The sequence below is a fragment of the Motacilla alba genome, chromosome 3, assembly GCF_015832195.1.
Source record: "Motacilla alba alba isolate MOTALB_02 chromosome 3, Motacilla_alba_V1.0_pri, whole genome shotgun sequence".
In the NCBI taxonomy this organism is placed as follows: domain Eukaryota; kingdom Metazoa; phylum Chordata; class Aves; order Passeriformes; family Motacillidae; genus Motacilla; species Motacilla alba.
Window position 1 is genome coordinate 15,270,675 of NC_052018.1, and position 144,179 is coordinate 15,414,853.

The 144,179-nt window shown below is 43.7% G+C and overlaps 2 protein-coding genes across 9 annotated transcripts in view; one reads left to right on the forward strand and one right to left on the reverse strand.

Moving 5' to 3' along the window:
• The window catches only part of ODC1 (ornithine decarboxylase 1), a 10,686-nt gene extending 9,709 nt beyond the window's left edge, over positions 1-977 (forward strand). The window contains exon 11 of the mRNA XM_038133187.1: positions 498-977. Within this exon, the coding sequence (XP_037989115.1) occupies positions 498-639 (142 nt within the window). The 3' untranslated portion in view covers positions 640-977. The remainder of the gene's footprint in view (positions 1-497) is intronic.
• A 17,981-nt stretch (positions 978-18,958) lies between these two features.
• Positions 18,959-98,575, reverse strand: HPCAL1 (hippocalcin like 1). 8 transcript variants are annotated; one of them, XM_038131279.1, is made up of 6 exons: positions 83,371-83,507; positions 67,709-67,755; positions 30,560-30,682; positions 24,376-24,778; positions 23,165-23,270; positions 18,959-20,151 (listed from the first exon to the last, which is right to left on the reverse strand). In XM_038131279.1, the coding sequence occupies exons 4-6, from the start codon at positions 24,751-24,753 to the stop codon at positions 20,054-20,056; spliced, it is 582 nt and encodes a 193-aa protein (XP_037987207.1). In that variant the 5' UTR covers positions 24,754-24,778; positions 30,560-30,682; positions 67,709-67,755; positions 83,371-83,507; the 3' UTR covers positions 18,959-20,053. The 8 variants fall into 8 exon arrangements, with proteins under 8 accessions (XP_037987207.1, XP_037987208.1, XP_037987209.1 ...); XM_038131280.1 differs by lacking the exon at positions 30,560-30,682 and adding an exon at positions 60,682-60,749; XM_038131281.1 differs by lacking the exons at positions 30,560-30,682; positions 83,371-83,507 and adding an exon at positions 98,494-98,575.
• Positions 98,576-144,179: the final 45,604 nt, after the last annotated feature.

A 144,179-nucleotide genomic window follows, 5' to 3' on the forward strand; every position in this document is an offset into this window, starting at 1 on the left:
CTCTTGTCTGTATATGGAATGAGTTGCTTGGTTCTTACTGATCTGGTCAGCTCCTTTATATTCCTAGTCTGTTATCCATACTTTTTCGTGATTCAAGTTATCCAGTAATGTGAGAGTGTGGGATAAGTGACAGTCAAGTTGTCAGGGATTTTCACATCTGAAATTCTGAACTATTGAGCACCAAGTCAGTAAATCTGTATGGCACGAGGTATACAGATGTAGCTGTATGGGTGTATCTTTGCAAATCTAAATCCTACTCAGAAATGGTAAAATCAGCTTGGTATTGGCACTTACTCTAAGGCCTAGCCAGCTACAAGTAGATTCTGCTTTTATTATTTTTAATTTTTCCCTCTATGATAATAATATCAGGATTGCAGGTGATGCATAAAGAATTAATTTCATACTCGCTGGCAATTTAAAAAAAATGTACCTTACATTTTTAGGTAGATTGCAGTGAAAATGTTTTTGACTCACTCTTTATTTTTTTTTCTTTCTAGGCAACTAATGCAGCAGATCAAGGAGCAAGGGTTCCTAGCTGAGGTGGAGGAGCAGGATATTGCTAGTCTGCCAGTTTCTTGTGCCTGGGAAAGTGGAATTGAATATCCAGCAACTTGTGCTTCAGCTAGTATTAATGTATAGGTAATATTTAGTAACTAAGTACAAGGTTAGTTATTGAATTTAGGGCATTTGGGGGACTGTTAACTTAATTCTTGGTAGAATTTTTAAGTGGTTTTTTTTAACATTTAGGTTTGGCATAAATGCAAGAAAAATGACTAGGAGATGGGTCACAATTATCTGTGTTCCTATGGAAACTATTTGAATATTGTTTTATATGGATTTTTATTCACTTTTCATGTATGCTACTAAAGACTGACCCTCAACTGTCAAACAAGTATTTGTAGCTTGTGTATGGCAGAACGGGCTAAGCTTAGTGCTTTGTGACCTACCTGTTTTAAAATAAAGTATATTGAAATAACTGGTCCTGTGTTTCATTCATCTGTAGAAAATTAATGTATCATAGATGGCTCTTACAGCATATATGAGGGCAGACCAGATGCTGCAAGCCCAGAACTTACTAATAAATGGATCTCCCCTACCCTTGCTCTCTCAGCTGAAGTGAAGGAAACCCCCTCAATGGGTAGGGAAATGGAATTGTCTTTTTTCATATGTGATTAGAAGAAAGTTGCCTGTCAACAAATTGAATATTGTGTGAACTCTTGTGAATTCACATTTGTTTTTCACTGCTGAACATGTGTGTACCAAGTTGCATATTGCAGGTTCAGTGCAGTGCTGGTTTTCTGCAAGTTAGTCTGCAAGTGCTGTGGCCAGCACTGGTGGCTGTTTATAAACACATCTAGTCATTAATGAGAGAATAGAGCACAGGCTCCACAGGTGGTACACTGTTTGTTATGTGTGCCAGAACTAAAATATGTTGCAGGAAAACCCAGGAAGCTGAAACTGTGTTTGACAGGCTCTCTGACCTGTGTTGCCTAGGGCTTTAGTATATAAGAGATAAGAAATGGGACTTGATGTCTTTTGTATGTGCAATAGGATTAGAAGCTCTTATTTAATGTTATGAAAAGATGTGCTACCCTTCTGTCTTTGGATTAAATGTGATAGCTCCTAGTATTTGCTACTTAGTGTCATCTAATACAGGGGGTGTTGGTGATAAAATAGTCTGCTTATTGAAACAGAGAATTCTGACTTATGTTTAACCTCTGCTAGTTTGCTGCCACTTTTTGCACTAAAATTAGAGAATGTTTCTGATAAACTAATTGGTCCTACAGCTGGATTTGATTTATTTGCCAGAGGGTCCTAGACTGCAGATATGCCATAGCAAATGCCTGATGTGTAGAGAAAGATCTTAATGTATCAAGTAAATACTTAAAGCTTAAGCTATCTTGGAGTAAGTGTTAAAATTTGAAAGGATGTCCAAAGGTTGGCATTGCTGATAGAAACAGCGACTCCAGCAAGAAGAGAAATAAAGCTGTTTTTCAACTGTGTGCAAGCAGCTCTGAAAGGCAATATTTAACCTCCATTCTGTGCTTCCAGCAGAAATTCTCCATTAGCTGAATTAGTAGGGTAAACAAGAGTGATGGTACCTTATTCCTGAGTCTCTTGAAGCATCCCAAGTGACTTTCTTTATTTGCTTTATTCCCAGCTTTAAGCTTGTGATTAAAATAGCACTTGCCTTTATTCTTATGTATATGGCAGAATTCAGTACATACACATAGTGGAGCCATAGCCTTAATCTCATAGAAACTCTCTGCCTTCAAACCAGGGTTTCCTTTAGCTTCTCCAAATTCAACTGGAAATGTAATGATTCTTGCATTATCTCTGTAAACAGAGGTTGTAAATGGTAATCAAATGTTAATACTGTAACAATTCCACATCTTGCTCTGCCAAAGCTAAATGCATTTGAACAGGTGTACAGAAAATATACTCTGAGGAGCTGCAGATGTCTAAAGGACATGTAGCTACTTTTTCAAAGTGCCTATTTGAAGGCTGGGGCTCTTTTGAGTCAGAAGGAAGTTGAGCTGTAGTGAGACCTTATGTGATACCTGCACTAGTACCTACTGTCCTGCTGGGCAAGTGGCACAGTGTCTTCCACTACTCACAGCTGATGGAGACCAGGTCCAGCAGGTAGTTTGAAGGCAATCACTTATGGAAACTAATTAGAGAGTTTTACTTAGAAGAAGTTGGCAGGTTGCCAATTAATTTCTTCATCTGCATTTAAGTTGATTGGTTATTTTAGCTATTTCATTGGGTTTTGTTTCAAAAATCCAAAATCTACTTCTCTGCTGGAGGCCGGGACTGTAGAAACATGCTAACCAGCATTTTGATCCATATGATGCTCCCCAAAAGAGATGCAGCTGACCGTAGTTCATTATCTTTCTCTCCTGTGGCAGGTATGTCATAGACATGGCTGATGCTCTCTAAGCCACGTCTAACAAGTGTGTCAAGTGTTTAAAAACAGCTAATCTGAAGCATATTCTGTATTAAAAATCCCAGTAGATTTTGCCAGGGGACTTTTAGTACTTTCTGGAAGTAATAAGTGTTTACAGTCATGCTGATGTGTCTCTAAGCAAGACTTAACTTTCTCAGGTTATGCTGAACAGATGTTCTGGCCTTTGGGATACTTCATCTCATGGCTGCCTGTTTCCTGGCTTCCACAGAATCTTAGCTGCCCATTTGTTAATTGATTTTAAAATGCACTAAGTGACAGCATTTGGTCATAGGGCGACTGTGAGTATTCCCTACAATCCACAGTAGGGAAATTTGTTTATTGCTGGAGCGAGGACCATGTAGGACAGTAAGGATGTAACAAAGTAAGCAGTGAGCTCATATGGTTTAGTTTGACCTCCCCTTGATAGCCTTTTGGGACATTAAAGCCTGTGCTCTCTTTTGCTGTGTTTATTAATCAAATCCAGTTGTTCTAACTGCACATCTTAATTATTCTTCCCTGGGGCAGGCTTGTCTGATACAGGAGGAAGGGAGGAGCTGCATCTGTCTGATGTAATTAGCTCAACAAATATTAAAGTTGGAGCCAAGAATAGCCTATGCCTTTCAGCTTGCTCCTTGCTAGCCTTGCTCTGTATGGTGCTCTGTCTGTCTCACTGTGGCCCTTGCTGGCACATTAGCAGGGACTGTGGCATCCCTGCTCCAAGTGTCCCTCACTCAACTCGCTGGCACCAGTGATGGTGATGTAGATTCTCTTGGGATTCACACATGTAAAACAAAAGTAGTATCTGAGGAATGAGATGATTCTCATCACCTGCGAATGGATGGTGATGGATTCTCATCACCCCATTTCTCTTTTGTGTACAGTGAAGATATTTGAGATCAAACTTGAGTTCTAGGTGAGACCTTATGTTAAGTCCCCATGTAGCCATACATGTCCTGTACTGGAGTTCAGCTGACATTCTTTGGTGCAGAGGTAGTTTCATACACCAAAAAATGCTGAGAAACACTCATCCTCTGGAATTACATCAGATGGACAATCAATGGTGGAAATGTTTTAGGAGAGATGGGAGAATACTGATACAGAGTGAGAGGAGGTAAGGGACAAAGGGAAGTTGCTGATGGCAGCGTACCACAGGGCAGAGATCCTTGTCTTACTGCATGACCATTTAACTCATGTTTTACTTTTTAAGCTGCTGTCTTCTAGGCTACTACATAGGCCTTGCAGACAAAGTGTCAGGGCACCATTTGCCATGGTAGAGTCAATTTTGCTGCCTCACTTTCACCAGCAGAGAAACCCAGAGCTGGGAGCAGCACTTAACAGGGACCCCATGACTCCACCTGCAGGAGCAGAAACAAACCTGGTGCTGGAGGGAGCTCTTCTGCCACAGACCTCATCCCCAGAAACTACTATCCTTTAAGTAGGTGTTTTAGAGCTAAACACAGCATCAATTTGCAGCAAGATTTCCAGATCAAAACCAACCCTCTTCCACAAAAAAAAAAAAAAAAAAGAAGTTAAAAAATCATTATCCACAAGTATTGCAAGAGGAGCTTAAAAGATTATTTAATTGACAAAAAGAAAAATATCATTGATCATTGCAATAATTATTATTTTTCATTTTCTCTTGAAAGAAGTACTGATCAGTACCAAAATGAGAGAGACTTGCTTTGGAGAGTGTCCCTGGTTTTGACTGCATCACCTGATTTTCTTTACAGTTTGAAGGCAGTTGGTATCTCCATGGTCATGGTCTGGTTTCAGGACCCATGGTCAAAAATGCCTGCAATTCAAATTTGTCTTAAGCTCATTTAAGCACTGTAGTTCACCACCCTAAAAATACATTGAGAGTAGGGAGCATATATTGGGGCTGGGACTTAGGTTTTGGCAAGCTTTGCTCTTGTTCTTCAGTTGGTTTTGTAGTTCTCAGTACACGAGGTGTTTAGAGCAACTCAGTCATGGTGGTGCCACTTTTGGAAAGCTTATGATGAGCACCCGGAGGGGCACAGCCACCAAGATGCCCTTTGCAGGATGAGTCTGAGGGTGAAGGTGAGCCCTTTGGGCATGAACAACCCTGGCTCCTTGAGTCCCCTCCACTTCAGCACAGAGAAGTCACAAGTGTTACAGGGAAATCACTGGCAAAAGAAGGGAGCTCCCTCAAGGGAGCACACTGCAGTCTTGTGTGTCCATGTAGTCCTGCAAGTATTGCTACAGTCCAGTCAATATTGGACCCTTTTTTGAATGTTTCTTGATGCTTATACTGCAGCAACAATTTTCCTCTACGTGTTAGTCCTTGCCCGAAGACAAAAGCATTAGCATGCTGAATCCAACCCTTCTTTTTCTCACTCATTTTAGAGAGCTGATCCCAGTCTTACCCACAGTATTCCCACAAAAAAAGAAGTGCCTTCCAGTTACAGTCTCTTCAGTTCATGCTCTCTAAGTGCTTTGCAAAGGACTAATTGGTTCAGCCTGCTTTTGTGGTATGGAGCCAACTGGCATGTTCCAGTCCAGAGAGCAGCCAGCAGGCTGTGCAGCAGTTCAGGAAGGGAGAGAAAGGCAGAGACACTTTCAGAACAGTGATGCAGAGACCAGTGCTCCCAGCTGGCCTGCTACCAACACCTTATCATTGCTAGGGATGAGGAGGCTCAGAGTACCTTGAGAACTCAGCAAGCACTGATTTTCTCAGCAAGGAGCTGAGAAAGGGCAACTGTAGGAGCTCAGTACAAAGAATTCTCAAAATACTTTACAGGTGTTATTTATACTACCTTGAGACAGCATTTCCCTACCTTGTGAGGATTTGGACATTCAGTTGGCATAAGCATCACCTTTTATATTTGGCTACTAAGCTCACTAGCTGGAAAAAAAAGAAGATACTGGCAATCTTGCAAAGCACAGGATTGCAATGCTTGGAACAAGATAACATGGATGCAATTTTCAGTAAGAAGTGCTGCTGCCCTTACTTTGAGGATAAGAAGAAAATAACCTATTGCATTGTTAGATTTAAAAAAGGCCTGCTTAAGAACTCCATTTACTTGCTGTTAACTATAGTTCATTAGTAGCAACAGCATTTCACAGAAACAGTTCAATAAATTTTTCTCAGCAATGGTTGTCCCACTTTTCTGCAGTCAAAGCATGCATTAAAAAATTGAAGCATCTGACTGAAGTGAAAAGCAAAACAAAATCCAACTTGCCAGAGAATGCTCATTCTGGGGAGGGAGATTGCTCCTGCACCCCACAGGAATGGCTCCCAAACTCCTCACAAGTCAGGTACTATGGGATTCAGATTCTTCTGCCACCTGGGTCTCATTCCCCTTATTTGGTTATTTGGGCAGCCTGGTCTGCTGGAAAGGTGTCCCTTCCAGGACCAGGATGTTGGTCTTTCAGGGTCCCTTCCACTCCAAGCCATTCTCTAACTCTGTGATTGATTCTATGATTATACCTGGCCGCAAGCAAAGCAGGGAGGTGTTCCTCTGTGACCGGAGCCAAGGGAGATTCTCCCAGAGATAAGGATGTGGTGGCTAATTAGCCACAGAAAAGCCCACAAGATGGAGCTCAGCTCAAAAAAAATGCATCCAAGAAACTTTGTCGGTCAGAGCCAGGGAAGGAGGAGGAAAGGAGTGAAACGGGAAGCTTTCAAATGAATCCCACACTCCCGATGTTAGAGCACAGCATGAGTGAAATGTTACTAGAGTGAACAAATGCAAGAAAGTACACGGGAAAAGTATGTAAAAAGTAATAATTAAGCTATTGCACAGCTCAAAAAAGCCCCAGCCAAAGCTGTCATCCCATCCATTCCCAGAGACGGGAAACAGAGGATGTGAGGGTTTTAATATACAGAAAACTTCAAAAAGAGCTGGGGTTTCTTTAATTTTTTATTAAGGCTGTTACCTCAAATGTCCTGTCAGCTTCCAGTTTCCTGCTTGGAGCCCAATCTGAGGCTTGGTTCTTTCAGTAGCTATTTCTGTGATGTTTTTCATTCTTCTCTCTTGCTGGGGTTAATTTAGGTTTGCTGTTGTCAGGTTTTTTTTTTGGTTTTGGGTGGTTTTTTTAGATTTTTTTTTTTTTTGAGTAACTGTATGGAACTGATTTATGCCACCTTCTGTACAGCAGCTTTGCAGGATTGCTGATGTTAAGTGCCACTGGACACAAGCTGACACCTGGAGGTCAGGCAGGATGCAAGGAGCAACTTGCTTCATGGGGACAGCCAGGACTAGTGGGGTTGGCCAGACTTTGTGTCTGGAGGCATTTGACACCTGACAGATCAAAGTCTTGAGCAGCCCTGAGCTGATCTTGCAATTGATCGTGCTTGGAGCAAAAGTCTGGGCTAGAGATCTCCTGAAGTCCCTTGCAACCCTGGTGTGCTTGTCATCACCCTGCTCCCTAGTGGGTCTGGCAGTGCCATAGGGCTGAGCCCTGCAGAGCAGTTCCCTCAATTCAGCAATGGGGTTTGCCAACACTACCAGCCTTGGCTGCCTGCCCCTCTGTGCGGCTCTGCTTGGTGAGGGATTGTGCTCCAGTGCTAAAATGGATCTAAACTGGGCAGCAGCCTCCGAGGCGCTGCTAAAGAGAGAGGACCCACTCCTGCCTCAAAACAATGAAAAAATAGCGGGGAAGAATGGATGTTAAATCAAAGACACAGCATTGCTGTTGGAACAAAGGGAAGAGTCTCATCCTGCTCCATGGTGTAAGGAAGACTCCTCACCCAGGAGCCCTGACCCTTCTAAGGTGGCCTCCCACCTTCCTAAAGCAGTTTTCCTGTGTCCCCAGCTGAATGTGATGATCGCTGTTTGCTTCTCCTCCTGGGAGAGCTGCAGACATTTGGAGGGAGCAAATGGCTTCAAAAGCTGAGAAGCTTTTCCAGCCTCAGTTTAGGACACAGGTGGAGTCCTTAGGACAGCGGGAGAGCCGCTGGATCCAGTAACCACACCAGCAGCAGGGCACGGGAGTGTCCTCCCCCAGGAGAGGTGACGCTCGGGGAGCAGGACACAGCGACACGCGCGGCCCGGCCCTGCAGCCGCTACCGCTGCCCTCCTGGAAAGGGTGGGCCAAACGAAGAGACCTTAAAAGGTACCTTCTCTTGGTGGCTCAGAAGAGGAAAGCTGCAGCAAAGCAGTAACGCGGGCAGAACGCAGCCGAAGAAGGCGGCGTGGGTGAGGGCTGAGCGGCACCATGGCTAGATGGCAGCAGCGGCCCGCGCTAGGCCTCGCTCCCCCCGCGCCCTGCCGCTTCCATCCCCAGTGTGCGAGCCCGGCTGCTGCCACCCGCTCCTCAGCAGCACAAGGCCTTCAGCTCCCGGACCTTCCCAAGGCTGTGGTTACTGCCCGCACACCACATTTTTGGGAGAAGAGAGGGAATTTCTTTATTGCCAGCAAATAAATTGACTGGCACTGAGGCACGCTGAGAGGGAAACAGAGCTTGCAGGGAAAACATAACTCCTTAAACCTTTGACTCTTGAGCTCAAGGAAAGATGGTGGAGAGAAAAGAGGTCAGAGCAGGGGGACCCAGTACACCTGCCCAGGGTGCATCCCTCCAGGTGGGTTACCAGCAGCTCCCGGTCTTCTTCTGCCCAATGCCACCAAGTCCAGGGGTTTGTGGGACTCAACAGAGACTCCCTGAAGTGTCTGCAGCCGATGAGAGATAAGGGCAGGCTGGAAGAGTGAGGGTTCCCTAAAAACCTCTGCAGCAGATGAGTCCAGCCTTGCCCAGCTCCCTGCACTCCTGACCAGACAAGCATCCCATGGCTCAAGAAAGGCTGTAGACAGGTATTTACAGTGCCTATTGCATTCAGGGAGGTCACCCCTTACCCAGGGCTGCGCAGCTTAATCTGGGTGTACCCTTGGATGCACCCCAAGACATGCCCAGGGAGAAGCCCTGAGTTTTTTCCCACTGCTGTTGTCTCCTGCTGAAAGCCACCCTGCTTGGGCAGAGGGTACCAGTGGGAGTGCAGCAATGCAGAGCATATTTCTGCTGCCCTGGCTTATTGATACTGTCCCCAGTAATACATAGGGATCCTCTGTAACCATCCTCTGCCATCCTGCCAGCTCCTCTATTCTTCCTGAGAGTCTGTGCACCAGCAGAAAGAAAGAAAAGAAAGAAAAAGTGAAAAGGGCGAAAAATGCTAGCCTGGTCATTATTTATTACTATGAGTGTAAAGTGCTGAATTGCTGGTATCTAATAAGTTTTTTTCTGTCCTGAGCAATACCAACGCAATAAAGTACAATTTATCTTTGGGAGAGATGGATGCAGCTGAGCCGGTACCAGACTTAGGACAAAAGAGCATTGACGTCACCCTCAGGAGTCCAGCAGCAGATGTTTGACATCGTCTCCAGCCTCAGGCCAAAGGTACAAGCCTGGTACACAAATTACCAAGGCAGATTCTCTGGCCTGCATTAGCTGCGGGGTCAAGAGGGGCTGATCAAAATGTTCCCTGCCTGCATTAGGCAGCTGGGAAGCCTCTTGCCACTGCTCTTCACGGCTATGGCTGACACTGTGTGTGATTTAGCCAGGTACTAGCTGCCATGTAGAGAGTTTAAATTGCCAAGCAAAGAGCTAAGGGCGCAGAAACATGGGCATGCAGGCTGCACAGGGAGGACATGCTGGGCCACAGCAGGGGTGGCAGGCCAGCTTAACCCCATATGATGAGTGCAATGCCCAGGGAGCCATTTTATCCAGGTCAGTAACATCCTAAACTGTAAGGCTCTCCAAAAGCTTCTTTGTCTTGTAAGGTAAGCACTGAGTTGGTATTTTCAGACCTCTACCCAAAGTAATCCCAATACCATTTAAATTTTGACCTCAAAGTATATGAATGGTTAGAACTACTGTTTTTTAGAGACCTTTTTTTCTTTTAGTTAATATTAGGTAACTTAACTAAGGTTTAGTTAATGGGTAGTAGCTTTGCTGCCTCAGAATCAATATGGAGTAAAACTTCTGCAAAAAATTTTTCTTTTGCCTAATCTCTAATGATCCTAAACAATCTTGTATCACCAGTAAACTTTTTAACATTTATTTATCTATCTATCCATCCATTCTTCCCTTTTCAGACCATTTAAGAATGTGTTACCTCTTCATTCCTGTAGAGATCACAGATTTATCAGGCACAACTTCCATTTGTAAGAGCTCATATTCTTATTTCTTCCCTTTATACTTCACATTTATCTAGCATCTGCAATGTCTGTACTTTGCTATAGTTTATACTGATTTTTTCTGGTCCAGACATGAGGCTTACTGATTTGGAGTTCCTTAGACCATGCCCTGGAGTGACTAAAGGAAACCGCAGTTAATAATTTGGTATCATATTTGCTGGAGGCTGATTTTAGAAAGAGGTTACACTCTCTGTTACTTCTGTTCTTTGGGTGCACTCAGGTGGCAATTTCTTTCTGTTCATTTTAGCAGGCTGTGGGAAAGCTTTTCCAGTGGCATTTCAGGTGACAGCAGCTCCTCAGCCTGGGTCGCTGTCACCCACAGCAGTGGTTGCAACTTTGGTTAAGGGAAAGAAATTAAATAGCTTGGCTTTTCACCACCATGCTGGTGGCATAAAGAGTAAAATATCACTATTCTGGAATGGAAAAAAACCCAACTTGTTACTTTAAGATACATGGATAAAGTTAAAAACCTGCCTAGGTCAAATACATTCACTTCAGCTCTTCTCACCTGTGTGAAACCCCAGCTTAGCCAGGTACTCACTGTGCAACTCCATCCTCTCTTCCAGGACACAACAGAGCATGTCTATGGGCTCCAGCTCTTTGTAAATCACTAATTAGTCATCCAAGATGGCCAGCCAGCCTGGTGAGGCTGTGGTCAATTCTCTGAAGTAGCAATAATCTTCTCAATCCCATGGGCAGAGCAAGTGAACTTTGAGCTTTGTTTCTGGAGGCAAGCCCACAATGCAGGCAGGAATGGCTACAGTGCTCCAGTAGCACCCTGCTACAGCACTCAGAAACCCTTTCCTTCTGCATCATTGTCATGCACAACATGAGAATGTGCCATTTTTCCTGCTTGTGCCCTTTTCCTTCATACACCCACAGCAGAGAAACCAACTGATGCAAGCTTAGCAGCCACTTCTCAAAAACCCACTCCAAATTGAACCCATTTCCTAGAAGCAGGTTTCTCTTACTTAAGCTGCTAATTTGTCCTCATTGCCACAAGGTGAGGAAATGACTAGTGATTGAAGGGTGATTTAAATCACATTACTGAGGAAGGAATCAACTTCAGGAGTCTATCTCCAGAAAAAGCCTTTAAGATAGAGCTGTGGTGCTGATGGAGATGAAAATTTTGAAGTGACTCAGACTTCAGGACAGAGGTGGGAATTGCTCATTCTAGGGAAGAGCAAGGCAACCCCAGAGGCAGGACATTTAGCCTTATCCTTAGGAAAGTGCTTGTGAGTATAAAGCAGTGCAATAAGGAACCACATGGTCAGTGCCATCAGCTTTGTGCACTGCTGGTGGCATCAGCTGACAGACATTTTCAAGAAAGCCACCTTGCCACCAGTCCCTGCTGCCTGCCCACAAGTCCAGCTGTGAGGTGGCTTGCTGGGCTTTGTGGGACACCCAAAGAAAGCAAGCATGGGCTGCTGCGGGAGGTACCGTCAATTGGTGCTGGCTCAAGCATAAAAAGGAAGTTTAAAAACACATGCCACATAAGAGCACTGAAACTTGTAACTGGGTGGAAGGAGCCTAACAAAGGCAGCTGGCACTGAAGAAAATAAAATTAGAAAAATAATGGTGTAAATGCAAGCAACAGCACAAACTTTGCGGTTGGTGGTAAAATCACAGAATATCCTGAGTTGGAAGGGACCCACAAGGATCCTTGAGTCCAGCTCCCAGCCTTGCACAGGACCATTCCCAAGACTCATACCATGTGTTCGGCAGCATTGGCCAAACACTTCTTGGACTCTGGCAGGCAAGGTGCTGTGAGCTTTGTTTTGAGAATCAACTACCAGAATATGGAAATTCATCATAATTGTCCTTCACAGTCCTCTTTGTCTCTTTCCTTGTATTCTAGGTGATGCCAAATTCCACCAAAAATGCAGGGGAGTGCAAAACACAAGTGCCTTGAGAGTAACTTTGCCAGACAATTGCTAGATCAGTGAAGAGAAAGAGAAGACTTGGGTCTCTTCCACTGCCTTGGTTGCCAGGCCATCCCATGCATGGTTGCACTCATGCTGCTGGGCAGGGATGTTTTACTCCTTTCAAGCATCCTGCCTAGTGTGGATGCTGTGAACTGTGCAAAGAACGTGAACATGGGGGCTGCAAAGTCATCTGAAATAGAAAGTGGGGTTTCAAGAAAGTTGCTTTGCTTTGAAAGAAAAAAAAAATTAAACTCCTGGCTCCTTTTTTGTGTTGCTGTAGCAACTGAGCCTCTGCTGTGTGGACAGCATCATCTGGATACCATGTAGTGGGCACAGGAGGGGCCACATGGACTTGCAGCCAGGGTGGCCAGCATCTCCCTCACGGGAACCCCAGAAAAGCATCACACTCACAGGAGAAGAGGGAAAAGACCTTTCTTGGGGTTTTTTTTCACAGTTTCTAGCAACAGTGCTGGCAGTTATTAAAGGTCTAAGCAGACTTGGAGTTGTTGAGTTTCATCAAAAGAGTAGTCCTGACGGCTTCACCAATGTGGCCCATGATGCCTTGGTCCCAAACGACATTGGGATCCTCATGGGACAGCTGGAGTCCCACAGGGGGCTGCTTGAGGAGCCCTGCTATACGCTGCAGCTGTCAGCAGGTCCCACAGGGGACTTATGATGACATGCCTGAAGCACCAGCAGCTCAATGAAAAGTGGATGTGGAATTCCCTGCCAAGTAATTCAAAAGGGTTCAACAGCTGCTTTTAAAGCTGTCTTAAGCCACTCCTGCTTGAAAGTGAAGTTCTTCTTTTACACACGGTTATCTTTAGCCCCCAGGGGCTACCCAGGTGGGGCTCAGCGAGGCTATGAAAGCCAGTTTCCCCAAAGATCACATTTCTCCAGAGTGGTCAGGGTGTCTGCCAGCAGCAGCTCCCCCAGGCCTCACTGCACACGATGCTGGAGAGATAGAGGATGGCGCAGTGTGGGGTAAACCCTGGCACCTGAAACCCATTTCAAGCACCAGCACTGTCCACAGTGTGCAGGCAGCCCTGCTCCTCGTTGTCACCACACACATGCAATGGCACTGCCTGTGTCCTTTAGCAGGCATCAAACCTGCTTGTTGTGAGCCTCACATGTATTAATAGTTCATAAGGAAAGCAGCAAAGGAATAACCATGGCTGTGCAACACTAACATCAAAATTAGCTGAGTTTATTTTATTTTCCCCAAGGAAAGTGTCTGAAATGTTTGTGTTTTGTTCCTGATCATTAGTGGCATATTAAGGCACAGTCCGTGCACCCACCTTGTCTCTGAGGAACCAGCTGCCAGCACTGCGCCTGCTGCCCATGCATCCACTCAGCAGTGGAATTTACCCTGAAAAGGGTGCAGGAAAATATTAAAGAAAAATATTAAAATAAAAAATAAAGAGGAAAACCACATGTGTTCAGTCATTGCTGCAGCCTCAGGAGTGGGGTGTTTGTTCACACCAGCTGGGTCTGATGGGAGGAAGGGTCTCGTCTCCCACCCCCATTTTGTGACTGAACCTTTGTACTAGAGCAGGGAGGCTGAAGCTCCCACACAGCAACCCAGAGGGAGCTGGAGATGGGAAGCCTGCTGCTCTTACAAGCTGCAGCAAATGAGGGCTCAGTGTCCCCAAGAGGATGATGCTCCCAGCTCCATGCTGTGATGCTCAGCATATGGCATTTCTCCAGATTGCTCCCAAAACATTTTAAAAACCATTCACAAAGACATCTTGCTCCCAAACAACCCAAATGAAAGACAAATTCCAGCTTCAGGCAGAGGATTATCTGTACCAGCTCTGTTTCTCCCTAACTCAGTTCTGTTTCTCCATAAGATGGGATGGGCCAATGTCTTAGTGAGTTAGCTGGCACTCTCCTCTGAGCCTAGGCATCTCAGTGTTTCTTCAAACAAGCCTGATTTCTCTTATTGCTCATTATTCATGTTTGGTTTAAGACCTGGCAAGGAAGACCCCAGCCCTGCTCCACAGATTTCCAGCACAGTCTCATGGCTATGTGTAGAAAGAATGGGATGGGCTGTCCCTGCAGCCACCGCCACAGTGAAGATGCAGTAAGAAAAGTCAAAGATGCAGTAGGACAGTTCTTAGAAGCAGGAACAAGGGTCCTACAGAGGTGAAAAGGAGAGGCTGCCTGCCAGATGCCTCTTTTGGAGCTCATGACCACTGGTGCAGGCTCAGCACAGTACTGACTTGGGTTGGGTTACAACCCAAACCCACATGGGAGGAACAAGGTGTTTCTCTTTGCATGTACCCAAAATGGAGACACCAGGGGGAATAGCAGTTTGCATCTTCTCATGCAAAGAAGTCAAGGAAGGATTAGAGGTGTTTTAATACACAGAAGAAATACATGGCTGCTCTTGTGAGCAAGGAAAGACTGGAGCAGAAACATGCACAGCCACAGCACAGAATTCTGCAATCATTTAGGTTGGAAAAGACCTGTAAGGTCATAGAGTCCACTACTAAACCACAGCCACATCTACACATCTTTTGCATACCTCCAGGGATGATGACTCAGTCACTTACCTGGGCAGCCTGTTCCAATGCTTGATTACCTTTTCAGTGAAGAAATTTTTCCTTCTATTCCTAAGCCTCCCCTGGTGCAACTGGAGGCCATTTCCTCTCATCCTGTTACTTGTTAGTCATCCCCACCTGGCTACAACCTCCTCTCAGGTAATTGTAGAAAGCAATAAGGTCTCCTCTCAGGCTATTTTCCTGCACATGTTGCTGATGAAAATCTAGATTCAATCTTGTCTCAATGTATATATACCCACATTAGGCTTTAAGGATAGTACTTACTTGGAAACTAAAAAGCAAAATGCAGATACTGACTGGAAATTTGTCTGTGTCCTGACCTGGGAAAATCAATGAAATTTTTTGTTGTGGGTGACTTTGACATGATGGGACCCTTAGGCAGGACTTGTCCCTGCTCCCATTCTCTGCTGCAGAGAACCCATCCCCAGTGCTGGGAAAGAGAAAAGTGCCAGAGAAAAATGGGCTCCCTTGCTTACACCTCATTTCCTGCAGAATGGCCTGGGTGACACTGCAGAGGCAAATTTCACCCAGTATGTAATTTGTCATATTTGCTGTAATGTATCTGTGACCATCTTGGATTTTAGAGTGTGACCCACCTTCTGCACTAAGTTCCCATATTGCTTCATGGCGCAGTTTATGCAAAGAAAAAAAAAAAAAAAGTTAAAGCAAAGGAAGTTGCCAAAGTCCTGGGCAAAGGAGTTGCATTGTTTTGGAAAGGTAAAAAAAATTCTGGGGTGGGTGCCCTGAGAGCACAGCTGTGAGTTGGCAGTGGCCAGAGGTTAAGTGATGCAGCTCCCAGTGCCAGGTACAGGGTAGAGAAGACACTGAACATCTGTTCAAAGCTACAGTCCACAGGCAGGGAGGGTTTGAGGGAGCTGATCATGACCCACCCAGGCCCCAGCAACACCAAACACCAAGGTGTGGGAATGTGTGTAGAGAGGAGCAAGGAGTGGATCCTGCTTCTCACCTTCATGTGAGAGATAATTCCCTCTAGTGACAGCCCAATCAATACAGATTTTGTTTGTGATAAATTGCTCCTCCATCAAAAAGAGCCAGCTAGCTCTTAAAATAACCCACCCAACTGGTGGTGGTGACCTTGCTTGTCTGTCCCCGAAGACACCAGGCTGCTGCCATGACAATTCCTTGCCTCCTTCTGGCAGTGGTTTCTGACTCATGTGTCATGGCTGAATTTCTGACTTGTGTGACATGGTGGGATTAACCTGACCCTCTGGTGATGTACTGGTGCCCTTTAGCCACAGTGAACATGAGAGTGTTCAGAAGCGTGTCTGCATCCAAACCACCACACTGGATACGTGTAGGCAACAGGTAAGGTCTGCTTGCAGCCACGCTGCTCCCAGCGATGCAGGCACATCTCCAAAGCTCCTACACAGAGATGCTCTGCTCTCTTCTCCCACCCTTTTCTTTCTTTTCAATAAAGCATCTCTCCTCCCAAAAGAGATAACAGCAATTATCAGGTTCATCAGCACTCTATCTGCCATGGTGCAGCACAGGGAGCTCAAAACGCCGGTCTGCCCACTGGACCGTTAGAGTCAATGGCTGTTCCTAACCTTTAAATATGAATAGAGCCCTGAATAATGGATCGAGGACTATCCATGGAGACCATCTGCCCTATGCTTGCAGAAATGTTCACGTTGTTCTTCACAGGAGTTTATTACTCAGAGGCTAATGCTAAAAATACATTGCAAAGGGCCTGATTTAAAAACAAAGGGCCAATTCAAACTTGGCAAGGGAGACACCCGAAACTGAACCCAAGCACCTCTGCCAACCATGCTGGAGTTAGGCTGCAACCAGACAGACTTTATCTGAAAGACAATGACATAATTCTGAATTACCTTAATAAGACCTGCAATTCGTACAGAAAGGCCCGAATTTATGTAGTAATTAGCCAGAGTGTTAAATATCTCCATGGTGAGAAAATAATCGCATAGGTTATTAAAGTGAGGCAAAAATGGACACAGTGATGAGATTTTTTTTTGTGCTAAACTACTTTTGCTAAGTTTGACTCCATTTTTGACAAAAAATACAATTCACAAAAATGCTTAAACCACTTTACAAGTTGAAGTTTCCTATTAATCACCTGGACTTAATTTCCCAAATGATTAACCCCTCTACACAATAGTCCCTTTATGAAAGACATTCCTGGGAGCCCACCAAGCAGTAAAGCTCTCTTATCTTTTCATTGATTTCTCAGCTGGTTTTGAACTCTGCCTGTATCAACATGCAAATGACATCCTGGAAAAGGAGCCTGGAAATTGTTCTCCCCTCTGAGTCCCTGTTACCAGCCAGGAAAGCAGTGACATCCTCTGAGGAGCTGCTCAAGCACAGCCACGATGATCAAAGTTGCTCAGTGACTGTGGATGCACAATCACAGCCTCTGAAGCAGGTCTGATTTTAAGAGACCTGCTTGGTAGCAGCAGATAAAACCCTTTCCAGTACTTAGCTGGCCTTTTAATTAAAAGGTTCCCCATATCAGAAGCCACCTTTGAAAACCTCAGCCTGGTTGGGCTTCAGAGCATCTCTCATTTTCCCTGGGATGCCATGCACGTCCACCTTTCCGGGGTATCTTCCTTCACTTCTTCCTGGAAGGCAAGCTGGGAGCATCTTACTCACATAATTTGTGCCAGTCCCAGTCTGAAATGAAATCATCTTGCCCTGAAAAGAACAAACTCCTTGAAAGCTATGAAAACAGTGAGAGATAACTGGAAAAACCGCCAAATCTGAGATTGGATAGTTTAAAGAGGCAAAGGGAAAGACAGAAGAAATTGGGTCTGATGAAGCAGGACACAATCCCAGTGTCTGCACAGGGCTGTGCAGGGGCTTGTCAGACTGTGGTGGGCAGCAAACTCCATCGTGGATACCTTGGCACATTTCAGAGAAAAAATTGCAACATCAAAGAAATAGGAACTTTCTAACCTCTAAAATTTAGGTTCTTTCACTTTCTTTCTGGAATAACAAGGTAAGCTTATTTATCAAAATAAGCTTCTGTAAGATTTTGTTTCTCCAAATGAGAAGAGTTTGGGCTTTATTAAACAGCTACTCGAACTTGCTATTCACTACGGTCAGCAAAGGAAACCATAAGAAGTGAGATGCCAGAAAAAGACAGTAAAAATTCCACTTAGAGAAGCAAGTGAAAAAGAGCTGCTGCATTTATGAATGCTGCAGCAAAACAGTTTTTAAATCTTTGGTACCCAAGGTATCATGCAATGCTTGACTGATTATGCCTGACTCATTTTAAGAATGAAGAAACAAGATTCAAATGTTGTGGTCCACCTCAGAGGTACCGTCCCAGGACAAGGTCAAGGACATTTTTTCACACTCTCAGAACGATACAGAAATGATAAAGCCCATGGTGGCCAGTTCACATCTAAACAGCTGCTTTTGGACCCAGCCTATGCAAGAAGAGTCATTAGTGCAAGAACATATCTAACACTCCAGCATCTCCTGGCAGACAGACTGACAGCATGAACACAAGCAGGCTGGAAGCAGACTATCAGCTACCATGGAATTACATTTTTTGCAATAGTTGGGCTTTTTTGCTGGGCTCGCCCTGGGATAGCAGGCAGGCTTCTGATTAACATCCCTTTCAGGGCTGCCTCATCAGCAGGGTGTTGTGGTTGAAAGGACTGTTGGTTTAATTGCTCAAATTTGAATTTCCAGGGGAAAAAATGAACACACTTTTTTGCTGGCAGCACTGACACAAGTCTGTATTGTAGACCGAGTCTGATTAAATGTATTTCCACTTGGATATTGCAAACATTTCTCTCTCTTTCTTTTAATATTAAAGTATTATCACATACTAGAACATTCTAGTTCACCACTACTAGAACATTCTACACAGCAAAAATCCCTTCATTACATGCTCAACATTAACTTCAGGTCACATAATTTTTTGATACTTTATTTTGCAGAGAGGGCAGGCATATGCAGCTACTGGCAGACCTGATGAATGTGAGAAAACTGCTTCCCATGCTACCAATGTCAAACGTTAATCCAGCAAGTACCTGGTATCTGACAGGAACTTTATTTTAAAAAGCTGTGGTCACGGTAGCCCAGCCAGCAGGGCCAGCAGCTTTTCCTTCATTGCCTTGAGCTGCTCTGCATCCAGCAGAAATTGAGTTGTCACCTTCTTGCAGTCTTTACCCTGGATTCAGCTGGGATGGAGCTGGATCCCACAGGCACCAACACCACTGTGTAAACCCAGCCACAACAGACAGCTCCCAAAACCCCAATGCATTTAAAGGCAATGTGTCTCAGACAAGACTGACAGATGTTGTGCAGGGAGCTATCCCTGCCCTTCCTCAAATACTTGACACTAGGAACTTGGTGCATGGCTTAGATCAAGACAGGAAGTGACAAGAAAAGTAGTCTTTTATTTCAATTAATATTTCTTGGCATTAGGCAGATATTAAATAACACTGGAATGCACAAGACTATTAACATATCGACAGCAAAAGGGAAGAGGTGTAGCCAAGTTGAGAACAGCAGTGCCAGTCACGTCACCTCGGGGCACTCAAAAGCCATTTAACGCAGCAACCACCAGAAAGTAGGACTCCACTGAGAAATACAAAATGAGGATGAACTCCTTTCAGGTCTTTTGTTAATACAGTAATACCAGAATGACTGACAGTAAAAATGTACGAATATTTGCATTCAGGAATTAAACAGAGTGAAATATCCACAAACTGCTAGTCATGCATTTCTTTTGGAACAGCAATTTGCTAATGCATAAATATCACAAAAAAAACAATCTCCAAGATTTGAATAAATCACAGACAACTAGAAGAAACAAAGCTTGAATTCTATTTTATGCCTTAAATAGATGACCTAAATATTTAAAATTTTACTTCACCATATATATATAATTTATATATATATTAAAAGAAAGTAAAGACCATTAGATAAGTGCAAGCAATTTTCCTCAAAAAGAAAATTGGAACCATGCCCAGGAAAGCTGCTTTTTTTTTTCCTTTTTTTTTTAACTTTCTACTCCATTCAGTCCACTTTTTTTTCTTTTTTTTTTTTCCAACATAGTAATTTCTGAAGCAAAATAAATTATCTACCATCTGCTATTTTGAGTAAAAGTCCTACCTAGCATCTTCTCGAGAACTATGGGAACATCACCTTTCTCACGGACTAAGTGAAGTGGTATCTCACCAGCCATCGAACTCTCTCGTAGCTGCATGTAAACAAACCTTTCGATTAATGTTTAAAATGTGCAGAGTGAATGGTAACGTTATGGGGAAGCAGAAACGGAGCTGCCGCAGGAGAACTGCACTGGTGTTAGTGGGGGGAGCGAGGGCTGGTTCGCTCGGACACACACACACACACAATCTGGCAACGGGATCTTATCCGCGAAGTGTGGAGGGATGGTTGAGAAGGCATCCGTTTGCGAGCAAAGCTTGAAGGACACAAGCCGAGGTTCTCTGAGCACACTGTCCGCTTTCATCAGAATTGACTCGCGCTACTGGGGTCGCACTGTAACAACCGCACGATGGAGGGATCGCTCTTGGCACCTTTGATGAACTCTTCCAGCGACAGTTTACCTGACAGGGAGGACAACCAAAATGGAAATAATTTTTTAAGTCAGTTGTTCCTGTCACCATTGCTGTAGCAGAGACTCCCTCCTCATCGAGGCAACGTAACATCTATTTAATCTATCGCAAAGGCATCGAGGGGAATTTAGCGCAATGCACAGCGGCTAAATCCTACTCAAGCCTTTAAGCTCAAATGCATTTTTCTTCTGCAAAACAATCCAGCATAATAATTGCTATTTCTTTATTTAAAAAGACAGTCCCAAATCTAAAAACAACTGTTCCAATATCATTTGGCAGCTTTTTGCTCAGAACCAGACTACATGAATAACATGACACATGAACACAAAGTATGGTACCTGAACACATATATGCTTTGAAATGATGCTTTTATTACTACAACACTTGAAACCTAAATATTCAGAATATCCCCACTTTGTCCTCTTGTTTCTTGGGACGTGTGGGGCTGAGCAGTCATGGCTTCTCTGGCACCTACAGTGTTGGACTGGGGTTTGAGCAACCTGATCTAGTTCAAGATGTCCCTGCTCATTGCAGGGGTGTTGGGCTATATGACCTTCAAAGGCCCCTTCCAACCCAAATTATTCCATGATTCCATGACTTTGCAAGTCACTTGCTGTGCCCTGCTGTGTGTACGGGAACAGGATGGGTTTTGTTTTCTCTTTTTTTACAAGCAAAGCCAGCCCTGGGGCACACCTACTCTATGTGTTGCCCTTGAGCATTTCTGTTTTGTACATCTTTAATTTAGGCTGGAGGAACTACTTGGATGGACCTTGTAACAGTCTGAGGGTCTGAAAATTGATCTCTGAAGGAGCAGTCAGAGTCCCCTAGCTCCAACAGTCCCATGGAATGTAATGGTACGACAAGGAGGAAATATTCCATCTGGTCCTTCAGACCTCTGGTGGGGTGACCCAGCCCCCTGGCAGGTAGCTAGCACCAATACTCCCCTGCTCCAGCACTCAGAACCATGGCAGAAATAGGACGTGGCAATATTAATGAAAAATGAAATTTTCCCTATGAAAAGGAGGAGACAAGCATTTGCTGCACCCCAGATACCATGTCTAGTGATATCCCATTTAGCTTGTGCACTCAGATACCCTACCCTACCCTCACACAACACCCCAGGGCTATCCTTATCCACCCCAAACTGCTAGGCTCAAGACAGGACTCACAAACAAACATCTTGCACTTGGGAGCTGCCTGCTGCCACTTTTGACCAAATGCACCCAAGGAGAGAGAGGCACCAGCTCTTTGTGCCAGTGTGCACCAGCCCCAGGATGCTACCAGCCTGTTGTGGGGATGGAAGAGGAATGACCCTGGTGGCCAGCACCCAAAAGAGATGAAAAGGGAGGAACTCATCTCCCAAGTAACAAACAATAGGGCAAAAGGAAATGGCCCTAAGTTGCACCAAGGAAGGATTGGATAGATTGGATATTAGAAAAAATTTCTTCCCAAAAAGGGTTGTCAAGCATTGGAACTGACTGCCCAGGGCATTTAAAAGATGTGTAGATGTGGCACTTAGGGACATAGCTCTATGATTCCATGAACGAGCAAGTCTTCCTCTTGTAGAAATTACAGAAGCTCAAAAACCCATGGCACACTAATTTCTGGCTTTTAAGCTAATGTTCCCAAACCAAGTATTTTTAACAAAAGCAGAAGTCTGCTAATTATCAGGATATTTATTAGTTTGCCCTTTGCCTTGTATTACTTAAAAGCAAAGCCCAAATCAAAATCTATTTGCAATGCCCAACAATCAGATGGGGAAGAAACATTTTCAGCCACCAGACATACACGTGCAGATGTTATTCCTTGGTGCTGCATAAATTGCAGGGCTGATATTTTACTGGGAATAGGATGACTTTATTTCAGCAACAAAGTGCAACAGATGGAGGATGCATATATATGGCAGATTTTGGGACCACTACTCTTTTACACATCTCCACGCATTGCTACTTTCTGCAGACCAAAAATATTTTAATCATGTTATTTTAGGGCCCTCCACACGTCAGGCCAGGGGATGAAGTGCTAGTTTTGATGAAGTCAAAGGTAAAATACTTGAGGACTTCAGCAAGGTCAGGAATTTGCCCTGGGGACTACAGCAGCAGACTCCTAAATGCAGCCATAAAATCCTCTTAAATAAAACCCTTTTTGTAGATAAGATGGCATTTTTTTCAGGTCTCCATATCTCAGTGCTAGACTCAAGTCTTTACTCTCACTGAGCACATCAGTAGGACACAGCTCCTGACTGATGTGGGCAGCTGCCGCCTCAGCCTCTGACAGTGTCATTCCCAGGCAAAAGCTCCACCTCAACTAGAAATAGAGGAAACATGTCATCAGGCTGATGAGAAGAGGAAATTGATAATTTTTTTCCTGTATTTTTCAAACCCAAGGAAATGAGCCAGCACAGGTGAAGGAGTTGTGATGTGTATACTGTCAGATAATTTATCAAAGAGTTCCACAACCTGGCTTGGGAGCTGCTACATCTCCCTGATGCTCATAGTGCAACAGAGATGTGTGACCATATATGTATACATGCCATAAACACACAGAGAAAATAAGTGTTAGGGACCTGGGGAATTTTTGCTTTCAGGTGCCCAACCACATTCAGGACTCGTGTTACTGATGACAAACCAAGGAGTGTAACCTTATCAAGGGCAGTGGGAACAAAATCTTGTGCCAAGTTTGTGCTATGCCCAAAGAAAATACCCCAAAGGCATGGGAATTTCAGAGGAGCCTTTACAGAAGGGGATTTACCCATGAAATGCCATGGAAGGACTGCTCCCCTATCAGCCCCCCAGCAGGAGAATTCACACTCTGTTCACTGCTCACTTATTCACCCTATTTATCATGGACTAGAGATGCTCAACAAGGCCAAGCAGAGACCAGAGGCACCAGCAGGGACATTTCTACCCTTTCTCCCCTCTCCTGAAATTCTGCCATCTACCAAGGCTGGGCTAGAAAACCTCTATTTCTAGAGGTTAGGAAGGTGTGCCAGTGGCAATCCTACCGTCATTGTTTGTGTCCATCTGTCTGAAGATCTTGTCTGTCCGCTTCTCAGGAGTGGATTCATCCTCTGGCATTTTCATTACTGACGAAACCATTTTGTAAATTGCCTGAGTATTAAAAAAAGTTTGAAAAAAGAGATATAAGGAAAAACACAACCCAAATGATACAGCATGGGACAGAGAAAAAGAATTTAAGCCTGTAGCAACAAAAAAAGACAGCTGACCCTGGCAACTGCAGGACTTTATAAACCAAAATGAATGGGAATTTCTGACTGCAGCTTTTTTGTTTTTTCTTTCCTGTATTCATTTGGGCTTCAAAAGAAGAGCTGGGTCAGTTTAACTGAAAGTCAGAGTCTAGATTATTGTATGAACAGGACTGAGCTAAAATAGAGGAGACAATGGTGCAGCCAGGCTAAGCCAGTGCCTCTTTGTCTGGCTCTCACCCTCCACCCAGTTACATGCATGCATGTGGGGTGCTACATGGATTATGGTGAATATGAATATATAGCATTAGGGGTTGTCTGCCTTTGTGGATGGGTAAGAAGAAGCTAACAAGAACATGAATAATGGTAAGACCTCTTTAGAGTGTCTGCTGTTCTAGACTTCCACGTAAATTATCCCACCTCAGCTATTGAGGACCAGTGTCAGGGCACTGGCTGATGAATGACTCCCATGCACTGCACAGGACACGTATCTCAGCTGCACAGTGGGTGACAAGCAGCCACTGCCAAGGCCAAAACCCTGCCAACATGTAAGGTAGGGGCACAGGTGACTATGCTGCCTGCCCCCACTACAGCCTGTGGTCTACATGTCCTCTGCCTTTGGGACACAAAAGCATGCTACAGCCTTTCATCCAGAGCTCACATTGACTCAGATTTGAAGATTCAGAGCATTAATTCTGAGATTAATCAGGTCAACAGAATTTGCATTTAGGGTTTTTGATCCTGTGAACATCACACTAAGAAACCCCCAGGGAGAGCTGCAAAATTTTGGCTTCAGGCCAGCTGCACAAGTGCCTTGTTCATATCTCAGGCCCTTTCTTCATCTGCATCTTGTAGGTCCCACCATGGGTCCTACAAGACCATGTGCTCAGGAAACTCCCTGGGGCAGGAGTGACCCAGCTCAGCACAACCCTCATCTCCAGCTCCAGCTCTCTCATGGTGAAGAGGTTACAGCAACACAAATAAGATGTCCAATAGAGATAATGCCTCACCTGCACTATTTCTAGCATTTCCCCACGGCTGATGTACCCGTTGCCATCCAGGTCGTACATACTAAACGCCCACTTCAGCTTCTGTTCCAGCTTGCCCCGGGAGGTGACGCTCAGGGCGATGATGAATTCCCTAAAGTCGATCGTCCCGTCGCCGTTAGTGTCAAAGGTGCGGAAGACGTGCTCCGCAAACTTCGACGCGTCGCCATAGGGAAAAAAATTTGCATATATTTTTTTAAACTCTTCTACAGTCAAATGGCCCGTGGGACAATCTTTTAGGAAGCCCTTGTACCACTCCTGCAGCTCATGGTCTGTGAACTCAGTGTTCTCACGCAGGTCCTGGAGCACCTCGGGACGCAGCTTGCTGTTCTGCTTCCCCATCCTCTTCTGGGTCTGGGTTCAGCAGCTGCAAAGCAAGAGAAAATCTGCCTGAGCTCCAGCCACACTAGGCAGAGGGGAGCTGGGGAGAGGTAGAACCCTGCTAGAAACAGGGAGTCGCCCTGGGGCAAGGGGGAAAGAGGACAAAAAGGATGCTATAAATCACTGGGAAAAGACCTCATTTAATTTGGCTTCCTTTCCTCTCCTCTAGGCTCTCTCACTAATATGCTGTGGAGGGGAATGTAGTTCAGGAGGAAGTATTTGGGAAATATTAATTCTTATTATTAGTCCCAATTATATGGTAAATAATAAAGCTCAGTATTTTAGTTCTGTGGTGCAATCCCACTCCTCCATCACATGGCTTGCGATGCCACTCTGGATTCCTACACAGGCTGATCTGCTGCAATGACTGAGTGGGAGCGGGCAGGGACAGCAGCAGTGACGAAAAGAAAAATTCATCTATTCAAAAGTGAAAGTAAATGCAGCTGAACAAGAAGCAAGAAAGGCAGATGGCTCTGTGCCCGTCATGTTTGCATTATCCAGATGCTCTTTGAAACCCTTTGGCTTATACTGCTTCTCCTCCCTCCCTGCATCTCTTGCCCCACAGCAGTGGGAGCTTGGTCCTGTATGGTGGGGCTTGGTTGGTGCTCCTTGTGGTACCTGAGGGTCGCAGGAGGGTGCAGGAAGGGTAAGCTCAGCACAGCCCGTGCTCAACAGCAGCACCCCAAAAGACTCCTCGCTCTTTTTCTCAGCCATGGAGGCAGCATGAGCAGATGGATCATTGTGACAGCAGCACCAGCACAAGGGATTTCATCCTTTCCAGCCCTCCCAGAGAATCAGAGAATAAGGCTTTTTAAAGCAAAATGTTTGGCAAAGCAACTTTTTTCACGTTTATTTGGGTTTATACTTTTAGAGAAGCTTATTCAGTAGGTTCAATATTCCCTCACCAGGGCCAAAGCACATTTAAATCCAGGATTTCATCAGGGAATCAGGATAGGGCTGGGTCTGTCCTCTTTCCTGACAATGCCCGTGTTGTGCCACACAAGGTGAGACTGCCCAGCAATAGGAGAGCTCCTTCAGCAAAATGAAAGATGGTCAATCTACACTTAGGCAACATCAGGAAAAAAAACAATATCTTGATAATTTCTTACTTTTATCCCATGCAGTCTTTCATGGCTACCTAGCAATATCAAACTGTGCTGCCAAGCTAGAGGTTGAGCTGCATGTCCTTCCTCATATTCAAGAAGTTTATTCACAAGTGTGCACAAACCCCTGTGACTGGTTTGCATAAATGATATTTCTCTTCACAGACTGTTGTGCCTGTTGGGTTTGCTCAGAGCCAATGCAGAAGACAGGTTAGTAATAGGCCAACACTGCAGACTACCTGGAAACGGCAAGAGCTGAGCTGCAAAGCATGCAGAAACCAGGAAAAGCAGGGGCTAAGCACTTTCCAGAGAGTAAAAATTCCCAGCGTGCATAAGAACCCAAAAAAATTTAAAATGCTAAAGGTCAGCAAAAAATAAGCTGCTCTACAGCAGAATATAAGCTTGTTTTATTTGTATTCCACTTAGTCTGTGCACTGCCTCAACAATGTAAAAAATCCACATCCTGCTCTGTGGCTATGCTCAGAGACAAACAGCTGCTCGTTAGTTCCGTGCATTGGGCTTAACGGACAACTGTGTTATCATTAGCACTTCTGTTTTCCAGAAAAGCTGCCAATACTTCAACTCCAAAGCTTTGTTTTTGTCCATTATATTGCAGAGTTTTCTCCCCATACCTGACATGCCTCAGCTTGCTCCCATCGTGCAGGGATGCTACAGCTCCTGGTCCCTGCCAGCATCACCCCTAGGAGAGCATCAGGCTGCCCTCCAGTTAAACCACTAACTCTCAGCTACTGCCAGTGCCTTTCCATCTTCGAATCTTCTCTGCTCCAGATAGTCATCCTTGCAGTGCCAAGGGCAGAAAACATAATATTCTAGTCTGCTGAAGTCAAATTGCAGAAAAGAGCAGCTTGGGGCAAATAATGGATCAAATGTGATCCATTTTTTAAAAAGAGCAGAAATTGTAATAGTATGTTCCTCTCCTTGGGTGAGGAGATGCCTGCAGCTTCCAGCCATCAATGAGCCCTCTACTTCATGATAAACAAGGTGCTTTGTAAGAACTAGTGTCTGGGTCGAAAAGCAGTCCCTGCTTCACCAACCACTGCCTCAGAATTCCCTGGGGGAGGGGCAGGAGGAACAGCAGAGCCCACTTAACGCAGGAGCTGGGCTTTAAGCAGAAGTTGCCTCAGCTTTATTGACTCGCAGGGTTAAGGACGGCAAAACTTTCAACTGGTAGTTAAAAGAGGCTTGAAAAGGTTTAATATAATTTCTCCCTCTTTCTGTAATACCTTTATTATTCCTGTTCCCATAAAAAATAGACACCCTTAGACAACAGAGAGGTAAGGTAATAATTCTAGATTAATAGAATAAATAAATTAATCTAGAACTAGATTTCACTACTTCTCCTAGTGGTAGATACATCCTGTTATTTGAAGAGATGCTCATTAAATATCAGCTTCAAAAGCTTTATATTCAAGCAATCTTTGCATTCAAAAGATTACAGGCCTTTTCAACCTTTCCTCCTATTTCACATCACTTTATATCAGAAGATGTGCAATGCTCTGAACACAACCTTTTTTTGCATATGAGCTTTCTGAAAGGCTTCATGTGTTGAGCCCAAATGCAATCCTGCAGTTGTAACCAATTTGATGTGAATAATTAAATAACCAACAATAACATTAATTTATTAAAGCCCATCTGAAAAAACCAGCTTTGATGTAAATTGTGTTGCAGGTAGCTCCTTCAAAATGAAATGCCTAAATATCTCATTAATCATGACAGCAACCCCTGCTGCTGGCATCCAACTGACATTTCATTCGATTGCTATAAAATGCTTTCATCAAATCGCTTTCCAGAGGCTCAGGAGCTGATTTAGCCACAAGACCACTCAGAGGATGGCTGCTAATGGAAATCACAGGGAGCAGGGCTGGGATGCTCTGGTCAGTCCTGTGATTAGGGCTGTGTTTTGTTGCTTTTTAAAAATAAGCCTTTACCAGCTAAATCACTTGTTGCAGTGGGTGTAGAAAGCAAAGCAGAAGAGACATCCTTGCACCCAACATTGCCCTGGACAGTTAGCAGAGACCTAACTCCAGCACAGCCTGCCTTTCCTTCATTTCCCATCACACCAGGGTGAAATCCAGGGAAGCAATGCCACATACACTGCAGCAAGGTCTGTCCCTGCTTTCCTTGATGAGCAAAAGCCCTTAGACCACTTGGGACTACCAAAACAGTAAGAAAAACAATCGAAGGAATGCCCTTGATCAGACAAGGAACATCTTGGTAGTCTAATGCAGAGCTGAGGCCTTAGCAAGACAATCACGGCTCGTAAGAGACCCTGGGCCATGTAAGGCTTAAACAAGGGGAAATGCAGATGCACTTTTGTTCCAGTTTCACACCAAAATTTTAGTTAGAATTATGTGGCACCTCTTCTAATTCTAATTAATTCTAGCCAGGCTCAAAACCAAGCTGCCAGAGAACTCCCACCTGAATGTAACCTCTGTCCTTCTAGGCTTACAAAAAAATCAGGAATAATCTCATAGCAAAAGCCTAGCAATGAGCAAAAAGGTCTTTTACTGAGGCCAAGACACACACTGGGATCCTGGTTTCAGCTGGGGCAGTGTTCATTTTCTTCCTAGTAGCTGGCACAGGGCTGTGTTTTGGATTTGAGAATGAAAATAATGTTGATCGCATGTTGAAGTTTTGGTTGTTGCTGAGCTGTGCTGACCCCAAGCCAAAGAGTTTTGCAGTTTCCCATGCTCTACCAGTGAGAAGGTACACAAGAAATTTGGAGGGAGCACAGCCAGGACAGGTGACCTGAACTCAACAGAGGGATACCCCATACTCTCATGGTCAGAATATAACTTGGGGGGGGATTGTCAGGGCAGGGGGCTGATCACCTCTCAGGGATGCACTGGGCACTGGTCAGCAGGTGAGCAATTGTACTGTGCATCCCTTGTTTCTCTTGGATGTTACCTCTCTCTCTATTACTATCCCTTTTCACTACAATTGTTATAATCATTATTATAATAATATTTTCTTTTATTTCAATTATCAAACTGTTCTTATCTCAACCCATGGATTTACCTCCCCCCCCCCCCCCCCCGCCCTGATTCTCATCGTCCTCCCTCTGAGGGCTGGGGTTAAACCACAAGACTGGGTTGTGCAGCACTGGGTGAGAAATTGCAGCAAAGTCTGAAACGGCTAAAGTAGCAATTCTGTGTTTTTACCAACAGATGGACTGGCTGTCAGCTTCCACACGCTAAAGTACTTCAAATACTTGTAACAAAGCTCAGTGCATCCCACTTTCACAAGAGCTCTCTGTCAACCACCAGTCACAGCCGGCAGAAGTGTGCTTTGACAGAGACCAAACCAGCTTTTTACTGCAAAACTTGTGAAAGCAAAACCGCCTTGAAATGAGCTCATGATGGGATCCTCTCAGCGAATCAGTTATGGCTGCAAAAGGAGGAATAACTCCTTAGAGATGTATTTCCTTGTGCAAACCCCCTTGGATACTAATTTAGTGCTAATAAAAAGAGGAAAATTGATGAAATGCCTGTCTATAGGACAGAGGTGCTCTCCAGCTGAGAAAGGCAGTGCACAGAGAAACAGAACAAATACTCTTCATATTATCTGAGCTATCTGCTTTGCAGGGGGGAAGTGTAGCACCATTTCTCTTGCAGTGCTCACTTATAAAGCAGAATAAGTGTGTCAAATCTGTTACAGTCATGAAGCTGTAGCACAGTGCCTCCATGACTGCAGGAGCCCAAAGAAAATGAACAGCATAAGCTAGGCAGCAAACATTGCTCTGGGTTGCTATGTAATGGAAGCACCATTTCAACAGGGGTGGAATATTTTTTACTAAAATACCTAAAGCATCAGATCTGTCACTGGGGCTCTATCTTTAAAAGTTTGATCCTTGTATTAAAAAAAACCCCAACCCAAACAAAAAACAACAACAACCAAAAACCCCAAACAAAAGCCCCACGAACAGCAAAACAAACCAACCAAACAAAACACCACAAAAAACTCCCCACAGGTGGTCCAAAGGCAAGCCTGAGCCACTGAAGATCTGTGTTGCCACAGTTCAGGAACACGCCCTTGAGAATACATTTCCTGCACGGGTAGCACCAGCTCACACCAGCTCAGCCACACACAGATGCGTTCAGGAAGCCTCCGGCTCCTGCGGGCCAAGCTGTAAAAGAGAGATGGGCTCCCACACACCCCAGCTAGTGACAAATGTTTAGGTAAAAAAATGATCGTGCAGCAACAGGCTGCAAAACAGGATTATAACAACATCCTCTGGACCACGCTTTGCCGAGCACTGGTCAGTGGTTCTGATCTGAGCTGGGGATGGGGGGAAATGCGCAGTTACATGGGCTGGGACAGATAATGAACTCCAGAGTGAAGAGCAGATTTTGTTACATGTTTTAATGTCAGTATCCTAAGCAACGAGCATTGCAACAGACAAGGCACAGGATATACAAACACGTTGCTATAGATATCTGGTCCTGCCTGGTAAACTCAAGTGAACTTCTTTCCTGCCCTGCAGCAAAAGCGGACACCCACGTACCAGCCACTGCAGCACCTGTCGCATTTTCCCAGGCTGAAGACACGGGCCCAAAAGTAACACCTTTTGATAAAGTCTGAATTGCAAAAAGGTGTATCTTCACCTCTTGAAAAGCTAATAAGCAGTGAGATAAAAGAAATACCTTAATCAATAATGCTGCAAAAAATTCAAACCCTGCAGGGTTTGAGATGCAAAAGGCTCCTGTCAAGAGGTGCTGAAGCTGCTTCTGCTGCTGCCTTCCGGGAAACTGAAAGAAAAACGAAACCTGGCAAGTGAAGAAGAGACCAGTCTAAATAAATAAATGGTCTTTTTAAATTTTTCACTTTCAGTGACTTAATTCTACTTTTATTTATATAAGAAACATTGCTTATTTGCAGCTTACTTTCAAATTCAATCCTTTTCAGAAGTTTATGAAAAACAGCAGGTGAAGGGGAAGGACCACTCAATGTACCACCCACATTTCAGTTTCAGAAAACTCAGTAACAATTCACATATGCTCATTGAATGTCCTTCGAAAGGTCTCTTGGTAAAGAGACCTCAAGCCACCTCACTGTGTAAGTTTATCCATAAACACATACCCAGGAACTATATGGTCTTGAAAACCTGATTCCATGCCTGGGATGAAAATCCATCATAAATAACCACCTACCCCTCACCTTGCCAAAGAATGATAGAATTACAAATACTCCAAACCCTGCAAACGGCTATGTGAGACAAAGACTGGCACGTTCATTTCATGGAGTCAGCTGCAAACGCTGAAACAGAATAAAGTTGCTTACAGGTGTCTGCGTTGCTTCCATCTATTGAAGTCACTTTATTCAGGATTATATTCCTGATTTACAGGGAAAAATCAGTTAGTCACTGACATTAAAAATCAGTACATTAACCTGAGAACCATTTTATATTTGGATCACGAGCGTGTAGTGAAGAAGTGCTTGCAGATCCCAGTGGCAGGATCTTTCCAGGTACTGGAGTCACAGTGAAGAGCATGGAGATGCTGACACCTGCTGCACCCATTGCTGCCCACTGTGCCCACTAACACTGACCCGTGTTGGTCTGGCATGATGATTTGCCGTGGATGGTATAGTTACAAGCTACTGAAAAGAAGCCAAAGAATCACAAACTACCCCCAAATATCCATGAATTGTTGCTAGTGAGTAATAAATGAGACCCGTGTTGGGACCAGAAATGTGGCAGTCCTTTGGGGAGCTCACCATGATGTGCTCCATCTCAGGGAGGAGAGCTTATTACTGTAAAGGGCAAATATTCCCAATGCAGTAAGAAAAGCACAGAAATATTTTAAGTAAATTAGGAAATTGGGTTAATTTGGGTGGGAGCAGTTTGGACAGTAAGGCAGCCTGTGATTGCAGACAGGAAAAGAAAATCATGAGTGGATTTTCCTCATCTCCTCCCTTTGTCCTTTCTTTTTAAACAAAACCAAGGGAGAAGCAGCCAGTCCTATTTTTTTCAGATGCTGTGCAAAGCTGGCAAGGCTTAAAAAAATTACAGTTTGTTTACACAATATTGCAGGTCAAGGAAAACATGTCTGCACAATGTCTTAGTGCACAAGGTCTTTTTCTGAGAAGGTTGGGTTGCATGAGGAAAAACCCACGTCATGTTCACTGAATATAGTATTGTAATACATAATTTTTAATAAAACTCATTGAGTGCTGGCCTGCAGGATAGGGGATGGTTCCTGATGGGAACTGGGATATCAGAGAGAACACTTTTTGAAAAAGAGAAGAAAAGTGACAAAAATTACCACAAGGCATTGTGTTGTTAATATAATTAAAACAACAGAAGTAGCACAGTTGGGCTGTTCTGTCATTAGATTTTAGAAGTTTCCTATGATGCATTTATTTAATTCATGAAGGTAAATCACAGAAAAATTCTCTACAGAATAATCACAGCCCTGAGAGAAAGGAATCCAGATTAAATTTCAGAAGAATTAGTTAAAGTCCGACAGTAACAAGAGCCAGCCAATGGCACCTGAGCAAATTCCACAGCATCAGAGCCACTCCTGTGGAGAAGCTGCAGAGTTTGGGGACAAGGACACCAGCTAATGAGACAATGACAGATGATACCCAGCCCTCAGGCATGGTCTGCAAGACCATCCTCACTGCTAATGTAGCCTAAATAAAAAAAAAAAAGGAAAAGATCCAACATCCTTTCCTTCCCCAGCTGCAGATACTGTGCTGAGATATGGGGCTTGGAGGAATCAAGGGGATTTCAGGGTAGCTACTTTGAAAAAGAGCAGGGAAGAGAGTTGGGTTTGCTTTCAAAGAGTGAAAAGAAACCTTTTTGTTTAACTAAAAAAGCTTTCTTTAGCAGGTGTATCCTTAGTGAAAATGATGCCTTGAGAGGCTATCTAGAACAGAGGCTAGACAGTATTAAAGGAATAAAGTAGGTATTTATTAGAAGGCCTTCAAAGAATACACCCTGGGCAGTACAAGAGCCTAGCTGAGGCTACACCCAAGATGGATGACAGATCTCATGTTTTCACACTTTATAAATTTTGGTCCATCTACATAGTGGGGTTAATTGTCCAATTACAGCTTCAAGTTATGAAGTCCCATCCTCCCAGTTTGTTCTCCTCAATTCTCTCTTTTTTACAATTTTTGGGCCCGAAGCTGCAACTGTGTCCTTGGTTCTCAGGCTGGAAAAGGATTCTTTTGTCTGACTAAACTGTGAGGAGAATTTGCTAACACTTTATATGAAGTTCAGAGTTACACACTAATGCAGTAACAGAATCGGGAAAATATGAAAGCTAAAACTTAAGGCATCAAAACTATGCTATAAAATGTGGCTTTGGAGATATGTCAACCAGCTACCTCTAACAAAAGTTCAACATAAAGTATGAAGATATACTGGGAGAAAAAAAATCAACCAAAAGAGAAAGATTCTTTGTTACCAACATGTTCAACCTCCAAATTCACAGCTATGGCTAACAATTGTTACTACTAATACACAGGTTATTTTTGTTCCAAAAATATGACATCTAATATATATGCATCCATTTATTTTATCAATCTAGGTTTCTAAAGTACCTTTTTAAAAAAATTGATCATCACTTCAAAATAGCACAAAAGCCACTAGTTAAATTCCTTGTAAAAATACACTCCACTAAAACAAAATTTTTCTCAAAACAGTGTTTTATTTTCCCTTCAGTGGCAAATAATAATAATCAAATTGTTTCCCAGCTTTATTTTCCTGTTTGTTGAATGAAAAAAAAACATTGAAGTTTCAAATCTAATAGCAAACCTAGAGCTTAAGTTTCCTGGATTTTTTTCTCCTTACTCCTTTCTCCTTTTAATGTGAATTAAAAACTGAGAGTGAAATAACTACATGAGAACAGCATCCCACTCATAAGGAAGGAAACTGGCTCTGCTGGATGCAGCAATTCAAGGAGCAGAAGACCAAATCTGCTGGTAGAAATCAGCCCAAGCTCTAGAATAGCTAAGGACATTACTCAAGCTGGTGCGTGTGACTGTACCAATCTCACACGGGTTTCTTAAAATTCATTTTTAGAATCAGGGAGCCAAAATTACAGTGACTACTATCCTGTGCAGGAAACCCATGGACCCAGGACACACCCTGGACAAAGTGTCGCACCAGGAACACGATGCAAGGTTTGTGTTCAGGTTATTATCAGGGCAGCCTTTGTGCCTTGAGAACACAATGGCAAGCACCTTGTGTTGGATTATAGTGACATTTATGCTGGGATGTGGACACCCAGCTGTCCTGCAATGTCCTGCTATCCTCCCTGCATGGCAAGGACTGCCCATGCCAAGGCACAACCAGGCTGGTGGCTCCCCACATGCAACCACCTGCAAGGGCACTCGTGGGCATTTGCCCAAGGCAGTGCTTTGATGGTGTGAACTCCAGACCAAATGATTACAGGGATGAGCATTGGTGCTCCTGCGAGGTGGATCCCAAACACAATGGGCCCTTTTGACCAGCAATGATATGACAGTCCATCTCTCTGGCCATGCGTGATGCTCAGGGATCTAATACCTTCTCTCACCTCTCACTTCAGCTTCCATCATTAAAAATGGGAGAATTATCTCCAGAAAACAGCAAACCATATGATTTTGGGACTAGTTCCTCTAAAATCTCTACAAAAATGGGCACCATCCCTTCACTCAGCTGTCAGAGACAGCACTGACTGGACTCTCCCAGCTGTCAAGACCAAGGCAAGAGGAGGCTGGTGCAGCAGCATGGCAGGACACCTCCAGTCCCAGCTCACACATTTAGTAGCTGCAACTTCCATTAATCCTGAACACTCAAGAGTTTGATTTGCTCTTAAGTGCATTCACTATAAATTATGCAGAAGAACAATATGACTGTCTGTCTCCAAGAAAGGGGGTGCTCCATATCAGAGAAGAAAGAAGAGAGAGTGGTAATTTTAGGGGCACCAAGAACAGCCCTATGAAAATCCTTTCTCTCTTCTGGTATTTCTGTGTAGCATTTAACACTTCAATGCAAATCATCTTGGAAGCAAATCATGCAATCTGCACTTAAGACATCACTTTTCTCATTAACCTCCACCACAGGGCTCCATCCCTGGCAATACCCACACCAAATGTGTTTTTTTGAGCACTGTGGGTGAGGGCTGCCTGGAGCTGAGCCTCTGATAGCAGGCTGGGTAAGAAACAAATGGAAAATCAAATCATGCTGAATTTTATATTTATAGCTAATTGATGCCAGTAGTGGCCAAATGGGTGTATTTTCTTTCCTAACTGGGTATAGTAACAGGAAGGAGATGTGATAGTTTTGAAGCAGGAAGCATCCCAACAGGCGTGGGATGAGAAGAGCTGACCTGCACCTGAGACCACATATGGGGCACATCCTGTCCCACCGCCTTGGTGCCGCATCGGTGAAGGTCTCGATTGCAAAAACAGGAAATGTGTCTTCTCTCAACAGTGATGTTGAAGATGGACTTTCATGTTCACATGAGGGGAAGGGGATGAGGGAGAAAATCTGTTCCTGATATCCCCTTAAACTTGTTCTCTCAGGTGGAAGGATCTTCATTAGCTTCATTTTAGCAAATGCAACAAGAGCACCTAATCCGTAAGGTTTTAACATATCAGGCCATGGACAGATAAGCTTTCCTGGGTATGGCCGCAGCAGGTGGTCAGGATACTGACCTCAGCCATTTTGTAACCTCTTAATTTATCACTCTGGTCTCTGGAAAGACCCTAAGCTACACCCAGTATCAACTACTAGTCTGCTCCACTTCTAACAGAACTAAAAAGTCCTACTAAAACAAATTCTGCATCTTTTGCAAACCAAGATCCACACTAGAGCCACACCAGGCTGGCATTTTTGGCTTGGTTGTTTTTTTTTTAAATTTCCTTTCCCCAAGGATAACATTATCTATTTCCCTGGAAGCTTTCAGCAGCTTTTCTGCAGGAGGAGAAGGTATCCTGTGCGAGGAACCATGTCAACAAGATCTTTCCGTAAATGCAACATCTGCGTAAGATCAACACAATAATTTATCATTTATTTTTTCCTCTTGAAAGGAACAGGAAAAAAGTGTTTAAAGGCTGTGGCAGTGGTTAAAAGGAGGGCTCTGATGGTGGTGGATGGTGCAGGAATCAAAAGTTTCTGAAGTGATGCTTTCTCCTGGGGTGTGCACACATCATCTTTCAGCACACAACAGCAACGCTGCTTCCCTTTGCCTTCAAGCCTGCTAACAGCTCTTTGTTGGCACTACATATGCTAAAAAAGGAAGGCCAGCAAATGTACCATCCTCAGGGTCAGAGGTGTCAGTTCTACAACTGATATTGATGTTTGGAGTCACATTGGCATTGGGGGAGAGGTTCCTGCCAGAGGAAGATAAAGTTTTATTTGCTCAGCTGAAGCGAGTCTGGACCATGGAAGAACCAGGTAAATCCTCCAAATGACACTCTCTCCTGACTGAGCCTGTCATTCAGACTCTTCTTACCCTCCTGCAAACACAGGCATGATCCTGCTGCTGGACTTCTCTGAGATAAATACAGCATAACAGAAATAATCCCACATTTCCCCGCGCCTGCTCTGAAGAGAGTAAGCAGTAGTACATTAAAAGCATTTTAGGCTCTTGCATTCTTGTGGTTAACGTTAATTTTTTAGCTTCTTGACCCTCTATTACAGAGATCATGACTTGTCAGACCTATTTGGAGACCTCCTTTAAGTTTCACAACTAAAAGTCAGTGGCAAGAATCAAACAGTCTCCCAAAGGAAAGTCAACTCTCGTATTTTCTCTGCAACTGACATTTCCAACTGCAGGAGGATGGTGGGGCAGAGTAGACAGATGGGCATTTATACATGCCAAAGCCCAGGACAGAGCTCTTCAGCATTTGGTGCCCAAACTCTGTGTTTTAGAAAAGGAGAGGAGCTGCAGCTAAGGACGACCCTGCTGAACAATAGCACACAGCTCTGGCTGCATGTTGAGTTTTGGAGCGACTCCAAGCAGGGTGGGACTGTAAGAAAGTGGACAAAAGCTTTGGATAGAGATCTACAGGGAGGAAGCGCTTCCTACTTCCTCCACAGAAAGGACCAGGGCTTTAAATAAACCTCCTCCTGAGCTCTGCTGAAGACCAAAAGGGTTGCTGCTGGAAGAAAGTCCTGTCTGATTGGGACCCAGCCGAAGGCTTATGGGGCTCTCCTAGGGGACTCTGCTGCTCTGCTGCAGTTTCCAACATGCTGGTGGGAAGTGGGGGAGGGCTGCCCACAGTCCCATCGTGACTGGCATCAACTAGAGAAAAAATCTGTAAAACTTCTGACAGGTCTTTCAGCTCTGCCATCAAAGATGCAGAGCCAGACTTGCCCATCAAGCACATATTTTGATGAGAAAGGTACATCAAAGCGTACATTTACATTTTGTAAAGCCATTTCAACATCATGCCATTTCTCAGACCCATTTACCTTTTAGCCCTTTATTGTATGGCCTATGAGGCTGCAGCAACACATTTATTCTGATGGACTGAGACATTCAAATTGCTCTATCCCCTTCAGCCCCTTTCCACCTTCCCCACCTCTGCAGCTACACGGGATCTTCCAGTCTTGCCTCTCTCCTTCCTCTCACATGGTCCCACACACAGACCATAAACACGGGAGCCAGGACTGGGAGCAATACTGATGACTGGCACTGACAAAAAACCATCCCCCTCCTAACAAATACCAATGAAATATTTACTTTGCTTGGATGTAACAGAACCAGACCCTAAATACAATAATACATACTTGCAAACCATCCAGATCTTTCCTCTGTACAGTACCACATCAATTATCTTATCCATCCATTTTAGGGGACATATTCAGTTGTAATAACCCCCATCTTCCCTGTTCTCCATCCTGAGCATCAGCCCGCAGCAAGAAGCCTGTCTGTTGTCTTTCAACCTGTCCTTAGTCTGCTAGAGCATCCATTGATTATAACCCAAAAGAAGACTTGTGCTGTGCCAAAATTGCTAACATTTACACCTCAGACATTTTCAGTGGTGCGGAAGACTTAATAACAGAAAATAAGAGAGAGAAGGAAGGAAACCACAGGTCTGAAAAATATCAGGGTAGACTGATTAAGAAGCAATGTGGGAAAAATATACTCCAAATTATATTCTCACAACAAAGACAAAGCTACAGGCAGGTCAGAAAGAACTGAGTTGTGCATACATTTCTGCTGCAGTAAGAAATGGCTTTGCACTGCAATGGGATGGAATAAGCAAATTTCACATTCCTGGAGGAAAACAATTATTTCATTAATGGCTTTGCACGAAGCAATTACCCAGCAGTTTGGAACAGACATCTGTGATAGTGACCTGCTGAGACAGCCATTGAAACTGCACTTGGTCCAAATTTGGGAGAGATTTTGGGAGAGAAAGTTCTCAACTCCTGTCCTGCTTTACAAAGGAGTGAAAGAATCAAAACTACTTCTCCTAGCAATTATCTGCTAGACTCTGGCTTCACTGGACCACAAACTGCTCTCAATAAATATACTGCTCTTAGAAAATTCCCGGATTTTCCCTACTCATTCACACCCCATGGCCATCTGGCTAGCAGTCCACTGTGGGGGGTGACTCTGTTGGGCTGAAATAAGGCAAAGTGCAGTAAGAAGCAGCCCATGTCAACACCAAATTTTCAGCCAGGAGTGAGAGAGGCAGACCTGCACAAGTGCCAGCCCTGGAAAGGCATATCCACCACTGGCATGCATGGAAGCAAAGATGCTGATTGCCACTGTTCCTGCAAATTTAACATGGCTATTTTAGGTTATTTCTCTATTTCTTGTTGTTTCCAAGCTGTCCTAATGCCCTACTAGCTTTGGTTACTCAGCTTTGTCCTAATGGCTTCTGTACAGAGCTATGTCAGAGTGGATGTATCTTAATATACTTGTACTTTAATGCAGTCAATACTCATTATTTCCAGTATTCCTGAAGATGAGCTGCTCCTCTCAGTAAAACTATGTTCAGGCCCTGCTACGGCAGATATTGTGTCAGTCACTGGCTTTCTTCCTGAGCTTTATCCCAAAAGCCAGCCAGGCTTTGCTCCCCCCACTCCAGTCAAGGCCTCATTCCTCTACTGGCTCAAAAATCAACTTCTAACTTGACCTCAAACGTATTCAGTGCTGGTAACCACATTTGCTCTGGTCCCAACACTGTCTTCTCTGAAACTTCCCCTCTGCTGCACACAGGGATAGAGAGCCATCACTCCCACATCAGCCTTGGCTTTCCTGGTTTAACTGCCCAGATTCTTCTTGCCTCCTCTCAGACACACAGTATCCTTTCCCCGTGTCACAGAAATCCTCCCCTGCACTTCGTGCGGTGACAGCCTCCTGACCCCTGGCACCGCACGCACCATCTCAACACCAAGTTTCCTTATCTGCACTGGGAACTCTTCCAAGAAGGGGATTTGCCTTTTGACCTTAGTGCCTTGGGTCAATCTGTGTTCAGCTCTGCCTGGGCTCTCCTCCACACTTCCAGAGAGCAGCTTCTCCCCTGTTCAGGGGCAGAGTACCCCTGTGTTTCATGCCTTTTCTGTTCCTGCCATCCAGAGGGGTGCCCTGCTCTCTCAGAATGACGTCCTGATCTTTTTCCAAGCTGATGGCAAATGGCAGTGTCATGGCACAAGATACATGACCTGTGCAACCCTGAATGTGGAGCTTCAAAACCCATCTGCTGAGAAGGTCTAATGGATGAGGTGTAAAGCTCAGAGGAAAAATAATGCCAAGATGTAAGTGAGAATCTGCACATGTAAAACCTAGTAGTGCGAGTCATACAAGGATTTTTCCAGTTTATTCTCTAGCTCTCAGTGACAGGTAAATGAGGAGGACCACTTTTATCACTCATCCAGTGCATGAACAGGGAATAATAGCCTATTTGTTTTAAAAACAAAACAGTAGGGTTATACAAAGCCAACCAAGGAACCAAATGTAACCACACCCTCAACTAGGGGAGACCACAATCACTCTCTATTTGCTGTTTGGGATCTGTGTATTACACATATATATTTCTATTTTATTCAAAATAAAGGATTTTTTTTTTTCCTCATAAAGGGTGGGATTAGATCTGGCACCTCCAAGGAATACTGAAACAAGCAGAAAGTCCGTCAGGCAGTTTGGTCTGAAAATATGATAAAAAAATCCCCCCTCACTAAGCAGTGAAAAGGTGACTGAAAATACCCCTGAATGCTACAAGCAGGCTGTAGGCCCCTTGGAGTGTGAAGAGTTTCAGGATCCACTGTAGGAGTAGCAGAAGCAGTTCAGTAAATATTCATGCACACGTACAGATCTGTGATGCTTGTAGTTAATGAGAGATTTGCTGCTGAGAAAAGCACTTTTTTCTCTTTTTAACAAAATTTTACATCGAAAGAAATGTGTCTTTGCTGCTCTAACCCATGGGTGGGCCAACAGGGATCTAGCACAACTCTTCCCCTAGCTCCAAGCAGCGTTTGTACCAGAGCAACACGTGACCTTCTGCAAACCAGAAAGTCCCTCTGGACTGGATCACAGTGCAAGCCAAAGGATGGGGAGAAACTGTGCAAAAACACCCCAAGTTTGCCAGAGCTTCGGGCTATGCCATAATGGCACTTGGATGTACACTGGGGCATGCTGGCATCTTTGGCCAGGCACAGCTCTGCTCAGCTGCGCACTCACTCTGATGGCCCATCACTGCTGACATGTGAGTCATTAAAAATGTCTCAGTATGCCATTGAATAAAATTTGTGTGTGCATAAAACCCCCCATATTGACTTCTCCTATGGAGAGTGACTGCTTCTCCACCGTGTGCTCTTTTCAGCAGGGAGGAAACTGCAGCAGCGCGTTCCTCGAGGCTGCACCACGAGCTCACAGGGGCTGCTGGGAGCACCTCAGGAAAAGCTCACAGAGCTCCTCAAAAACAGCACCATTCTTTGCCCACAAATAACCCCACTAAAACACATCCAATTTCTTCTGGTGTTATTGCCAGGATTTCCAAGCCTGCAGCTTTCCAGGAGAAATCCATGGAAATGCATGCACACGCTCCAGACCATGCTACATTTGATATGAGTAGCCTGGTTTCAAGCATCCATGCAAGCAGTGGGAGCTCCCATTTTTTCACCAAGAGCACATCCTAGGCTAGTACAAGTTAACTAGTGGCAAAGCCTACTGCTCCAGCTCTGCAAGGGGGAACATCTGCCAGTGGCTGCCCCAAAACAAAAGCAAGATGCTGAAGAGCTCCTGCTGCAATGCAGAGAAGTGGCAGCTGAGATCTTGCTTCTGCTGTGCCAGGCACTATGTAGTGGGCCAAAAAGAGCCTGTTGCTGTGCCAAAAAGTGGGTAATTCAAGCTGAAAGGCAGCTGATAGGGCTTCCCTGCTTTGCCAGGCAGCTGGCTGCAGAAACACATTTTGCAGCAGCAAACATCACCCTGCACTGATGAGGTGGAGAGTCCTTTCAAGTCAGTCCTTAGCAGGTCTAAAGATGGGCTAAAGACAGAGGAGCTGCCTGATAAATGGCAATGCTTGGCAAGCAGTAAAAAAATTTAAAAAAAAAAAGTCTTCCTCTCTTCAAAAGGTTATGGTCCTTTTTCCTATGCTGCCTCCCAGTCCATTAAATATCATTTACATTTACCCTGACTGAAAATATTAGAGGTCTTATGTCTTAAACTTGAAGAACATTTTTTCCACTCAGACAGAGGAATTTTGCTTACCTTCATCAAGCAGTAGTGCCAACAGTTGTTAAAGTACAGTATAAATATTAGTCCTTGCCAGTAAACAGATGCAAATTTTGGCACCAGATCAGACTGAAATAATCACATAATCACAGAATGGTTTGAGTCAGAAGGGACCTTTAAAGATCATCCAGTTCAACCCCCTGCCATGGTCAGGGACAGCTTACACCAGACCAGGTTGCTCAAAGCTCCATCCAACCTGCCCTTGAGTACTACAAGACATGGGGCATCCACAACTCTGGGCAACCTGTTCCAGGTTCTCACCACCCTCACAGTAAATTTGTTCTTTATGTCCTCTCTAAACTTACCCTCTTTCAGTCTAAAACTGTTGCTCTTTGTCCTGTCACTACAGGCCCCTGAAAATACCCCACCTTTCTCCATGTTTTTTTTATAAGCCCCTTCATATTGAAAGATTGCAATGAGGTCTCCTTGGAGCCTTCTCCAGGCTGAACAACTCCAACTCTCTCTGCCTTTCCTTTCCTGATCATCTTCGCGACCCTCCTCTGGACTCACTGCAACAAGTCCATGCCCCTGCCTGTGTTAAAGGTTCCTGAGCTGGACATAGTGCTCCAGGTGAGGTCTCCCCAGAGCTGAGGATCAGGAACACCTCCCTCATATCTGTCAACATCTCACACGGAAAAGCTGGGGAATACCAACACAGATTGAGCCAACCTGCCTGACAGACTAAAGAGCATTTCCACAGCTACACTGGGCCACAATAATTAGAAACTCCATTTCCATGCTTTATTTATTTCTATTTAACAAACTAAAACCCTAAGTGCCAAACTGAAGATTCAATGACAACTCATACTAAACAAATTAGCCACTCAGATCATTAAAACACTCGAGAGATGCTTTACTTCCTTCTGTGTACGCTCTACTAATCTCCACATTTCCCTCAGTCTGATAAAGCAATTAAAAAAATCCATTTCACTTTCAGTTTCTGACCAGAGAAAGCACCATGGGTTCACAATCTACCAGGATTTTTTTTTAAATGAGAAATGTTATTCTCCATATACTTGCAGTAAATAATCCCAGTGAATTTAGGTATGAAACAGACCCGCAAAACAAAATAGGCAAGAATGTAAACTTGGTGCCTCTGCCTCAAAACACTTCCAGCCTCACCTAAGGAGTGACTTGGCTGGAAAGCTGTTTATTGGAGCAAAGAGGCTGAGTGATGCAGGAGTGCTGAAGGCACAGCAAGGAGGGCAGGGAGTGTAATGCCTAAGCCAGTTATGTAAGCGGGGAAGCACGGGGTGAAAGGACAGGAGGGCTCTGCGGGACGCGTGGCAGCCAGCCTTGGAAAGCTCATAAGGAGCTTTGGCAGGGCCCGGCTGTCCCGCCGCTGGGGCAGGTGACAGGAGCCAGGCTCCAGCACCCTGGCAGCGAGACCCAACACAGCACCCCGAGGCACAGACACAGGTGCTTTGCTGCTCGCCTTTGTGCTCGTGGACCGCAAGAGTGAAGCCTCTGGGATGCTGAGGAAAACAACAAAAGGGCTTTGGTGCTTTCTCTGCCATGTATTTCAGGTTTAATGGGGGTTTTGCTATCCCCACCCCCCGGATTCGCTGCTGAAGTGCCCATGGACAATGAGACTATTGAGAATTTACTACAGCATTAGTTTAGGTTTCAGTTTCTGCTGAGCCAGCTCATTTCCTTACACATTCTTACAGGAACAGATGCTAAAATATGAAAGGGCAGTAAGCATCATAAAGGCAGAAAAAGGAAAACCCTTCATGCAACAGCGTGAAGTTAAAAATACTTTTTCACAGCTTTAGCCAGAGCCATTCAATAGTTTGCTCTGCTGTCTAATTACATTACATAAAAGAGGCAAGAGATTATTATTTTTTTCCTAAGAACAAAAAAACCACAAACACGTACACACCTCAAAATAACAAAAACCCAACCAAACACCCAACAACTAAACTAGCCAAACTGGCTGGATTAAAATAAGTGTTCAAAGAAGCTAAACAGAAAAATTAGTTTTGTCCCCTCCCATCATGCATGACTGCAGTGCTGCCTTCAGACACCACATTGAATTGCTGCAGCAATTAGTCACAAAATTCAAGAAGAGCTGAAACTGTCAGATACTCCAGGAGCATCCCTGTGCTAGAATCAATTCTTCCCCCACAGAGGCAAACCAAGCAGATGGACAATCTGCAGCTCACAAAAAGCCACAAGCCATCCCTGGGCTGCAACAGCAGCAAGGAAGAGGTGATGGCAAACAAACTCCCGGCCCTTGTGCCATGGCTCCAGTCAATGCAGGAGCACCTCTTCCCTTGGAGCATCTCTTCCCTGGGTGCTTTGGTGCTCAGTGGCCACAGCTCAGAGTGTCCCCACAGGGCCACGCAACAGAGATGGAGCCATCAGGGCTGGGATTTGCTTTAGGGAAAAAATAGGTGGAAAGAAACCCAGATTGCCCAATTGCACCACACCAGCCATGTTTCTCTTTCCACAAAGTTACATTCATCAATTTTATCCTTTTTCAGAAAAGTCCCAAGTATGGCAAGATGCTTCTTCATGTAGCTCTGACATTCAGATGCTGTGCCAGCTAGATGGGCAATCTGCAACACCTCCAGACACTGTCTAAAGTACCTTTTATATACAGACATAATATCCATTTTCCTCTGATGCTTTTAAAATGCTTCTCATTAGCCACCCCAGATGTGCAACCTGCTGCTCAACAAGCCCACACCTTCCTGGTGCCACTCCACCAGCCCACAGCTGAACCTGCCAGCACTATCTCCTCCAAGCTGTGGGAAAAATACATTAATATAGACCAGAAAACTGAGGTCACAAAAGACCAAAGCTACTGATTGCCCCTCAGGTTGCTTCACTGCTTGATACAAATTTTTCCAGGAGGTTTCTAAACCTCTGAGAACTACCAAGCTGTAAAGTATAAATACGCAAAAGTGTAAATACAGAGACGTCAGTAGGATTAATGACATGAAATCACTGATAAAATTTGGGAGGATTTTCAGACAAATCTTTCCAAATCATTAGCTTCTGGATTTAAAACAAGTGAGGCAGCTTCATGGAGGTTCAAACAAGGTGGAGTAAAACAAATTTAGCTCACACAGATAACATAAATGTCTCTGCTGGCAGCCTGGGCCAGACCAGGCTCCACAACACCTTACTGATGGCAACCTTGGGGAATTTCAATCCTGCTTGTAAAGAGCAGAGAACACGATGCAACTTCCTATTGCTTTTGTCAACTTATTCATAAACATCTTTGTATTATGAACATTTTAATCACCTGTGCATTGCCTACACAGTGTCATTAGGTTTTGTTTCAAAACAAACAAACAACCAAAATGTAGTAACCTTCATGGAAAAATAAATTCCCAGGGCAACTCTTGACAAACACAGCTGCACCATCCCTTCAGCCAGGAGATGCCTGATCTCCCTTCCCTGCAGCTCTCCCAGAACCAGCTCAGCAAACCACCCCAGCACCACTGCTCCTCCCTGGCTGGAGAATAAAGCCCTCTGCAGCTGGCACAGCTAGTGTCCCACAGTGCCCAGTGGCTCTCAGTTCTGGCACCAGTTACACCACCCTATCGCCACACTGCTGCGTCGGCACAAGGGGCTGCCATTACATTACATGTTATTGATGGCTTTACCATTTCTCTGCTTGCTCACCCATTTCACCTAGACCTCTAAGCCATTCCAGACCTCTAAACTACTCTCTGGAATTTAGGGTTTAAAACCAACCCCTTCCCTCACTGCCAAAACATACACTTGGGACTGATGGAGGACCTAAACATTTGTCCCACAACAAATATTTATGTGTGTAGAGGAACTTCGCACAGCCATCCCAGGTGGAACAGACACCAACTGACTGCAGTGTCACCCCCCAGCACCCAGAGAAGGATCAGCTCTACATCACCAGCCCCTCTCCTCACTGGCTGCCTAAGAGGGTGCTGGCTGCCCTGTACTCACCCCCTCACCTCACTCCTCCAGATGCCCTGGGCTCAGGCAGGAGGGTCTCCAAGCTGGATTGGCCACCCCATCCCTTTGGCTGCTCCTTCACAGCCCTGTGTGAACCAGGAAGTGGAGGTGAGCCAGCAGTTTATTTTTAGCTTTTTTTTTTCTCCCTTAAATAAAAAGCAAAACCACATGCACAAACCACATGTTCACGCTCACTCCACCCAGTGACGGGTTTTACATTTCGCATCCTTCCAACACTCAAAAATTCCTGGGCAATGATGTAGAGCAGACATCACCCCACAGATTTCTATTATGCCCCTCAGTATCCCTGGTCCTACACTGGCCAAATAAGAGTCTCTCAAACACTGAATTAAGTCTCTCCACAAAGCAGGCTAAGCCTGAAAAGAGAAGTCAGTGAGGGTGACTCTGCTCTCAGCTTGTCTCCCCCCTTCCCTCCTTCCCAAAAACCATCCAGGACCTCCAGGAAAACTGGCAGAAGTTGCAGCTCACCCTTCCAAAGCTTCACTGAAGACTCTTCGGAGAAAGAGGAGCTAGTATGGGATTATGAGTCCCTTCCCATGAGTTCAACCACAGCTTTGAATCTCTACTAACTAGAAGCTGGCTCTTGCATCTCTTCTGCAACTCCTCAGACGTCATTCCTTGTAACTTCTTTGAGCGTTTCAGATAAACAAGTTACAGCATCTCAAGTGACTCCTCCAACTTCAGTTTCAGAGGTGCAGCAGGTGGAAAGAGTTAAACGGTTTCCCAGCAGCAGACAGTTTCACAGTCAACAGGTTGAACTTTTGAGCTAGGATGAAACCACACATTCACCTTTGGAACTTTTGGTATAGAACTTAGCTTCCTTCAAAGTTAAAATAAAAAGTTGAAAGATCCCCTGGTTTTTTCCCAAAATGTCTACTGAAACTTCACCTTCTTTAAAAGGAAGGGGGGCGTTAGGTCAGTACACATATATCTACACCTTGAGCAGCAAGACTTCTGAATCTCAGCAACAAAAACTTCCAAGGAGCAAATACATTTAACAGAAGACACATTTTGTGCCCACAGTTTGATGTGGCTACATTCAGGCTCTAATGGCAAAATTACCTGTTTTCAACTTCTGTTCAAAGAGAAACTCCATGCCAGCGGAGTGCCACTTAGACATGAACATTATTCATGCAGAAATGCCTGCTTCAGAGCTCTGAAAATACTAATTAATCACAGCACTGGCTTTATGAGTGATCATTTGCAAACGCCACGCCAGCTCTGCACCACCCTGGGATTGCTGGCAATGCCTCATCCCAAGCAGAAAAATGTCCTCACTACTTGCTGAATACCATACTGCTTGGACAGGAAGTGTAAGCCATCAGTTTTGAGGAAAAGGAACTTGAGAGATAAAACAAGGCACTTGAAATCACAAGAAGGCATCTGCCCCAATTTTAATATCTCCCTACTGACTTTTACCTCCAAGACCAGAAGAATTTGGTGAGTTTGCACAGCAGCTCAAGGATGGACTGGACAGCTTCAAGCATTACAAGACTTGAAGACGTAAACTTTGCTCCACAACCTCAACAAAAACAATATGTTTGTGTTTATAAAAAGGTGGAAGCTAAGACAGTTGGGTCACTCCAACCACTGTGCTCTACATTATGATAGAAAGTAGATTCAATACAGCCCTGCCGATACCTTAATTAATTAAAAAAATCTGTTGGAAAACCTGGCAACCATTTTTGTATGTTTTAGGAAGCAGAGCTGAAGTGGAACATCTTCTCCCAGTCCAACCTTACAAACACATGGTAAGGTGTTGGCTTTAGGACAGCAGATTATGTTAGTTAATGACTATCCCTTGCTCCACTCTTGCTCAGGCCTCTTGGCCCATCTCAACCAGGCAAACTGGGTTTTCAAAACAGCTCATTGTTGGTTGTAGTGCGTGTCATTAGCCACCTTGTCCATGCTTTATCCAATTATTTACTGTGCCCAGCCAGCACCCTCTGAAAATGCACCAAGGTGCCTGGTGCCAAGCTTAATTATCTCCTTGCTTAAGAGCTGCAGGTTATTTTCTGTGGAGCAATGGAGAGGTTTATTTGCTGGGCAAAGGAAAAGCCTTATACTGTGCCCCATTTCCTGAAGGAGCCTTGAATTTAAACCTACTTAACTAACTAACCACACTGCGCAAGGAGCAGTGTGCTTATTGTTAGCAAGCATCACAGAAACACCACAGTCAGCTACAATTTCCTTGCTCTGCAGAAGCAGCAAATTCCCTTTCCCACTGCCTGGGGCTCTGCCTCGCCTCTCTGCCAACGGGGTAGATTGAAACTGCAGTGACACCAGCCTCCTGCTCCCCTGCCGTAACAAGGGAGCTCCCTCTTGTCTCACCACAGGGGTGGATGCAGACACCCCACAGAGCAGCACCAGAGGGCTGAAACATGCTGCCAGCCCCCTCAAGGAATGCTGGCACAGAACCCTCAGGCCAAACATCACCAAGTTCCCAAGACCAAGAAAAGAATTCAAGTGTCTCCTTCCCAGCCTCCAAAGAATCCTACAGATTCTCCCAGTAGCCCAGCTGACTGTGTTTATTGCTGCATCCTTCACGTTATAGGTCAACATATACCAGAGAGCCAGCAATTCTCAGCTAATCAGATTTCTGTGCAGACTGACAAATGGCTCCCAATAAGAACATAAAAACCCAGGAAAATCAAGAGTCTCTCTAATCAACTCACTTGATATGATGCAGTAAGGCTGCAGAAAGCTCACAGACTTTGTTAACACATTGCATTGCACTTTGTGGCAGGATCTCAGGGGGCTGGTAGCAGTGAGGGGACCCCAGCCCAGGCCAGCTGCTGGAAGGAACGTGTTCCTCTTTGTTCTTTGTGCTCCACTCAATGCTGTGTTATTTTGAAACTAGTTCATGTTAATTCCTTGACATACTATTAGTGTACTTACCAAATGCCAAAGCTTAAAACTGGAGTGTGAACACACACTCTCAAAAGAGGTTCTTGCTCCGCCACTGGATTATTTCAGCCTGAAAACTTCTTATAGGTGAGTCCTTCCTATCTCCCCTTCCTATCTCCCCAGTCAGACTTAAAAAGGACATGAACTGACATCGCCTGTGGGGTGCAAAAATCATCTTTCCCATGAAGACCAAGCACCTTGCCTTGTTACCAACCCTGCAGCTCTGCCACATTCTGTCCCTCCAACCTCCTGATCCTACACACTTTACCCCACAAAGCTCACTCATGACTGAGAAGAGCTTCAGAAATATAATTACATCACTGACAAATACATGGCACCCTTCCTCTTCCCACAGCAAGGCTCATGGTGACAGCAGGGCACTGCATGCCCCAGGAGCCAAATGGCTGAACCCAGTGAGTCAGGAGAAGAAGAGATGATGTGCAGAGAGGCAGGTAGAAAATCACGGCCTCCTCCTTCACAATGGTCCTCAGTTGCTCTTAGAAAGATGATGAGGATTTCCAGCTAAAACACCGGTGCTCTCAGAGGTCTGGCACCCGAGATGCTGAGCAGGTAAAAGAGACTGCGAGTCTGTCAAGGTCCCTGATTAGGTGTGAAAGAAAAGCCCTGTGCACACAATACTCTTACTGAAGCTATAAATAGTCCCCTCTGCACCAAAGTTGTGCATACTGTATTGACACTTGTGACTTAATAGGATTTCCTAGGTAGCCTGAACCAGCTCGGGCTGCTGCAGGGCAGCCTTGCTGAGCCATTTTCACAACACATGCATACCACTGTGACTGGGGGGAGTGTAGGGGATTATCCTGTGTTTTGAGTGTCCAGATCACACTGAGGCAGGAAAAGACTCTGAGAAACTCCTAGAGGGTCGTAATGAGTTTGCATGCGCAGCATAATCAGGAGAAAATTTCCAGGATGGCCTTTTCAATGCAGCAAGCTTATCTACCAGCTACACATCAGAACTTACTACAAGTGCAATTTTTTTTTCTTTATATTCATCCTTTTTTACAGTGGTAGAGAGATATAAGAAACAATGTTCTAATAAAATATATAAGTTTTATATCAAATAATGTAAAAATTATTTTCCTGTTCAAATATATCATGTGATTTCAGTTCCTGTAAGTAAATTAAACCAATTCTCCCACTAATGGCTCATTATTGTCTTCAAATATGTAAGACAAGAATTTAAACATCCCTTATACTACTTTATTCCTTCTAAAGAAATCCCAGCTTGTTTGAGTTACTGTCTGTTAACCTGGCAGGCTGACCTGAGAACTGTTAGCAAAATAATTTTTTGCTATAATATTTCTACTACATCACCTTTGCCTTTGTGGTGCTTAACAGCCCGCCAGTGGTGCTGGGAATCATGTCCAATTTTGCCCTGACCCTTCAAGCATGTACCATATGTGTGCCCTGCCCTCAGTCCTGAGGATGAGGCATGCTGCTGAGCCTGTGCTCACCTTCCAGGCTACAGCCACAGTATTGCTTCATCTCCCCTGCCTCATCTCTTCCATCACCTGATAGAGCACGCCAAAACCTGTCTGCTCATGTGCTGTGGAGAAAGCCAATGTTGACCCTTTCATGCCCAAAAGGTACAAGTACCAAGGGCCTGGCTATAAGCACCTGGCTGCACAGCCAGCTATCCCACTTTGCACCGGAGTTGCAAGGGTTGGGCACCACCTGGCTGAAAACATCACCCCAGCATCTTGGGGCCTGAGTCCCAGACCAGGAGGCAGCAAGACTTTATGTTGTACAGATGAAGAATAAAAGGATGTTTTCTGATGCTTCGTGTCATTCCCATCATCACTGCCCTACAGACAACTTACCTCAGCAAGGAATGATATAGGACAATTGCCTTTTGCATATTCCCTGCTAGCCCCAGCTTCCTTCAGCTGCTCCATCACCACAAGCCACACAGAAACCACAGAGAGCAATTGTACACATCCATCCACATGCTCAGTACTGCACAGAGTGGACCCAACCTGCTCAAGACGAGCTCTCAGTCATGCCTGTTGCCCTGGGCATGCTGTGTCTCCAGGGCTTAGAGATACAAACTCTCTGTGCAGCACTTCTGTGTTTTTCTGGAATGACATTTGGCTATTTGGAGCGCTGGGAATTTGTAACACAAGAAGAAGAAATAATAAAGTTGACCTCAAGCTGGTTCAATACACTCATTCTGAAACTAAAGTAGCTAGAACATGGTGCATCATTTTTTCCTACCAGAGTCTTAGCTGTTATGGAAAATGCAGCAATGAAGAAAAGGGCTGGCTCATGAGCTAACATTACCTGTCTGCACCTCATCTGTTCCTTCAGTATGCTCTGTACATCACAGCAACGATACACATAGTGCTTGCATGGCTATCTAAGAACCCCAGGCAGAAGTGATTGCAAGAGAGTAATGAAGTTCAAAATTTCATTAAAGAAATGGCTATAATACAATCACAAGCCACTCAATGCACTGGAGCCTGAATGTTGCTAAGGAAAATTATGAACCTCCTCCTGCAAATATCCTTATCTACCCACAACATAAAAAGAGCCAATAGTGTAGCAACATCTATATTCAGCACAAGGACTAGACCAGAATAAGGTGATCATTAAATAGCTTAAAACAAAGACGACAGAAAAATGTAATGAACCTCAACAAACCAAGTGAAACAGGGCTAAGAGGCTGCACCAGCTACGCCTTGCACTTAGGCACCTCTTAGGAAGCCTTTTGTAGGAGATGGAAGGACAATCAGCTTCCCAAGAGCTTCCGCACTGGATGGATGACAGACAGGTAGCTCCTTTTGCAAAATCCATTTTCTTTATTCTGCACAGTGGATAATTCATCTCAAAGATAAGGGGAAAAAAAAAAAAGCAGAGGGGGAGGTAGGGAAAATGCTTGAATGCTAAAATAGGCAAATTACTGAGCTAGAAAATCTAGATTAAATCAAGCATTCCTGCAAATGTGTAATAGAGAAACAAATGGCTCCCATCTGGAAGCTCAGCAAATTAACTTGGATCCTGGTTAAGACAACAGCACCAGACTCTGCTTCCAGAAATGTAAATATCCAGTGTGCATTTGCAATCCAATCACAGGCTAAAAATATAAGACAACTTGGAGTGGAAATCTGATTTTGTGTCTACCCTCCTAATGGGAAATAAAACAAAAATTCTTTAGACACAGCAATCTGGACTCATTTTTCCTGCTTGGAGAGATGATGCACCAGGAAAGTCTTTCAGCTGCTTCTGATTGCAAGGCCACAGCTACATGTTGAATGTACTGACTCTTATCCATCATATTCCGGTTCCCCATCTCCTTTTCCATTCTGTGACCCCTGGCTGCTCCACTGTACTGTCCTCAGCTCTGTTTGTTTATACCACTTCACTTGATTGTTCTTACTAAGAGTATTCTAGTTCCTTTTTCCCCCAGAGGTTTATCTCTGGCCTTCCAGTAAGAGAAGGGCTCTTGGTCTCAGTGTGCAGATGGAGAACTCAACCACAAGCATGAACCAGGCTCAGGACTAAATTTAGCCCAGAAGAGGATAGTCTTTCTGCCTGTAGACCAGGAAGGCAATTTGGAGCAGGAGCCTATTTTAGATGCTCTCTGGTGGTGTCTGCCACCCTCTAGGCTATGGAGAGTCTGGGGAGACCAGCCTTAGACTCTGAACATCATCCCTGAGGACCTTTAGATGCTACAAAAGGAAGGAAAAGCTATTACAAGTTAATGTCATCCATATGGTTCAAGAGCTGACACTGGAAGGGAAGTTTTAGGGTGTTCCACCAGCAGAAGGCATTCATGGAAAAAAAGGACATTTCTCTGTGTACGAGATACATCCTTCTGTGATCACAGCAGGCACAGACAGGAGTTCTAAACTACAGAAAAAAACACCTCTAGAAACAGGATAATCAGGAAAAACAGTTAATTCCCACATCTGGTTTTAATAAACAGATGGGGGGATTGGTAAATGTGGACAAAAAAAAAGCACATAATACCCAAACTTAGGAGAGCAAAGGGCATATGAACATTAATAGCAGCAGTCAGATAGGATGTTAGATAATTAGCCAGAATTCACAGATGATGAGTAAGAAACAAGAGCATGGATTAACATACTGATACCAAGAGAAAGGGCACTGCAAGAGAAAACTCAGCAGAATAAGAAACTCCAAAGCACTGCAGTGGTATGGGGTCAACACTACTTGGAAGAAGGAGGGGCCACATCACAGGTTATCCTACACCTTACAGAGCCTGCGTGGCAAAGCAGTGCAGATTCTAAGGTTCACAGCAAGACAGAAGTGCCAACAAGGCTTATCTTACTGTGGGACTGCAACTTCCCAAAATACTCAACTGAAGAACCCACTATTAACGTAAAGAGCTGACCACATATATTCCTGGAAGCAGAAGACAATTGTAATCCTCCAGATGCTGAACTAGAAAAGGGCAGCTCTAATTTAGACACTGTAAGTAGCTGAAAGTCCTCAATGAAAGCAATTCTGGAGGTAATTGTAATCATGGAGAGGTGATCTAGGGAAACACAAATATTCATCTTTTCAATTTCCATAAGCTTTGAGGAATCTAAGGAGCTCAGCAAGGAAGTCAGCTGGACAGAAGTGCTCAGCAACACACTTGTAAGAAGCTTAGAATATCTGTATGGCAAAGATGAAAAAAAAAAAGAGTTGGTACTGAGCAGCCCTCAAAAAAGTAGGGGAGGTATCTAGGGAATGAGTCCCAATCTAAATGGAGAAAAAAAAATACCACCAAAAAGGGATTTTTAGGGCTAAGCAGCGTGTATGTGAGGAATGGAAAAGAAGGGCTGCTTATCAAAGACAGCTGTGTCAGAGGTTAGGAAACAAAGAGGGAAAGAGAAATTGCCAAAGTCAAGCTGAATTAGGTCATGCAAATAAAAATAAAGAGCAAAGATCAAAATGTTCTTCAATTATACAAATTTTGTTTAAAAAGTACAGAAAGTGGAAACTAGCAGCATTTGGCTGATGTATCTTAAAAGCAGAAAGAGCTTTTGTTGTTACTGCATCAGGATGAGGAACAGCAGATTGAAAAAAATAAATCCACAGTGCTGACAAAAAAACCCTTTAAACTATTAAACAGCCCATGATCAAGTTGAAACTGAAAGTGTTCCTAGTCAGGGTGAAGGTGAACAGCCTATCCCCAGGGCAAGCATCCAAGAGGGGAGCAATTTGTTTGGGCTGGAGTCTACTCCCTGCTCCCTGCAGCTACAGGAGATTGGGCTTTGCAATCAACACAGCCTCATGAAATCTGCTATTTTAAAACAAGCTAACCACAACCACCTCACAGAGAAACCTAAACAAGAGGACGATGAGAGTGTGATGATGTGTGATGATGAGAACGTAGAAAAATATCTTAAAAATAAGCTTAAATGGGATACATTCCCACTTGTAACCTCATCCCACAGCACCAAGAGACAAGGGAGCTCTTGATGCTCGCCTTGCATCCCTTTTCTGACTTCAGCACAGATCTCCCAAACTTGGAGGTTGAGAGGAAAGGAGACTGCTTATTTATAAGCACTGGTCATTTGAGTCATTTCTGAAGAGACACCAAAGCTGCCCCACAAAACAATAATAATCTGTTGCTGGGTTGGAGCAGTCTGTCTCACTTTTACCTACTAAAATTTGGTAGCAAAGGCATTAAGACCAAAACCAAGCTTTGCTTTGAATAACCTTAACATAGCACAGATATCTCCCTGAAGCTCGCTCCTGAACTTCAGCACACTGAGCAAATGCAAAGTACATAATTTATAAGCACTTCAGGACTGTTTCTTCCACTGTATGGAATTCAGAAAGGTGATTCATGTACCTGAGAAAGCTGGGACTGTAAAGGTGGGCAGTAGGAGCCAGTGTCAAAGTTTTCTCATTCTCCAATGAAAGTGACACTGTCAGAGCACAGAGTTGCCTTTAAGGCACAAGAAAATATTTCCAAGTGCAGACAAAATGTGCTATAGCTTCATCAAGTCATGGTCAACCATGCACACAGCAACTGGCTTTGTGCCTGGTGTTTATTGAGAGCTAAACGCAAAACCTCTGCAACAAAAGAATTGGCATCACACAAGCCAGAGAAGCAAACCTATTATTGTCCAGAATTATTATTACACTGTATTATTAACCAAAACAACTTAAGGAAAACATTAGGAAGCTGTGAGCAACTCCAGGACTTGTGCCCAGCTCCACTGCTGCTCATGGCTCCAAGCTGGCTCAATGGGGCACACAACCAAATGTATCATTGCTGTTCAGAGTAAGGAGGAGCAGCTTGTCCTCTAACCTCATGTCACATTTGAGGACATCTCTTTAAAAAGGAAGACAACTAAAACCAGAGCTAGCACAGAGGCAGGTCCACAGCATCAACAGGTGTTGAGAGGGTTCCTCTGAGTCAGTTGTCTCGATGCAGCATAGTACACAGTGTTAAGACTTGTAGCTGTAAAAATGTTAAAAATGTACAAGTTTGAAGAATGCATGAAGAACCAAACTGGAATCTTTTCTGTGGTCTCGCCTTTTCTCTCACAAACTATGGGATTTTACAGTGTTTAGTCACCTCCCTAAATTCAGCTCCTTAACTAAGCATGAAAAGCTCACCCTCCACACTACATAGCCAAAAGCAGAGACTTCCTGAGAAGAAAACCAGAATAGAAGCAGGTATTCTCATTACAAGGACTGCTCCAGACAAAGAGATGACCAATTAATATTTTCACATGCTCTGCACCTATGCCACTAACACAAAGCAAAACACTTGTGACCTCCCACCAACAAAATCTTTCAAGTATCATTATTCACCTGGATTAAGACTGCACTTGCATTTGAGTGCACAAACAAATCCAGCCAACCCCAAGATAATTTAAGCCTGTGCCTCAAATGAAATACAAGACTGGATGTTCTGGCTCAGGGCAGTTTTCAGATCCTTTCATTACACACTTTTCAATGCAAGACAGAAGCACAATGCTGAAGCAAAGGAGAAGACTGAAAAAGAAGCGGCCGCACATCACAATTCATTTTATGGTCAGTGTTTTATCTTTAAATCAGACTCAGAGGAAAAGAACAGCATGAAAGCGGCACAAAAATTATTTCAAAGACACTATTGCACTGGCTGTCTGGTAGTAGATTAATAATTTAGCTGTCAACCTTGCAATAACTCTAATTGTTTTGGAAGACATTCATATTGCAAAATTGTAAGCACATATAGTAACAGTGAGTCAAGTTGAATCTAACCCTTCTTCATTTTACATTTGCTTTAGACATGTTTTCTCCAGTACAGAAAGAACCAACTTAAAGGAAAAAACCCCATCATGTAGATTAGAGTTTATTGATTACACAGACACTAATTCCAGCCCAGCTCTTTGAGATCTCTCCAAGGGGAAAGGAAGAGATGGTATTTACAGAAACTGCTTCTAATGAGAAAACCTTAAGGCAAGGAAGGTGAACCTGAGAGCAATGAGTACCAATTTTATAGAATATAAACAACTGTTTGCTCTTGTAATTGCATTTGCCTTTCTAACTACAGTCCCTATTCTCCACCTTCCTCCAGAAACACCACTGCTAGGCAAGGATGGCCAAAGCTGGATTACATCACTGTAACTATGGGGAAAAAAATGTTGATTTGCTTAAGCTCACTTTTTTTCAGGGAAAGCCTTAAAAAAGGCTTTTAAAGGTTTCAATCAGTTTTAAAAATTTGCTATAAAAATCAGTGTCACAGAGGGACTATTCCTTTTTCCCCACTGATTTGAACAGCACAGTATTGAACAGAGCTCTGTGATGAAGGACAATTTTATTTCTAAAACAAAACCCTGTGTCCCGAGCAGCTAAGTTCACTTCAGAGAGGGCACCAAGACCACGGAAATTACTTTCCAAAAAAGACAAAAGAGCTACTTCTTCCAAGTCTTCTCCTGAAAAGACAATTCTGTTGACAGTAATGATGAAGTCTCCTTTGTTGGCTACAGACTTAAGCCAGCACAACCTTTACACGTTTTTCTGCAGGCAGAAAACACTCACTCCTGCAAAGCTAATCCCTGGTAAACTCCTGTGTTATAGCTAGGGGGTGCCAGCGGTGCTGAAGCTCCAACAGCTGGGGCAAGCAAGGAACCCTGACCACACAGGTGACTGTCACCCCTGCTCTAACAGCCCTTGGCTCTGCAGGTACCAGCTTTGCCTCCATCAGGTGTGAAGTGCCTGCACTTCCTCCATGGCCAAAGGAGGGGAGCTAAAAACACCCCAAATGAACATAAAGGAATTACACTTTAAAGAATACTCTGACCTGAGCTACAGCTGAGCTTGGATGCAAAGAGATTTGGGGTTTATGGACAAGCAGCAATGACAAAAGAGGAATTAAGTAAACAGACATTCGCCAAATACAACTTTCAAAAACAATTTGTCAGAAAATGACAACTTTGGTGGAGTGTAGGAATAGGATGGAATGGATATTCTCACAGCATCACATTTTTATTTAGAGAAGATTACCAGGGGAAAAAATAAATACATTTTGCAGATGGTCTGCCTCCGAGTAGCCCTGATAAAAGCTGCTGTGCCCTGACTCTGGGCCAGCCACATTCCATTTCCAACTGCACAGCCTTCAGGAGCATTAGCAGTAATTAAGAAGAGCCAACCACAGTGATAAGCCAGATATCTACAAAAGAAATACATGCTGCACTGATATTTTTTCTTGCACTTTTTGGTGGACTAGCATGGTACACTCCTTATAAAGACATTTTTCAAGTCCTCCACTTATTCTTCCAGTGTTGACTCACTGAATCCCAGATGGGACTCTTGGCATCACTCATCCCAGCAGGTCTCCAGGACAGCACCAAAGATTTTATGTGTGGTCACCAAGTAGATACTGCTCTTTCAATTTGCCACACAAGTGCCTGAAGCATAGTTCTTCAGAATTCACTGTGATCTCACAAAAAGCAGTGAGAACCACTGATCTAGTCCAATACCTTTTCATTCAAATAATTTCTCCAAGAATTTTGGCACCCAGTCACCACCCATTTGGCCTATACCACCTATTTTCAAAAGATCTGCAACCATGACCTAACAGCCTCCAGAGCACGAGAACTGCCCATAGCCAGAAACAATTGTCTTCAAACAGTGATGTTCTTCTACTATTAAGCAAACAAAGGATGCACAGGTTTGGCTGTGGTAGAGGTAGGATAGGGGAATTTGATCATTTTGTGTCATCTCCCTGTTTGTACCATATATAACTCAGTGCTCACTTGTGCAGCTCACTGAGAGATTAGTTGGCTCCTTCAGACAGGCAAGGGTAGACTCCTAAGGCGTTTAAGTGATTTGGGGCAGGATGATCATCTGTCTCCTCCCTGCCCACAATTAACTGTTCCATGGCCCCTGTCTGTGCTAGGGCTGAGCATGCTGGGGAAGTGAGAAAAACAGAGGAGCTGAGCTTCCACCATGACTGGGAGCATCTCTTCTCCCTCAGCCTTCAGTGGTTTAAAGGAAGTTGTCACAAAGGGAACCAATCCCATTGATGATCCAGGATCTTGATTACTCAACCTAAAGCTCAGTGTTTCAAACAGCAGGGAAATTAAACAACAAAGCTTTGCAGTAAGCTAATAAATCATTGTGTATCTATGCTCAGATGGTTGTAAGGAGCATGACAAACTTGAAACAGCCTGCAAGTTTCTAAAATTAAACAGTTCTTGGTGTTACAGAGGTCAGCCATCTGTTCAAACGTTCATGTTTTAGTTAATACAACTCTTCTTCTTCCACTCTTCTCTCCTGACTCAAGCATGCTCCCTAGGAAGATGAGAGTATGAATCCCTAGGAGAGAATATGGCTGAAGTCACCACAACTAGACAGCACTCCTCTTCCACAGAGAGCTGCCCACAGAAAGCATGTTTGTGGTTAGGACAGGCAAATCAAGGAGGCAAACAAGGTGGAAAGAGCAGTGTATTATCCAGGTCTCCCAGGAGCACCAGAGCCTGCAGAAAGCCAGGATTTCTGGTGAGAAATTTGCAAGGTTTGCAAGAGAATCTGTCAGGTTCTGAAAGCTGCACACAACATCCCTGGTTTGTCAGGAGACCTCTGGACCTCTGGCCCACACTCCATCCCATCCTTCCAAACTTCTGCTCAGTCTTGAAGGGTTCCAAGGAACATCAGAGAGCATTTCAACATTCAGCTTTAAACTGCCATCTCATGACAGGAAGAAAGTGAAATATGACTGCTCTAACAGATTTCACATACATTTGTAGTAGAACTGCTTGCTTTATAAAAATCTGGAATTATTTGGAGTTATTCAGCAAGCAAGGCCAGCCCTAGGCTGAAGCTGGGTTTATAGAGCAAGAAGTGGGCTCCAAGTTGTGTATGGTATGAAGAGATATGATGCAAAACAACCAAATTCTGCTGTTTGACATCCTTTCACAGTCTGAGTTATTCTGTCCTCTTGTCTATCCCTGGTAATAAAAGGAGGAACAAAAAACCCATGAGTTGTGATAAAGGTGAAGAATGAGGGGGACAGGAAGACAGGAGCCAAACAAGCACTTTCAGGAAAAAGCCAAACTTGGGCAGAGGAAAAGCCAAAGCTAAAAAGAAGTGGAAGTGGTTGACTGAGAGCAGGTTGGTCTTCTGCAACTATTAACCTGTTTTAAATGTGTCTTCAAGGAAACTGGCCAATGCATTTCAGATACAGGTAGCCATCAGGACAACTGGCATGAAGGAAAAGACAAAACATGCATCTTTAAACCTTTGGCTTTAGGCTGGGAATGATGTCCTCAAAGGAGACAAAGCAACATGCTGCTTTATTGTGTATAATTTTAAACCAGCAGGAGTTGGAAGAGGTTTTGATAAAGACATTTGGATAAAATTCTGTATAACAGGGATATTGTGCAGAGCTACCTACTGAGTTAAACACTAAGCTGAATTTAGACGGAGAAAAGTGTCCCCATGCTTACTTCCAAACCCATCTTGGAACAGGTGTGAATCCCTGGTATTGCATGTGGCTTAATTCAGGGGAATAACAGTGAATGAATTACTGGAAATATTGCCATTCATTACTTTCTAACACCTCCAGTTTAAAGCCTAGTGAATGCTTCACAGCTTGACCTTTGGGATGAATGTAAAAGCAGTACTACAGCTTTGAAAACAAAATATTTTCCTGCTTTTTTTGAAGTCAATAGGACCAGTATTATTTGAAGAATGGTAGCCTCAGGGAATCTGTTTCACTGCAAAGCCATTTAGGCAGCTGTCATTAGTTTAAAAGCTCATTTTTGTTTAATGATTGCTGTTTCACATACTCCCAATGCCATGTATCATAACTGTCATACCTAAACCTTAGATTTATGAAAGCATACAGCAGCAGCATTATACTCAGGGGTCTGCTGATATTCCCATTATTAAACCACTTCTTACAAGTTTTTCACTTGTGTTTAGGCATAACAAATCCTGTGTTCTGCATGGGTGCTGTCACAGAGGTGGATGCTGCTCAGTTCCCTCAGGATGCCTGGCTGTCCAAGCAGAGACATCATCATCCCCAGCTGGGGCATCTTGCAGAGCTTGGGAGAAGGATTCTTGAGATGCAATGAGAAATAAAATAAAACTTTTACATTTGTTTAGATATTCTTTATCATCATGGGAAGGATTCAGAAGAGGTAGAAAGCATGATAAGGTCCATTCTCCTACTAAGTCACACTTCATCCACGGTGCAGAGAAAACGTGGCTGGAGGGGAACACTAACACAAAGTGTTAAACATCTGGAAACCACTGAAGAGTCAGATAACCTGCAAAACCAAACCCTTTTTCCTAGAGTCCCAGGCTATGATCTTTAAAACACACTGCTGCAGGAGGACACTCGAAAGACACTTCCCAGGTACCACACAAAATGCATAATTTAGCACCTGTCTGCTGTGAAATTCCTTTTGCACCTGCTATCTTCTATCAGTCCTCCACTCATCTTCCACTTTGCAGGTAAATTCACCTCCCATTATTTTTATAGTGGAGAACAGGGACCATTCAATCCTCTTATCTCACTGTGACTGAAGAGCTGAATTTATGAACTCTACCTGGTCAAACTTAAAACAAATAACCAACCAAAATGAAAGAAAAAAGCTCTTTTCTTCAGATTCAAAACAGTTAGAAAACACGTGAAAACTCAGGGAAGGTATTCCTGGCATATACTGAAACCAGTGAGCACAGATTTTACATTCTCAACTTTATATTTTCAGGCACTTGTATTAACATACCTATCTATTGTGCTCCTTGTTGCAGCCTTAAAATATTTCATTATCATTCAGAGAGAAGGTATTTTCACCTAGAAAAAAAAAGGATTTAAAAACAAGCTGCCTTAGTGATTCCAATATAAATTATCAGAACTAGATAATTAACTATTCTGACAAATAGGCAGTAATGTTAAATAACAACTAATGAGACATGATATACACCCATAAGGATTTGTCTTAATACTGATGTGCCACAAAACAATTTCTGGATGGTAAATACCTAAAATGAAATTTCCCCCCAAATTACAAAAAGTAACATGTTTCCTAAATTGTTTTGCCTGTGGCATTTCATTGAAAAAAAATGACAAATTATATTCCCTTTGCAATTCAATGAAGGCCAAATATGATTTTTTGGGTGGAATAAAATGTTCTGTAGTTGAATCCACTTCATTTTTACTGTAACAGATTTACTGCACTCAATTTACTGATGAATTCAATATTGACACAATGAATTCTTGGGCTTTAGGGGGTAAGATAGTCAGCCAGCAAGTACCTAGCAAAGAAAATCTCTCCCACCACTCCTGCTCGAAATCAGGAACACAGCTACAGCCCAGTCTTCTTCCAGCTCTCCAATCCTGTCTGCACTTGAATAGAGCAAAGTAGTTTAGTTGGAAGAAGACTCCCAACTGCAGATCCCAATGCTTCTTTCCAGACAACAACAAAATCTAGACAAGGGTCTGATGGCCATGTCTACTTTTCCTGGGAATTCATGTCAGCTCTCTGGAAAGGAACAACTGGGATTTTGACTGCTAAGAGACCAGATTTTATGGTAGCCCAAGGGTGATATATATAAATACCAAATGCATAGGGAGAAGGAAACAAAAGTGCCTGGCTTAGCTGAGACTCTCTTTGTTCACACAAAAAGTTTGCACCCCAGCAGCCCCACTGACGCTCTGCTGCAACTTCACCAGAACACCACGCAGGAGGAGGGCAATGTCTGGACATGACAGCAGATGTACATGCAACACTTGGTGGTGTAGGGGGAACTCCCCCCTCCAAAAAAGTCCCAAACTAAGCCTGCCAAACAAAACCATTAACAAAGCAATGTGCATCCTATGTCAAAATTACCCATGTATTTTGTTATGGCAAAATTGGCACTTTATGTTCCTCTACCCTAAATGGTGTAACGGAGACCAGAGTTCACCAGCTGATTTCCATACCTGCTGCACCGGCTCGTGGTCAGTAGGGAGCAAGACTCTGCAAGAACCTGGCTGGGGACCTGCACTGGCAAACCCACAGCATCTTCTCCCCCATTCACTGGACATGCTGTGCTGCCCACACAGAACCGTGGAGCATTCAGCCATTATCACAGATTTTTTTTCTACTTAAGGTAGTAGTCAAGCAGTTATTGAATGTTATTCTGCATTCCTGGTAATTAAGGAGAAAGCTGTAAAACCCCCCATATTAAATGCTCCCTTCATTTCAAATGAAGGCTTGATGGGGGCAGAAATGTCCCTTCTGTCTCTCTGTATGCTCATACTCACACAACTGCAGACCACACTCAACACAACCATGGCTGCCTCCTGCTGCCTTTGGGTGCTGTGAGCCAGTTACAGCAATTAAGCTGCTCACCAGCCAGGCTGTCCCAGGATACAGAGCCCAGGAGGATGGCCACATTCAGCCTCTCTCTCCATCACCCCTCCTTCCAAATGCTGATGAAGGCCAGAAAGGCTCCCAGAAACTCCCTCTCAGGAGACAGTGCTGCATTCCCAGCCCTGGAGCAGCCCCCATCCCAGTGAATTCTGGAGGTGGGAAGTCTAGGAGTGGCAATGTCCATTCCACTGAGTTCCCCAGAAAGGGAGCTGCATCCAAGCAGCTTTAGGGAAATATTCCCTGGGCTACTGTAACTCTGCTATGCAATTCCTGGATCACCAAAGCTATGTAGTGAAGCAATTTTGCACTCACCATCTTTGCAAACCATGTTGACTTTTAGTGGTAACTGCACTCAGCAAAGGAACTTATTTTGATCACCTTCATATTTGTCCCAGTTGAAGAAAATCAGGCCTCATCTCATTGCATTCCCTTTTCAAGAAAGGCCATGATTTTTTTTTTCTTCCCCTCTGGAAGCACAGTGGTTGGCAGTTTATCCAACCTGCAGGCATGCATCTGGACAGACATGCTGTCTGTAGATATTTCTGACTGCATCCCTTAGCTGACCTCAACCCTAGGATGCATGTTTATCTTTGCATTACCAGGGTACCAAGCTGCTGCAGGGTAATGAGAAGGAGCTGAGCAAGGTAATGATCCACTCTAAATTACCATTTTTTAAATTAAGACTGGTGGGGCTTGATATAAAAGCCAGCAAGGTGGATGGACAGAACTGCTGGCCATGGCAGGTCTCATTTGCTTGAATTAGAAGAGTCCTCAAGGCTTCAGGTGGGTGAAACCCACTGCACCCCCTTGGTGGCTGCCCAGGTAACTCCACTGAGCATTCCCAAACCTTGCTCCCTCTTACATCAAAGCCCCCCACTTACACCAAAGCTTCTCCCAGCAAGTACCAAGTCCCTGACACCAAAAGCCAAGGCACCACCTTCTTTTATTCTGAGCCTGGCTAACATGGTAGAGGTCACAGGAAAATTAAAAATGTAATAACTCACTGTAGAGGAGAGGGGGGAAAAAAAGTGTCGAGTTCATGACTAATCTTTGCAGCTCTTGCCATAGACAGGATTTGTACAGACATGTTGATTTTTTATAAAAATAGTAAATCGTATTACACCCATGCTGCAAGACCAAAGATTCACAACGATACCTTAATACAGCTTAAATAAAAATAGTACTACCTGAGTCAATCTGAGCATGATAATGCTTTGTAATCCCACACTCTTAGGGGATGAACAGTTGTATAGCAGTGAATCAACACGAGATACTTGCATTAGGAGCCGCTCCTTTTTCATGCCATATAGCAATATCTCTACAAAATGGAGAAGGAGGTGCTGTTTGGGGGAGCACAGTGCACAGTGGGGAAAACAGGGCAATTACAGAGCCCCACTATCTTCCAGCTTGGAAATCTTGGCTGAGAGTTTACTTTTTTAAAAAGAAAGCCTGCTTTCTTTTTAAAAGTTTTTCCCCATCACAGTAAAGAACTAAGGAAAAAGTTTGAATTTTAGAAGTTTTTGAAAAGTGAGCAATCCCAAAGCCTGTGAGCACTCACACAGTAGATTCATTCATCAAAACAAACACAGCTGAACAGCAGAGTTGCACAGTCATTCTGGGTTTTTTTCTAAACATCCTTGAATGAGCAAACAGTGAATATGGAAAATAAACGTGCAGTACAAAATAGAAAGGTCTAAACAGAAGAGACATCAGAAAAACCTGTTTATAATAAGAATGTGAAAGCTGAAGACTCAAATAGCAGTTTTTAAAGGTGGGTAAGGAAAAAATTGGAAGCTTTGATTGAAGACACATTAAACCATTATAAATTATTTTCAATTACTTTGTTACATAAGCTACTCACAAAAGGTACTTCATTTGCTATTTTGCTCCCATTTGTTCTTTCTTAAGACACATTTTCCAGTTAATTGCACTTCCATCTCCCCTCCCTGTACCCACAGTATGGATTTATGTATGGCAGACATGTGGCCCTCACAGCTCCCTCCAGACAGTAGGGAAAGGTAACAGGAAAAGTTAACAGAACTGAAAGGTCTTCCTTTCCCCAAGAGGACTTGAGTTTAAGTTCTGAAACAAGGCAGATTTTCAAGGCTGTAGTGCAGATAATGCCCAGGGGAAGGAGAACACAGCCTTAAATTCCCACTTATCTTGCTGCTCCCTTCTCCTTCTCTGCCCTGATGCTCAGCCTGACACTGCTGCTGGGATTTTTTCTTCCTGAACGTTCACAGGAACAGTGATCCCATGGGACCCTGGATATGGGGATACAGGTAGGCTATGGAGAAGGCAGAGAAATGCTGACAAGGGCAGTAGAGGCAGAGCCAAGCCAAAAGGCACCAGGACTCAAGGATGAGGAGATCCTGGTGAGGGGGGACGTCTAGTGATGACCAGAGCCAGGTCATGGGGACATGCCTGTGGCTTGCTCTGTGCACAGAACATACAGCATATTTCCAACAAATTTCCCAACACCAATGGCAAGAACATTCCCTGATTTCCATATCTTGCCACAGGTGACCCTCAGATATGTTCAGAAGCTCAGCCCTCCGGTACTTCTTGCAACCTCCCATTCAAGGGGACCCCTCTTCCCACAAACACAAAGGCTGCAGAGGTCTTAACTCAGCTTTCAGTTTAAAAATAGAATGCTTCTCAAAGCCAGTTTGGTAGGACAGATCTGTCCGTCTGGCTGCAAAAAGTTTCACTTTCATGCATCAAACACACCAGCTTTGGACCAGAGAAGTGGGTAGCCCTGTTCCAGGCTCAGAGCCCCATGTCCATGCTAGCAGCAGGCAGTTTCTGAAATGATGCTCACACCACCTCATGTCCCATCCTCTGCTTTCCCTGGCCACGGGCCACAGCCGCTTATGTGCTCCTCCGGAGCAGCACAGAGCTTACAGCAATGCCACCACCACGGCCCCCTGCACTGCACCCGGGACAGAGGCAGCCCCCTGGCCACATCCCTGCTCCAACCTCCCAGCACAGTCACCCAGCAGCACCCTGAAACAGGCCAAGGCATGGGGCCCTGACCCAGCTGTCCATTCAGGTGTCCTGCGCAGGGTGGCCTTGATGGGTGCATGTCCCATCATGTGTCTGGCTCCCAGGTCTTCCCTGCCCAGAGCTGCTTATGTGCTTACAGGCAGAAACACAGGTAAGCAGCTTGCTGCATCAGACCTGTGGTATCCCAGCAGGAGAGCATCCAAACGTCAATTCTCCCTTCCATCAACAGCATCTTCACTTCTAGATATGTGTAGCTGGGGTAAAATTCAAGCTACCTTCAGGCACACTCATATACATTTTAGTTTCATGCTTTGTTCTGAAGCCATCCATGTGCCACTGGCCACACATCATGTTTTGGAAAATGCCCATCAGGTTCAGCACTGGTCTGCCTTCAAGTCTGTCTTTTACTCCATGTTAAACATGAACTGATGCAGCCTGACCACTGTAAGGCTCCATACAGGAGCTGTTACACTCTGGAGATGTACCTTCTTCTGGTATGGATATTATGAATCCCCAACTGAAATCATGGGCACATCTGAACTTGAAAACATGAGGAATATAGACCATTGAAGCATCAAAAAATGTGGTGTACAACCACCCAACAACTCTAAGCTCTGCTGGCAAAATTGCGTCAGGAGCCCAAGTCTGAGGAAAGACCACAGGAGCTTTTCAAAGCACTACCCAAAGAGACTACTCAGGAGAAAGACATATTAAACAAACAGCCTGGAGTATCAACAAGTGGTTTTTCACTCATACCCTGTTCAGGTGTTACCTGAAACAAGAAAACAAGAAAATCTAATTTTAAGTACAATGTAAAGAGACAGTTTAAAATGACCTGGATTTTGCACACATGGTATTACTGTCATCCATGTCATAGTCCTCTCTCTCCTCAGAAGAAGAGTTTTGTTTCATTTTTCAACTCTCAAAGAAGATCCACTGAATATTCAGGTCCCAAACCAGAAATTAGCAACCATGCAGTTTTACAATACAGATCCCATCCTAGCTGCAGGGCTGGGGAAGAGGAGGGGTTCATAAGCTACTGCTCACAAGAGCATTCTGGTGAAAGGCACATGGGATTCGTGATTTGGGCTTGTAAAACTCAAGTTTTAGGAACGTAAGCCTCAATACAGAAAATAAGGAGAAGACAGCTTACAAAGTAAGGGATGTTTTCATTGCTGAAAGAGGAAGTTAATAAGATGTACATTTCAGGGGTGTTAAGTAAGCCCCTTATAAATACAAAGTAACCATTTTCTAGCACAATGAACACAAATTTAGGTTGACAGACACACCAAACTCCATCATCCTCCCCTGCCCAGAGAAATTACCAGTCCAGATGGCTACATTTCACCTGTATGGACACTTCAAATCAACCTGGGACCATGTGTATCAAAAGGCATCTGATCTATGGGAAGTGCACAGATTTGGAAGACAGAGAAGTCCATTAGAGGTTTGGGGCATTCCACCATGGTTCATTAGTCAGTCTGAATACACAAGAGCTCTAATAGCTTGTATCCTGTGCACTAGGGAAATGCAACGAAAGAATGAGCTTCCTGAGGAATTAATGGGTAATTATATAATTTGGTTAATCTCATGGGAAAGAAACCTAGAATTTAAAAAGGAAATAGAGTATGTATTTCTCTAGAAACAACGAAAACAAACAGCAAAGGGTGTTACAGAGCAGAGTCTCAGCTGGCACCATCGGAGAGACCAGCAAAGGAAAATAAATTGCACTGATTGACATCAGCATTTTGCACCTGCAATGGCACCAATTGGCAGTTCTTAGCACTCTCATCCTCCTGCAGCTCTTGACTGATTTAATGTTTCACTTACTCACGAACAAGAACCTAATGAAGTGCATAAAAATTAAACACATGGAAGCCTTGGGTGCAGGCAGAACAAAATCAGTCACATGTGGCAGAGATTAGCATGGGTTATGCAGCTCATATAACTCTCTGGAAGTTGCATTCCTTTAGATTAACACCTTGGACAGAATAGAAGGGAAAAAAATCCTAAGGTAGCTTTCTGACACAGAAAACACTGCCCCAGTGGGATGTGTATGCTTTTAGTAAAAAATGCAATGTAATTTGTACAGATTATCCCTCAAGTAAGTATTTTTTTAAAATGTAACAGTTCATTTATCCAATCTCAGGAAATTATTTTTAGTGCAAAGGTTATTATTTAGTGCAAATCTTAACATTTTGACAACAAACCCCTGCTTAAAGATTAGCCCTGCCAGCTTTAAAATTAAAGCATGCCATTAACTCAGCAAATGAAAACTTCTGCACTCAATGCAGAACAAAAAACCAAGCCTGCATTTTCTATCTCTCATTTAGTTTTACTATTACTAAATTAAAGAGTGCCTTGAAAGGAGCAGGGTCTGCAAAGTACTCACCACCTATTTTGGAATCTCTTCAGAGAAAGTCCACGGGGCTCGATTACCTGGAAGAGAAGACACAAACCAAACATGCTTTACTCTAAGTAACATTCTTTTTCTCTAAGTAACATTCTTCACACTCTTGGCCTCTCCTGTAAAAGCTACTGTTCCCAGTTAAAAAAGAAAAACATTCCAGAAATAGTCTAAATATGCAAAAACTCTGCTCCAGTTCTTACCCTACAATGGGAAACAGCTTTGTTATGTATTTGCATTTTATTATTTGTCCTGAAATAAGAAATTTTTCCATGTTGAAAAATGCACAGATTTGTCTTTGAATTCAGACAGCAAATTCTTCTGATGTTCAATAATCTCTTGAAATCACCCTTCTTATTTGAAATAGTTTTCTGTAAAAATTCATCTTTCAAAATAATTAAGTATCAAGTTCAGATTCAGAAGGTTTGCTTGGCTCATACCACAGAATATTACTACACCAAGATGTAAAAACTGGAACAAAATAAAGGAAAAATATGAGAGAGCCAGTTCCAAGTTTACTGCAGCCACCAAGCAAGCATTGCTCAGAAAGGTTAGAAATCACTTTTCCTTCACTGAGCATGTTTCTCAAGGAAAAAAAATAAAATTATTTGCATCCCATCCGCATCTGTCAGCTCTGAATGCTGAGGGTTCCTCAGCCTTCAAGGAGTCACAGATAAGAGCACCAGGAGCAAAGTTCACCTTCTCCCGTGATTCCTAATCTCTCAAAATCTGTGGATTAGAAAATCGAAAGCAAGTGACTTGCTCTCATTCCCTCTCTCACAGAGCTGACCATGATTCTCCTCCACCAGCAAGGCCAAGCTCAGCTGGGGAGAATTCATCTTCTCCAACCCAATACACCAACTTCTTTCCTGCCAGAGCCCTGTCTGACCCAGTAACCCTGTAACTTCTGCAAACAAAATCCCACAGTGCTGAGCTCCCAGGTGCCTCTAGCCCACACCTAGCACACATATGTGGTCCGCCCAATGCCAAACCCCAGTCACAGACACCCCAGACAAAGCCTCCCAACAGTCTCCTTTGACACTTGACCATCCCTACTAGCAGGAGTTCCTGCATTTCATGATACCACTCACATTCATTTCCTAACCCCTATATAGGGTTTCATATTTCTCCCCTTACAGCAAGCTGCTGCTCTTTGCTGACACTGTAAACTCCTTGTGCCAATCCTACACCTTCTCTCCAGACCAAACACCCTTATTCCTTCCCGTCAATCCTCTTGAGTCCTGTTATTCAGAACCTTGCTGGCCTTTTCCATTTGTTTTTACATCTTCCCTCAGGTGCAGTGCCCCAAGCAGGCTTTAGTACTCCAGCATTGCCAAAGCACCAGGAGATCCCAACACTGGACACAAAGTCCATGCCCCTATTTATGGAAGCATGTGTCCGCTGCTGTTGGGGCAGGATGATGCTGGAAAAGCAACATATGACCCACCATGACCCCACAACACTTTTCAGTGGAGGCCCTCCAACCACCCCTGAGCATTCTGTACAGCCAACCCATTCACCAGAGATAATGCAAGCTCACACTAAAAGCTTTTTGGTGGGAATGATGGACCCTCCAAGGTCATCTTCTGGTTCTTCACTCTTCTTGGTTCTAGTCCAAAGCTACTTGAAAATCAAATAACTTTCTCCCCACAAGTACTTGTAATATCCCCTAGCTTGGTGCTACTTGTTGAGTCTGAACCAGCATTTTATCAAATGCATCAATAACAATGACCCACGCCATAGGGTCCACTTTTGGTCCAACACTACTTCTGAGCTTGATCACACACAGAAGCTAAGTCTGGATCATGGTCAGCACACCTACCTAGAACTATCCTTAACTTTCAACCACATTTCTTTTCCTTAGTTTTTTTTTTTTTTTCTACAAATATCAAAACATCACCAAAAACTTAACTAAGATTGGAGTAAAGCATATCATCTGCTCTTTTTCTATCTACACAACCTGTTAGTCTGCTCCAGAGAATAATTAGGATGTCTGACATTATTTGTTCCAAACTAACCCATGCTGACTGTTACTCATAAGCACCCAGAAGATGACTAGGTGGGAAATAATTTATTAACTTCCAGAAAAACTGTAATAAAAGTCAGAGTGACTGCAATGCAATTACATCTCCTCCTTAAAAAAAAAATTAATTAGCACTATATATTTTGGTTTTTGATTGTTATGGTAACCTCACAAATTCTCCACAGGTTTTCAGAAGTAAACACCAAGAAGAAATTGAAAAGAAGTCAAGCAACCAGGTGAAATATAGCTCCTTCTACAAATCACAAGAACAAAACAAGTGTCACAGAGGTGAGGTCAGGGTATCCTGCCCTGACATGGGGTCACCAGTCATCCCCTGAAGATGCCCTCTCCTCTGATGACTGGTGAGTGATGCTGGTTGAATGGCTTGTACTGAAGACCAACCTTCCCATATGCATCTTCCCATCATCTGGGAAGCAGTTTCAAGCAAACTTCCCTAAGGCCCAAAAAGCCTAGAAGGAAAAATAAAGGCAAAGAAAAAACCCCTTAAGTGTGTGCCCCCTAAATGACTGTGTTCCTATTTTATCCGGGTAGCTTTCCCTCATCCAGGCAGGTTTTAATTACACCAGTTTTCTGCTCCCAGGAAGCACTCCCAATATATTTTCTGTTACCGTGAAATTTTCTGTTACTCTTGAGATCCCTGGGCAGGCACTCTTAAATGTTGCAACCTGGCAGCAACAAAAACATTTAAGCAAATCATTTTAGATTCAACATCTTTTTGTGATAAAAACTTAGTATCCTTATCTTACAGAGTGATGGATGTTATTTCTCCAAGCTGCAAAACAAACGAACCCCAATGGAAAAACAACATAGGGACTGAACTTAGTCAATGGCAAAATAGGAAACACAACCCACAAACTTTTCATTTCTCTTCTGTGTTGCTGCTACAAAACTGTTGTACTTTCCCCATCCAACAAGCCAAATAGTGCAATATTATTTGGCCATATTTATATGCTCAAAGTAAATAGAATTTCACAGTCCAGATGCTGGATTTTGGCATCCCAAAAGACTTTCAGGGATGTCTGAAATCATATAAAACCTTTGTTCCAACCTGCAGGAGTAGAGGGTAACTGTATAGCACACATTAATTTCTATGTTTACAGTCCATGCAGTATTCAAATTCACTGACAATTAAAAGTATGCTATAAATGAATTAGCAGAAGAAACTCATGGCAGAAATTCAATTACAAAGCAGAATTAAAGGAAGAGATGCCAGAAACTTTTGGAGGCTGGGCAGGAAGAGGTGAGTGCATCAGGCTACTATTTTCAGAGCTGCTAGCAAAAAGCTTAAGACTGCTCCAAAAAATCATGTGTAAAGATCCTCCTTACAGAGACAGTTTGAGAGACCTGAGAAACCAAGGTGACAAATTATTTTTTCAGAAAACATTTTGATCTGACAGGGGTAAAACTCCCTCTGAGGGGTCAGCTATCACCCACCCGTGCCTGCCCCATGGGCATTGCAGCTCTGCCATGTCCTGCAAAATCCTCGGACAGGCCTTGGCTTGTACCAAAGGTACTGCAGACACCTTTTCTTTTGTCTTGTTTTTCAAAGTGATTTTAACCTCATTCCTTTACTTTGAGTCATAGGCATTACGTTTTAAGCAGATTTCTTTCTACTCAATGGAGAAGCCTCAAGTGCTGTGGCCACTTTTCTTCCTGTGTTGGTCACTATTTCACCCTGCCCTATTCTAGCCTCCATTTGCTCCCCTTTGGTTGATACTATCCTTCATCCATCTTGATGCCAATTACCAATAAAGCCCTCCCACACCTCCGAGGTTCAGCTTTCATAACTGCATTAAGACAAATCAATACTGTTATTAACTTTGCCACGTTTGTGGATGGCGTGACCTGCCTGCCAACGCCGCACGCAGCAGCAGAGATACTCCCAGGACTACACTGAGACTCTGCACTCCCTTATTTGCAATTTCTTTTTCAAGTAGACTCTGCTATTTTATAAATATGGTTTTTTCTAAATGTTTTTCTTGCAAATGCAAACTGATGAAGGCTTTTAGGACACACAGTTTTACCGTTCCCTTCACATGTGGGTAGCAATACTGCATGGACAGTCAAGAACTAATTGTCCTGTCGCTTTGCAGTTGGGCTCAATGATCACTGAAGGATCTTTACAACTGAGCTGTTCTATTTTACTCTAACTTTCCTCCAGTCCCCCCCAGCCAGCTCGCTCATCACCCAGCACCGCACTTCAGCTTTGGTTGTTCACTTCTGCACATGCTTGTGGATGCATTGAGACAGCACATGCAGCCATGCCAGCACTTGTGCTGGCTGACCAACTGCTCTGGAGTGCGTCCACTGACCTCCTCCTTTAATGCAGTCTCTTCCCACTCACGTCTCATCTCCTTCTCCTCTCCATCTTTCACATCAAGCCCATAAGCCACCATGCCTGGAACCCACCTCAACATATGACTCAACTCACACTCTGGCCACCAAAGGACAGTCACTGCCCAAGAGCACTGCCAACCTGACTCAAGAAAACCCATCACAACCCAGTGCAGACTCCTGGGAAGGTTTTGCAGCCCTTCCTGACCTTCAGGGTGCTACAGTTAGGGAATTAGACACTGGCTAATGTAAAAGCTAATTCAAGTGTTCTTCTCAATACCCCACTGTGGCTGCAGTGCAGAAACACCTCGGACTGTGCATCACCTGAGAGGCTGGCACTGCTGAGAGAGACTGATGCTGTGTCCACAGCTGCCCTCCTTTTACTGCCTCAGATTCCTCTAGTGGCACCTGTCCCATTACCATTTCACGTAAGCAATGTGCTTGCAACACGCTCAGTAACTACAATAACAGTAATAATGCCAGAGCATGGAGGAAACACCAAGCACTGACAGTATCAGGAAACAGCAACAGGGAGGTGTTCAAAACATTCTTCAGAGGCCATGTATTGCTTATTTGGAATACCTTCTATACCTATTGACTAAACAGCTTCAACAGGCTCCCAGGTTGCTTTGATTTCACATGCTGTAAAGCAGCCTGCATTTTTAGCAGGTGTCCAATTCCTGCCAGCTCTCTGCCTCCAGGGTTTCCCTTCTGCAGTTTACTTAGAAAACCTTCCAACATAAATTTTTGCAACCTGAAGCCTCTTGCTGTATCACTGGTACTTACATCTGTTCACAAAGCCACCCTGACACTGCTTAGTGAATTTAACCTGCAACAGTGAAGTGAAATGCAAAGCCATGTCCACCCCTCAGCAGGGAAAAAAAACCAAAGAATTGTGAAGGTAGAATAATAGAATGGTTTGGCTTGGAATGCACCTTTAAAGGTGATACAGCCCAACACCCCTGCAATGAGCAGGGACATCTTCAACTAGATCAGGTTGTTCAGAATGCCTTCCAATGTCACCTTGAATGTTCCCAGGGATGGGGCATCAATCACCTCTCTGAGCAACTTGTGTCCATGATTCACCACTCCCATAGTAAAAACTTGTTCCTTACATCTAGGCTAAAGCAACCTTCTTTCCTTACTGTACCATAAAAAACCAAACAAAAACCAAAACAATTTAATTTCACAAAAAACAAACAAAAACCAAAACGAAAACCAAAACAAACCCCCAAAACAAACAGACAAAAAACACAGCTTAAAGGAGAGTGGGTTTGCTGGGTGTTGCAGGGATGGTGGTATACTCTCTGCCCTGTTTTCCTTCAGTTTCCCTTGGCAATCAGTCTATCAGGTAAGTCAACAAGTCCTTGAGAGCACAAGAAATATACCTGGGAGTTTAAATTAAACTCTCCAAGTGAGTAAGAGACCAACATCCTTCTCTGGAAGGCTGTGACTTATGCTCCTGCCCAAGCAGGAACATCCCGCCTTAGCTGTGAGACATCAGAGCTGGGCTCACAGAAGTCACAGAAATCCTACCAAATTAATAAATCTATTTCTATAGAAAAATCTATCGATTTTTCCTGTGGGATTTTAGAAAATGCTCCATGCTGCCCTATGTATGTCCATTGCATATCTGCTGTGCTGGAGCTCTCCTTATAGCACAGGAACTTGGAGCAGACTCCAAAATGGTAGGACGTACATTAGTAGCTTAGGTCTGCAGTGACTAACTGCTGTTCCACACCCCCAAAACCCCCATTCTGAGAATTCCCACAGGTTTATTTATTGAACACAGTTGCAACACAGTAGTTAAACCATTGACAGCCTGAAGCCTTCTGTACAAGAATCTTATCTCTGACTGATGTTATCATAACAAGCAGTGATCCCTGCCAGGTTCAGGGAAACAGCAGGGAAATCAACAGAAGCCAGAAGAAGCTTGTGCAAAGGAGAAACCTGCATGCCAACCTGGCCTTTCATGAAATACATCATGGGCTACTCCACCACAGATTCATCTCAATGGAGGCAGAAGAAATTCCCCAGCCCAAATTTCCAGATTGCATTTCTGCATTATATGTCAGTTTTGGCTACCATCCCTTCTGACTTCCCTTACTGAATCACAGAGTTGCTTAGGTGTTGGGTTTTTTTCCCCCAAGCAGACTATTGACAAATGCCACATACTGCCTGGTCTGACTTGCACACTAGCAATCAGCCTTCAGCTAAACACGGTACAGGCAGCTGGGGACAGAACAGTGCCAGTTATTTATCCTATTTCCTCTTAAACTTTTTTTCCAATACAATTAACTAAATTGTGCAATTACACATTCATTGGCCAGGAAGTTTCTCTCTTCCCCTTTTTAGCCCCCTTTTGAGTTGCATTTCCCTGCTTCACAGGATGCTCTAAACTAAACATTACATTCAAGTTACACAATAAAGATTTGGGAGTGATAGAATGAATGAGGAAGGTCACGGGAAGGGAGGTATCTGCTAAAATAAGATTTGCTAAGCAACTACACAGGACCTAGTGTCAACTGCCGTTTATTACAGCAGACTGTAATTTATACTAGCTAAGATACCAGATGGAGGGATATAAGAGATCAATAGTTGAAACAGTTCAAAAACTTTCCAAGGACTGAATGAAATATGAATTAATTCAAAACCCAAATTATAGTGACATAAGCTGTTATGCCAGAGCCAAGGTGCCTCACATAACCTTAATCCTCTCTGCATATTGAGGCTCTTTTATGCTACATAAAACCACACTCCAGCTACAGAATATGCAGCTGCATTTAAATTAAGTTTATCACAAACAAGTGCTCCTGGGCAGATCATTTATTAATTTAAAAAATCTACACACTCTCATCTTTATAAGGGGAAAACCATCTTGGAAGCGAAGCAAAAACCAGATGCACCAGTGTCTTGTTAACCTCCAGAGAGCTGGAAAAGCAACGTTAAGTGCAAAACTTCCAGCGCACATCAATCGCAGTTTCAGAGGCTGTAAAATATCATCCTCAGGTGACAAAGATTTTTCTTTGTCAGAGGGTTCTTCCCTGCTCTGCCAGGACAGGCTGCTCCTTCCTCACAGGCAGCCCTCCTGCAACCCACAAGTTACCTCGGCACAGTCTGTCCCAGCACAACCAGGGCTCGTGCAGATGGGTTCAGCCAGCAGCAGGGCTCTCTGGAACACATCTGGGCAAACTCCTCCCCAGGAGCCACAGGGACACCAGGGTAACAATGGAAGTCGCCTTGTCTTTTTACTTGGTGGGAGCTATGACCTGTGAGAAGCCAGGCTCCTGGAGAAGTCTGACAGTGACCACCTTGACGTCTCTGAGACCTGTCACTGTTGCTACTCCAGTCAGGGATTTTCCCTCTCCTTTCACCCACATCTGACTACCAGTTAAGAAATGGCTTTAAATGGAGGCTGATATCATGAACAGGAGCCTGGCATCTCCATGGCTTGATGTGGGCAGCGGGGTGAGATGAGGGAGCAGAGGAGACAAGCAGTGACAAACTGGCACCCTGCAAGCCCCGCAGCACACCAGCCACAGGCTGCGGCCAGAGACACGGAACTGGCACAGGGATGGCACGGTCACAGAGAGAGATGGCAATGGTGGCTGGCCTTGAGTAGCTCAGCCTGTGGCACAGCTCTGCCCTTGCACATCTTCCTCAGGCCCCAGTGCATTTGAACACTGGGCACAACACAGGGAGTGTGCTGGCGTGGAGAGCCACAGGCACAGCATTAAACCCCTCGTGGTACTCACATACCACAGGCTGTCTTTCCATCTTTCCATCTAAGGCCACTCCACCTCAAGGCACACTTCTCACAAGCCCCTGAAGAGCTATTAATATTCAATAGTCAGCCTGGACTTTTGCATGCATATGCCTTAAGGATACCAAAACTTCCACCAAAATGTTTTTGCAATGCTTTCCTGGAACTGAGCAAGTGGTGGAGAGCGTTATTGTTAAAAACATGTCTCCCCACCAAGCGTAAAAAGCCATCAAACCCATTAGTGATTCATACAAGACCCCAGCACCAGCAGTAGGCATCAAACATCTGAAAACAAAGCTCACCACAGCTAATTCAAAATGTCCCATCACAGATGGGATAACCAACACCTGGATGTGAAGCCCCTGGTGCTCAGAAGGTGATGGCTCAGCCAAATCTGAGGAAGATCATCCTTGAATGTGTCCTGTAACAAATCAGAGCTCTGAAAATGGCCAGCAGGTGCACCTTCATTTCCAAACTGTGCCTTCTGAATTACACCCATAAAAGCAAGCACTCAATAAATTCAGCTGTTTCTGGTGCTATCAGTTCAGAACAGCGTGCCTTACTTAAGGGACAGGACTTCTGGGAAGCTACAATACACACCAGGTGAACAGCCTGCCAACAGCCCTCAGCAGGGGCCACAAAAAACACAGTCAAACACCAGGAAACCTGAGAGTAGAGAAATCACAGTTGGTGTGACTGAACAGACCAGATCTGGCAAACCCCATATATACCAAGACATTTTGTCAGAAGACAGACAGGGAGAGCCCCCCTTGTGAGAGGCTCAGCAATTGCATCCATCCTCTATTCTGGACAGTCCAGTGGGACCTCGGCAGGTGTCAGCAATGGAATTTCCCCCGCAAACATTCCTCTCTTCTTTGTGACTGATAAAGAAGCATTGCTGGAGTCACAGATTATTCAGTCTGAAACTGCAAGCTGCTTTGGAAGGCTGTTCCATCTGAACAGGACGAGACGCATTCTTTGCTCCCTTGCAAATCCCACCAGGTCAGGAGGCTTCCCATGGGAACAAACCTGGCTGAGAAATTCAGCCTGCAGGTTCAGGGAATCCTTAAGGAGATGGGAGATGAGGGCTAAAGAATGAATTAAAGCATGATCTTTTCCTGTCTCCTGAGACAAACACAGCTCTTTGTAACAGAGCTTTAGGGGCAGATTTAGGAATGAATGTCATTTTAAGAAGCGTGACACCAGCAGAACAAAAAGTTGTGGCTGCAGTCTACAGAGCTGAATCTCATTTACTTTCAGACCATCACCACCGCTTCAATTACCCTCAGCTGGAATGAAATCTAATTTCCATTAAAAAAAAATTATCTTTTGATAATCTTCTGATAACCCTAGAAGAAACCCTGACTGGTCCTGGCAGAGCTGCTGCTCCTGGGACGAGCCTGGCACGGAAGATCACAGCACCTCAGGCTGACACTGTGCTCCTTGCGGGGACAGGCACGTGCAGTGGCCAAACTCTTGACATCCAAAGAAGGAGCTTCAGCCATCACTGAGAGTGCAGCACCCAGTGAACCATCCCCAGCCGATGAGCAGGGGAACTACCTGAAATTAAAAGGTCTCCCACAACTGATTTCAGCCAGTTTGCTTCACATCAAGTCTAAGCCAAGGGAAATAATTTGCCATGGGATTTGGTGAAATCAGACTTCTTACATCAAGGGTGGTCTTGGTCTGCCATCCTCCACCTGGATGCAACCATGCAGGGTTCATTGCACAACACCACTAGAGAGGCTGGACACAAGCACGTGCTCATTCCTATTTAAATGGTTCTGACTTTCAGAAGCAGATGTGATTCTGCGACTGTCAAACATCTGTGTTTTCAACCCACGTTTTATTTGGCATAAGTGCCTCCTTTAATAAACTCTTACACACAGGAGCACCCATTTTCTGGAAAGCCTCCCAGAACCCTTCTGAAGCAAAGTTGACTTACCTGAGCTCAAGAGCAATAAAATGCAGCCCAGCAAAAATTGTGGTGACTAACCATGGAGGGCTTTATACTGATCCCACTTTCTTCCCTCCCCCTCGCCCCTGTACAGTGACTCCAGCTCTCTCAGTACAAGAGCTTTAGGAGAGTGGACACCACGGAGATCAGAGAGATGACACAAGACACAGGGGTATTGACTGTTGAAAAAGAACCTTGAATTGGATGGAAAGTAGAAGGAAAAGCAGAAACCCCAGCTTGTTCCAGGACAGTGCTTTGATCACTGTGCAGATGATGAAAGGCAGCTGCCTGTGACACACACTGGCCAGGCAGCTCCTGCCAGGCCCCTGCTCCCAAGCCTAGGCTTCAAGCTGCTGCCTTCCCTTCAGCTCTGGCGAGGGAGATGCAGGGTTTTCAAGCATCTTCTAACATACTGAACAGGTGTGCTTCTAGGCCTTTCCTAAGCACTGCAAAGTGTGGTTGCTTTTATTTTTTTGAACACACATTTCATAACCAAAGTTGGTGCTAATGGTTATGCATCCACAACATCTTCCCACATCTTCCCATGGAACTCCCACTCTCCTCTCGCACACTAGCAGCTTTCAGCCTGCAACCCCCAAATGCCCTACAAAGAAATTCTTCCCAGATAAGTTTTAAGAGAGAGAAAGTGATTGTGTTCAGAGAAACAAAATTTGCCTGCTAAATAATTTTTTTTAAAAAGCGTTATTCAAGAGAAAAAGGAAAGGATGCCCTGCTAACTGGCTTTGACAGTGGCTATCTGCATTGTGACCAAACCAGTGAGCTTTCTGCCCTCACACAGTGGGCGAGCTGCCAAGAGCAGAGCATCCTGCGCATAATGCCCTTTTGAAAGAAAAAAAGAAACCTGAAAAAAATCCCTGCTACCTCTGAGCAAGGAAAAGCTCCTTTCTGCAGAGCCAGGCCAGGCTGTGCGGAGCAGAGGTGAATGCGAAGCGCGGAAGGCTGGCAGGACGGCTTGTAGCACGCCCACGCGCTGGCTCCCAGCCCCCTGAAGGCATTTCTTTTCCTCCCTCCTCCCACCGCCGCCCCCGACTATTCCAAAATGACTTTGCATGAGCCACACGCCAACTTGTAAGCACAAGGCACCATGTATTTCCTTATTCCATGCCCAAGCTATACCACCCATCACGTTTTTATTTTCAAGAGATCACAAGAATCTGGAGTTTACACACAAGGGACACACAAGTGTACATGCTCCCACTCCCAGACAATTCATGTGGAATGCTTCTTGCACTTCCATTGCTGGGAAGTATGTGCCCGAAGCAGGTATGCTGCATGGTTGGGGAATCAAAAACAAACCCCTTTGCCACTCTGACTAGTCCACCGGCTAATTCATTACGATAAACCCATTGTCCAAAACAAAAACATTATTTAATTGCTAAACCAGCTGCCCAGGTTTAGCTGTTGCTCTTGGCAAACATATCAGGATCTCAGTACGCCTGTTTTTCAGCAAGTATCTCTGTAGGTGCAAGCCATGCCTTCCACCCTTGAAGTCTCTGTCACCAATCCAGTGTTTTCCAACCCAAGTGGATATTTAAAGGGATACCATCAGCTTAAACACCCCTCCAAATGCATTAAGATTACAGCAACTGAAATACTAGCAAGCATCCTTCCCCCCCCCCCCCCCCCCGCAGCTGTTAAATATGCAATGATGCAGCTGCACTCTTCCCCATCAGACAGCCTGATTTCCTTTAAAAACAGAGGGCAGAAAAAGAAAAAATGGTTAGAACGTATTTGAAGGAGTCACCAAAAAAAAACTGGTAGAAGCTCTCAAAGGCTGATGCCTGAAGCGTATGCAACTACAGCTATGTCTAAGTTTTCTTGCTGCTTTTTCAAGTAGATTGTGCCCCTTCAGACAGGCAGCTCAATCACTGGGAAATACATTCCATGCAAGGGAAGAAAAAGGCTGGCCAGGTTGTAGCTGGCATCTTTCAAACGGAATGCTGCTTGGCATGGGTTTCCAATTATCTCAACTAACATTGATCACTAGGGAGAATTCCTTAAATTTCTTGCTCTTTTTGAATTTAAAAAGATACACACCTACAAGACAAGAAACACTGAAACAACCAAGTACCATTGCCATTTCTTTCACACTGGTTACTCACAGGTATCTACAAAGCTACTATGCAAATGATAAGCAGCATTTCTTAATAATAATAATAATAATAAAGGCATCTTCCATGCAGTGCAATCCAGAAGAACTGCAATATTTCTTAGATTACAAGACTGATCTGCCCTCCCCCCCCTCAGCTCCTGCCTTCTAATTCCAGCACAATCAGAGCAGGAGAATGCATAATTCATCCTGCTGTCGACCCTGTGGGTCTCCCAGTCATTAAGCAACACCAGACTTCCAGAAAGGTCACAATTCCAGGAGACTCAGATGAAAATTCTCTCCTATCCACTGAAAGACTCTGAAAGGAGTAAGGAACTCCTCAAGGAGTACTTGCCCCCACTGTTCATGGATTCACAATTATTCTGCCAGCAGAGCATGACAACAGGCAAGAAGAAGTAAGTCGAGAAATGCAGAAATCAATGGGTTAATTAGCAGGTTAGCAAAACAAAACCGACTTGTGGAACCTTTTATACAGCAAAAGACTGATGTAGTGAAGATAACTGTTTGCATTTCTTATACTCTCCGGCTGGGAGAGGGTTATTGGAACAATGGAAATTTTAGACACTGATTGAAAATAAGTTCTGTTCATTAAAACTAAACTTCAACAATTTTGCAAAAGCAAATCCTTTCATTAGCCATGGGTAGGATCACACACAATACAGTAACACAATTAACACAATGTAAGATAAACCTCTTGCCAAAGGAAATTTAACTTGTATCCAAGTTAAGCTCAATGAAGATGCAGATGCTGGACACAAACAATTTTCTAATACAGATAATAAACAAAGAAACTGACCCTGTATATAAAAAAGCATCCTATGAACATGATGGAAAACATATTTGAAAAAGAGTCTGTATTTCTTCTGTTAACTGGAAAGTACATTGCATTTTTTCCTGAATCTGACCTAAAAGTCATGCTTGAAGGAAATTCCAGCAGTTCTTTGGAAAAGTGTGAGATCCTCTTCCCATGAGTATCACTGCATCTTACGCATGCAAACAGCACAACATCTTTGCTTACAGTTTTATGTCACTAAAAGGAAGTAAAAAACCCAGTGATATAGAATTTTAATCCCCGCTGCCCCCTTGGTCTACCAGCATCCTTATCACCCCCATGTCAAATTAATCAACACTCAGACGAACACTGCCTTGCTTGTAAAAAAAAAAAAATCACATTTCATGTGGATTTTTAATTGCAACATTTCTAAACCCAGATTATGATTACATGCTTTCTTTTTTTCTTTTTTCTTTTTTTTTTTTTTTTTTTGTGGAGTCATAATCCAAGTTTAATGTTGTTTAGGCTACCAATTAATCTCTATTCCCATCTCCCAACAACTGGCCCATGTTACTTCCATGCCCATGAGCTCGGGTGGTAGAAGGGGGGCACCACAGTGCCAGCTGCGACATGCAGCAAGCAAAGCATCGCCTGCACCGACAGAGTGGCAGCCTCATCTGAGAGCTAGAAAGGTTTGTCTACACAAGTTCCTGCCGGTGCAAGCAGCCAGCTGCAAGAGCAAACCCCACTCCAGCACTGTAGCAATTCCCTGAACAGAGTAAGCTATGCCAACAAAAGCACTTTTTTTGCCAGCAGAGCTGACTCCTCAGCAGAGCTCCTGACAGTGTTGCAACAGCCACTCTATAGTGGCACCCATTTTTTCCCCTCACAGTTTCCTACACTTCCACCTCTACACAGAGAAAGGCAAGAAACAAAGAAATGCAGAAAATATATATGAGGATAAGGTGATCCATGTCCTGCTAGCTGGCCAGCACCTCCTCACCGAACCTAAGGAAAATGTGAGATGATCTGTCTTCATCCCCAAGCCCCATCACACTACATGGAAGCAAACACACTCAGCTCTAAGATCCATTCACCTGAATCAAAATGTTCCCAATCCAAGCACCTGAGAAGAGCTGAGGGGTCAGGAGCGAGGTAGATACTCGGCCCTGGAACAAGCACTGGGGTTCTTCCTGCCTCTGCTCCCTGGCCAAAAGTAACCAACAATGCTGGTGGACCCCAGCATTGACAGCATAACATCAGTGGCTGCTGAAATAGTCCCTCAGCCTTTGCTCAAATTTCACCTCAGGCAAGAAGAGCTTTTGAACCTGAACTTACGACAAATGGATCCCATTAGGAAAAACGGAAAATATTTTGGGAAGGGAGTGATTGTTTCCTCCTTTCATCCTCCCACAGAGAAAATCTGATCTTCCTATCAGATTTTTACTTGCGAACGGGATTACAGGACATTGCTCAGCTACAGTGCTTGACTACAAGTATTCCTGTGAAAAAGCTCAGGATTTTGTCACGTAGGTATAAATCACCCAGCTGTGAGCAGGAGACACAGACCTACTGAGCACCCAGCTGTTTTTCTCAGCAAACCTTTCGTTCCTGACAATGCATTAGATGACCTTTTGCCAAACCAAGCAGGAACTTATTTACATAGAAACTTTCTAGTAAACACACTTTCCTTGTTTTATTTCTTATTTCTTGCAATTCTCCCTACTTCAGCAGCTAGTGTGTGCTGGAGCCATGTGCTCCAGCAGGTCCCCCAGCAGCCTGATGCGAACCACGGCTGGCAGATGCCTTTGCTGCCACAACCTCACAGGAGTAGGGTGTCCCCCCTTGCCCGGATTCCAGGGAACTGGGGTGACCTTGGCCGCAGCCATCTGGCCTCCAGCACAGCCCCAAGCATCTCTCAGGCGAGGAGACAGACAAAAAAGCCAACTCACCAGAGGCAAACGCCAGCATTTTTAGAAGGCCGGTTGGGAAGGTTGGCAATAGGAAGTCCGGGTCTGAAGGAGTTGACTCAAAGGGCCCTGCAACATTCATGCGTCGGGAACTTCTCCGGGTAAACCATTAACCACCATAAAGCAGAGCTGCGAAACGCCCCTCACCATCGGGGAGGCTCACACACAGCCGAACACTCACGCGGGCTGCACGGGGATCTGCACGGATGTACAGATATCCCTACACTCACAGACATACAAGGACACAGATACACACGCCTTGGGGTTTTTTGAGGCCAGGGGAAACGCTGGCAATTCCCTCCGCTCGGGGCGAGGCGAGCGCTGACACCGCAGCCCCGCGGCAGTACAGGGGGAATCCGCTCGCATCCCCCGGACGCGAAGAGGGCGCCCGGATCCGCTCCGCATCTCCGGGCGGCGAAGGGAGCAGCCGCCCCGCTCCGCGCCCCACGGGGATGCAAGAGATGCGCGGAGCGCCCCGCGCCCACAATCCAGACAGGACGTTTTGAGCCCTCTCTCCCCGAAAATACCCGCGCCGAAAGCCAGGAATCTCCCCCTTCCCTCCAGCTTCGCTCGCCGACAGTCCCCGCGGCAGGAGAGAGCGCGCAGACCTCCCGCAGCCCTACCGAAGTTTCCGCGCCGCTCCGCGGGCAGCGGCGGAGCAGCCCCGGCTTCTTACCCGGCTGGCGGAGCGGGGTCCCGGGGCGGCCTGGAAGCAGCGGCGGCGGCTGCGCGGGGGCGCGGCGGCTTCCTGGGAGCTACAACTCCGCGGCGGCGCCCGGGCGAGCCGCGCGCCTGCGGAGCGGCGGCGATCGGGGAGGAAAAGAGGAAATGAGCGGGAGGCGCATTGGAGGGAGGGAGGGGGAGGAAGGAGCCGTCGCCGAGGGACCAGGGAGAGCGAGGGACAGAGCGCAACTTCCCCGGCGGGGCAGCGGGCGCGCCGGGGGGCGGAGCGCACCGTACCGCCGCTCCGCGGCCGCCCCGCGGCGTGCGCAGCGCCGAGCCCCGCGCAGGGGCCGCTCCCGCCGCCGCCGCTCCCGCCTCGCCGGACACTTGGTATCGCCCTGGCCGGCCCCGCCAGGGCCGCCGCCGCGGGCAGGAAGTGCGGGGCCGGGGGCACAGCGCGGAGAGCTGGCTGCGCGGGGCTGCGCGCCCGCGGGGAGCCGCGCCCGCCCCGCTGGCGCTCGCTGCCGGCGCCACCGGCACCGCGGGCACGAGGAACGGGGCGGGAAAAGTTCTGATTTTTGATATTGGAGGGTTTCACCACCCCCTCCCCTTTTTTTCCCTTTTTTTTTTATTTTTGGGGTGGTTTTTACCCCCAAAACGAATAAGACAGGGAGCTCTCCCGCGGCCCCAGCTCGCCCCAGGCCCTGCGCGTCTCAAGGTGTCCAGTGCTGGGTGCGCGGGGACGGAGGGAGGACGGCGGCAGCAGTAGCCGCTTGGAGTGGCTGGTGGAGGCGAGCGCAGCCGCTTCCCAGCACATGGACCCCACGCTTCCCTCTGAACAGAGCAACGGGACAAGCCCCCTGCCACCGCAGTGCCCCCATCCCGTGTCGGCAATGGCCCCCAGCAGGGTGGAGAGCGGCACAGTTGAACTCGGTGCCGTCGGCTGAGTCTGGACGGGTGCCGTCCCTCTCGCCGGAGACAGGCGCACGCCCTTCGCTCTCTGTTCTGTGCAAGGCATGAACTTGCAGAGCCTCTCCCCGTACCCCATCACAAAATGGAGGGGATTTAGAGATTGACGCTAATCTGTTTCCTGAGGGAGGTGATTGGAAGCATTGCTCAGAAATACGGCGTGTAGCACAAAGTGAATCTTCCTGCTAGGATATTCCTCCCCACCTGCCCGCTCCCAGCTCCTGCCCAGCACATTTTCAAGTCAAAAATATATGGAGAATTTAATGTAGTTGTCACTGTGCCTTATCGGTAGCTTTCACTCTACCTCCCCTTATAGGATTCTCAACGAGCAGCTTCAGTGCTGTCTTGAGATAAGAATTGAATAGAGCTGAAATCAAGGCCACAAAGGGAAAAAGATACTAAAAGATCTAAGCGACAAAACAGGGGGGGAAACAAACAGAAAAAAATCAAAACTATCAAAGCAGTTTTTCAAAGCTTATCTTTGCATTAAGTCCTACAGATTTTCATAGGACAGGGAAAAATAAATAAATAAAAAACAAAACAAAACAAACCAACCGACCAAAAACACACAAAGAAACCAAACCGAAAACATGTACTCCAAAGCTGGAATACCTTGAAACTGGATACATAGATGCAAAGAGAAGAAAATGTTACAGAGATTAAAATGTTACTTAACAATAACCATTTTCTCCAAGGCCCTTAAAAAAAACTTGAACCATCCTGCCAGTTTGAAAAGAAAATAATAAAAATGTCAGCCAAGCAAAAGAACAAACTTGGAAACTAAAGCACCTGAACAGTTTAAACTAGAAGCAACTCAACCAGGAACATATAATGGGAAACTCTATTTCACCACCAGCGCTGCCAACTTCACCTGCTTGAAGCTGGATTCTCCTCGCAGGAGATATGTGAGTAATCCCCTTGATTTCCCAGCAAAGCCTTCCCTGTGCCAGCATTGCCGACGTAAGCGCGGCCGGACTCAAGGATGGGGCTGTGGCTCCCGCCGTGCCTCTCCGGCTGCTCTGCCAGCGAGGGCGGTGGCACAGGTGACGACACCACTCCGCCCAGGAATAGGTGGCAACGGAGCAAGTACCTACTTGAGGCCTCTTCCAAGATTTACAGCCCTCAGGGCTCACGCCTGGCGAGAGAAAACAGTTTATGGTGCTCAAGCCCACTTTCGTTATTGACGTGGTTGTCACCCGCAGCGGGTTCCCCTCTGTGTGGCACTGCCCCGTGAGCTGTGGTGGACGGGTTTTGAGATGAGACCTGCAGCCGTTTCTGGGGCTGCAGTGGCTCTTCTCCAGGCTGCCCAGGTTCAGGGGGGATTGGCAGCTGTGAGTACTGTGTTCTGTATGGGGTGATCCTCAGATGGGTCTCTGCGCTGCTCTGCACCCTGCCCAGCACAGCTCTGAATGTGTCTGTCAGGAACTGCCAGCGCTGGGAGGCTCAGGGACATTCCACAGTCAGTGGGTACTTACTTAAGAAATGCCTGTGGCTGCTGCTCTCTTCAGACCCTCTAATGTTATGTGTGTTATCCCACAAGAAATTGCATAAATGCTGAAAATAATTCTGTATTCAACAGCTATTGGGGAACACACATCAAGATCCAAATGAGATGTTGCTACCATTTATGCCCAACTTCTTTCTTCGAGAATCGCAGCTTTCCAGCATCCAAGATGGTTCAATCCAGAAAGACAGCCAATCAGAGAAATACCACCAAGATGACAGATGATTTAGAGTCTTAATGCTTGCTAAAGATCAATTCCTGAGTTACAGAAATCCCTGGGGAAATTAAGAAAAATGGCTATAGAAAGCTAACAACAGCTCACAAACGATCTGAGACGAAAAGAGCTGCAGATCCATTCCTACAATGTGAGGGCTGCTTCTCCCCTCCCAGAAGAGCAATGGAGCTGGTGAAGGATCTAGAAAACATGTCTTATGAGGAGCAGCTGAGGGAGCTGGGGTGTTTAGCCTGGAGAAAAGGAGGTTCATGGGGGACCTTATCACCTCCTGCAATTACCTGAAAGGAGGTTATAGCTAGGTGGATGTCGCTATCTTCTCTAGGATAATAAGTGGTAGAGTAAGAGGAAACAACCTAAAGGGGAGGTGCTAGGGAAAGTTTAGATTGGATGTTAGGAAAAATTTATTTTTAGGAAGCATTGTCAAGCATTGGAATGGGCTGCCCTGGGTGGAGTGGTATAGTCATCATTCCTGGAGGTATTGAAAAGATGCGTAGATGTAGCACCTAGGGAGATGGTTTAGTGGTGGACTTGGCACTGTTAGGTTAACTGTTGGACCTGATGATCTTAGACATCTTTTCCAACCTAAATGATTCTCTGATTCTGTGAAAACATTTGCAAAATTGGTCCCACTGGGTATATTTGGCTTATTCAAAGTTCTTCTTTTGATGGGATATGTTTGTTAAGCCTGTCTGTAATAATCCCACAATGACCCAGCATGGACTTTCACAAACTTAAATCAACAACTGCTCTGGCATCTCACCTTTTGTTTGATTTTTCTTTCTGCTTTTCATTCTGTTTCCACAGTCAGGAGTGAGAAACAAAGAGGGATTAAATTTGATTCATTTGCATTTTCATTGATTCATCATTCCAACTATGCGGAATTTGAAGACAATATGTGATTTTTTTTTTTGCTGTCTGGGGTTTAATTATCAAAGGATTAGATGAAAACTAAAGTATCTGAGGTGTGTGGCTTTTTAAATTTCTTCAGTAATAATGTGAGCTTCATAAGGCTATTGCTAATCTTGAATTACTATCTGCCTTCCTGTGGTTTGCCATGATTAACTGGAGGAAGAGATTAAAGTGGTATTTACCTTTTTTGAGCAGTTTATCGACTTGACCTGGCCAGCCCAGCACCAAAAAGCAAAAGAGAAAATGCTGGCAAGGATTAAGGATTGAGGTCCTCTTTTCCCACTGGTCTTCTGATATCTGTCATGATTGTTGGGATGGAAAGTGCTGGTGGTGTCCTTGAAGGTGACAAATTGCTCCAGACATGGCCAGGCATCTGGCAGGGGAGATTGCTGTGGGTCAGTCTGGCTCTGATCTGCCTCTCCCAGAAGAGCCAGGACTTGCCTCCTCTGCAAACAGTGACAGCCAAAAGCAGGTCTTCTGACTTTGAGCTGGGACATGGTTGTCCTGGTCATCCCCACACTGTGGTGCTGGAAGCACATGGCACTTCCCCAAGGGAAGCTTCTGGCCAGCAGCTTTGCCTGGGAAGGAGCCCCTGCCTGGCTGGGCCATTTGCAGAACAACCTTGCAGGAGAGGTTGGAGGAGCAGCCCTAAGAACCCCTCCATCACTGAGCTTCCTCACAATGTATGTTTGATGAAGAAGAAAGCAGCGTTTCAAAAGACAATGTATTTTTTTTTAAATCCTCTTTTAATCTTGTTTTTGGAAATCCCTTAATGAGGGATCACTTTAAAGAAATTCAAATGAGAATGGTAATGGAGACATGAGCCTGTGTTATTTACCTGTGATAAAACCAAGCTGGTTGGCAGGTGCTTGGGGAAATGAGAGGAAAAAATGTTTATCAGAACATTATTTTCTTTGATAGATACTGAATTACAGTGATAAACCAATGGATACTCATCTATAAAACCTCTTATTTTTGTTACCAGATGCTGGGGCTTGAACCTTTGCCCCCGTCTCTGTTTAAGAGTTTCAACCCCTCTTTGTGCTCCTTTGCATTTCCAAGTCAGACTAACCAAGCAAACATAACTTGGGAAATGCCAGCTGCATCCATGGTTCTTATCTTCTGTACAGGCAAGCAGCATCACCCAAACGGGCAGACCTAGTATTTAATGTACTTCCTTGGCAAATATGCCAAGGGGTTTTGCCAGTCATATGGATCACAAAAAGTGGAAGTGAAAAAGAGCAGGTAGACTTTTACAAAGCATTTTTCTGCCAAAGCAAGATTGTTCCCTGCAGTATTTTCTAGTGTACTTCCCTGGCCTATTTTAGATGACCTTGTAGGAGGGGGAGAAGCAGGAGAAGGAAATCTGCTAGCTACCTCCGAAGGCTCTTTGTCTAGTTTGACTAATATAACATAAAGCAAGGGAAAATGAGTGTTCAGAGAATGTAGCTACAACACAATATTTAATTTAATTTTTGCATGCTTTTTCATCTCCAACCTACTTACTATGCCTACCACTATGCCAGTAACATCAGATAGATGAAAAAAGAAAGTAAGAAAAATAGTGTCAATAGTCCACCTTTGCATGATTGCTCTTCTTTCCCTTAGCAGGATTGTCTTGGGTGCTTTCTTCCCCTTTGAGGAAAAAGAAATGGAAAGAGCTGCAATGATTGGCAGCAAGCCTGAGAACAGCAGATGTGAGCCTGCACAGCTGGACAAATACAAAAATGCACTTTCTACCTACATTTGTATTAAGGTTGCCCCAGGGATACCCCAGTGCCTATGGGGGGGCCTCAGTATTTGAACAGCCAAAGCCATCAGGCACATTTACATACATGAGAACACTTGGTATCCTTTTCAAAGTCAAAAAGAGCAACAATTAAACCAACATAAAGGAAAATTGGCTGCGTGGTTTTTCTCTCCCATAATAGAAAGACTGAGGGTGGAGATATTAAAAAAAATTAGGCTTGACAGAGGTGAAGAATTTATGAATTAAACTGACACGTTTTCATTAATTTACTGTTGTCTACCCATTTATTATATGGAAACCTAAAAAGGACCTGATTTTGCCTCCCAGGCTGCAGTTGCTATGTCAGACACTAAAGTTAGGTGTTTTAGACAAGATTTTAATATTAAAGTTTCTTACGCAAAAAGAGAAAGACTTTGCTAAATAAGGAAAATGTAAAAGCACCATTTCTCACTATGGTGCTTTGCTAGAGACTTTCACTCTGGGGTTTGCTACAATATTTGCTGGGATTCATCATCAAACAAAATTTGGGGCCAGGAGCATTTTATCCATATCTATGAGCAAAAAAATTGGAATTTCCTACACTCCATAGCCTGTCACGATTATTTCCAGTTGCACCTACCAGCAACCCTGCTGTCCCACAGGGTCTCTGCACAAGCATATCCACCATCAGGGCAGAGCCACAGGGCCTTGGGTGTCTGCCCGTGATACCCTGGCATTCCCACCTGGGCTTGGCATTCCCACCCAGGCTATTTCCTCGTGCTGGCAGCAGCAGCAATTTCTAAACACAAAATGACATGTCTAATTTGCCTGAGCAGAAAATAACAGAGAGCCCTTGAAATGGATGAGTTCCCACAGAGAGAAGTAGCCATTGAAAAACTCGTTTCTGTGAGATGTAACAGAGTGAACTCTGGTTTTGTCATTGAACATGGCAAATTTATGCTGAGAAAGGGGGAATAGAGTGAGAAGACTCAAGTGTTTCACAGCAGCAGAAAGTACCAATACTGTTACTTGTTTCTATTCTGAAACACAACAGGAGAATGCAAAAGTCAGAAAATAAGTATGAAAAAAACACTGGTGTGTCTAAATGAAAATTAATTTTTGCCTTGCAAAGCTTTTGTAAAGCCAGGTATTTTTGTTCAATCAGGTCAATGAAAAATAATATTCTAAGCCTGGTGTTTCCCCACAGCAACTTTCAGTTTTGCTGAGACCACTTTCTTTCATATGGCTGAACAAAAGAGAAAGATAAAGAAATCTGACAGTGCTTCCTGGGATGCTGGAGCCAACAAGATGGTACTGTAGTGCTCTTCCAGGTTGTGTGCTCTGGGACACCTTCCAGAGCCCTGCAAAAGCCAGGGCATTCCACCAGCATCAGGATGCTGCTTCCCCAGCACCCTGGGGTTAAGGGACTTTGCACCATGTTTGCACTTCTCATCCAGGGCTCAAACCTTACTGCTGGGACATCCATGTCCTCATGCTGCTCCCATCTGTGTGAAACCATCCTGAAATACTTATTATTGAAATTAATTCCTACACTTAAGGTGGGCTTATAGAAAGATGGGGACAGACTTTTTATCAGGGCCTGTTGCAGCAGGACTTGGGATAATGGGTTTAAACTAAAAGAGGGCATGTTCAGACTAGATAGAAGGAAAAATGTTTTACAATGAGGATGGTGAGACACTGGCACATCCACCAGAGATGTGGTGGGTGCCCCATCCCTGTAAACTTTTAAGGGCAGGTTGAATGGGACTCTGAGCAACCTGATCTAGTTGAAGATGTCCCTGCTTCTTTCAGGAGGTTTTACTAGATGACTTTTAAAGGTCCTTTCCAACCCAAATAAATCTGTGGTTCTGTGAAAACAGTGCCTCATAAAGTAGCACTTCCCATGGGATTGAGATCTCCTGCTTAGTACCTGAAGGCACAGCCATGTGGATCAGTCAGTGCAATTTGGAGAAAGTCAGTTTAATTTTGGCACTGGCAGTGGAGCACTCTTGCATTGCTCCTGTTGGTAATTAAGAGAAGGCAAATCACAGGGGAGGACACTAAAAGTATTAATTAACAATATTTTCAATGAGAAAAATGTTAGTAATTTTGGAAAGGTTGCTTTACGCCTGAGGAAAATACTGAAATAGGGTAATCACACTGTTGGACATTTGACAAATGCACACTAGTAAGTAAACAGGGCTATTGATCACGCATTTGGATAATCACCAGATCCTCCATGCTCCTGCAGGCGTGTCCCCATTCTCCTGCCTCAAGCTTTGACTTCAAGTAGTGAAAAACACCCTTAACCAAGCGTGCAGACAGCCATGTTCACTCACTGGCCTGAAAAATTCCTGGGTGTTTCCCATGAACGGGAGCGCCCAACAGGTGACCCCACAAAGCTGCAGGGCCAGGCTGGGGCAGGCACAGGGGAGCAGATCCCCCAGCTGGGGCTGCTCACCCACACTGATATGACAGCCAAGGGCAGGGGACTCCTGCTGGAATGGCAGGGCTTGTCCCCAGGGCAGGCTGCTTTCCAGCCTTGCCAAGCATCCTGCACTACCTTTGCCACAGCACTACCAAAACATGCACTTTTAAAATAAAACCAACAGAGAGAGAGGCAGCAACTTTGCAACTAAAAAGGCTCACAGTTTCCATGGATGTTTGATCACCTTTTTTCATAACACAAACCATGAGGCAATCTGCTTCAAGCAGAGGATATTTTCCCCTCTCCAAACAGACAATAATCCAATAAAAGAGCCCACTAGCAGGATCCTGGACAATGTGTTATTATCAGCATCCCACTGGTGTTCTGGCAAGGTACAGCCATGCTCAGCTGATCCTCCTGACAGCATTCAAAGGCACAGCTTATTGGAGGCACAGCAGCTCCTCTGAGCCCTGAATGCCATGCAAATACCACCAGATTTTTTAATATTATCATTATACCAGGTGTTTCATATCAAATTACATCCAGGCAAGTAAGAGAAATTCAGTTATTTACTCCATGCTGGTGGTATCTGAGCAAAATTCATTCTGACAGAGGTTTTAAGGGCATGCCTTTATGCTGACAGAAACTGAGAAATAATTAAGAGAATCCAATAAGTTCCTAAACTAGATGTATTCCTAAAAGTGTTGGACTGGGTCACCTTTCCTGTAAGAGTTTCAGCACTGATTAATTAATACACAGTTTGGCTTCAACTAGGCAAAGAACACGTTTCTGCCCCTCCACACATGAGCTCCCAAAAATGACACAACTGCTGCTTTTCTTTGGTATCCTGTCAGAAACAACCAGCCTTTGGTGGCACATAAAATTTAATTTTTGGTAACAAAAAGATAGGTAAACTAATTACTGGCAGGGGCAGAAAGCAAAAGTAGGGACTCTGGAGTTTCTGGGGTCTTCCTGTGTCTTCTTTTTCTGGCCTCTGCTAATTATGTTTTTCTTTCACACTGACAATGCCTTTTTCCATTGGGAACAAGGCTGCTTGTTTTGAGTCATCCCTGCAGGAACTCTCCTGCTGTAGTGGGGTTCTCTGTGCCTGGCATCAGTGGCAGTCACCCCTTCCTCAGGGCAGGTCCCATCTCCCAGTCATGGCATTGTAGTAAAAACACAGACATCCTATTAATAGCTAAACTGTAGACAACTCCAGATGTGGAATTTGGTTTCTGAAATTACAGATCCAACCAAGCCAGTCCTGAGCCAGTAAAATTCAGTTGTGTTTCCTCTGACTCATAACTGTTTTTTCAGATAGGTTTTTAGCAAAATTTCTTCAGCAATTCCTCTGTTGTTGCCTGACTCATACTGAAACACCAAAATCATTATTAAAGTGAAATCATAGCAAAGGGGGTGTGAATACTTGCTGTTTATCAGTCCAAAATGCTTTAAAAAATGTATTTTGCTATGAAACATGCTTTGTCCAAAAATTAACTACTGTATTACTTACAAAAGCAAACAAAAATTTGTCATATAAGACACAGAGGAAGTTTAGCACTTACCAAAAAAAATTAATGCAAGGTTAATTTATCCTTCAGTAAGCCTTCATTTATCCTTCTGTCACCTGTGTAATATTTGTGTTCATCATCCCACCCACTTTCAGTCTGAAGGCCCGTCCATGACAGCAGGAAAGAGGATGCTCAGTGTGAAGTAGGAGCTGTTCAGATGTCCCAGGATGAGCAGTGGTACAAAGTGTGCAGCTGTGAGCAGGGATTTCTGATCATGGGAGCAGAAATACATGCAGAGGTGGGAGCAGAGGTGTCCTCACAGCTCCCCTGATGGAGCAAAGGGATGGGAGAGAGGAGTCAGGCTAGTTAGCAGGTCACTGAACCCTCTGCTCCTGAGAAAAAACTCCAAACCCGCTGTGGTCTGCCTCTGTCAAAGGGTGATCTGCTGCAGGAGGGTTGGTGTGGTGCAGGTGTCAGTCCACCACCCTCACTGTGGGTTTGCAGCATGGAAGCAGCAGCCCTTTGCCTGATGGAATGCTGTGCCTGGGAATGGCCTGGCCCCCAGCTGCAGTGGGAGCCCCACCAATCCACCCTGGCCTTTGCAGTGCCCTAAAGCTCAGAGCCCTGTGAAGGTGGACCTCAAAGGTGTGTTTTGGTGGAAAAAAATGTTGCAACAACGATTTGTTTACTTTTTGAATTAAAACTCAAACTGTTGTGGCAAAAGAAGGGACTAAAGAAAATCCCTAAGTCTGAGAGCTCATATTTACCTTCCTACCAGCTCTGCAGATACTTAATTTGAATGTTGCTTCATCTCCTGTCTCCCTCATGTATCATCACTAATTAAAGTACACACTCTGCATTTACCCAGAGGAGGATGTGGGAGACAGAAGAGGCTCAATCTCATTTGCTGGTGCTGCTGTGCTGCCTCTGCAGAGCCAAACGCAGCGAAACCAGGGTCCAGCTCAGAGCCTGGCAGTGCAGCACAGACCATTCCCTTCACTGCTCTGGGCGATGGAAACCCCCAGTGTTTGAGTGGCCTTCCCAGGGGAAAGGGTCCAGTGAAAGAAGGGGCTGTAGCTCCCTGGGAAGTTGGGGTGAGCCTGTGGAGGGCAGGAGCAGCACCTCCACGTGGGCACATCTCCCCACACACCTGCTTTGGGGACTGCTCAGGCCTAGCTGAGCGAGCCAGAGGAGCTGTGCCAGTAGCAGCTCACTAGGTCTGGGATTTGATGCCTCCACAACCTTCAAATATTCCTACTAACTTCCTGCTCAAGTGAAATTCAAACAAATCTTTATGCTTTATTTGGACACATCTTCCCCAGCCTGCATCCCAGAGACCCGTATCACATGTCCCCAAGAACCCAGCCAAACACAAATCCACTCTCAGCAGCAAAATGAGATTGCTGACTTCTCCTCAGCTTCTGGTTCCAGGCTAGAAACCTGCATCCTCCAGTCTCCACTGCACCCCAGCTGCACTTCACACCATCCCAGCCAAAGTGTGGAGGTATTTTTGGCAGTGCTCAGCTCTGCAGCCACACTGGTCCTCATGCTCACAGCAGCCCCACAGTGCTACAGGTGGCATCAACATATAACAGGAAAAGGGAGACTTTAAAGCCTAAAAAAGCCAGGGAGGGATTACAGACACTTTCAGCCTCAGAGATTATCTATGCCTCAAAAGACTCAAGAAGATGGTGTCAGAGGAGAACGTGCTGAACTCAGCGTGTTTAACATTTGGACAAAATCTTTCCCTTGTCCCCATCTGAAGTTCTCTGCTCTACATGAGTGAAATGCATCCATGTCCATAAAAGCTATGGAAAAGCACTGCTGAGAACTTCTACAGCTCTGAATAATTAATTCACAGAACTATAAAAAGCTACAAGGGAATGAAATTTAGAAAAATCTAGTTTTAGGATAATTATAGTTCAAACCAGGAGAGCACTTGGACCCAAGACAGATGCATTAGTAGGACAACTGAGCATAGTGGATCAAATTCAGACTTGGCAGAATAGCATAGTCTTACAGACAGCTCCTCCTGGGGTGGATTCAGCCCAGGGAGAGAAAGCAGCCCCTACCAGATAACTTGATAAAGTGAGAAGAAATCTAAAGTAACACTGCTTGGTAGGGAAAGCATAAAAAAAAGGAGCACAATTGTTTCAGGTTAGCATTCATGCCCCAGGTGTAAACAGGGAGTGATATTTTCTGAAATATTTTGTTAACATGCTAGTTTAACCTGTTTCCCTTCTACATTGCTTCCACTGCCATGTCCACTGTGTTGCCCCTATGTCATAAAATCCCAGGCTTTTTGCAGATCACATCACATGTAGGCTTTTTTCAAAGTCCCAGATGCTGGAATTAATGTGTTCCTTGCAGACACAGAACTTCAATTTCCTAACCAGTTATATTACCAGTCCATAGTCTTCATGGCAAGTTTGAAGACATTAACCCTGAGCCCTGAGTCATCAGCAAGCAAACACAGAAGTTTTCTTTCATTTCCCTAAGTTTAAAGCCAGTCATTTCTGTGCCCAGTTAGATGTTGAATCTTTGGGACTGCCCATTTAACTCACCCCTCTCAGGAAGGGAGATGTGGGATTTTTATAGTTTATGTGCTAACAAACGCAGCCAGGCTGTGCACTGGGCATGTTTTAATTGAGTGCTGGAGGAGCCAGTGTTGAATGACTGGTTAATGGCAGACGTGCAACCCCAGAGCCCTCAGCATCTCGGAGAGCTCCACAAGACTCTGCAAAGGATTCCCCAGACCAGCTCTGCCTTTACTTGTTTTTTCTGGTAAAAGAGCATACCCACAGAGAGGCAGGAATTTATTGCTTTTTCTTAGTAACAGCAGCAGATCACCTGAGAATTCAGTTTTATGCAAGCCAGAAGTGGCAGGCTGCTCACAGACCAACAAGGAGATTATCACTACTTCAGAGGAGCTGTTTTATTGTCCAGTGTCTTGTTTGGCACAGGACCAGGCACTTCTAGTCATACCTCCTGACTGAGGACACATGTGAATTGGCAGAGGGGTCTGTCCTGTGTCAGGTCCTGTTTCCACAAGCTCCCTGTTATGGCATTATTCATTACCAGTCCAAAGTTACTGGGCACTGCCATAGCACATTATCAAACAAGGGCTCTTTCCATAGTGGTGAACTATGATTTTCCAGAGACTTCATTTACCAAGAGCGTTGGTGTCTTCCAAAGCAAAAGGCTCTCCTATGTGCCATTGCCATTCAGTGTGCACAAGAGTGGTAGATACTATAAGCAGATATCCTCTCCTTCATTTGCAAGTGCAGGAGCTATTGGACACGACATGAAGCAAATGGAGAGAGGAAGCAAGAGTAACTGCATCAGCCAAAAATGCATTCAGCTCTGCTGTGGGGCTCCTGCTCCAAAGGGAACAAAATCCATTTCTCTGAAACTCAGCTTTTCAGGGCTCTGAAGTGGGTGGCAGGTAAAACATCACATATTTTCCCCTTGTGTCTGAAAACATTAGGGTCAATTAAAGGGAAGAGCATCTGCTGAGGGTTCAGATGATGGAGAAATGGAAAGTGTGCCTGTAAGCTTATGGATAAAGTAAAGCAGGTGGGAGCTGTGGGCAGGAAAAGGGCTGAATGACAATTCAAAACATAGATGTTGTAGGGCGGATATAGTAGGAGAAGAGCCCATACAATGGGAAATTACCCTTCCACACCAGACAGAGTGATGTGCTGTGTCCTGAGGAGTGGAGCTTGCAGAGAGCCCAGCTGCCAAGCAGGGGCAGAAAACATCCAGGAGCAGAGGCTGACTGAATAGGAGTTTAGCCTAAATATGTGAAACCTGAAGGGAAACATAATCCTCTATCTACATAAAAAGTTTTCATAAATGGATATCTACCATAAGCAGGAGCAATGAGCTTGAATTAAAGCAAGCAATAATTCAGAGCATGCATGGGAAAAAAAATCCTGCAGGTAAGGACAGCAGTTAGGGAGACTGAAATTTCCATCATCCTACATACAGGTCAGATGGGGTGGTTAGAAATGATAAAGTGGTACAACCTGCCTTGAGGCTGGAGAAAAAATTAAATGAGCCCTTGTGACTCTTTCTAGCCCTGTTTTTCTGTGATTTATCAGAGGATTCACAGCTGTAGTTTTGCACATTTTCACGGTTTAAAAATGTAGTTCAACACCGCAGTGGAGATGCTGGGAGAAAGTGGAAGCCCTCTTGTCTAAGCCCAGTGACACCTCACCACTTTTGGAGCAAAGCCCCCATGAAGTCACCAGCAGGCTTTGCTCTGGTCTCCTCTGGAGCAGAGAAAGTAATGCTCATTGCTTTTCTCTCCATTTGTGTGGAGCTGAAATATAAACAACAAATTACAGATGGGTCAAAATAAGAGCAGTGTTTCTGCTGTTCAGCTTCCAGGTTGTTTAACCCTTCTTTTTCCATCATTCCTTTTCAATCTCTAAGTCTCTTCAAAGTCAAGATTAAAGAAAACACCCTCAAATTCCTGTTTGGGAAGTGCCAATGCCAAGCTGTTCACTTTTGTGAATTTGTTCTGCTTTTGCAGCAGAAATGATTCACAAATTGAGATTCACGTGGCCTTTCAGTCTCCCAGAAACTATTATGAATATATTGGCTCAGGCCTAATTTCTTCATTTGCTTTTTTGGAGGCAAGGAACCTCCTGCTGCTTAATAGCATGGTGGGTTACAGGGAAGGACAAAGCTTCTCAAAAGGTGCTTCAGCTCTTCACAGATACACACCTCAAAAGGGCAAGGGAGAGAGGTCAGAGATGAAGCAGGGGAATCAAGCAAGATATTTTCATCATGAGGGTGCATAGTCCAGCACTGGACTTGTTATCCAGGGAAGCAATGTTTTCTCCATCCTAGAGTTTCAAATTCAGTGGAATGAGGGTGTGGACAATATCACCTAACTTTTAAGTTGGTCATACTGTGATCAGAGGTGGACTAAGAGCTGGAGGACTGTTCTATGATGCCAACAGAGTTAAATCAGAAACTTCCTACATGCCAGCAGAATTTCCCATACTTTTTCAAACCTAGAACATACTTTTCCACTGTATTTACATTGGCAATGATTAGGGTGTGTCTCCAGGCTGCCTCAGTCCTACCCTGTGCCACCAAGCACTCATTTCCTTGCTTTGTTTCATGACAACAGAACAGATACATATATCAATATGGTCTTTAAAATAAAATTCCAAGAAAAGAAAAATTAACACCCTTTCTTTCATTGCTGTGCCACTGCAACATTGGAGAGAACAATTTATGCCAACTCCTCTCACTTTCTTATAGCATTTGTTGGGGTTTAAGGGCCAAATGTCAGCGAGAGAAGACACACCATAGTAGTAATGGCTGTAGTCAGAACAATCTCAAAATGCACTTTGCAAATACTGAAAAGCATTCTCCCTATCTGAAAGAAGAAATAAAACCCTGTGAAATCACCAGTGTATTACTCAGATCAAAATGAGCATGTATTTTTATATAGGCTTTGCTTACAACAGATTGCTTTCACTGGATCTGCTGGATGTCTACCCATGATTACAGGTCACCAGGAAGGACAGAAGCCATTTTGACTTTCAGAGCCTGGGTGATTTGGCAAAATAGGGCTATTAGGAGATGACTGTCTTGTAAACGAGCCAATTTTAGTGCAGCTCTGGAAGCTCTACACTGATATAAAAGGACATGAACATAAGGAAATCACCCTATCTTCTTGCAACACTTTTCTGCCTATTAGCTAGACAATAAATTTTTAGGAGTATTCTATTTCTTTGCATAGAAGTCAGATATCTAAAGCCAAGATGATGTTTAAAACCAGAACAGAGACTTCTTGGTTAAAGCACTAAAAATGTGATCAAAATGAACATACCTTTACATCCACCATTGTAAAGGAATATGCAGGGCTGCCAGGGCTTCCATCACCTCCATGATGTGGCTCTCCTGAAAAGAGGGGTGCTTAGTTGTAGGTGGTGCTAAAAGAGCCTTTCTGGGTGCTTGCATAGGCAAAGGATGGATGAGACAATCGATCTGCTTGGATTTAAAAAGACAGATTTATGAAGGATAATTGCCTTTCTAACTTGGCAGACAAGTGTACTGCCTTGAAGGGACTCACAGCTGTGTCCTGTTCTCATGGAGTTAACTGAGCTTAGAAAAAAACATTTGATCTATTCTTCCTGCCTTAATTCAACATAGCTGAGAACCTCCCAGGATATTTCTATTTGAATTGCAGCAGGCTTTCCATTTTGATGTGTTGGCAGTGCATATCTGTCACACTGATGGAATTTTCTACATGGGAAGTATCACCAACACTTACAGTAGACAGTAGCACATACATCACCCAAATGGCTGGCTGTGTGTTGTAGGAAAAGCAAGATGGGCTACCTTAGACTATTAATGCAGGTTGCCTTGAGCAACAGGAGTTCTGCTGCCAGAATCCCAGATTTTGTACCATTTCTGAGCTAGATTGACAGCTGGCATTTAGCTTCATTTAAAGCTAAGCCACAAATTAAGTACATAACAAATAGATCAGGCAGCAGCACCACTCATGTTCATAACAACCTTCCAAACTTCATCTATCATTTCCTGCATCTCTGTGCGAAGATGTCTGGCTCTCACCTTTTAAAAATACAGATTTTTCATTTTTAAATTTCATATTTGCTCAGTACTTGAACACAGCTGGAAAATTCCTGCATAACCTTCTTCCTAGGGAAGAGGAGGAGGCAAAATCCCCTGCAGGAGTTCTTGAAAAGTGACCACAGAATTAAATCAGCAATACAAAAACAATGAGACTAGAAGAAAAAATAAAAGTAAATTTCATCTCCAAACTGAAGCTTTTTTCCTTCTCTTTTTATTTCCTTCTCTCATTTATTTCCTTCTCTCATAGGCTTCATTAGGCCTACATTGATGGTATCAGCACTGAAACCAGCATTTATAGAAATATGATGCAGTCAGCAGGAGAACCAGTTTGCAAACCTTCTCAGGTGTTACCCTGACTCAGACTCTGAAGCACGTAATTTATGTTCTTTTACTTAGATGAAGAACATGAGTAAAGTTGTAGAATCATATTTCCTAAGTAGATCATTAGTACTCAAAGAAAACGTCCCATGGAAACTGTCTTCAGGAAAGTGTTACTTTGGGATGAATCCTAAGTTCTCTGGGTATGTTGAGCTCATTACTTCTTCACTGAAAATATGTCTCAAGGCTGGTTTCTCTAATGCAGAGCTTTGCAAGGCAAGAAAAAGTCCACAGAGCTACACGCGATATTTGTACGGCTCTGTTGCACGTAGAGGGACCAAGACATTGCCCAGGTCCTTGTTAGGACTATGGTCATGGCAACTTCTCCCTTCACTCTGCAGGAAGGAAACCCTGAGCTTGGTCCCAGCCTGAGGACTGAGACTGAAGAGGACAGGGCCAAGGAACTGCTCTGTTTTAGTCTCAGTCCAAGTGCAGGGGAGGCAGCCCTCAACATTAAAGTTACATTAATATATTGTTAACATTAAATTGTTATATTATGTGTTTCTGCTAAATCCAGTATTTGAGGGTTTTAAAATCTGCCCATTTTTAAAAGTAAGACCCCAACACACTTCTTTGTATTGATATGGTGATCAAAAATGACAGTTTAGGCCGTCTCTGCCAGAAAAGCATTGCCCTGGAGGGAAACTTTTCAGTCTTGCTTGAAATACCCGTTCATTTTCCTAAATGAGAGGCCATCCAAAGGTCTGTTTCATGACCTGCATATTCAATTTCTTCTGGCGCTTACAAGACATGCATATACTAAATGCATGCAGATCTCAAACAAGGCTTCAGGAAAAATTTCCAAATGAGTAAATTCAATTAACTGGGTTTGCTCTTACAAAATCATTATTTTTTTTAACAGTCTACAAACAACCATGGGCTGGTTCTTATTGCATCCCATCAAGGTGGTCAAACTCAGGATGTAATTGGCAGCCCAGGAGAGGTTCCTTCCCTGTAGTAATGTAATAACTGTGCTCAAGAGAGGTCTGAGAACCAGCAGCCCCTCAATGCTGCTCTGGGGGCCTGCTGAAACTGCTCAGTGGTCTCCTGGCCCTCATTCCCCAACAAGGAATTCTGATCTCCCTGCAAGGTGAATCACCTTCCACAAAAGCCTCCTCAGCTGGATTTGAGAACACTGATCTCGTATTGGAAATGTATTGCTCTTGCAAATGCTACCTCCAAAAACACTTTGCAGAGATTCAAGGCTACTTCTTCAAACCAAGCCTGCATCAGTCATTTACAAATGAAATCCTGCTGCTCACATCTCCCTGGCACTGAACGGAAGCACAAAGCACTCCACACACCCCCCCAACCTCCTTCTTTCATGACTCAGCTGCATCCCTCACTTCTTTGCCAGCTTTTCACTTCTTCTCCCAGCCAAGGTGTCACCCTCGTTCTGTGCTCCAGCTGCAGGACTGTCACTTTCCTGTGATCAGTGCCCTGTGTCTACCCACTAACTTTGATACCTGCCTTGTCCTCTAATTATGTGTCTGCATCAACCCTGCTCAAATGCTGTCAACCCTTCACAGTCCTTTCCTCGAGGAGAAAAGCAGACCCTTAACCCAGGTGGCAATAAGTGCTAGGGTTCAGCATGTTTGTGGAATGGATCACTTCAGGTTTAGCAGAGAAACAGACAGAGCCCTATTTTCTGCTGTCAGGGTTAATACAAAAGGTATTAAATTCAGTATATCCTGTCTCCTCTACTTCCCTCCTTCAAAGTGTCATGCATCCTGCAGTATGATGTGCTCTGCCAATCTGTCCCAGTTCTCTTGATGAAGCTTGGAAAAGCAATTCATTCCTTAGCTGATATTATACAAGATATTAGAGTGTTCCTAAACATGTCTGCCAGCATTTTGATGGTATTGTTCAAACGCTATCACTAGAGACTAGTGTGCTTAATACGGCAGCAGCTCTGTGGTGATGTCCCACACAGTGACTGAGGAGACCTTGTAATGAAATGTCTCAGCGCTTTCCTGCTTCCCTCTGATGCACTAGCCCATCATCTCTTGTGTGTGTGAGGCACCTCAATCATCTCCATGCTCCACCCCAAAGCAGTCCTCACCCCACTGGGCTGCTTCAATCTGTGAATCCCTTCATCTCAGCTGACAGCAAACCTTTACCTTCTATGTAGGAGGACATTCACATTTTGCTTGATGTTATTTCCAGTCCATTTGTTGGGGAACATGCTGAAGAAACTCACCCATCCTGAATTTGATCTTAGGAGGTCATATGTTCCATTGATTACAAACCCACCTGCCTCCCCACTGTCTTCTCTTGCTTCACACCCCAGCTTCTTACTGTGCTTTTTTGCCCTGCTCCTATTCCTACCATCCAGATTACCCTATCTCTGCATCTGTTCTCCACTCACTAGTCTGTCTCCACCTGCTTTTCACAGCTTTGCCTTATGCATCCATATGCCAGAACTGGAACTCCTTCATCCTTGGCTCCAATGCCCAATTACAGAGGAAGAGTTCCTGAGACTATGTTGGGCTGGAGCCTTAAGTCCAGAAATGGAATCACCTGAGAACTTACCCTCAGCACCATATATCTAAAGTGTAAGTGAAATAGTGATTTTTTTTTTTTTCTGAGGTTTATGTCTTGGCCAGATTTGAGGAGAGGGAAAAATGAAAACTGATCCAGTTGCAAATCAAACCCTCCTACCGAGCTTCATTTCCTGCTCCGAAATGAGGCACTGCAGTTCAGGCTAAAGAGCTCCAAGAATTCTGACTTAAGGAAATTAAACTGGTTTGTGTCAGGCTTTTTCCAAATTTGATGGATCAAATTTACTGAAGCTTGCAAAGCCACCAGCCTCTGGGATAGGTAGTATAATATGTCATTAATTTGGATTCAATCTTATTTGATAAGTTAGAATCAACTGAAAACAGGAGTTGAGAATGGAAATTGTTTAGTAATTCTAAATTCACACAGCTGGGAAAATTTAAATGTTTTTCTCCTCCAAGAGTCTAGAAGCACAAATAAAAGGTAATGAAATACAAATTACTGGTAATAATATTCATATTTAGTAAAATAAAAGATTAGACACTAAACAAGGTTTATCTCAAGTGCCATTAAAAAAATCAAATTTTGGTGTCAGCAGTCCTCTTTAGCGCCTTTAAAATGCCAGTTACAGTTTTTGAAATTAAAAAATGCAAGATTAAGTTAGAAGCTGATGGAAGACCTTCCATGGTTATGTGTTACAGCTCCAGGATCCCATGCTCAGTTACCCACAAAAGATGTTTCTCTGTATTACCCTGCACCATACTGCAGAACATGATATTTTCAAGTAATCTGGGCCTTTCATGGCTTTAGTTTACCCTCATTTAAAGGGTGTTCTCACCTCAAAGCAATTTTGACATTTGTCCTCATTTGTTGATGGCAATTACATGTTCACCCAGCATTCAACAGAGCAGACACCCAAAAGTTGCCCTCTAAATGTTACAAGAGTATGAATCAACAACATCACTGCTCTGTCACCAGCACAGCTTTCCCCCAGCTCGCTCTTTCCATCTCCATGGTTCAGATAAAGCAGGTGCCATTAGTCCCTCTCCAGCAGCAGCAATAGCTGCATTCTCTGGCTCCATTCCCACCCCAATCTCAATGCCACAAGATGCTTTTCCCAACCCAGTCCTCTTTCACATGCACACACACAGGCAATGGTCTCTGGGTGAGAGTGGGAGCTCTGTCTTCCACTTAGTGAGTACCTGCAGCTCATTTCCAGAGGAGGCTGGGCCACTGGCTTTTCTGGATTTGGGGATCTACTCTACCCATCCATCTATGGTAAATGAAGAAAACGCAAAGCCTCTGGGTTACAGATCTTCTGGACCTTCTCTCAGCTCTTTATGCAAACCTTTCTCCTTGAAGATCACTAGTTGCTGGACCTCTTTGCACAGCACAGTGCCTGGGCACGCAGCTTCATCCCACCACCCTCATCCTCAGCCACACACACTTTCTCCAGCTGCTGTCACAGCCTTGGAGAGGACTCCAGCACTTCAGAGGCCACTTTGCCACTCCTCCTTCACATCATCCTCCTTATTGACATCACTGTGGTCGAGGTGTTGCTGTCTCTGACAATAAACCTTCAAACAGCCAAGCAGGGTCAGCCACAGACGGCCTCCTGCAGACCCTCACAGAGTTATAAAACTCACACAGTGTGACCACAATACCTATACAGCACATTAGCCACATCTTCCACTGCACGAAATTATAACACAGAGAGCATCTTCAGTCATTTACCACAAAGAATGACACAAACTTCAAAGAGAAAATACAGCTGTGAGTTTCAGTAACCCAGAAGAAAATATGCTCTTTCAAGACTCCATACATATATCTTCTCACATTATGTAAAATTAATTTCCGTATCAGACAAAGCCAAAGAATTATTAGGATGAAAGGTCACTTAAAATGATCTGTGTTACTGATTTTATCAGCCACTACTTACAGCTTTAAAAAAGTCAATGCTATCTAATAGTGCCCATATTTCATCTGTTGAGAAATCTAATACTCTCAGAAAGGAAGCAATACCACACTGCATGGGCAGTCTTATGTGGAAATATAATTCCGAGAAAAAATAAGAGAAAGAAAATCATGGAACCTAGATAATATGCTGCATTTATACACAGAAGGGGAGAAGAAGAAAGAGAGAAGAAACAAAATTATTGTGATGAATAGTGAGAACATCTTGCAAATAATGCAGATGCCAACATAAGCTATCCTTTATTTCTGGAGTTGGTAACGAAAGAGATGAAGATTACTGCAATGTCACTCCAATACTATGAGAGCAGTGTCAGTCCTGCCAATAATCCCAGTTACAGAGCAGTGTGTGTATGCAGAAGGTATCAGTTTCTCAAATTCAGGAGTGCAACAGTAGATGTCCCATATTAACATCTCTTTTTCCCATATTTTATGTTGTGCACCTCCACCCATATGCTGCTGTTGACCCTATGGTAGCATCCAGATGCCCTGACTTGGGGTTCTGTTGTGTGAGAAGCTGCAGTTTCAGCTGGCAAAGGCTGGGGCTGCTCCCAGCAGGTACCAACGCGTGGGTGAAGGGCAGGCAGACACACACAGCGCCTAGGCAGCAAGGGAATCCTGAAAAAGAAGCATGTCTTTTCTTCATTCAAACATACTCATAAATGTAAGCACAAGCAAACCTAACTAGATTTATCTAATAGCAATGAAAATCTCTCTCCAAAAGAAAATCTTACCTCTCAACCGGCAGCATTTGTGGCAGAGCTTGCTTACTCCCTCACCTGGTCCAAGGCATGGTCATGCTCATTTCCATGAACTGTGTCAAGCAGCAATAAAAGCAGAGTAAAAGAGGTGCTTCTGCCTCCTGTCAGAAGGAATGCAACTATGGCACATCAGAGCATCATACATGGAAAGACAGAGCACGTTTCTGCACTAAGACACGTGAGCTCAGTATTGGGCACCAAGTTGCCGAAGTTACTGGCTCCCAGCTGCTGTGGCAGATTGTCTCCTTTGATGTGCACACAGGCACCTGAAGCCTTTATTCACCCTTGCAAAGCACTTCACCTTGTCATCCCCAAGGGCCCAGCCATGTGCAGTGTGGCCAGCCTGGTCCCTTTGCTACAAGCTCTCCCCTCCCTGCCACCAGCTGCCAGGGCTGGGAGAGCTGGGCATGGGAAGTGTTTCCAGCGGTGCTCCTACCACAGCTGTGATTCCACCTGTCCCCACATTCATTCACACATCCTCATGCACTTGCAATTGTCCAATTATCCCTTCCTGCTGCCTGGTGGGCATTGCCCCCAGGGAAGGGCGTGGTCCTTTCTGAATTGCTCCAAGCCACCCAGACACGCAAAAGCTGCACAGAAGTCTAGTCCCTACCTCTTATTTTATCCCATGCCATTACTTGTTCCTGTTTTGCATTAAGAGATTTTTTTTTTCTCCTCTTCATCTCATCTTTTAAAAAATCAGCTTTGTCAGTGTTCTGCTGCCTGAGCTACTGCAGGAGCACTGCATTAACTCGGGGAGCAGTGCCACCAACACAAGGCTTGTTTTGAAGCTGGTAACAGCATTACAGGTATTTTGCTTTGGCAAGTTTAGCACATGAGATTTCAGCATTTAACAGCCTTCCTTTACATTGTAGTTCTAGTCACATTTTCTTTGCTTAAAAGGTGGGGTATTTTTCGTTTTTACGTGTTTAATCTGCTTTTTAAGAGAAGCACCATCTCCTTGATCTGGTCTATCCACAAAAATACCACAGTCAAAAGAAACCTGCCTGATTGTACTACATCACTGATCTGGGGTGAGAACATCTGCTCTCAAGCTCTGCCTCAAATCAGCAATTGAGATACTATCTCCCTAATCAGGCAGTCTCTTATATTGCGCTTTATAAAGCTATATGTGACAAAAACAAGTTAGCTGGCTCCCTGAAACTTTTAAATTATTATCTACATTTGTGTCTTATGATCAAATCTAACATGTCTTATCTGAATGCTTACCGCAGTGCCTTGTTATCCCAACTTAAATCTCGTTAGGAATGTTATTCACTATTGATATTTAAACAGGAATCCACTCCTAGAATTACCTGTCTGATCAGGACTTCTGTTCAGAGAATAAATTTCATGGTCTTGCAGAATTAGGCCTTACATTATCACAATTATGTACAGAAATTACATGACCTTGTTTTGTATTTCCCTGACATGAAATTTTGTGTTTCCCATTAGCTCCAGATTTTTATCTGATAGCACAGTGATAATTTTTTCCTGAACACCAAATATAGTGTACTTGGCAATTACAGACTCAAAAAAGAAGCAATTATTTTGCTTACAATGCTTTCTGAATTAAGTTCCCAAAGGTTGAGACAGAGGTGTCATCTATTCTGCATATAATCTGATATTTGCATGTTGATTGAATCCTCCTCCAGGAAGGCCACCCTGTTTAGCTCATCAGAGAAGAAGCAAGAAAGTTAATTCATACTTCAAAGGGGGTAGATGAAAAAGGGCAGCCATTACCAGAACAAGCAATTACCAGCATGAACAATTACCACGTTTCTTTTATATTAGAGGTAAAACACACAGGTGCATAAACAAGGCCAGGCCTCCTTTGCAGTCAATGTTCTGACTGAGAATCAGATCAGTGCTGAAAGAGCCCAGGAGGAGCCTATGGAAATTAAGGAAGCTCTTAGTGCCAGACCTCACCCAGCAGAGGCTGCAGCATTTGGTAGCCATTTACATGTCACTACCAAGGTCCCTAAAAATCAAAACTTGCCCAAGTTCAGTGTGTCAGAGGCATTACCAAGAAGGGAATACGTGGTTTGTTCCAAATCAGGAGATCTCTGTTATCAATGACTAAGTTTAGCTGGAATAGCTGCTAAATTGCATCAAGATTTAGCCAGAATATACTCAAGTTCCCAGCCATTTGCCTTTATTTTAACTATTTCCATAAACCAATATTGCGTGTGACTCTCTGTCTCTAGAGATATCTTGCTCAGAGACTTGGAAGCAGGATTATGAGATTAGGACACCTACAGTGGCAGCAGCTCTCTCCTAAAGGGTGGACTCTGACCACCTGCAGTCTTCATCAGTTTCAATAGGTTCTGTCATCTGCACATTGAAACAAATTAATTTTATTCATATCTTGCATAACTTACTTAAATTTAAAAAACAAATCTTTCTTATTTTCTAGCATTCGCCAGGGTACAGTTTTTTAAAACGTAATAAAAGATTGAGATATGTGAGGTACTGTCAGAGGACTGGTGGATAAACTTTATCTGTACATCTGGCTTCATTGTATTGTAGCTCATAATTTCCTATTTTAAAATATAAGTTGAAGATTTGTTCTTTGTATGTGTTTTTTCTCTAGGTAATTCGGATCAAGTTTTTTTGTCTAAAAATACAGATACAAAGCACAATAGCAACTCAAAAATAAAAAACAAACAGGAATTATTTTGGTTGTATAGTCCTTAAATTCTTAATGAGACATCATTGCTATTCAAAAAGTTTCTTATTTATTAACTTAGGCATTTTCTAAGGTAAATTAATTGAACTGGCCATCAGTGACCACAGGGTCAGTCAAGACATTGAAACCATTGAAAGTGCTCTCCTCACACCCCACTTATATGAGAATGCAGAAAAATCACACTCATTTTTCCTATTTTGAAACAGTTTTTCAGCTTTCAATTAATTTGGCTTTGAGCTCAACTAGATGAACTTGCTGAAAAAAAACCCACTGCTGAATTCCTACTGAGATGAAATAGCTGTAAAACTTCTTATTTTGACAAAAAACCCCACCCTTTTTTAGATGCTTGTGAGGTGGCTTTTATTAGCTTTATGGTCTTACTTTTTCTAGCTTTGAAAATAAGCAATGTCATTCTTAAATAGTCTATTTAATGTGTATCAACTTAATTTCTCAGCTGTTATAACAAGTTCTGCCCTAATACACTTTTCATAATTTCATATCTCAAAGCAGATGTTGTGTTTCATTATTTGCTTCTTTAAAAAATCTGGTTTAAATAAATATTTTCTGGTTTTTTTAAGCAATGTAATTTTCTATAACGGCAAATGAAATTCAGTGAGGATAAATAGACAAGAGAAGAACTGCTCTTGCTTTACTTCCATGTTAGTGGTTTCTGAGCAATCCATTACTACTCAGGAAAAGGATGCTAAAGTTATAATAGATGTAATGAGCTGTAAAGAAATTGAATAATGATATCAAAAAATATTGCTGTTGACACAGAGTTATTTAGAACAAAAAAAATTTTGAAGAATTTCAGAAGTTTCTCATTGAGCAGTACTTGGGCAGCAAGCTGGTAGGTAATTAATGGAAAAATACATAGTGACACACATGGAAAAAAATCTAATCCTGCCTAAGCTGAATTTTAAATTATTTTTTCCATATCGTTAATAGATGGAATAGTTTAGAAAAATTCAGCACAGATGCAGTTAGAAGTAGTGAGAATAAAAATAAGGGGAGAAGAAAAGAAGAGTTAAGAAATTGTCCTTGTGGTGCTGGGCCATACAGAGAACACTTCCAGGTCACGGTGTGTGGGTCAGGTGCCCTCCATCTCTAGCAGCATTGATGAGCTGGGAGGGACGCAGGGCAGAGCAAGGAAGGTTCAAGACTGGTCATCTTCAGGCCAGTGAGACAATAGATCACAGGCATCACAGAGAGCTCCAAAGTTCAGGTGGGACAGAGAAGACAAGCAGGATGATAATTTCTCAGCCTGTCTCCTATCAGTTTTATTTAATCCTGTCCAGCTGGAAAAAATTTTGAGAGTGCAGAAAATACCTGATTACACAACATCTCTAGAGCTCCTTGCCTCAGGTTACAAAAAGCTTGTGGGTGCAAAAAAACGGAGTAACACAAATCTGGAGGAGGACAGGAGCCCACTGAAGAGTTTCAACCTGGAGAAATACCACCTGTGCCTCTCAACAGTTGGGAGGTGCAGATGGAAAGAAGGTGTGAACATGTTACCACACGCTCACTCTCTTGCTTCACTCTTCTATAACTTTGAAAATAACCATGTTTCTGGGAAGGGCTGTATCATCACCTAGGCAGGTTTATGCACTTGAGCAATTCCTTGTGCCTGAAACTGTAACCTATATTATTATATTATTTTTCATGTTTTACCAGGCAAACCCATTCTCTAAGTATGACACCAGCATCATGCAGATACTGGTGACATCTCAGAAATTAAATAGGAAATACTTCTAATGGAGAAGCAAGCAATATTTACTTTTCATTTCTATTTAATATGTTTAATTCTGGTATTGCAGATAACAAAATCTGTGAAGGCACTTAAGCATTTGCAATTGCTGAATGATTTCATAAAGTAATCAGAAAACTGAATATATTAGTCTGATTGCTGCAATAGGAAGAAAAGATTCAGTTATCAAATAAGTCATGAAAGATTCAAGTATCCTTGACCACTGCCTCCCTCCCTCACACAAAGCACATTTTAGTATCTCCATGGATCAGAAAATAACCCTGATACTCAGCATCCAAATGGGATCTCTACAGCTTGACTGGAACTCTACCCACAGTTGGTATATAAATTCCCAAACTGACAGCAACTTAGAAGGAACTTAACAGAAACTCAACACTGCCTTTCACCTACCCAGGCATTAATATTACCCAAATGGACAACAGTACATAAGAAGAGCTTTTAGCCATAGGAACATAACCCAGCAATATTACCATGGGTTTGCATCTTTAAATTAGCGAGCTATTTCTACACCTTACCACAGCAAGCAGCAGGACACTTTGCTGCTTAAGGATTTGCAGAGGTATAAGTGCAGCTGGAGACACAAGAAAAGCTTTCATATCTAGGTCTCATTATGTTTAAAGAATGTGATAACCTTGTCTTGATTGATGAAAGTGTTTTCATCCAGCCTCTTGGGATAGTGTGGCCAGCAGCAGCCCTGGCTGTCTCCAGCTGCAGTGGAGGAGGGCTGGGAAGCCTGCCAAAGCTTGCAGCTGCTCACTGGATGTGACAGGAGGGCACGATGAGCAGAGGCCAGATAAAGATGGCAAAGAGAGAGGGTGAGGGACAAAAAGGAGCACCCTGGTCTCTCAATTTTTTCCAGTCCAACAGCTCCATCACAACATAAACGATATCACCAGGCTCATATTTAGGCCTTTGTTTCATCAGTTCTCAGTTATTGTGTAGAGAGGCAGAGTCATGTCTCCTCCAGCCCATCTTCTGCCAGTGCATTGCACCACCCTGCACCACCCAGGCATTCAGGGACAGCCCAGCTTCACATCCTACTTTCTTAAAGACTTGTGCTAAGAACATCTGCCAGGAACAAAACCAATGTTTATCCAGTAGGCTTCAAGAGCCAAAAGGTTCCCGATTTAAATCTTCCCAAGCGTTTTCCTCCCCACAAAATTAGTGTTTTGCTGTCAGGGAAACAGACACTGAGCACTGATCTCTGCACTTTAGTCTGAAAAACAAGAAGCACTTGCCTCAAACCAATTCAGATGAGCTAGACTGTCCACCACTGGACACAATTCAGATGTTAATAATGTGGGGGTTGACACATGGGAGGGAAGAAAAACATTTCCTCCCCCTTCTTTGCCATGACCTTGCTTTCCTGGCAGTTTGGTAAAGGGGGCCCCAGGACAGTTGGGATGTGAGGGAGCTGATGTATGTGACCCCCAAAGAGAGCAGGAAAGGGATGTTCGTGGCATACCCAGCCCCAGAACAGAAATCAAACAGCTGAATGATACCTCTGAAAGCTGCAGAGCAACCAGATTGAGGAGGGATTTCCCAAGCAGCCCAGCAAAGAATCATTCAGAGAAGCCTTTGCATGAAGCCAGATGGCCCTAGAGAGTCCCTATCTGTGGGACCATGAGAGCTGACCCAAACATGCAGGCAGATAACCCCAGCCCAGGGAAACTGTTTCCTGGCTCCAGATCAAGACAATGCCTCCTATATTTTCTTAGTTAAATGTAGATGGCAGAATCCATCATACCAAGCCTTTAACCAGACAAAGGTAATTTATCCCCCAAGAGTACTGTGCACATACTATAGTGAAAACAGATGCAATTTACATTATTATTAGAAACCTGATTGTTGTCAACAAACCTGATGAGCAAAAAACACCCCAAGCAACTAAAATATTATAGGTAGAGGAAATGCTTTTCTGGGGATATGTTTGAAAATGCTGGTGCTGTAGAAACAAGACCCTTGTCCAGGAGCCTTCAGCATCTTTCCTGTTGCCAGTGAAACATTCCCACCTTTGAAAGAATTTCAAGCAGCCATGATTGACCGCGCCACCAGCCATGGCTGAGAATGGATGTTTGGGAACCCATCTCCAAACCTGGCTGAAAACCAGCATGAGGTGCAGTGGAGCCAGTGGATTTGACTGGTCTTCATCTTGCAGAATTGGACTCCCATTGACAGTGCATTTGATAGATTGCCGACAAAAGTGGAGACATCCCAGCGAATGATGATCTCTGTAAATCACTTGAATTCCAAAGGTCCTGCTTCTTCCCAGTAATGGCAGTCAGCTATAGGAGGGTAGCTCTGAAACATTGAATGATTACAAATATTTTGATTCACAAAATATCTTTCATACAAAAGGGTCATTATAATTAAAATTGCCATTAAATGACAGTCTAGCCTGTAGCACTGTATTCTTGGTTTGCTCCCCACTTTAAAGCTCCAATGAAGTTCTTGAAGGAAATAGTGATTCACAACCCTCATTTACTATTCTGTGCCAGAATTTCACTAATAATTAACAGTATTACTGTAGCAGTGTCCTATTATACAAATTTTTTCACATGCACAAAAGAACACACTTGCCAGCTTTGGCGAATAAGAAGCAAGGGATCCATATCTCATAAACAGAGAAAATTTAGATCCAAATGCTTAAGTCACACTGAAGATAACCAGAAATTATCACTGCAAGTGGAGTCAGGCTTGTAAAGTTATCTTTAGTGACATTGACCTACCTGACTTAGAAAAAAAAGTCTGTGTCAAAGATAGGAACTGAAGTCTGATTTAAGTGCAAGGTTTTAAGGACTTGGCAGCACAAGTCGACAGCACAAGAAGCATTGGTGCTTATTTGACCAGAAAAGTTCACCCTTTCCTGCTGGGGGTAGAAGCTCCAGTGCTAGTCCCTGATGTTCCCATCTGCTGCTAGAGCAGCCAAGCCCAGGGGCTTTAACCATGTCATAGCAGGAGAAGGGACACCCAGGAGCTGGCCTAGGCTGACCATCCAAAGGCAGTTCTAGAGATCAAGCCAACACAGCCTGGCTTTCTAAATAACACAAGCAATCTGTTGCTTATGTGGAGAATAAGAATTTGGAAAAAAATTATTTGCTTCCACTGAGATTATTTTTGTATCCCAAGTCCCAAAGAGAAGCCCTGTCACTTTTCAAGGATGGAGAATAAATAAAAACCAGAGAGACAGAGGAAAGAATTCAACATGTACAAGCTGGGGTAGGATGTAAAGACACCTCCAGGGAGGCACAAGAACTGGAGAATATTGGGAAAGCCAGTGAGGTTTTCAGTATGGAACATCACAGGACCAGCACTGAAGGGCTCCCACTGGACATGGGAAAAATCATTGAAGTCACTACCATGACTGGGAGTGCTTTAGTGGGAGCAGTGCACATATGAATAGCACTGTATATGTGAAAAGATATGGCCAGGATTTAGCTCTATTGGGAAGAAGTGAGGTGGAGCCGAGGTAATTTTCATTAATTCAGATATCTTCTATCTCTCATTTTACCAGTGCATGCACTAGTACACCATTCACTGTGAATAAAACATTTTTCATCCAAATTAAAAATAAAAAAAATCCTGTAAACCTTCCATAGTTTGCTATATAAGAAGCTGCCTATTTTGTGATCCTATTCATTTTGGCAAGTGCTGAATTGAAGAGTTATGCTGATGTAGAAACCTTAACCAGTTTAATCTTCCTGTGACTCGGAGGATCTTTGATACAGCATGTCTACATTAAGAAGATTGTTATTATATTTTGCCTCTCAACTTAATTAAAGTCTCTTTTTATGAAATGCTGCATTTGTAACTACTTTCCCCTTCCTTAAATGAGCCATCTTGTCTGGTACAGTAATTACAACAACATCATTGAATCTGTATTCATAGGCTGTTTTTAAAATAGCTCCCATTTCTGAATAAAGACTAAAGATGTTGGTGAGTAGAAATGCTGATAAGATGGATCTCCATGGCTACATTCAGTCATGGATCACACAGCACACCCCTTAACAGGAACAGAAATTGTAAACCACCAAAGGATGACACCCCCAAAGTTTGCATTAGAACAACGCTGCCTTTAGCCCTGACAAGCAGCCACTATCCCCAGAATCACAATAGGATGCAGTCAACCACTTTTTTGCAGCTGGAAGTTATAGTTAAAATCCATCAATTCAAGCTGGGAACCAAATGAGCTGCATTGGTGAGATCTTCCGGGGCCGAGCACCCATGCCAGCTCTGCAACTGACTGATAGCACAACCACCAGTGACTTCATCTCCTTGTGCAAGACTTTCCTCTCCAGTTTTTGCTTCACATTTCATTATATGAGGAAACTGAAGACATTTTCTTGTGGAAGAGAGTGAACTTGTTTTCCAAAACCTGCAAGCTACACCCACAAACAACTGTTGACATTAAGAAAGCATTGTGCCTTTAAAATGTCATTCTGGAAGTCTGAAGATTTCCATTTCAATGTTTTAGAGAATTTAATAAAGGAAAACTTAGTTTAAAAAGGAGCAGCATATTTTAGGTGAAAACTTTTGGCCCAGTTCTTCTCTAAGAAATTTAAATTGTCTTCATCGGTTTCTCAAGTTTAGGCAGGTTACAAAAAAACCTCAGGATTTCAAAGACACCAACAGAACACATTACAAAAACTTTAATGTAAAGAAGCAAGAATTTCTCTGACATAAATCTGCAGCTGTCAGATTCAACTGGAATGGATGGAAAAAATGATCAATGCTTAGAGAAATTGTTTTAAAAATAATTTCAAATTCCCCAACCAAAGAGTTGAGGAAGAAAATTTATTCCTTTTCTGCAAAAACTGTTGTTGGCCTGCAATAACTGAATTAAAACCTAGATATCCTGAATTATCTTGAATTGGCTCAGCATTATCAGGCCTTTAACAGAATGCTAACTGCTCATCCCTCAGCCGCAGCTACATACATATATATGGAAGACTTTTCATCTTCTTTGATGCAGTATTGCAAGTAAGAAGGGTAGAAATGCCTGGCATTTCAACCCTGCCATCTCAGATCAGCACCAGAATGTAACATCACCCCAGTGAGTAAAGAGAAAGGAGCATTTATAACAGAATCATACTGTCAAAATTGAAACAGGAGTCACCTCAAGCCATGAACTGGCTTTGTTATAGTTTCCAATTATCATTTTAATTATTCTTCCACATCTCTTTTCCATATTTCCAAGACTGTAACTGCTCTGTTCTTTAAGAACGACATTTTCAAAAGGAGCCCAGATGACCACAGTAACCACTCGTATACAGGAATGTCAACTCAGATTTGTACAAGAATGCCAACTTATATTAAGTGCAGTACATTTAAGAGATGAAATCCTGCTGAAGATGGCAAAAGGAGGAGCTTTACTGAGCAGAATGTGGTCCCAGAAGGTTTTAGTAATACATGGAAATGGATATTCAGCAAAAGCAATGGAGAAAGCCCAAAATATGGTGTTGTTCTGGGAGATTTTGTCTGGGCTTTGTTTCCCTTTCTTTCCTCATTATTAAATGGTTCAGGGAAGACAGGTTTTTCAGAAAATACACTTCATACAGACCTAAGAAGCATCTTGCCCACTGAGCTGACAACCTGCATCTTCAATAGATAATCCTTCTTGCTCTGCACAGTGACCCAGCACATGCAGTGATCAGGAGTGAAAAGGACACTCTCAGTGTGCAGAACAAGTTGAGACACTTTAGGACATATTGTGCTTGGCATGGGAAAATAATGTGGAAGGACCTAGAGGGAAAAAAATCTCTCCATACTGCCTCAGCATGCTGCCTGATACAACATGAAAACCTGGACACTGGAATATAATTTTCTACAATACACAATGATGAAATATGCAAATTTGGCCCAAGTTTTTAGAAACTCTTCTCATTCTGGCCAACTTCCACTTGGCATACCTCAATAGACCATGAGAAAAGTCCCCAGATTCCCAATGACAGAGCATAATGACCACAGGGCACCCATGCAGGATGTGCACACTAGGAAGAGTCCTTTTCACCACGGCACAGTGAAAGCATTCCCTCTCCCAGCTCAAAGCAGCCATGCTCTGCTGCTGTGCACTTTTATGCTGTAGCTAAGTGGTGTGTGGAGTGAAACCCTGCAGTGGCAAAGCACTGATTCACCACAAAACAGTACAAACGAAAAGGTGGATCTCAAAACCAATAAGAGAGTGTCAACTCTGAGACTTCGTTTCACATGCAAAATAAGATTGTATGCAGCAAAAATCAACTTTCAGGTAAGATGTCAGCCAGTCTTTTCCTTGCCATCCATGACTTTTCAGGGCAGATGATTAGAGGAATGGAGTACCTCTCCTATAAAGAAAGGCTGAAAGAGTTGTGACTGTTCAGCCTGAAGAGAAGGTCCTGGTGTGGCCTTACTGCAGCCTTCCAGAACCCAAAGGGGGCCTACAAGAGAATTGGAGGTCTTTTTACAAGGGCATGCAGTGATAGGACAAGAGGGAATGGCTTCAGATTGAAAGAGAGTAGGTTTAGGTTGGATGTTGGAAAGAAATTCTTTACTGTGAAGGTGATGAGGCACTGGAACAGGTTGCCCAGAAAAATTGTGGATGCCCCATTCCTGGATGAGTTCAAGACCAGGTTGGATGGGGCTTAGAGCAACCAAGTGGTCCAGTGAAAGGTGTCCTTGCCCATGGCAGAGGGGTTGTAAATGTGTAATCTTCCAATCCAGGCCGTTCTGTGTTCCTATGATTCTATCCCAGACTCTGGGCTAAACTTTGGTGTCCTCATCAAGGCTCTTAGTTTGCAGCGTGTCCCTCGCAGTCCCTCCGAGCCCTCAGGAAAAGTCTCTCTTCTCTGAATCCATTTGGAAGCATGCTTATCTCAGTAGTTGCCTGGTCTCTTTGGCCACTCCTGGCTCTCTGTGAGGCTGTGCTGAAAACATGCCTTCCTTCCCCGGTGCAGGTATGCAGTCCTTTTTCAAAACACATTCCCCACCTCACCCAGGATCAGCAGCCAGAAGAAGGCAACCAGGGTGGGTATTCCTGGTGCCTGGTTTTGCCCTGCTGACAGCACACAGAATTGAGCACATGAAGATCCAAATCAGAGAGCACCTGCATATTCCCCTGCCTGTGGCCAAGCTCTCAGGAACAGCGAGCCGGCTCTCCGTGCCTGCCATCTGACAACAAAAATCTTTTTAGACATGTTTCTATGGGAACAAGCCTTAATGCTTCCACACTTTCTTCTTGTCTCCTTCTAATAACTTCTGAACCCTTTGGCTCATCCCAGCCAGAAGTTGACAGAAGAAGAGAAAAAATGCAGAGATATTCTAGTTCCTCAAGTATCATAAGCACAAGGGCTGAGCAAGTAGTGGAGAGAGAAAACATTCTGTAAGTGCCTTGACAAATGGAAATGCTGTAGTCCAAGCCACAACTCAATGCCAGCTACATGAGCCTTTATATGAGGTCCCTCTGTTCCCTAAGGACAAAACATCCACTGGGCCAGGGGGCAACTGTCAGACAAGCACACTGGAAACTAGGCTTCATCTGTACCTGTGCACACAAAATTGCTTGTTCCTTCTTATCATCCAGTGGGTAGAAATATAAATAGTACTTGATTCTGGAAATCCTGAGGGATGAAAGATCAGTCTGATTGTCACACACTGCTGGACGGAGATTCTCCTTTGTTTTTAACCCCTGCTTTTCCTTAAGATTTTAATTCAAATTTTTGAATTCCGTTTTCTATATCAATATCAACATTTGCAAGCAAATTTGCATACACCCTTTCTTTTGCTATAATTATATGACCAAATGGTTAAAACTGGTAACATTGGGATGAAAATCTGTTCCTGTTCCTATATTATAAACCTAGCTCCAGCTGATTTGGAAATTTTATCTTAGTCTGTAAAGGGCTTAGAATTGCAGTTCTGCTGTATAAGGTTCAGCAGTATTTACAGTTACTGCTTTTGAAATTGCAGAATTTAATCCCAAATGAAATAAATGCCATTGCAAACTGCTGTAGAAATAAATTTGACTTCACACAAAGGTTTCTAATTTTACCAACAGATAAAATCTTATTTTCAGGTGAGTGAGCCATGTCATAAAGAAGATAGAAGGTCATACTGAGGGCTTTTTTAAACTGTGTTGTTCACCTGGGGATGCTACAAAGGAATAAGGACAGGGCATAAGTGGTGTTTTCCCCTATGGCAGGTTCTCAGCTGACAGAACAACTAGAGCGTAACTGAACAAAAGCATAAAAGCTGCTCTAGGACCACTGAATATTCTGCCTGTCAGTATTTTAGTGTGTTTGAAATGAAGGATCCTTTCTACATTAAGAGAAAAAATGACCAGCTTGACAAGCTAAAAGATTTGAGGCTTGACTGTGCTGTGAACTCCTCCTGTGCTGGCCGAATGAGAGCATCCAGAGCACCAGACCCTCAGAGGTGCCCAGAGACACAGAAATTGCAGCAGGGACTGCCTACAGCCCCCTCCATTAGCAGCCTCAGGCAAAAAGACTTGCCTTTGGCTAGCAACAGCCTAAACTGATGGCTTGTATTTTGCAGTGCTTCACTTTTTGACTGCTATTTGCACCATATGAGTTTCTGTACCAAGACGCTGCTGCCGAAGCCGCAGGTAAAGTGCTCAGAGCAGCCTTGGCAAGAGGCTTTCCCAGCCCACACGCCACAATTCATGTTCCTCATCTCAGCTGTGCCATGATTCACTTCTTCTCCTGCGCCCTCCCAAGAAATTGTATTAAGTCCTGTTGTGTATCTTGCTAAACTGTGACATCCCAGTCAGGGCAGGCTTTTATTCTTGAACCTTGATAGAAGCAATAACAGTTTAGCAGGGATCCACACTGTGCACAGCAAAAAAACAAAGACCCCAAAAGGTTCTCCTACATTCAATCATAAGAAACAAAACCCAGTCTTTCCTTGTAAATTTTGCTGTAACATTGTTACACTGGGTCACAGATGTTGGTCTCCTCCTGGCATTCTCTCTTCCCACAGTTCACATACAAACAATTCTCTGAGTTCTTGAGAAATCAGCACAGCATGAAACAGTAGATATGAAATGTGATTTTTTTTCCCCTTGCATTTACTAATTTCTACAATATCATAGGAGGAATATCTCGAAACAGTCCCAGATCTGTTTTTCCTTACTAGCTCATTTAAATTGTCTCTTGGGTACCCTAACCTACTTTCTGAGACTTTACAACTGCCTTTCCTTGTAGCACGCTTGCTTTGCAAGTTTTCCCTTTAAAATAAGGTTGGGTATTTTACTCTCAACCACTTTGGCTTTTGTTATTTCCTTAAATAGTACTACAGTCATTGAAATACACAATATGTATCCTGCCTTATGTCACTACCTAAATAAAAAATGCAGTAGGCTGGTATGAAAACATAGATGTATTACAGAGCAAAACTGTCATTAGAGGGAGAGGAACTCAATTCTGCTGCAGTAACTCAGCAGTGTTTTCTACTTCATAACCTTCCATAATGTCTCCATGGAAGGAAAGATAAAGCAGTACATTTTGACCTGACAGTATGAGAGAAGTTTACATTATTCTTTCTTTGAGGATGGATGAAAACACCTAAACAGCTGTAATTCAGAAATAACCACCTTGCAGCAGTGTTTTGCTGGGCTGATCATCTTCCCCAGACTTCCATGACCTAGCGCACAAGTATTTGCTCTCTCTACCCTCTAAGAATGCCTTTTCATTGGGCTTCAGATTATTACACTCTTGTCTTTCCCCTCAACTGTCTTTTGCCCAGATATTTTCATCCTTTGCAACTTCCTACTTTGTTTCCTCTGGAAAACAAAATCAACTGTTACATAGCTAGTAACAAAGTTAAGGTATAAAATCTTTCCCTTTTGCAAGTCTAATCCCTTATGAGCCACACGATCACCAAATTTTTAATTCTGTGGCATATGAAGTAAGTAGAAAAATCTTCAGTTGAAGTTTAGTTGTGAGTTGCTTTACTCCACCAAGTTACCCCTCTAAAGGAATGAGATTTTAGTGTTGAGTAGCCAATGTCATGCAGAACACAGCCTTTTTAGCAACAATACTGTAGTAACTTGTGCATTAAGGATACAACCACCAGTAGAGTTTTTAGAGGTTTTCATACGCTACACACATTGTAAGCATTCCTTAACAGTGAACAAACCAAGGCCAAGATTTGCCCTGTCCAAATTAAACCACATAACTAAAACAAGGTTATTGACAGTTTAGGATACACCCATTGTTAGGAAGTTTTCGCCAATATTGGGAAAGCAAACTGAGCATCCCAGTGAGATGGCAAAAATGTGAGGCCTAGTCACTCCTGCAACTTCATAAGAGAAAAATATCATATCTGGGGTGAGGATCAAGCAGAAGAGGGCAAGGAGGAGACAGGGGACATCTCACCCAGGGCCTCCTGAGAGGTGAGCAGTGTGATGGGCTGCAAGGCAATTACCATTCAGACAGTGGGAATGAGCCCTTTTATGCAATAGGGGCAAGTGTGTATTTGGGTCCTGTGGGGCAGCAGAAATGTTAAACACTTCAGGAACCATAGGGCATCAGCTATTTTCCAAATTCAACTAGCTGGTCATAATGGTATAGCACCTAGCTCTGCAGAGTCACCTTGTACAGTCAGGGCCCACAGACACTGGCACAAAATAAATAGCACCCCTCTGGAGGTGCAATAATGCTCCGTCATGAAGGATTTAAGGATTTACAAAGCAAAAATAACACTTAACTCAGTGGGAAAATTTTCTCATCCAGAATTTAGTGAAAGTGAACCAGGGGCCCCAGGACTTGGAACAGCAGTTTTTAAATAAACATGGATGCAGAAGGCCATGGAGATGTCTCCCTAGCCCTCAGTCTCACTGCAGAGAGGAGCTGAGAACAGGGATATAGTGGGGAAAACTTGATTTTTAAAGTCTTCAGGCCTTGCCTGAAGCCATTCCCTGGCTAAAGGACCATATATGGCTCTCAGCTGCCTGTTTTACAGTAAAGCCGTGTATTTTGGCACAGATATGCCACATCTGCACCTGCTGACAATTCTCTACTGCAGTGTATGCCCACAGAGCTCTTCCAAGGCCATGTCTGAGAAGGCTTCGCTATCAGAACCGGTGTAATGTCCAATCTCTTCTTCTGTGGATGCATGATCCAAACCCCACAGGACCTTCTCTGAGAAACTGGCAATTAACCTACCTCAGCTGGATGGTTGGTATTAGACATTCTGCAAGAAAGAACACCTTCCGCTCACTATTTTATCTCCAGGTGAAGGACAATATGATTTCTTTGCTCAGGAACTGGCCAGGTTGTGGTTTTCAGCACCTGTATGGAGCCCATTCTCTCTCTGTAGTCTCTCAAATCCCTTTAGATCTTATCTGACCTTTTCACTTAGCAGCTTCCTAAGCAAGAGGCTTATTTTCCCTTTACTGTCATTTATAAGGAGATCTGACTTCAAATCTGCCAGCCAGGCAATCCAGGAAACAGGACTTAGAAACAAGCACCTAGGAAGCCAATGCCATCATTGAGAGCAGTTGAAGAAGCTGAACAACTGTGTATGCACTAAAGGAAAGGAAAGCCAAGGAGGAGACATCAGGGTCCTGACATCTCCAGAGGCTGTGGCAAGAAAGAGGGCTGACTCATCACCAGGGCAATGCAATGGTTTCACGGGACATGTGGATAGCCTGGTCAAGGGGCAGTGTCCACAGGTCTCTCTCAAACACCCTTACAAGTCTGCTGAGCCATGGGTCATTCTGCAGGCTCATGACAGACACAGAGAGGTGTGAGCACTGAGCTAGCAGATGGATCTGATACAGTGGATGCCCAATCCTAGAAGTGTTCAGGGCCAGGTTGGATGGGCATCTGAACAACCTGGTCTAGTGGAAGGTGTCCCTGCCCACAGCAGGGGGGTCAGAACTGGATGATCTTTAAGGTCCCTCACAACCCAAACCATTCTGTGTTTCTATGATACCATGCATCCACAAGGTTTGCGACCCCAGCCTCTGGTCTGTCTCCATCTGTAACTTGTAGTAGTACATTGCTTTGGGCTTCTTTTGCAAGCTGCCTCAGCCAGCAGACAGAGCTGGATGGTCCTTTTTTCATTGGCAGAAGGGTCTCTCCTTACTGGTGGCCAACAAAATTCTTTCCCTCCAACTTTGAGTAAAGTACCAGTTTAATCTCAAACACTGACTAAAACCCTACTTCGATCTCAAATTTAAAAATCACATCAAGCTCTTTGAAATAAACCCCAGGCCTTCATTATCATGAAGTGGGGAGTTAATCAAAGGATGTTTTACATTTTCCAGGAAAGGAACCTCTGAAGCGTTTCCACTTAACTTGCTGGAATTTAAGGAACAAGCTAATTAATTTGTGGCTTGTGGAAGAACTCGAGGGCTTACTGTAAATTCTTAAAGACCCTTTAAAGTGATTTAAGTGTTACAAAAAGTACTGAGACACTACCCTTGGAGACTGAAAAGACTTTATTTTTTGCAGAGGGGCTCGAGTTGCCTTCTCAGCCTTAGTAAAGCAGCATGACTTGGACCAGCCAACCTGGTGTTCAAAGGCAGGCATTATCCTACACTGGTTCATGGTTGAACAGACATTTACATGGACCCTTTCTCCCACACACACACATTTGTCTTGAAGCTCATCAGACTTCATTGGAAGATAAACTTTGCACTAAACTGCTATGCTGAATTAGGTCCTTGTACGTGGCTTCTCTGCAGAGAAGAGTAAATGTCAGCAGTTACAGCTGTGATTCTCTGCCACATAAATGAAATAATACCAGAATTAAGCAAGAATGCCATCTGCAAGAGATGATAGAAAGGTAATAACAGCTTTGGCCTTCATCTTCAGTAGAGATGTAACTACTCAATGTTTTGAGGAGCAGCTGAGCTCACTTGGTCTGCTCAGCCTGGAGGAGACTGAGAGGAGACTTCATTGCAGTTATAGCTTCCTCTTGAGGGCAAGAGGAGGAAGAGACACTGATCTCTTCTCTGTAGTGACCAGTCACAGGACCTGAGGAAACAGTCTGAAATTGTGTGAAGGGAGGTTTATGTTGGATATTAGAAAAAGGCTCTTCATCCAGAGGGGTGGGCAGTGAAACAGGCTCCCCAGGGAAGTGGTCACAGCACAAAGCCTGAGAGAATTCAAGAAGCTCTTGCACAATGCTCTCAGGCAGAGGGTGTGTTTTTTTGAGCTGTCCTGTACAGGGCCATGAGCTGGACTTGATAATGCTTGTGAGACCCTTCCAACTCAGAATATTCTCAGAATATTCTGTTATTCCCAGAACTACCACTGAGCTGTAGTTAAAGCCACTATGAAGGTATGTTGAGAGTTCAGAATTCACAAGGGTACAATTTATTTCCTGTGTTTGAGTACTTTACACCATATGTCATTTTTCTCCTTGTATGAGCTGCCATCTTGCTCCCCAGTCATTGAGCTCCAGATATTCTGGCCCCTGATTTTGGAGGGATCCATCACATTGGATGGATGTGAAAACAGCTGGCTCTTCTGACTGAGTCGAAGGATGCCCCTTCACTCTTTAGCAAGAGTAGACAAAGGTAAGTGACTATAACATGGCAAAAACACAGCACTTCCTACTGTGTCTGTGCTTTAACTTAGAAATTCTACTTAATCCCTCACATCCTGCAGAATTTCTAAACCAGTTTCCATGGAATCCATATGGGAGAATCCTTGTCTTTTCCCTAGTACAAGCTCTAGTTAGGGACTGGTAAATGGTTTTGTCATTGTCAGCCACCTGTACACCATTCCTGACACTGCTTCCCCGGACACCTGGCTATACTGCAGGAAACCTCTTTCCCTCCCTTCAATTTCTTCCAAACCTGGACTCCAGGAAGGTGGTGTCCACTCACCACAGGTGTCCCCATCTATACTGAGAGCAGCAGACCTAATTTTTTTTTACTCACAAAGTGAACTCACTGCTCCCAAAATTTGGAAAAGGAATGAAGGCAGCTTTAGGAAAAAATAGCATATCTCTTTGAGGGTCTTTCCCTCTCTCTGGAGTGGGTACATGGGAATTCAACACTCAGCTCACACAGACCATCTCCAAGAGTCAAGAACCTAAATACTCCTGAAAGTGCTCAGTAAGCACTTTAGTGCACACAATGCTCCGCTTTCAGCCTTGCAGGCAGTGTTTTCTTGTCAATCTGTGTGCATTATATGCAACATTGAATACAGGGAGGAAAAAAACAGGTGATTTTATGAGACGAAGGCTGGCAGCAGAACCTCTGACTGCTACTACACTTCAGAGCTCTGAGCTTACTCACTTGCATGAGCACACTGAACCACACTGAATAATTTATTTTTTCCCCTTTACTTCACTCCTGTATTGATTCAAAGGGACATCTCACATGCCACATACTCAGTATTGCTACAACATAATTACATGGGAAGGTGTCAGAATAATATTATTTGGCCTGATAATGTTGTTTCCGTAAGAAAATTAAAGTGGGGCATCAAAGGGAAAGGAATTACTCTGAATGGCAGTTCATTCAATCTTTTTATTTACTTAAGGAACAATGTTGTAGTGGATAGATAGAAAAACAGGCATTAGGTGGAGGTGAAGGCTAGAAATGGGAGAATTGATTTTAATTATAAAGAAGTGAAAGCTAGAAGATATTTAACACCAAAAGCAGGTATATTTTGTGAGGATTTCTGTATAATCTAAACCCATTTCCTCTGCTTCACGTTGACATGACATTCTAAATGAGCACAATGGTTCAAACCAGAACATCAGTGCCAGACCAGTTTGCCAGACCAGCCAGTGGGCTGGTCCCCAGTAGCGCTGCACAAATCAGAAAAGCCAGTGGCTAAACTCCACTGGCAGAAACATATTGCCCTTCTTCTCCTGACTCATTAAGCGGCTGACAAGCCAAGTCAGGGAAGCATTTAACATTAGTTCCCACTTATAAAAGACCCACTCAAGAACTTTAAAGAGCACAAAGTCCTCAGTATCAAAGAGGAACCATAGCACAAATGCACATCAGAGGGACTGGGAGAGTAAGAAGACATAGCTCCATCAACCTGAATAAATGTTTTACACAGAGCATTCAGGCTTCTGCCTCGCCCTGTGCTTTATTACAGAGCTACCAAGAAGACAATTCAGACTCCTCCTATTCTTGACTATGCCTCCAATATTACTCACTAAGAAGCATCAGTTCTCTTGCATGGAGCACAAGAGGAGCATTAGGACCTGGCATGCACAGCCCAGGTAGGGGCTCCGAGAGCCAGCGCTGCTGAGAGCTGCCAGCTGATGCAGTCCCCGTCACACTCGTGCTGCATCATCTGTGCCAACAGGGAACATGTGGATCCCTGGGCAGTTCCCTTCAGCCTGCTAATGCAGACAAGTGCCAGCTCGTGCCAACAGTGTTCTTTCAGGTGCAGCACACACAGCCTTGCACTGGAGAGTAAAGCATGGCCTCAGCCCAAAGGAGCCAGCTATGCTCTCCAGCTCAGCTCTGCCAGAGGTGCATTTTGTGGTGCTGGAGCAGCTAGGTCCAGTGGTCACATCGAGGGGGACTGGGGATATACCAGCTCAGCTATTCAAGTTGTTTTTATGCAGCTATTCACAGAAATGTAGATTTTTGCATCAGAAATTGAAATTGTGGCAGAAATGGAACTGTTCCTTACTGTTTTATAGAAAGGTCCCTGTCTTGCAGGAGCTGGGCAAGCCCCTACAGCAGTGGGGACCTTCATGAACAGGGGCCAGGGCAGAGGTGGGGAGAGCTACACCCCTGCTGCTAAGAGCTGAGTGTGGACTTGAGCTTCATAACCCACTCCATCCCAAAATATTGCATGGACCATTCATTTGGAGCACCTTTAAATCTCTAGGGTGAAAAGGAGGAACACCTCTTAAAATTAAAGCTGAACCACTGCTCTTAAGAGAGAGTGCATTTTTATAGCATGCATGCTTTTCTAGCATGCATGGCTATAAAAATGCAGCTATATTAATATAGGCAACTGTACAAAGCTACAATTTATTAGTTTAAATGTCACTTAGTATATTTAATCAGTGTATAAGCTCTTTAAAGGGATCATTCAAATTAATTTGACACCCTTCATCTGCAAAATCAATATTTTGCAGGTTTATACAATCTGTTGAACTCTGTTAACACACAAGCAAAAAGGTCTCTCCATTGTCAAATTTCAAGAAGAAATGAGAGGAGCAACTTCCATTAATTCTGAGAAGTGGAGACAGCCAGGAGCTGAAGATAAAAATACCTAATCACTTCTAACCCAAAGATTCCCAAAACATATGGACACTTTGAAAAGAAAATGTGAAGTCAGAATTGGAGAGCTAATATATGCCTCATAAAATGAATATTTTTCTAATATTTCTTTATTCAACCTAATTTTCGTGTCAAATTCTAGCACATACTTTCAGGCTTTTTCTAAATTTAATATGATAACAAGAAAGTACTCAGGTTATTGTGAAAAAGCTAACAGTACTCAGGAATAAAGTAATCTGTCCATCATCCCTATGGTTTTGTATATGCTCAAAGAAGGAAGAAAATCTTTGAGGAACTTCATATTGTGGTGAGTAAGCTTCACCTAAAACCCTGTCTGATTAAAGACATTTAACAGCCATCTAGCTGGACATGCTTCAACATTTACACAAGTTCAAGTACTGAAAAAATTAATTCCTTTCTGTAATTTCAAGGGGAATGTCCTATCAGGATGTTTGACTCAAGCTGTGAATATAGGATGACCAGCTTTAAATTTACTGCCACAATCCAGTGCTACATATATAAAAAAGCTGAGAAATCTGAGGCAGCCTTCCACTGTTTCTGCAAGTCATTATTATTTTGTACATGCACATTTCTTAACAAAAAGAGGCAAGAGTTTATGTCTTATATTACAATAGAATTATAATCTATCCCTCTGGCATACTCTTACACTTGACAGTCCATAATGAGCAAATTAGTAGGTAAAATTTGCATAAATTATATTATTCCTGTTTTTACAGGTCTGTATGAGATTTCTCAACTCACAGAAAAGTGTAAATCTCCTCTCCTTTCAGGGGATGTATCTTCAGGTGCTGCAACAACTACCAGTGTCATGGTCATCATTTAGGTGTAGCTGTAATTTCAATGACTAGGAATATATAAATAACACTGGGATTCAAACCTAGATTGTGACTGTTCTCTCAGTTCAGCACCTTCATCATTCCAGGCCAGGAGATCCTGGAGACAGTTCCCTCTACAGCCAGCATCCAGGATGTGGTACAGGGGTATGAATCAATAACACCTTCAGCTATCAAATGGTCATGTTTTCATGGTCATCCTTACAGGCAGATGACCCACACTGTAAAAATATTTTAGGTGTATCTCTTTGCCTTTTGGAGGCTGTTAAAATAATTTCTACATAAAGCTGATTTTAAATATACTGCGTACATGCAAACTGTTGTTTAAGGAAGCAAAACAGCCACCAGCAACAATATTATAGACTGAGTCATTCAGAAATTAGTATTTCCTCTCCCAGGAGTATATCAGTCATCTCAGATCTTTACTTCGGTCTGATCACACTCCTCATCCTTCTAACAGCAGCTTTGGTGGACATTTGCCAGAACCACTTCCCTAGTGTATCTTGGTTTTTCAGAGCCTTTTACCTCCCTTTCTCCTCCAGCCCGCACTCCAGATTAGTGGGGAGCTCCATCTGAAGGCTGTGCCACCATCCTGCTCCAATCCCCTTGGCTGTGATGGAGGCACCAGTGGCTCAACCATCTCCATGTCCACGGGCTGCTCATCTGGGAGGAAAGTTTATGGCAGCTCCATTAGTACCCTCACCAGAAGGAGAGTTTGCTGCCATTACTCAAGGACCAATACAGAACCACTAAACCTTTGCAGTGGAAACACAAGCATCTATCAAGAGCAAGATTTTGCTGTTTACACAGCCGTGAATGAACCTCTGTAGTCATGTTCTTCCTCTTGATGCAGGTAAACAAACCACATGCACTTGCCAGAAAACACTTCCCTCTAGTCACATCTCCCATCTAAAACTATACCCTGAATTTTTTGTGGATGTGCAGTGCAGGAGAATCTGAGGTAAGTTCAAAATGGGAATGTGGTTTCTGAATTTTTTCAAGCTCTGCTGTCCTTTAATAAAGGTTTGCTCGGGATGACATCAGAGAGGGAATCAAATTTCATCAAGTTGCATAGAGCAATCATATTTCGCAGAAGGTATTTTGATTGATCCCGCACTCCTGAGAATGACTTAAAATATGGACCGGGTACCACCTTACTGGGAAATATTAACTAGAAAGAATACCCTCCCAAAAGGGAGCAATTATTTCAAAATTATTTGAAATATTGGAAAAGTGAATTTTTACAACTGCAGACCTAACCAATGCATTTGTGAAAGTGATGCTGAAATGCATCAATGGGCAAGCGTGGCAAAAGCTTTACATCCTGGAGTCTAAAATTGCTTTACATCCTGGAGCCTTCCAGCTCCTTGAGGATAAGCAGTTGCTTCCTGGCTGCTGCAGGTACCATGAAGCCACTTGCTGGTGATATCAGAGTGACAGATGTCTTGGTCCAGGCCAGGGGTTCCATGTGGAAATGGGCTTTCCTATCTGCTCAGAGCCTCAAAGGAACCTGTGGAGCCCAGCCAGACACTGATCACATGTCAAGGACAATGTTTAGTTGTCTCACAGCAAAAGAACTACTAATGGGAGCATGAAAAAACTATTGTACAACATACTGGGCAGCACACACAACTTGGTAGCTGCCACTGAGTCTGTCTGAGACTCCTCTGTAAAGTTTCCAGTTACCTTAAATTTTCTGTTGGACACCCCACCACCAACAGCTCTAAGCTCTGCTATTTCCCATTAATATTTCCATAGCTCATACATCACGATCACAACCTTTGTTTGGGTCCTCTTTCATCCATTCACCCTATTGATTCTGAAGGTCTATCCTAAAATGGTCTTCCATTCTTATTTATAGGCAATGCCAAAACCCAGTTCATCAGCACTCTGCACTTTGTGTGAAGACCATTACTGCAAACATTGCAGGCAGTTTTCCCACAGGGACAAGCCCAGGGAAACTCCTCTAGCAAATTCCTGCTGCCAAAGCTTTCATCCTCACAGCATCCTCCCTCCCTGTAAGCCACTTCCTCACAGACAGTGCAGTTGCTAAAGCAGCAGCAGTTCTGCTTGGCAGTCATTCCTCCCTGCAATGCCACTTCATGTATGCACAGTGCAGTGGCACTTTGCCCTGTTCACCAGATACAGGTAGTAGAATCCACCCTTACTTTATACCCTATTCTAATCATTCTCCTTTGTTTCAAAATTTGTCTTCAAGTCTCTCAGGCTGTTGAAGTCAGACTAATGAAACCTATTCTACTAGCACTCACCAGCCTCAACAAATTATCTAATAAATGCTTAGGAAACAGTCATACATTTCCAGCAAGCATGAGGAATCTGTATCAACAGAAAAGTAGCTTTAATCTGCAACCTTTTTTTGTTTTGCCCACTGCATACAAGAAAGAGGGGCCAAAAGCAGGGTGGTTGTGAAAGGATGTTAACTGGTATGAGCAGGAGATTACAATTTGTCCTGAAGAGTGAAAAAGGATGGTTCATTTTGCTCACCCTGGGCTGAGAAGAAATATGATTGCACTTTCTAAATAAATACATCACAAAACAAGGCATAAACAGAAGGAAAGTATTTTATACTGTAAATGTGGCACAAAAGTAAGTGATTACCAGTCCTGGAGACAGGGTAGCCAAGCTAAGGAGTATCCATCTCCATACAAAGCAATCGATGTATTTAATAATGAGACACTATTGTCTGCTATAGGAAGAAACCCAACTCAGTGCTACTGAAGTTGGAAACAAGCTTTCAGAATGTGTCGTTCCTGGCTTCTAAAATGGGAGCTTGCTCACCTCCCAAGGAGCATTCTGATTACCCATCTCTGAACTCTACAAGTCCCTCTGTTGGAGCATGGGCCCCTGGGGATTGAGGAAACAGCTATGCTAAATTCTTTGTGTCCAGCAGAGTGCTGCCCACCTCTGATGGAAGCAGCAGCAGCCCTGGGGTTTTCGCTTACTCAGTACAGCAAGTTCAGCCCCCCGATCAGTGCAATGTGTACACACACAGAGCAATCATCCTGTTCCTGGGCTGTCCAGCTCCCTCCATTCGCTCCCTTGGCTGTCCTTCCTAAGGGGTACCTCCTCTCTTCCCTCTCTCTGGTAGCACTGCCCATTTCCATCACTTTTCTTCTTTCCATGGCCTCTGCAGTGTACTTCTATCTACACCCTGTGATGTGCTGATTTGGGGGACAGGGCACCCCCTCTTTCCTGCCCCGAGCCAGGTTCCTGCTCCCTCACTACACTGTGCCTTCTTGCAGCTCCAATCTACCAGCAAAAGCTGAGAAGTTCCCCTGCCGAGGGAGCCTCTGCTGCAAATACATCCTCCCAGAGCAGAAAGCAAGGCTGCATCAGCTCACTGTTAAACTGCAGTTTTTTTGCCTGGGAAAGTCATTCAAACATCACAAACAACAAAGAGACCGCCTGGATACTGTGCCATTTTTGTAGTCACCTTTTGAGTCCAGCCGCACACTGAGCCCATTATTCCTGTTCTGTCCTCACTCATTAACGGTGATACTCCATCCCTGACCTCTTCACTGTTTCCTGTTGTGTAGCTGTAGCCATCACATTTCCTCTCAGACAATTTCATTTAAGCTCGGGATGTTGTGATCAGTCCTAGATTTCCTAGTTTTTCCACCCAGGCTTAATTTTCAAACAATTTTGTGGGCTTGCTGCATGCTGAATTCCCTCCAATTTTGTCTACTGGAGACAACAGAATTGTTTATCAAGGTGGACAGCAGTATTATGCTTTCACACATGCTAAACCCCAATCCCCCCTTAAAACAATTTGGCAGCACGGGTGGCATATGTTTGTTTTGGATCCTTCTTTCACTCCCAGTCTCTCGATCTCTGATGGCTCCTTCCCCATCTCTGTCTCAATTTCTCCTAATTAGTAGTCCTTGTGCATAAAATTTTCTCAAAATAATTATTTGCATAAGTTGTCTGATTATGTCATTTGAAGGCTTGTTTTGATGGCCTGTCAGATGTATCAAGATGACCTCAAATGAGGGCAGCATATGTGAAAATGCAGAAATTACCATTGCAATGGGGTGGGAGGATAAGTGTTCCTGCTGCCTCAGCCAATAAATCCTAACAGTCAAGCCCCACCAGAGATGTGAATACCTCTCCTTGCACTGCACTCCAGGCAAGAATACTTCCCCTGGTAAAGAAAATGCAACAGACACTATTGATTAGCTGGAACAAAGAAAGACGAGTGCTGAAACTAAAGAAGGCAGAGCTTCCTAAACATTTCCAAATCATCCCCCACATCACAGGGTCTGTCTTCCACATCCCTCCAACCCTGGTGTTGTGCAAGCAACATCTGGGCAAGGAACAGTCTGGTGAGGCTGCTGGACACAGCTGTGCCCCAGACCAGAGTAGCAGGCATGAACCCACCGAGGAGGCACCAGTAAGTGCTGTTTCTCTAGCTTTCATTTTTCTTTCAGACTCATTAAATTTTATTTCATCCCATCATCTGTAAAACCACAATAAAACCTGTAACAAAAGTAAAGGAAGGGAGCTTCAAAACAAAAAGTATCCACAGACAGACAGCAACCTACCTTCCTTAAAAGAGAGCAAAACTACCAAAAGAGCATTTAAATGGGCTGAGATATTTCATACTTTTGCGTTTTGCATTTGTACTACATCTCAGCTGTTGGATCACAAAGAAAATTCAGAGGAATGTAATCCTGATGTGGTAAATTAGACGTCTCTGGGATGTCAATCCATAACTCTAATATAACCTCTGCAGGTTCTCTCAACAGCTTTAGTCTTCACAGATGAAGGGGTTGACCTGGTAATTCCTAACAGGAAGAGGCTTCCCTCTGCTTTCACTGATCACTGCAGGAGACAATAACTCACAATAAAGCTTTCAGCCCAGCAAGATTTCCCTCTTCCCTCCCTGCTTTTATATTTGTACATTCAGACATGAGCTCTGCAAGTGTTCGGCCTGTATGCTGTGTATTCCAAAGGAAATAGGTTTCCACACACACGTGAAAGGAGACACACAGGTAGATTTCTCTTAAGGGATGCTGAATTGCACTATCCCTTTCAATGTGTTAAGGCATCTGCAAGATACATGCAGCTCCTGGAACCACTGGGAAATTTCAGACTCACTAAATGGATGAGGCTGGAATGGTCCTCAGCCCCTTGTACCTGGGTTTCTCCTGGAGGACACCTCATCCAACCTCACCTCTTCAGAGCAGGATGGTCAGGACTATGTCCAATCAGGTTTTGGCATCTCCATCAGCAGGGATTCCACAGCCTCTCTGGGTAACCTGTGCCAGAGTTTGACCCCCTCCTCACAAGAGAAAAAAGTGCTTCCAGATGGAATTCCATGTGGTTTAACTTGGGCCCAGTGCCTCCTGCACTGTCAGCACCTGGCTTTCTCTTCCTTACTCCCCTCTCTCTTCCTTTCCAGCAGGTGTTTATATACATGAAAATCCAAAAGAACCACCAGCAACTTTACCCCCCAAATTCAGCATCAGGCAGCTGTTTTCTCCTCTGAGAGTGCTTTAGGGCCCGAAAGGCTCACAGGGGATTTCACAGTGAGTGACAATGCCATGAATCCTTTGGGCTGGAAGCCTGGAGAAGATTTGCTTCTGAGTTTTTGAAGGCAATATAACTTGGAAGAGGGGTGGTGTATAATATCAGTTCCAAATATTACTTTGGGAACACCTGAAAAGGACATATCTGAAAATGAATTTAACTCTGGCTTCTAACCTGTGCTTATTTTTAGCAAAGTGTAGGTGTGACAATAATAAAGATAGTGATGTCTTAAAAGAAATTATGAAGCATGACATTTATTTTCACCCTTCTTCAAAATCCTTTTTTATTGATCTGACTTGTACAATTTATAACCATGGCTGTATAAAGATAAGAAAAGGAACTGGGCATGCCTAGAAGTGAACTGTGAAAATCCTTTAAATGCTGCAGAGCTGAAAGGTAGCTTTAACCACTGAAGCGATCTACGATGATGATATATTATCTGCTGAACAATTTCCAACTAATCCCATACTAATAATATGTGTTGATCATCTGTGAGCCAGAGATAGTGTTCAGGACAGAAGCCTTCAAGAAAGAAAATTAGAGATTTCTATATGATGTTATTCAGTGCGGTAGCTTCACAGTAAAGCAATAAAAATCAATAAAGAAATAAAAATCAATGCAATAAATACAAGTGCTTTACTGAGGTCAAACGTGGGATAAATAGTTTAAATATTTGACCAAAGGAAAAACATTGTCTCTTCAGATTAGTGAGGGAGTAGATTCTAAGAAATACAGATCATGTTTCCAGTTTGAAGTTTACCTTATTTTACATTTGTTTTGTCTGATGGACTTTGTGTCTGCGTAGAAAGGAAGCACAAATTCTGCAGCTGGGAATCAACTCTAAATTTGCAATGTCCAACAAAGCTTTAGTGGTAAGAAATGCCTTTACCTAGAACAGTTATAGTTCTAGCATGGACCCATATTATGTCCATGCTTGGTGCCAAGCCAAAGGACTTGTTACCATCTACAGGACTTTCCTTCTCTATCCAAGAAAAATTCAGATTAGACTAGGCTTGCTCTAACTATGCTACTAATATCTTGCTATCTCTTCCCAGCACAGTGTTCCAGACTTGGTGCAAGTCAAGTTCTCCATAAACACCTTTCCTTGTGTATTTTCATGAAAATGTTGTCAATTTATTCATGACACCCTCATCCCAGACATTCCATGGTGTAACAGTTTATACTGGTATATGTAACAGCACAGAAAAGCTGCAAGATCATAAAGAGTTGAGACAACCCAAATAAAGAGGAATGTTGCTGAAGGATCACAACAAACCTCTGGTGCTGCTCTGACAGAACTTCATTCTGCAATATTTGCTGAACGGAAAACAAAAAAAATAAACAAGCAAAACACAGTAACTGCCCCCACACCAAACCATAACTACTCATGCTGCAGGTACCTCAGGACATCTGAGCACCCTCCTGTAAGGCTCTGGGCTGCAGACCACTGTTTACCTTCTTCCTCCAACCCAGAAAGCTTCCAGCCAGGGCGTTTTCGCTGGTGACAGCCTCATCTGTGGAAGAAAGGGAAATTTCTGGGGCTAGTTTAGGACAAAATGAAGCCTTTATCAAACCACCAACTCCACAGCCTGCACTGCCTGTGAAAGGCTTTCCAGCAGCCTCATGCTATGTATGCAACACATCCATGCAAAACTCCTACTCTCTAAGTATCTTGCCTTAGAAAAGAACAGAAGAACCACTGAAGTGTGATACATAGAAGTCACATCACTTAACAGAATCCCAAGTAGCACATGGTGGCTATAAGAAGCTGCAGCAAATGAAAGTGTCTAGAGCAGAACGAGAATATGTGCTATGGCTAGTAATATATGCAGCACAAACGCTTTCAGAAAGAGCCATCTGGGCGGTGTGTGTTACCACGTTGGCACTACCACCACTCTTCCTTTTGAAAATCTGGGGGTCTTGATAACATTGGGGGCGGGGGGGAGGGGGGAATCAAACCAGGACATTTTCTGGTTTTTCAGCACCTACCTATTGTACAGGTCAGATAACAGAATTTTCAGAAAACTAAGTTGTAATAGAAACAGTTTTCATGCAATGTGTTTCAGTGAGTTCAGTAACTCCCACTATGACTGCTTTCAGACTGCTTCCAGTACAAAAAAGACAAACCAAATCAAAACACAACCAGCTTGCTTCTCCCTACCTTTAGCCATTTACAGCCAAATTTTCACAAACATGACAACCTCTGACCCCATTCTTACACCTTTTAAGACATTGCATTTTTCTGGTGTTTTCATCAAATTCCTTTCATGTTTTCTTCTATTTTCACCCTTTTCCATATATATATATATATATGTATATTGATCAGATCATGTTTAATTTAAAAAGCTATTTCTTCCTCTTTCAAAATTCCTGGAAAGAAGAAAAATTAGTTTTAACATTTCACAAGGAATATTTTCAGATAAGTTTTTTTTGAGAGGGAACTTCTTAATTTTTGATATCACCTGGGCTACTCCACTTCCAATCCTATGCCACATGAACAGGGTGCATTTTTCCAGAGTTCATGGTCCTTACCTATTGATTTTTCAGATTTCTGAGAATATAACAAGCAAATTTGCAGTTAATGGGGTCATGCTAACAGCTGTATCTTAAAACAAACAGAATGGTTGGTTGATGTTTAAACAGCAGTCAAGTTTACTGAAGCAAAGATATTTATTTACTTATGCTTTCCAACACTTGTTGCAACCTCTCAGGGTGAAATGCAAGAGGCATTGAGGAGTACAGTAATCTATGGTGCAGAGGGGATGAAAAATTCTAGCCAATATATGAAGCAGGACTGAGCAGGCAAGAATCTAGATGAAGTTAGGATAATACCTCTGCGAGGAAAAAAAAGAGGAAAATACCCACTGCATTTTAATCTAATTAATGTGAAGAGAAATCAATAATCCTACACTTTAAATAAACTTCACCAAAAAAAAAAAAAAGGTGGGCAGCAGGAGAGGTTTTAATTAGACATGTATCTTTTGTCTACTTAGGCACAGAGTTTTGTTTGGAGAGCTCTTCATCAGGTGCCAGGGTTCACAGAAGCAAGCAATGCCAAGGCTGCTGCTTTTTGAGTCATAGGTCAAAAAGCTAAAGGGAATGGTAGGGCAATTTTTCAACAAGAAGGAAATATTGGCCCAAAATTAAGTCATAATGAGTTACAGCTGGAGGGAGGAATTTGGAGACATGCCAAAGTGATTTTTGTCGCTCTTGGTTAACTTACTGGTATCTTTAGTGCTCGAGAAACAGGAAGAATTGTGACAGAAACAGTGTGCAGTAGTGGCATCCACGCTGCCCCTGTTGCACTCACCCACCTGGGAGCCAGAGCAGGCACTCTCAGTGTAAGTCAGAGCAAATTTTATTGCTTAATACAGTTTGATCTCCCAGTGCAAACTTCAATTTCACCTCTGTTTACTTGGAAGCTGCTAGAGAATTATCCCTCTCAATATCTGTCAGGCAAAGAGCACATCCCACCCCTGTGCTGAGAGCATGAAACTCCCCTTTGATTGAAACATCTACACCCTGCACAATGCAGGTTTGACAATAGCAGTACTGTAGTTGTTACTCTGGTGGCAACCAAATATTTCCCCTCCTTTCCCTTATTTTTCAAGCCTCTAAGCTTTGGTGACATCACACAATTAATTTACACTAGTCACTCCTGCCCCAGAGAAATACAATTTGAGACTTTTTATTTCTACCTTAGTAAACCACATCCCTGATTTTTGGTAACTTGTTTTGCAGCAGGATAATCTGTATTCACTGATCCCAGGGCAGCAGAAATTCCTGCTCTGTTTTAATCACCTGGACTCACCCAGCACATCATGAGCAGATGAGTTTGTACATATTTAGAGACATTTGGAGTAGCTAAATTCCTAGCACAGATGGAGGCTTGCTGGTAAAACCAAGAGGAGAAAGCCGTGACTGCCACCACAGCAGGCAGACACGGGTTATTTCTATGTACCAGCAAACTCAGGCCTTGCTTAACTGGTTCAGCTACAGCAGTTCTGTAAGCTGTAATTTAGGAGACTGAAACCAGATATTAGTTGCCAATTTTTATCTCTGAATTACCTCCTTTTCCAGTTTCGTGCCACAGAACTATTTCCAAAAGCTCAGTATTTTCAGAAGTTGACTTGCAGCTTAGCTTAGAATATGAGCTCTGAGGCCAACACAGCCACACCAACGTCCACTCTTACCGGTATGTAGTTGACTCAGTTCACTCTCAACAGTTCTGATTCCTCCTGGCTGGTAATTACAGCATATGTGACACGAACCTGGAGTGCTTTAGTGTGCTGATTAGCACTTGGACTCACTTCAGGCTCATCCACACTAAGCTTGCCCTGTTTACAGCAGCTAACACTGAGATTACTCAGTAATTGCACTTGTGGGAACTGTAGCAACTGTGTTAGAGCTCAGTACGTTGCCTGTATCACCACTGACCACACTCAAAGTTAACTCAAGCAATCTCCAAGGAAATCTCTTCGTCAGCTATCTGCGGTCAGAAAAACAACTATAAATATGTCTTGAAAAAAATTGCACAGCTCCTTCTCTGTACATCCACAACTCAGAAATAAATGTGAATCAACACAGCCCAAATTGCAACTTTGAGAAAATTCAGCTAAATAATGTGCATGCTAAAATGATGTGGAAGAAGGGACCCTCACAAAGAAGTTTGGTGCGACACAAAACCTGAGACACATCAACAGAAGGGCTCAGTGCTCATACTCCCTAGAAAGGACAAAAATAACACTAGAAGAACCAGAAGGGGAAAAAAAATGGCATAAGTATAAAATTTCCATTATACAGTCCAAAGAAATGGATGAAGACAAGAATGTCTTACAGCTTGTTAAAATAAAAGCCAAATTAACTGCTTGTCCTCATGATTTCTTACTTGAAAGGCACAATAAAATAAGGTATCATGAAAAACGAAAGGGTTGACTGCAGTGCAGCCAGGCAAAGAATACTTTTTAATGGGAGCATAGGGAGGGTAGGAGAAAGAGGGAACAAATTGCCTGTCTCCCTGGACTGCATAGCATGTGACACCACCTGATAAACTGAGCTGGAATTCAAGATGTATCAATATGGCATCAACAAGGATATTTTCAGAGGACACTGGCCCACAGAATGAGTGTCTAGGAATTCCAGAATAGCGGCCTTTGTGCTGGCATTTGCTGGATTTCACATTTTATTTGACAACAACCTACAGATCATCCTTTCCAAATGGCTTGTATATGCTGAGCACATCTGCCCAAATCCAAGACCCCAGGACTCCAACTCTATGGGGATAGTCCTAGCAGCAACTTGACTATCATGTGTCTTTGCTGGAAGAAACAGGACTGAAGCCATGTATGAGGAAGTTGTCAGTATGTTCCCATTCATATCATACACACAACTAATCTACATTTACTGTCTTTTTGGTAAGTCACCCATCCAAAGCAGTTCTTACAAGTCTCACTGACCCCCCTATCAGCTAATTTAGAAGATGCAGGAACAGTCTTTTAAACTGGACCAGTAAAATTCAACTGGCTAAACTGAAGCCTACTTGCAGCCTGCTTTTTCTTCCTGGGAGATTTACTGTTTAATACGCAGTGAGGTTGAACACACACTGAAGTGCATGTTTCTTACCCAGGAGAAGAGCAGCAGCCTGCTGACAGGGGAACAGCAGAGATCCCCTGCCACAGACAGAGTTTTCAATACACCACCACCAGACCAAACAAACACCTAGCTGGATTGCCATGACCACGAGGTCATCACCACAGGAAAACCTGGAACATGCCTCAGAGCAGATCTTCTACTAATATCAGGAAAGCTGCTGTAGGCTTTCTGTATTGGCTTATCCTCCTATATAGACTCCCTGCAGCTTTTCTAAAGCTAAACACCATAAATGAAAGGCCCTTGGCAAGATCAGAGTAATTTAGTTATTAATTTTTTTGCTTCTATGCTTGTATTGCTTATTTTTATGGGTGATATTTAATCTTCATCTTTTCTCCACTATCTTACTGAGGGTTGCAAATTTTGCCCATTCTCTTCATTTTCCAGATGAAAGAGGGTGCCCTTTGCTTCCCTCTTCCCTGCCATTATTTCCTGTTTCTGCATGATCTGCAGATGCTTATAGTAGTCTGGAGCAGATCCATAAGAAGGCAATTTTGTGGAGCAGAAGTCCTATAGTTAGCAAAAGCTGGTAGACAAGGCTACTTTCAAGAAATAGAAAAACTATAGTTTAGTTTTGATTGTTTCTGCTTATCTTCCATCAAACACTGTTATCTGATATAAAAATAACCTCTCCTCTGTCTAGCCAGCTTGATTTGTAGTGATGGAAGATGGGGAAGAATTTAATCCTTCCCTCAGAGTAATTGTCAGAAAGTCCCAGCTGGCCCTGCTCCAGCTAATTCAAGAAATCTTAGGAGAAGCATCGAATAGGCAATGGTGACAGAAGCAGGATATTTCACATCACTGCTTTAAAAATCTGCAGCAGTAACCTAACACTCCTTCAAGGGAAAAGCAGCAGCAGGAGCACATTGGAGCCTGGGGAAGAGGGAGGCCTCTGAAAGTCCAGAGAGCTGAGATAACCACAAGCCTCAGCTTTCTATCAAAGCACTGATTTCTTTGTACATCTGTTCCCATCTTCCTCTCAGTCATTTTTATAGACGTACCTGAAAAAGGAGGCAAGTGGTGTAAAAGGAAGCAGGATACATGCCTGGCTTCCAAAGACTTGCTTATCCGTGTTGCAATCTCTCCATTGCAGGACTTCTGGCAGAAGTGGATTTCTGCAGCAGGATTTCCATGCTTAGAGCCATGTGCAAAAAATATGTTTATTGTGAAGATTGAAGAGGGCAGGCAGTATGAGTTGTCATCCTTATCTGCCTGACATCACTTGTTTGGTTTGTTTATTGTGTTGTTTCTGTTTTTAACGGTGATGTAGGATGACTTCAGGAAGAAACCTTTATTTGGAAGTGTAAATAAAATTAGCTTATCCAAACTCAGTCTTCTTGTTTTACTCTTCTTAATCATTCTTCATTTACATTTATTTTCGTCTTTATTTGATCTGTGTTCTCCATGTCTACTGTACTCTTTCCTGTACTCATGGCTTTACTTGGTGGTCTTTTATTTATTTACCAGCTTTCCTGTTTTTAAAAGGCAATCTCTCTCTTTTTCTCATTCCAGCATTCACACCCACCCTTTCACTTTCCACCCCTTAACTATCACCCATGTCTCTTCATTGTTTCCTTCACTCTCTTCCTTTTCTTACTTCCATTGATTTCTATAAACTCTACTGAAAAAATAAAGAAAAGGAAAACCTGTGTCCAGCCCAGCAGGGGAGGCAGAAGTGAGTGGGTAGGGAGGTCTAGTGGCAGGCTGGCAACTCAGGATGGGAGGATGGGCAGAAGTTATTTTTCTGCTGTTAGCAACAGTGCCTTCCTTTTTCATTTGTGATCACTGTTGTTCTCTGCCTTTCAGCTTCTCCTAAAGGATGTGCTACAGTATTAGCACTGTAACAGAAACCTTTCACCCCTTAGAGGTGAAATGTTGTAACCAAAGAGAGAATGAAAATCAAGTCTAAGCGCACCCAATGTAATCTTTAAGTACCTCAACTAGGGTTGCAACTCTCATAGACTCAAAACTGAGACTATGGAGATAAAAGCAATTTCAGAAGGAGTCAAGTATTTTCTCGTTCCACTGACTATGTGGGAAGATTAGGAAATTTACTTCTTACTAGGTAGCACCTATGGATAGGCAGAAAAATATCCAAACTCAAAGATATGGAAGTCAGAAAAGATCCAATAGCAGCCAAAGATTAAATGTCTCTTAAAGTCACCTTTCTGCATTAGACTACACTGCCTCAGACATTCAGAGGTCACAGAGGGCTGATTCTAAAACACATGTGTAGATCTCAGGTGTCCCTGTTGGGGCTGGGCATGATGTTTGATCCTTAGACTCCAACCCAGCTGAATGCAGGCAGAGCCATTGAGATGGAGCTCGTGCTCGTGATGACCAAAGAGATCCCACCATACAGCCTTTCCCCACCAAGAATTGGTAATAACCAGATGCATGCCGTAAAAAAACCCCTTCTGTGATGCACCTGAAAACCTCTTCATCCATATGCTAAATCTGCACAACAGATTCATCAGTGGATTATTTAATTTACATTTTTAAGATAGTACAATGCATCTGAAGCTGTAGCAGAGAAGATTATTAGATACAGGATGATAAGTGTACTTGGAAGGGATATTATTACACATACTAATTGCACTTACTTTGATATTGTCTTTTCCACAACTTAAGAGCGCTCCTTTTTCCAATAAAGTGTTTCTTAAAAGAACAGTAAAGACTTCCTATTACAGTCCTGGAGTACTTGAAAATCGGAAGTTCAGAAGCAGAGATGAATTGTTTGCCATAAAACCTGGGTGGAGATCTTACATGGTTTTAACAGGCATAAAGCTCTATTGAACCTGATCATTTTTTTATGTCATCAAACACTCTCCCTGGCTGAAGAGCTGCTTGCATCAGGTTTCTGTGAACTTAAGGAATTAAAGCCAACCCAGTGGCCCCATCAGAGGCAGCTCTGAAGGTCTGTCCTCACTGCAGCCTTCCTCCAGTCATTCAGTAAGTGCATGCTTCTTGCCCAAACCACACATGCAGCTCTGAAACAGCCAGGGTATGTACTGCCTCCATCCCCACCACGGCAAGGGTGGGCTCTGCCCCTGGCCTGGGGCTGGGGCTGTGGAAAGGAAAAAATGTCACTGTAGAGAGAAATTGGGGTTTCTGTAGCAATAGTAGGAAGGACAGTGAGGATCTGGGAAGGGGAGGGAACATCCTGGAAAAGGATATACACATAGGCTTCAAATCTGTATGGATCTGAGCTTCGTTAACTGCACAGTTCACAGAATGACACATTTGTCCTTATTCTGGCAGCTCATGGGCCAGCGATGGTCTCCTATGAAGAGAACATATCAGAGTGAGGTCCTTAATGTCTTTGAGAACCTGAAGGCATTATATAACACAAGTAACATTTGGGCTGTACAGTCAGAAACAGTTCAGAGCAGCAGTGATAATCACCTTTCAATCTAAGCAAACCTGCTCAGGCAGCTCTGTCATACTCGCACAGCCCACTCCACTGGGCCAGCACCGACACCAGGGCTGCGGCCAGAGACTGTCCCAGCCAATTTGTCTCGTAAGGAAAGCCTTGCTGAGAGGCCTTCTGCTTATAAAAATTATCCTGACGGCTATGGTTGGGATCTTCCTATGCACCAGCCAGCACTGGTTGTGTGGTTGTGAGCTAAAGTTGTGTTCTCATCGCCTGAATCCCAGGTGCTTTTAGGGAACCTAGGTGAGATCATCAGTGAGTCCAAGAAAAACTCCATTATAATGAGCAGAGCTGCTTTGGCTGATGGCAGCTGATGACCTGTTACAAAAGCACTTTGTTCATCCACTACTGAAAATCAGCCAACTCAGGTGACAGCTGCCAGAAGCAAAAAGACCGTGTGGCAAATTTTGAGATGGGGTGCTTGAAAGCAAAAAGGCAATGCTTTGGTTGTAATTTGACCCAGAAACCAGAAAGGGCATCAACCTCCTCATGAGGAAAGTGTGTGCTAAGGAATGAGCAAAGGGAGCAGCCAGACTTGCAGCAGTGTAAGGACAGCAACATCCAGTAGGCAGGAGTGCCCCAGGGACATGCTGAGCAGGGACATGCAGAGCCATCCATCCTGCTACTTTGGCTGCTTGTGTGCCACACCACAGATCCCCACCCAGGCAGCAGCTGAAAGCCCCACCAGGTCTCCTGTTCAAACCCTCATCTGTCAAGTGTCAGGTGAGCTGAGATCCCACACTTGGAAATGTGCATATGTAATCTGAGGAGAAATACCCCATGAAACAGGTCACTAACGTGGCACGTTTGCAGCTAACTGATCTGTTTTCCAGTTGTTACGGACCATTCAAGTTATATTCACAGAAAAGTACTGGGAGACAAACCTTCCATGAAAATGTTGGTTCAGCCCTCAGACTGTCTGTTTTGCATATGGCTGAGCAGACAGGGATGGGCTATCCTTGCTGTCCAAGATGTTAATGGGGGTCCTTCCTGCAGGGCTGTGGGACCTGAGACTCCTGACATGAATGCCATTAATAAACAAATGGTCTTGCAACATAATGCTCTAAGAAATTCTACAGAGCTGACCTGATGCTATTGCTTATTACTCAAGCAAACTTTTTCCTTGTGTTTGATAATAGAAAGTCTCCGTTGCAATGCCAAGCATGGGATAAGGCCAAGTTACATTCAGGGATCCACGAAACCAGGGTTTGCCATTAACCCAGCAACATACATGAATGCATTTGAATGTCTCATAGAGCTAAGAAAATATCTACACTGCTCACTGTTTTTTTGGAAAGAAAGGAGGTAAATGTATTACTCCTTTTTCTCTGAATGATTTCTATCTCAATAGATATCTCAATGGACTTTTTCTCATACTGCATTTCCTTTAGAAAAATGTCTTCAGGAAATAAATACACATCTCTTGTCCCACACTGCTCTGTGCTAAAGTTCTCTGATGGCTCCACACTTCTCTCTTCTTTTTGCTTGTTAATGACATAATGCTTTCTGCTCCTTGTCACTTGCAAAACATCATTAAGAGGCAACACAAAATATGCATAGTTCTTGGTGCAACCTTTCCACATCAGCAGTTGCAGGAACTGATCAGAAGAAAGTTGCCTTTGGTAAAAGGTGGGGAGCAGATGGGCTGTGTGATGAGGTGATGGTAGCTACAACCACCTAATGAGGATAGTTTTGAGAGCTGTGATCCTGGAAAAGAGAGGTAGAAAAGTGTTATGCAGCTCTGTCTAGGAACTGATCATTTGGTTACTTTTGTGACCAGTGAAGATTCACAGAAGAAGCATTTTTCTCCAAAGGGCTAAAATAATGTCTTCTCAGTAAATGACCAAAGCCAAGGCTACATCAAACACATCAGAGATCTGTTTGCACTGCAGGCTGGAACCATCCATGGAGCAGGTCAGGAGAACAAGTTAGCTTAAATACATGAGTTCTGTGATGGAGTGTGGTTGTACGGTGCTTATAGGCACAGAATTCACAAACACAAAGTCACATGAAGATAAAGGCTTTGGAATCTGTATCACTCGATGTTTCCTGTGAACCGTGTCAAGGATCATCTTGTCTTTACAAAACCCTCATGTCAACTCTCCTCACAGGGTGTCAAAAATGCAACTGGAGCAAAGAGAAAGAAAGGCTAACGCTGCTTCTGGGTTGTCCCATCCCTGGAAGTGTTCAAGGCCAGGCAACCTGGTCTGGTGCTTTTCCAAGGTGTCCCCATGTCAGGGAGTTAAAACTAGATGATTTTTAAGGTGTCTTCCAGTGCAAACCATTCTATGATACTGTGATTCTATGTTTATTTGCCCACTGTTGTGATCCAAAAAGAAGCAAATATTGCAAGGCATTATTTCATACAGCAGATAATGTCCTAATTAGTCACAGCAAGGGGACTCAACAATGAACAGGAGAGAGATGGATGACATCTGGAATAATTTCTAGTGAATCAAAGAGCTGAAGTAGCTAAGTAGCTCAGGACAAAGAGCTGAGATTTGTGAGAAGAGGAGAGGGTGAAAAACCCTGTAGAGGTATTGAGAGAGAGCGAGCAGAAGGCAGGAGCACCAGAAGCAGGAAATAAAAGCAGGAAAAATAAAAGTAAGGTTTAGAGTTCTTGAGGTGTCTCTACATTGTATGGACACCCTGCAGTGAGGATTTGGAGGCAGACAGAAAACTGATGGAGGACTTCAGTGTCAGTAACAGAGCAAATACAGTTCTCTCTTAATAAAATCCAAGTCAGATCTTATTTTTGTTGACAGGAGTCAGTGATTTCAAGCAAGTTTTTCCCATTTATGCTATTATGAATAAGATCAAAATGCAGACCCAGAAGAAGCCAGGATACATTATAATCAGCTCTTTGAAGTTCAGGGAACAAAACACAGCCTGATTGCAAACAAGGGAAGGAGCACTCTAATCAGTGTACCTTTTCAGATTAAGATGTATTTAAAGAATTCCAAATAAGTGGAGTCATCAGGTGAGTACAAAAGAATACATTCAGACATGGCGAAAAATAATATCCTAGTTTTCCTACTCCTTGGTTGAAAAAAGTTCTATTTAGCTTCAGAAAGAAAGGTTGAGTGACATCAGATACACAGATTAGGAAGGAATAATTTTTATCATTTGAAGAATTTTATTTTGTTTCAGAAAAGAA

Excerpts from the sequence above, each read along its gene's own strand:
- HPCAL1 (XM_038131281.1), bottom strand. The coding sequence starts at position 24,753 with ATGGGGAAGCAGAACAGCAAGCTGCGTCCCGAGGTGCTCCAGGACCTG. Across the intron at positions 23,271-24,375 it reads AAATGCTAGAAATAGTGCAG|GCAATTTACAAAATGGTTTC; the intron begins GTGAGGCATTAT and ends TTTAATACTCAG. Across the intron at positions 20,152-23,164 it reads GATGGACACAAACAATGACG|GTAAACTGTCGCTGGAAGAG; the intron begins GTAGGATTGCCA and ends CCTCCCTGTCAG.